The sequence below is a fragment of the Phaethon aethereus genome (genome assembly GCF_964289735.1).
Source record: "Phaethon aethereus genome assembly, chromosome: 1".
NCBI classification, from domain to species: Eukaryota; Metazoa; Chordata; class Aves; order Phaethontiformes; family Phaethontidae; genus Phaethon; species Phaethon aethereus.
Genome location: NC_138575.1, coordinates 39,258,763 through 39,402,941, shown reverse-complemented (window position 1 = coordinate 39,402,941; position 144,179 = coordinate 39,258,763). Strand labels below are relative to the sequence as shown.

The window sequence follows — 144,179 nt, the reverse complement described above, 5'->3', positions numbered from 1 at the left end:
GAGCGACCTGCTGCATGGCTCTGCCAAGGCCTTTTTACCCCTCTAGCCCTCCTCCCTTCACACGCCTCCCTGGCCACGTGTCTGTACAAAATCCTCAGTCCTTAGCGTGCCGGTGTGGTGCCGAGAGTTTCCCCTGGTATCGCCTGTATTTGCCGCTACAGAGTATTTCTTCATAGACCAGTCCTGGTAGTACAAAAATGCAAAATAGCAGGAAAAATCCCCTGGAAACTGCCCTGAGACTGCTTCTTCCCCCCTTTTAGGAGCACGAAGTAACTTGGTTTTGGGGCCAGCGGTACAGAAATCCACATCTCTGCAGGAGTTTGCCGTTGGTTGTGAATTACATGCTGCTCTCTGCTATGTGGGCTAGCGTCCACAAAAAAGGGGGATGAAAACCTGCCTGCGCCCGCAATCATATTACACATAGCTTCACGTCGTGCCCTCTGAGGTGTGCCACAGATATTTTATCAGAAAAGCAGCCCCTCGTGTTGAAGTGTATTGATTCCATAAAATTACATCAGCCTTTAAAGGCAACTTGCTTTCAAATAATCGTGCATAATGTCAAAAATATAAGTTGTGTAGCTTATGTAAAGTTTTCATCTCATTTTCAGTAACCATTTAAACAGAAATGTTTCATTTTACGTAAATGTTAACATTATGTTAAGCTGTATTCTACTTCTGTGTACTAACAAAGGTCACGAATAGAGTAATAAGTGTTTGAGGTTTGCAGGATTGCTTTGATGTAAATTCTATTTGCCACTGGTATTCTCCATTTACCACATATATCCCCGGAGAACGGCTTGCCTGCATAGCTCATAAATTTGTTATAAATCATAATGCTTCTATTACATCATTTCCAACCTATCCAAGTGAAAAGCACAATGTGATTTTTTTTTCCTATGTGAATGTTCCAGTTTGGTGGCATATCTGCTGCATAATAAATTCCAGACAGTCATTCTTTCATGGTATATCTAACGTCTGCATTTTGGACCCAATCTAGTTGATTATTGAAAACTGTGGGAGTTTGCCAGCGGTTACAGCAAGACCAGAATTGGGTCCTCTCTGTATCTAACTTGCTTTGTTGGAGCAGCATGCTGGTTTGGAACCAGCTTCTAATGAGAGTGTATCTGGAGCTGCAAACATCAGATGTGCTAATTGTCTGCTGAAATGCTGGTTTCGGTGCCAGCAGTAAGCGTTGGGTTTCTAATTCAATGCTGTTTGTTTTCTCTTACGATTTGGTGCCACAAAATTCATCTGTTACACTTTGCAACAATGGCAAATGAGGAAAATGTTGGCTTGCAATGAACAGTTCTGCAATATGGCAAAATGATGACAGTGATATACCGTATTTCTGTTACATTCCTGCTATGCATATTTTCACTACAAAGTAGAGAAGGGGAAAAAAATTATGTGATTTTATGTCACAGTATTAGCAACACTAGGTATTAAATCTTGTTGAAAGATAAGTCTGTTAGCCAAGTAAACTGTAAAGTGTAAGCTGCCATTTGCAAGCATTTTTATACACAAGTTAGTGTCCAAACATGCATATTCTATTGAATTCAGTGGAATTATCCATGTGCATTCAGTTATTCAGTTGTGTGCCTGTAGTATTGGGACTTTGGTAGGAACCAGAAAGCTGAGATAAAACTGGTGGTTTATAGTAGAATTACTTTAGCCTAAGAATAGCAAGTGCTTCAAAGTCATAGTAATCACGTGCTCTGCTTTTGACCAGGGGCATAATTTGGTGCTTACATGTGAGTCTATTTGTTTTCTGTTTATCTCTGATAAAGAATAAAACTGACTAAAACTGCCTGAATAACAAAACAGTGTTTAACAGAACAATCTCTAAAAATGTACAAATACAACAGAACTTTTCGTCAAGATTTTTATACAACTCATTAAGAAACAAAATTGGATTTGGGGGGTGCTTGGCTGTTTTGGGCAGTAAAACAGTGGAAATCCTTTCACAGTGCTATTTATGAAAATGCATTCTGAAAAAAATGCTGAAATATTAATTTTTCGTGTCTTCGTCTCTTCTCACTCAGCCCATGCAGCGCAAATGCAGCAGCATTCAGAATCAAGAAACGGGACGAGCTGCCTCAGGTAGTGCAACTAGGGAAAAAACTATGATGAAGGAACAATAAGGGTGTAAAAGGCAAGGTTTTTTTAATTAATATTTTGGTCTTGTGAGATGGTCAGGAATGTGCAAGGCCTAGAGACCTTTTGGGTTTCAAGAGGAGGGCAGGTTTGCAGCGGGCTCTCCGGAGATGAGTCTCTGCAGTGCAGCCATCAGCAGAAGGCTGCCGAAGCCCAAGGGTTTTCCAGCGGACCCGGAGCAAGGACACAATAAACCATGGGGAACGCCCAGCCCACTGTTCTAAGCACCGAAAAGATGCAGGGAACCCCACGTAGTCCCTTTGCCACCCCCGCAAAACACCCCACAGGAGAGCGATCTACCTGCAGAGCTGAAACGAGAGTTGAAAAGACGCACACAGCAATGGGTCAATTAGGTACGTTTTTGCCAGCAATTTCGCACATGCACCCAAGCTCCATTTGAAACAGAAGTCTCCTATCACGCAATCCTTTGAAATTATTTACTCTTTTATGGTTGCAAAGTATGGCAGCATAATACCTTTAATGGAAGCCCAAATAAATGGCGTATGCTGCGAAGTGTCTATGAACGGGCTTTATGGGCTTGAATTCTTACGTCACAGGCTGGTTACAATTATGACTCCGGCGAATGCCTTGGGGACGCAGAAGAGCTTATATAGAGTTTTAATGAAGGTGTAAACTGATAAAGTTTATTTTAAAAGTATATTATCACACTGAGAGAGAAGGCGGGGAGAAATGTCATAAATAATGAAAAGATTTATTGTTGCAAAGTGCTTTACAAGTGTTACAATATATTAAAAAATAGTGGTCTCCAATAAAGGATTGGCTGCATGGGGCAGTCCCACCGGCCTGGCAGCAAGCACCTCATGGATTGGGGTTAATTGGCATCGTGAGGATCATCAGGCCCACGGCTTGTGGCAGCGAGCGACTGCCCTTGGGCTGCCTGGTCCAAAGGGCTGACAGAGAAGTTTAGGGGTTTACGCAGATGGGGACATACGGGGCGCATTCGGGTGTATCCCTGCACCTTATCGGGATAAACTGTTGTTAACTGTGATTATCCAGACCTTGACATCCTTTCGAGCAAGCATGCCTAGTGCCAGACCGTAACCAGCCATTAGTCCTTGGTGGGACCCATTTTCTGCACATATTGCCAAGTTAAGACAAGAGTATGTGACTGCTTCAGCTGGAAATGTTTTAAAACCAACTCTGGTGTGGCTCAGTGTTCTCATCCTCTTCCCATCCCATAGGATGCTCATCTCCTTTTTTGTTTTAAAATCTTATTTTCACAGTACCAGAAACATGATTTATTTTTCCCATTAACAGTTGAAATGAAATGCCTTTGCAACATAATAACTATGCCATGTATAACCTTCCTCTCCCCAAAACTTTAAGATCCCACACTGTTATGAAACTATTCCACAACTGACGTATTTATGATCAAGCATTTCTTGGCCATATTTGGAGTGCATTTAGCTGTTTCAATATGTGTTCAGTCCGGATATACTCAGCAATTGAACAGTTCTTGTAAGTGAAGAGCAATCACTTTATGAACAGCTTTAGTGGCGGCTTTCCAATGGCATGAGAGAGTCAAACCACCACTGGTTTGGTATCCTGCCTTGGTCCCACGCAGCAGAAGATGTTGAGAAGGTGTGTGCGTGCTTAGCACATCGAGATTTGGATTTGCAAAGTGTCCAGAGAGGACTTGCCAAGTAACCATGGGAGGAAAACCAAAAATTATCTAGGGACCTGAATCCAGACCTACCCCATCCAGGTGAATGCCGTAACTTTGGTACCAGATCATGTTTAGACATACGTACACATCACCTGAGCTGTGCTGCAGCGGCTGAGACCCCGCACCAAAATCCTGCTTATGTCCCCAGTGGGTCTGAGTCCCCCGGCGTGACCCACCGCAGCCGAGTGAGTGGGACACACCGGGGCAGCTCTGGGGCCAAGGCAGCCACTCTGCAGCTGGTGAGGGTGAAAAGGCAGAATTTTTCTCCTGCTCTGAAAGAAGGAGCCTGGCTGAGCTCATCACTTGTCCTGGGAGGGTGCGGGCTTTGGACAGGGCATGTGAGTGGAGGGAGAGGCTGGCGGTGACTGGAGATCGTGAAGATCAGTGCCTTCGCCTGCAGCGCGGGCTCCTAAATCATCTGGGGAAGGCATCCAACAGCTTTACCCTAACCCTCCACATGTTTCCCCAGAAAACGCTTTATGGGAAATGCAAACCAGAAAAGGTTGACCCGATCCTGCTCTGTGCTTCTACCACTGCCCGCCCAGGATGGTGCTGCCATCACGAGCCCTTGGACATCGGTCCAGCTGCCTGGCTTCCCCACCAGCTGGTCCCTCCATGCGCATGAAGCGTCAGGTGACCCCGCTAACAACAGGTTTTGGGTCCCATCACCTGGACGGTTGCAACAGACACATCTACTCCATCCTTACACGGTGAGGGTGGAGGGATTGCGTTTCAGGGACAGGCATCGGGTGGCCCTCTCCTGAGTTTCTGAGCACAGAAGAAGGGACAAGCCCAGGGGAAAACTGCATCCCAGCACCCTTTCTTACAGCACCTGCCAACCCTGCCCGCTCCCCACCATGCAAAAAGTCTCCCCCATTCACCCTACATTTGGAGCTGGGCCAGTGTTCAGAACCGCTGGTGTAACAAGTACCCTCACTCTCCGCGGGGAGGGAGGAAATCCTGGCTCCGGCGACCTTACAGGCAAAACTCGGAGGCATTTGCTTTATTCTAAGAGCACTTAGCAGATGGGCTTTGCTGTTAGTACCAAAGCCCTGCATCTCCTTTCAAACTGCACTGTGATGTGCCTGCTAAAGTACTACAAGACCAGCATCTACTATAAAGCTGAAAAGTTAATATTTATACAGTGTGTCCATAGGGATGGAGTAATTCATTTTTTATTAAGATGCTATTAAAGCATTTTTCCAAATTGCCCCAAATAGGTTTCCCACCTAAACCATGCTGTTCCTTTTTTTCCCCTGACTTCTTTTTCTTTGCAGTGTATGGCTTTGATCTTTTGTTTGACTTGTGCTTCGCAGAAAAATGCTCATAAACCTTCACAGAAAGGTTCTCTTGGCTTATAGCTTTATTCAAGAAATATGGTGGTTCTGTAGCAAAAACATTTTAGGAGCACTTAGGAAGAAAAGTCTACTTGCTCAGTACCAGAACAAAAAGGTTTGCTTCCCCAAAGGTTTAGAAAGACACTTTCCAATCTAGAGAAGTCTGTTCTGACTTTGGTTACAGATTGTACCACACTTTATAAAGGTTGGGCCCTTAAAGTATGAATGAGATTTCATGTACTTCAATTCATAAAAAGTTTTCAAGAATGCCACGGCAAGTCCACGCAAGTCTTTCTGAACACTTCCCCGGTTCAGACAAGCATGAACCCCGTGGCTACAAAAGATTCCCCACCTGTCATAACTCCAGGGTAGGAATCGACCATGGAACAGGAGGGTGAGAGTTAGAAATTTGCTGTAATCCGAGATTACTACAGTTTCATTGCATGTCTCCACAAATAACAGATGGATGTGGAACTAGTGTTTTTTCTCAGCACTGATACGTGCTCTGCTCAGGGGTACAGAATTAACAGCAGAAAGATTATTTCTCCACAGTTAGCACTTAAGCTGCTATTACTGCAGTCTACTAATAAAATCCAGGAAGAAAAGTTCACCTTATCTATATTATTCTTTCTCTCCTGTGCTATTTTAATCCTTTTTTTATAATTTCACTTTCTTCTGATACAAGCAAATAGGATGAAAGTAGTAATGAAAACACAGCGCATTATAACACAGATCTGAAGCACTATTGCTGTTTGCATTTTAACATTTAAGTTTTACGAGAGATACTGTTTGCAGATGCAGGAGAAATAGAGACCAGCCACCTTGCAAGGCCAAAGGAGAGGTCAGGCAAGGGTAAGGCGGGTTTTTTTCTTCACGTTTATCCTATCCCAAAGCCTTTGAATCCAAATGTGACCCAGGTCTCCAAAAGCTGAGGTGCAGCATATCCAGGGAGGACCTCACCAAGTGCCGCGCAAGCCAGCTCTCAACATTCTCCACTTGCAGCTTTGGCTGCTCACATTGACTAGAGAAACTAGATGCGAGAATCTCATTTGGTTGCAATACCTCATGTAGGTTAGGGGATATAGGTGCTAAAAGGGTGCTCTTGGCCCAAGGACAAGCACTTATTCTTGGAAACACACTGTCAGAAGGGTCTGAAGAAAGAAAGGAAACAACCTTTAAAAGAAAGTCTTCTCTTTCCCATGCAATGGCTCTACAAGATGAAACAGAAAAGAGTCTCTTTCCCATGTAACGGCTCTACAGGGTGAAATAGAAAAGAACTGTGTTTTTGGAGTTCCCTGGAGTTAAAAAAATCTTCTTCTGGAGATGAATAGAAACATTCGTGCCTCCTGCTGAGGGCTGTAGTCTAATCCACAGGCACTGGAGAATGTATCTCTCTCTATGACACTCAGCAGGTTTGCATGACACCAGGGTCAGGCCAGTCTGGAGATGTGGCTATTAAATTTTGCAGGGTGCCAACGCTGGTGACTTCGGGTATGCGCACAGCTATGTGTGCTCGTAGGGGTTGTCCAGGGGGAGCTACACGAGTACGCAAAGGGGAGTGAAGTGATTGTAGAGCCCAAGGTCCTCACTGGGAAAATCCAGCCCAGTGCCTTCACCTAGGAGTCACTGCATTCAAACACGAGGTTTGCTTTTCTCATTGATTATCACAGAATCACAGAATCACTAAGGTTGGAAAGGACTTTCAAGATCATCAAGTCCAACCATTAATCCAACGCCACCATGTCCCTTAAACCATGTCCTGAAGCGCCACATCCACACGTTTTTTAAACACTTCCAGAGATGGCGACTCCACCACCTCCCTGGGCAGCCTGTTCCAATGCCTGACCACCCTCTCAGTGAAGAAATTTTTCCTAATATCCAATCTAAACCTCCCCTGGTGCAACTTGAGGCCATTTCCTCTCGTCCTATCGGTGGCTACTTGGGAGAAGAGACCAACACCCTCGTCGCCACAACCCCCTTTCAGGTAGTTGTAGAGAGCGATAAGGTCTCCCCTCAGCCTCCTCTTCTCCAGACTAAACAACCCCAGTTCCCTCAGCCGCTCCTCATAAGACTTGTGCTCCAGACCCCTCACCAGCTTCGTTGCCCTTCTCTGGACATGCTCCAGCACCTCAACATCCTTCTTGTAGTGAGGGGCCCAAAACCGAACACAGTATTCAAACTGCAGCCTCACCAGTGCCAAGTACAGGGGCACGATCACTTCCCTACTCCTGCTGGCCACACGATTTCTGATACAGGCCAGGACGCTGTTGGCCTTCTTGGCCACCTGAGCACACTGCTGACTCGTGTTCAGCTGGCTGTCAACCAGCACTCCCAGGTCCTTTGACGCCGGGCAGCTCTCCAGCCACTCCTCCCCAAGCCTGTAGCGTTGCATGGGGTTGTTGTGGCCAAAGTGCAGGACCCGGCACTTGGCCTTATTAAACCTCATACAGTTGACCTCGGCCCATTGATCCAGCCTGTCCAGATCCCTCTGCAGAGCCCTCCTACCCTCCAGCAGATCAACACTCCCACCCAAAGGTACTTGAAAACACCTCCTCTGAAGATTTTGTAACTCTACCACTACAACAACAGCTATTCTATTATAGAATCATAGAATAGCTTGGCTTGGAAGGGACCTTCAAAGGTCGTCTAGTCCAACCCCTCTGCAATGAGCAGGGACATCTGCAACTAGATCTAGTTGCTCAGAGCACCATGCAGCCTGATCTTGAATGTTTCCAGGGATGGGGCATCCACCACCTCTCTGGGCAACCTCTTCCAGTGTTTCACCACCTTCATTGTGAAAAATTTCTTCCTTATATGTAGTCTAAATCTACTGTCTTTTAGTTTAAAACCATTATGCCTTGTCCTATCACAGCAAGACCTGCTAAAATACATGCCCCCATTTTTTTTATGGTGCCAACTAAGATGGGCTTCTCTAAACTGTAGTGAGCCATGGCAAGGTGGGCACTTGCTGGGCTTGAGATGTTGTGTTCATCCACACAGGAGTTATCCTTACAGCCCTGACTACTCCTGGGCACTCAAAGCCAGCAGAGACCAGCACTGCTCTCCCGGCTCCCACCTCCTGCTGTGGGTCCCCTTGGCTCCCACTTGATTGCAGAAGCCCTTCCATGGCTGCTCCTGAACTGCGTCACGGGGTGGCATCTCCATTTCTGTTGTTTTAGTCATTTCCAGCCAGCTCAGACTGAACAGGAAAATAGTGGAAATCATCAGGGGAGAGGGGAGAGGAGAGGCTGCCCTTAGCAGCCAACAGGTTTGTGCCCAGCTAAAGTGGCTCTGCAGCTCCAATTTCATGTTCCTTCACACCCCTTCTTTTGGTTTTTATTTTTCCCTTATGATTCCTAAAAGCTCAGGTCTAACTTGCCTTTTTCTTCCTCTGTCTCACACGTTTCCTTTCTTCCACAGCTTCCGTTACTCACCTCCTGCCATTTTCTCTCCTGTAGCCCATCACCTCCATCTCTTCTATCTGGCACCATTTGCCGGGTGCACGCAGGGTAACCTGTTTGCAGGCATATAACTGAGTGTCTCAGTGAAGCCCAGCTTGGTAGATGAATCTGTGGCTCTGGACAAGGTGTACAAAAACAGACGTGACAGCACAAAACAGAGCGGCCAGCACACAAGTGAAGTTTCCATTCTGCCTCTTCAGGCTGCATGGTGAAAAGAGCTGAAGGAAAGAGACAACAATAATTGGCAAACCATTGTAATTCACACAGTGTGTAATCCAAAATGCCTAGAGTTCAGGGCAAATCTCTGTATTTACTCCAAGCTTTGGCCTGAGAATTGCGGGTGAGACTTGCGCCCATGAAACTCAATGGAGGGGCTCCCACTTCGCCCTCGGGCTGTTTCCTCCATGAAGAAAGGGTTCTGGGACTGGGCTGTGAGCCATAACGAAGGATACAGGGAAGGCTGCTCAAGACTTTTATGTGCCCTTTGCTACACTATGTGAGCAAGGAGAAAGGAAGTGGCTGGAGATCTAAAATGGATTAAAAGAAATACATCCTTTTCTACCCTCTGCAAAGATTGCTCAGTAGGATAAAAAATTTAAACTCATGGATAACAGTAATATCTATATTTATACCAGCTGAATTGCTGGTTGTCCTGGTAGAGTTACAAAATCTTCAGAGGAAGTGTTTTCAAGTACCTTGCAGCATAAATGTGGACCCTTCTCCCTCCTCCCCAGCTAACTCCGATCCTGTAAAATGAATAGGTTACATTTTAGATTTGCCCTGGAAAAGTATTGTTGCACTATCCTAATGTTCAGGAGAGAAGTTGTGTTTGTTTAACACACGAACATTAGCAGCCAGGCAGGACATTAGGATTCATGGCTATCTGCACTTTTAAACTCAGGAAGTACAAATCAACCTATTTCTCATTAACCTTATCTCAAAAATCTAGTCAATGGGACATACTCTTAAGTTTACTCCTTTTTCAAAAAGCCTTTCCCTCCTCCAGGGCTGATGGTGTTCGCTGCTTAGATCAAACTGCCAAAGTTAGCCACCAGGCTATCTGCTAACTACTTCTTGGATAAAGACATTCTTCTCAAATTGTTTATAGGCTGTTCCCCTCCCTTTCTGCTCAAGTCCGGACCTCTGGTTTTTAAATTACATACTGTGTTAGGCATCTTATCCCATCAGTCCAAAAGATCTCTTCTCTGCCCTCCTGGTTTCCTTTTATTCTAAAATAGATGGGTGCCGTATGATGAATCATCTCCCGACACAACTCATTTCTTGCAAACCTGTATCATTTTAGTGGTTTTCTACTGCACCTTTCTAATCTTAGCGATATTCTTCCCATAACAATAGAGCCGGCCTCTCGCGCACGGCGCTCGGAAAGGGCTCTCATCAGTGTGCTTGACACTGCTGGAATAGCTTCAGCGGATTTAAACATCAGGCCTATATACCCGAAGAGCTCACTTGGCTTTCTGACAGCTGCCTAGCATGGTGCAGATGGTTTTAGTTTATTCCCCATTTACCACCAAATGATTTCCCCCTTAAAATTAATAGAAGAAAAATATTTGGAAAGTGATAGCTGGTTGTTAGATATTACTTTTAGTGTTCCTGTTCATATTTTTTCTTTTCTTTCTCTTCTTTCCCATATGCGCTTGTTCCTGTGATCTTGCAGGGTTGTGCAGTTGTGATTCAGCAAAGCACTGAAGGTGAGAGCTCGGCCCCGCTGATGCCGCGGCTGCCGCTGCAGCCGGGACCTCCTCCCCGATGTGCCTTCTGGTCACCTGCACACGAGCACCCCGGCTCTGGGGTCACCGTCACCTTCAGGATGGGGAGAAGGAGGAGATGGTCTGTGCGGTGCTGGGAGCAGCACGGGGATGGGCTGTAAGCCGTGGGGTCGGCGCCATCCCCATGTTTGCCACGGGCATGGTTTTGGGACGCAACGTGTGGATTACAATGGTTTTCAAAAGGTTTTCGAAGGAGTGTACAAAGAAACCCCCTGTTGCCTGTGTTTATTGCTTTTGGGGACATCCAGCCTCTCAATCCAGACCATCCCAAGGCTGGAGAGAAGAGGGGGCTTTTGATTCAGACAGAATTGATAGCGTCTATTGAAATTAATTCCACATGGCGAAGTAAGCACTGTCTCCGCATAGTAACACCCAGTGTGGAGTATACTGCTGAGTTCAGGCTCTGACTCCGAAATCGCTTGAAGGCAGACCATATGTTTCAGGGGGTTTTGAAGATACCACAACCCATGAGATATCCAAGGCAGCATGAACGTGTTTCGTATAACCCATGAATGTAAAAAAATTTAAAAAATCTCCGAAGGCTTGCAACTTTTCTCATACATATTGTGCTCAAATGAGTGTAATTGGTTTCTGCAGGGCCACTCCTCATTTATCCATGTATAATGAGAATATGCCTTCGCCTTCTAACTGGATTTTGTTGGGATCTAATCTAGGCATTCAGATGGGCCTTAGAGCACCTGCCCCCAGCTCCAGGGAAGTGCTGTTAGATATTACCTCTCTGCTCCTGTGCATCTCCCCTCTCCTTTTCTCAGCCGAGGAGGCTCTGAAAAGTGTTTTGGCCCGAGTTTGATAGGCCGACTTCTTCAGTGGCATAAGGTAGAGTGGTTTCATTGATTTCCCGGAGCTACACAGATTCACACCATCTGGGAAGCTGACACAAAGGATTTACAGTGAAAAAGGTACATCCTTTTTTTATTATTTCCTGACGTTGTTTTATTGTTATGACATCACATTCTGGACAATGATAATTCAAAAGCCTCCTTTTATAGCCTTTTCACTGAGCTGCACAGACGAAGGTTTAGGCTCCGTTCAAAGGCTCGACTGCATGGTTTTCACTCAAACTCATCCCAGCATGGGCAGAGTCGGCGCAGCAGGACCGAGCCCCACGGCAGTGTTGGTAGAAACAAACATTGGCTTTCACAAAGCAATCCGAATTTCAAGAAGTGTCTGGCATGTTTTGATACGTTTAATTGCGATATTATCTATAGCTGAGGGAATCTGATCGGGTTTGGGCTTGCAGTCTTCTATGCCCTGATGCCATCATCTGCTCCAAATCAGGAAAAGCAGCGCTGATAAACTTTCCAAGTCTCAAAGAAGCTGGCCCTTATTTGAAATATTTGTCCTCGCTATCTGTGACGTAAATGCAGTCACTGAGAAGCAGGCCTCAGCTGAGATGGCAGTTTTCCATCAGAAACTTAAAATTTTGGGCATTTTTCCTGCCTCTTACCTTCATCCCACAAGGACCATGACTGGACAGAAAGAGGCTGAAATTAAGTCAGTCATGCAGGTGCTACACTGACTGCAGTGAGACTTTTTTTTTAGAGAATATAAGGAAGTATGTCTTGTGTAGAAATGTATTTTGGCAGGATCACTTGTGACTCAGGACACTTAAATTTTTTAGTCTATATCTCTGATTAGCTTTTCTTATTTAATGAATTGTTCCGCATGATTTTAAGTGGAAACTATTTGAAAAATTAGAGAAATCAGATGAAGAAAGACCAGAAGACAATTGTTTTATACTACACAAAATGTTTCCCGCTGACTCCTCAGCTGGTGCAGCCCACCTGGCCCACCCATCCTTTGGGAGAGACTGCAAGCTTCACGTCAGCTCTGATATTTGCTGTGACTATTGACGCTGTTCCCCTCACTTTCTCAGTGCCATGCCGACGGCTGGACAGATCTCAAGCAAAATACTTAAAGTGTAGTAATAACATGACACTCTATTTTTTGCCTTTTGTTTCCATGTGTTAGATGTATACTTATGTTTGTTTGAGGCTTGAGCTGACAACGTAACAAATGAAAATCTCCTTGCAGGTACGTGACAGCACTGTACAGCAGGACTTTCAAAGCACTATGATCTTAGTGCTCCTAATGTATGAGGGCATCAAAGGAAGGACTGGTGCATGTGAACAAATATCTCTAAGCTTTAAGTTTGAAATTACCCTAGTCTTTGACGAGTAGCACTCAAGGGAAAAGTGTGGGAATGCCTGCCTTCTCCAGGCAACAGGTTGTGCTGGCTCAGAGAGAAGATGTTTATCTATGCCAAGTCTGTCCCTTTCCCAGTCTGCAGTTAGATATTTCTGTGAAACTGGGATGCAGAGCTTGAACCCTATGCTGGATTTTATGCACCTACTCTGCGCATGTGATGAAGACAACTAGTTTATCTCCCCTTGGAGACAGCTGGAAGAGGAGTGCAAGGGTTAGAGCAATTGTTCAAGAGTAGGAGCTCTCAGCTCAGCTATGTAATTGGAAATGACCTATATTCCCATCTTTTTTGAGCTAGGTTAACATCACTGCCTCAGCTTCCTGAACAGTCAGTGGGGAGGGATCAGTGATTCATCTCACCCAGCTTAGACCCATATTCTAGGAAGGAATGAATTTCCCTCTGGATGATGAAAACCTTAGATGAGACATCTAACTTTTAAATGACTAAAGCTTGGTGACACAGATCTCCTTCTAAATGCAGAAAACCTGTTTAGTTTGGCTACTCTTTTGATGTTTATCTGGAAGAAAACCCACTAACTTTTCACCAACACCAAACACTTAAACTTACTTTTTTATTTATTACTATCCCACTGCTTCCTGGGGTCAGTCCTCCTTAGCTTGTGGGTGTTTGCCTCACTAGAAACCACGGTGTGGCTGCTCTAGTACAATCCACTACACCTCCATAGACTATGAGGGCACCCACTCATTTTACCGATGCTGTCAAAGTGTCTTTAGCTGCTCTCATGCTCGTGGTGGGGGAGAAAAGCTTATCCCAAAGGTCTGCACTGCTGACATTATTGTAGAGCTCTGCCACTGATGGACACAGTCTCCTCAGAGCAGAGAAGCGTTTGGACTTCTGTCATTGGGAAACAGAGAGGACGACACACCCAAGGCATCTGTAGCCTTACATCTCTCTGCATCACCTTCCCAGCAGTGTAAAATCACATCTCTGTATCTCAATCAGACATTGCAAAACTGTGGGGCTGGCCCAGGTGCACTGGACTTAGAAAAATAAGTGTTTTGGAAGCTTCTCAGATGAAGGTTGGCATTTCTCTGCTTAGTTACCAGTGGATAGTTTTACTGAAACCCACAACATGTGAAAGGGAAACCTCATGTAAACCAATTGAATGCTCTATATACAGTACAGCAGCCTTAGCGAGGGAACTAACGCGAGGCCAAATTCAAGGCCAGATCCTAAGAAGTGCTAAGTCCCTCAGGTCCCAGGGGCAGGGTGATCAGCATCGTCTAGAATGAGGCCCCTAGACTGTACCGTGCCTGGTGAGCTTCCGAAGGCGCTTCAGAAGAAGTCCTGATCTTACCAGTAAGGGTATTGCAAAGCGACTCTGTTGTAGAGCGTAGAGGAGTTAGTGTGTTAGCTGGGGAGGAGGCAGGGAGCCGTTACTTCTGATGGTTTGTTGATCTGTTTCCTAATTTTTAATTTTCTAGAATAACTCACAGCTATACTTAATCAAACAGCAGAACGTTCAGTTTATTGGGAGCTGTGTGTTAGCCTCTGAATTTCCATAAAGTACTTGAGCAGAAGAAAACCAAGCTGTGTAAATAGCACGGTATCATCAGCCTTCCATCTCAAACAGGGGGGTGTGAGTAGGCGCGGCGGTCCCAACCTGCTGGTACACTCTGGATGCCCTCTGCTCTGCATGTGTGCATGTGCCTGTTCTTGAACACTTTCCCGTTTCCAAGCCAAGCAATTAGCCAAAATTCAGGGCCCTTGATGTAGTTTCATTTAGAAAGACAAATGGAGTCAGGTGTTGCCTGACCTAAGCCCGCCTCTTCATGAGGAACGCGCCAAGTTGGGTCTCCCGAGCAGAGCAGGAACAGACCGAGGAGCTGCACACAGCTTCTTTGCTCACAGGTTTAGTCTTTCTAGTCTGCACTTGGGCCAGAAGCGCTCTTGCTAAGCTTTCCTCTGGCCACGTTCTCAGTGCTATTTGCATTGCTCTGTTGCTCCTTTCTCTGCTTCTGTTTTTCTCTTGCTTTTTTTGTATATTATTTACTATAATAACAATAAAATGTCTTTTACTAGTTTCTGTGTACGGAGCAGAGGTCGCAATTTTAGCCAGTCTTCACTTCCATGAAAAGATGCTAACACTCATTGCCATAAGCAACTCCAGTAAGATTTCACCCAACTCCCCTGCTCTGTTTTCATCGCTGCCTCTGTTATTTTTGTGCACCCCCATCTGTGCCTATTTAGCCTCATGGTTTTGCAGGTTTTGGTATTACCAGAAAAGTCATTACTTATCCACAACTAGTTACTTTCAGGGCTGCGTGTCCTAGAAGTGTATTTAAGACCTTGAGGTTCCCCAGAATGTAGTTCAGAAAAGTACAAAGGTAAATCTACGTGCTACAAGCTGATCTAAGTCAAGACTTCATGAGAAAAAGGCAATGGTAGAGGTCATCCTTTCCAGGTCAAGGCTAATTACTGAAAAGAATGGAAACAGCCTTGAAGTTGTTAAGGGAAAGGGGATAGACAGAAGATTATGAATGCTTCCTGTGTTCCATAGGAAATGAAAACTTCCTATTTTCCTTTCTTAAGCCTATTTCCTATCGAAATCAGGAGCTATACCATTTAATTGTGTGTATTGGTTTAGAAAGATGGGGGACTATTTTCATGTAGCACAGATATGTAACCAAACTGAGGTGTTTTGTGTCAAATTCTGACAGAAGGAAGCCAGCTTCCATTCCCAGAATGGATAATTAAGTGCTGATGAAGAAATTTAATTCTAAGGATCTTAATAAAAAACTGTAACTTTTGCCTCTATAAAACTGTGAATAATGATGCACTGAAACCTATTTATGAAACAAATGTCCTTATTGGTCTGGATAATACAAGGCTTCTGACATTCATTCTCATCTCCTACCCTGTGCTGTGTCGTTGCTGTGTTGTTCTTTTAAATATGATATAACACTTCCCTGAGCATGCCAGAGGGACATGTTTTGGAGAATCACCAGAAACCTTTGAAAAATCTAATTTTTTTTTTTTAAAGTGTTATTAAGATACAGTCACAGTTACAGTCCTGCTGTACAGTTTCACACACCCAAAGCCAGCGGTGCGTCTCGTGATTATAAACTGTCTGCAAAGGTGAGAGTGGGGTATTGGTTCTGGCCTCCTCAAATACAAGTTCTGTGTCATGAGCTTTGCCACATACAGCGTTGTTTAGGGCAAGACCCTTTTCTCCCTGCAAAGAAGCAAGGTGACTTGTTGACTAGTCATGGTAGTACCTCTGAGACCTATGGGGACTATAGCCGGACAGCGAGGTGGATCTCAACAGCGTTGCTAGTAACACAAGAATGTATGTGGTCCTGCTTTTCTCCTGCTTTCTCCCTGCTCTGGGGAGACCAAAAGTCTGGACTGTGGAGGGAAATGCCAGCGGGTGACATTCCCCAGGTCTTGGATCTCATTGAAGTTACTGTGTATTTGCTGGGATATAAATGCCAAACCTAAACCATCCCAAACTGAGCACGTTATGAACCTTTGGCAAAAATAGTCTTACAACAGTGCCTTAGATAGAGATTAATTTGTCTTGGCCCCGAGCGCAGCTGCAGTCTAGGAGTGGTAATCCATTGTAAACACCTTTAGAGCATGTCCGGCCTCATAAAACCCCTATCTTAGACTATGATGTAGCTTTAAAGACAACACCATGCAGTTTTGTAGGGCCAAAGTAAGTCCTTCTGTGCATCTGCTGAGCTGATTTGTTTTCAAATGTTGATTTAAATTTTAGTTTTTATTATGTGATATGGCTAAAACTATGGGTTTATGGCAAATGTGTTCCAATGCAATAAAAATGTGCTTATTTTTCTGCCTACTCCCTGAACTAAGAATAAAATGCCTTAAGGGACTATATATATTTAATAGATTTTCTGAATTAAAGATCCCTATGATTAAAATCATAATCTTTGGTGGTCCCACATAGTATTTTGTAGCTGACATTCATATATAATGTAATGTAATCTTGTTTTTTGATGGGACTTCTGCCTTTGCTAAGTTTCCTCTCTGGCTAATTAATGTTTCTGCCTGCCATTGATTTTTCAGATCCACCCAGCTTTCATTTGTTATTTTCTTTCACTGATTATTTTAATAGCGTGCCTTAATGTAGCATATGTTTGGATTCCTGCTCCAGTTTTACCCTAGCCATTATTAACAATGTAAAGCTCCTCCTTTATATGACAAAGCTAATGTTTTTAGCTGTGCTTAATTAGCCTCATCTTAGTAGGGAAGCACTGTTGAAGACTTGTGTCTTATCTCCTAATGTTTCAATTTCCCCTTTTGCTAGCAGATAAAAGCCGATGATAATCCTGTGCTGCAGGTTTGGGGCACAACCATCTGCAGCAGCCTTATTTTAGAGTGTAAACAGGCGGCAGATTGCTTCCCACTTAAACTGCTACCACACTGGACTGTTATCTTCAGGCTAATCGTAATTACATTCCTGTATCTTCAGAGGATGTTAATTACAGGAAGATGTCTTCTTTTTCTTGAATACTGGAACAAGTGCACTGCAAAGTCTGGAGCAACAGAGGGAGGGAGGGAAAAGCATGAAATGACAGGTGGGAAGGAAAGAAATGATGAAAATTTCTAATAGGCCAAAAGGTTTTTTGGGTGGCAAAGGGAAATAAAAGGTGGGAAGAAAAAAAGACATGTTAAGCCTTGCTGTCACACGGAGGTGAATCAGCCCAGAGGGTAAGAGCAACAGCAGAGCTCATCACACTGACTGAAGGACGTGAGGACAGTCGGAGCAGCAACTTGGCTTGAGCAGGACCTGCACGCTGGAGATGTCCCAGAGCAAGGTGGAGTGCATGCATGGGGCAGCTTCACTCCTCGTGCACCTGCGAGTGAGGTTCGGTGGCAAAGGGATCAAGGTTTCCCTGTCACTAGAGTCTCCTAGCATGGCACGCAGCCCGTGGGTGCCAGGCAGGAACAGAGCATTAACCCACATTAATTGTGCTGGCTATGAAATGTCCAGACAGTGGTCACAACAACCCCATGCAATGCTACAGGCTTGGGGAGGAGTGGCTGGAGAGCTGCCCGGCGGAAAGGGACCTGGGGGTGCTGGTTGACAGCTGGCTGAACATGAGCCAGCAGTGCGCCCAGGTGGCCAAGAAGGCCAACAGCGTCCTGGCCTGTATCAGAAATCGTGTGGCCAGCAGGAGTAGGGAAGTGATCGTGCCCCTGTACTCGGCACTGGTGAGGCCGCACCTCGAATACTGTGTTCAGTTTTGGGCCCCTCACTACAAGAAGGATGCTGAGGTGCTGGAGCGTGTCCAGAGAAGGGCAACGAAGCTGGTGAGGGATCTGGAGCACAAGTCTTACGAGGAGCAGCTGAAGGAACTGGCGTTGTTTAGTCTGGAGAAGAGGAGGCTGAGAGGAGACCTTATCACTCTCTAAAACTACCTGAAAGGAGGTTGTGGTAAGGTGGGTGTTGGTCTCTTCTCCCAAGTAACTCACAACAGGACAAGAGAAAATGGCTTCAAGTTGCACCAAGGGAGGTTTAGACCGGATATTAGGAAAAAATTTTTTACTGAAAGAGTGGTCAGGCATGGAACAGGCTGCCCAGGGAGGTGGTGGAGTCACCATCACTGGAGGTGTAAAAACCATGTAGACATAGCACTTTGGGACATGGTTTAGTGAGCATGGTGGTGTTGGGTTGATGGTTGGACTTGATGATCTTAAAGGTCTTTTCCAACCTTAATGATTCTATGATTTAATGATTCTGTGATGTCAGATAATGTATATAATACACAGTGGCAGACTTTCATTTGACTGAACAAGTAGATGTAATAAAGCTTCAATAGGTATTATATCTGAACCAAGAAGGTATTATAGCAATTGGACCTTTACTTGCACTAAAGGCTACAGGCCAAAGTACATTTATATGTTTAAAAATTAATGTGATCAGTAAGATGGTGGAAGATTAAAAAAGGATTAACTGAGAGACAGAAATTCTATGTCCATTTATGCAAAAGTGCTGGGGTGAGAAACACTGCTTCATTCAGGCTTTAGGTGAAGTTTGAGGTGTGACAAATCTGACTCCTCTCTTGTGATCAGAGGAACACGTTGTTGCCATTGCTCTGGATCCTGTCTCTTAACGATGACCAGACCAGATGTTCTGGTTTTAAAAAAAAGCTACGGACAGTTAAATTGCTGGGCAAGGCATTGGCAGTGCCAGCTTTCAGTAATTCCCCGTCTTTGTGTGGATGTGATGTGATGTGATGGAAGTCGAAAGCAAAAGCAGAAACTTAATATGACCCTTGCCACAGGCATCTTGGATAAAGCACTCTTGGCCACTAGACAAACACAGGCCTCGAACCTGCAGAAGCCGGTTAGTTTTATACAGACAAATAGTTCCACTGTGGCATGAAGCATGCAGAGGTTTATTGGAAGATGCCCTGAGAAGGGAAGTGGGAGTGAAGCAAGCTGGAGGAATGACTAATAAGAAGTAGAGAGGAGTTAAGCACAGGGTAGCAGAAGTTCAGCCACTTGGCTGATCCGTAAGGTGGGTGGGTTACAGCTGGAGCATCACATCAGATAAAATAACAGGAAGAGCCGAGTCATGGCAACCACAGGGAAGAAGACCACCAGGAAGACACACCGAGCCGGGTGAGAAAGGAGAGGAGAAGAGGGTACATAATGCTATGAATGCAATTACTCACATCTCTGACTCATGACTGGATGAGTGTCACTATTTTATCCTTTGTTGATTGTATTTTGGTTATTTTACAAGTAACCGAGTCCAAAGGGAACATGCCATGAAGCCCTTGGGAAAGCAGAGGTTACTAAGCCAAAAGAGATTAGGTAGAGAGTTTGCAAATGAGTGAACACAAAGAATGTGTAAACATAAACATCTGGGGAGTTAATATCTGAATGATCATCTTAGGTGAGAGAGGCATGGTTGCAAATATGAATGAATGGACAAGCATCATAGTCTTTAAATCTCATTGTAACAGGCCAGGGGACCATGTAAGAGCCAATAAAGAGGAGAAGCCAGAAGAATCCTGTCCAACCTGCCTATGACAACTCTGAAGTGGTGGGTGTTCAATGAAGAGTCTCCTGAGCTCCTCAAGTTTTGCCCCAGACCATACCCAGCCACATCCCTGTCTCTGCTGCTCTGAGTACCTCCTCTTCTTAACCTAATGGCCCCATAATATGAACTCCATGAACCTGGATGTGAACTGCAATCTTGCCTAAAAAAGAGAAGGATCATCATCTTGACAGACCCTAAGGTTAGAAGCCAGGCAACAAAACCCATTTCAGCCTTGCCTGTCCTACAGTATTTCCTGTCTGGCAGGTAGGATCACTACTCCCCAGTGCACAGCTTCACCCTTAGCTTGGCATGGCAAGTCCCACGCTGGGAACGGGTGCCTCACCTTGAGGGGAGCCTCATAAGATGTGTCCCTCTGCTGAGCGCCCACCCCTGAGGCCCCTAACAGCAAATGCACTTCTCAGGCACACGCCTACGGTCCTGCAACAAAAAAAAAAAGACTACTTGCATGCAAAGCTTTTACAAATTTGGTCACTGTGACCAAACTTTATTACCCATTTTATGGAACTGTGACAAAAGTCTAGGAATCAAACAACATGGGGATCACAGAGGCTATTATGTTTATTGTGCTGAACAGACTGTGATAATCCATTAAAGGAACACTTTCAACAAGCAAGCGATTTGAAGTACAATCATAGACAGCAACTCTACACGAAGAACAAAGCAAAAAGTTAGAAGACACTCAAAAGAAAAAGTAAACTGTAGTTAAACATCTTGAAGCGTTTTTTTTTTTTCCTGCAAACACACCTCTCTTGCAGAAATGGTAGAAGAGTTAAATGTCCAGTCTTAGTTAGCAGTGACCAATGACAGCAAAGAACAGTCGTATAAAATTTATCTCCCACAAAAATAAACTATATATATAAAAAATTTTATGATGTTCTCACTGATTCAATGGCCACATGCAATTTTTCAGTCTGAAAAAATGAGGTATAGTAGGCCCTAAGAGGTAGTAATGTGTTTTGATTGTACTACAATATACAGAAAATAGAAGATTCGTTTTATCAGAGTGGTAAGTCTCTCGGAGGTTGAAGTGTGACACACACCTAGCGATTATTTCTGTGTCATCCACTGAATACTGTGGTTTTAAAAAATGCAAAAAAACACCAAACCCCAAACCCCAAAAGGGACTTGCTAAGGCTTGATTTGATGCCCTTTGAAGGCAGCAGAATTCCTTCTACTGCCTTCAAGTGACACTGGATTTGGCTTGTTAGAGCTACTGTATAGCTAGGATTATTTCTCTTTCATTTAATATTAACATGTCTAGTTGTAAAACTCCGATCAGCTCTTTCTTAGCGATTTCCGTCACTGAACCCTCTGCGGGCGTTCGAGGAGGTCCACATTTCTTGACACTGCCTCTTGGAAGAAGCCAGTAAGTAGTTATCTTTAACTGCATTTGGCTCGGTACTAAAGCCATACCAACAGACGCCTTCCTGAGAAACTACCCCTGGCCCAGTTATTAATACAATGGTACAAAGTACTGACTAGGAAAGAGAGGAAGAAGGGAAATAGAGCAGAAATAGAGAAAACGGAATAGGAAGGGGGAGAGAGAGAGAAAGAACAACAAAAGTGAGAGAGAGGAGAATAAAAAACCTCTACATAAGAAGCATTTAAAATAAATCTGGCTGAAACATATTACAAAATCACATTTGTGTAAAATACATGAAAATACTTGTCAAGTACTTTCTTACAATCTACTAATTTTTTTTAAAACACATATTTGTGATTGCATTATGCAAAAGCTGAGCTTGTTGCTTCCCACCTACAAAGCTTCAAGTTTCTTTGAAGGTTTTTTTTTGTTCATTTTTCTTTTTTTAATACGAAAGTAATTTAAAATGTGTTCATTTTCCACAAGTTATTTTACAAAAATAGTTTTGAATTAGGGATTAGTTGCAGTCCTAACTGTTTCAAACGTCTCAAAACTAATGCTGAAAGTAACAAGTTCATTCCATTTAAAGTCTGGAGGTAGGTCTTTGTCAATCAATTAGTCCATTTCTTTAAACAATTCATTTGAGGTACAAACCTGGACAGTAATATTTAAACATTACAGCTAAATTTTTTTCTATGTCATGTAGTGTCATTGAAGAAAATTATCCTCACAAACCTATCAGCAATTCAGTACAAAAATATATTCAAGTTAACAGTACATTACACAGAAGTCTAGCAGAGAATAGGGTAAGTACATTAAAAAAAAAAAAAACAACAAACCAAGAGAAGGAAAAATACATAGTCATGCTGAAACACAATAAAGATATTGCTTCCTTAACCGCAATTAAGTATTGAAGTAGAAATAAGGGGAAAATGCAGATACTCATGATTATCTACCCAGTAAAAATTTCCTGCATTTAATGTGTATAGCAGCATGTACTTATCAGTCTGTTGAGTTAATTGTAAAAATCAGAGGTAGTATTGAATAGTGGGGTAATATTGCATCTGGTGCTAAAAGTGCTGCTTTGAATGAAAAGATGGAGAAATGCCACTGGCACAGAGGTGCTCAGTGAACCATCCTATGTCAAAATACATTGCTTAAAGTAATGCGCGCGCTTAGCTGAGGTACGTGGTATTGGTTCTTACATCATGACTGATGAGTAATGAGGAGAGATTCAATTCTTTTGAAATACTGGTATGGGATGCCTGGAATTAGTCGAAACTAAGCAAAACAAATGGATTATTTTTGTTCAGGTAAATTAATGATTAATTCTGAGGTACCTTTCTGTATGTTTTAAAACACTTTTCTTGATAAAGACTTAGTAATTAATGGCATAAGAGTGTTTGGTGCTAGTCATTTTTGTTTCCATGGCAAACACCTGGCTCTACAGAAAGCCTACTCCGTCTGGCTTCCTACGGTCCAGAAGGTGAGGGCTGTTCATTTTGTTTATTACTACTTCTGCTGATATCTTTGTATCTATAACTATACAACGTATCTTTGTCTTTCTTCCCTTTTGCAAAATGGAAGTACCTTTTTCATGTTGATTTCTTTCTTCCGATTACCAGCTGAATGAAGTGAAAGATCAGCTTGCAATTTTTTTTCCTGAAATAACAGTAAGTCTTAAAAAAAAAAAAAATCAAGTACAAGTCTACAAGAAGGTTACAAAAAAAAGAGTAGTATCTATCCCTTATCTTTGGTGTTCTAAAACTGGGAGTTCACTAAGTAGGGAGTGGGTTGCTGGAAGTGTTGCAAGGCTTTAGTGTTACACACCCAGCCTTTCCTATTTCAATGCCCATTATAATGACTATGTTACAAGTTTCTTGTTTATATGCAGTGCAGTGAATGACATAAACCTGATTCAGAGCTCTTCTTGACCCATTCACCCTTACTTAGCAGCTCAAACAAACTATTAGTAGGTTAAGAAAAAAAAGAAAACAGTAATTAAAAGTTGCATCATTAATCTGTGTCCCCTTTGTGTTACAGCAGTTTTTCACTAAACCTGGGACTGTGAAGGGATTACAAAGAAGATGATTAGTCAAATCCTTTTTAAGGTTATGTGATTTTTTTTTCCCCAGGCAAAAGTGGAAAGACCATGGCAATAGAAAATAAGTGGTCAAGGCAGTGTCTTCTCCCTTCAAAAGACCCAACTGCTGATGAGGTAGAAATTGCATGGTGCGGTCTCCTAGTCTTCCTCTGCAGACTCTTGTGAGGACGTTTCTTCAGTCTCTTCCTAGAAAACACAAACAGAAAAAAGAAATACTGTGGCAACCTTGCGTCTTAGGCTGTCACCTCACTTCTCTAACGCAGCTGATAATTACCTCCTGAGCTAACAAAATGCCCTTTCCAGCTGCTCTGACATCTCAAGAAGCTACTCTGGAGAGGAGGGGAAGGTCTCCCGCTCTCCAGTCACCCCTCTTTGTTTTGCCAGGCTTTCCTCCTACACCAAGGGGTGCCACGAAAAAGTAATTTGAGACATGCTCTGTCATGGCCCTCTTACAGCCAGCAGACATGGGCTGCCAGAAAGTGGAAAGCCTTTTGAGCAGGTATCCGATGTTAAGCGTGTGCTCTGGGAAGCCTTCTCCTCCTCATCAGCTGTCCTCCTCTGGCTCACCGCTGCCTTCATGTTCAACTTCAGCAAGCCTGCCCGAATGCGATGCTCTTACACTGCTTATTTAACAAATGTACAGTATCTTTCAGGACAAGGGCGGTAAACTGCAGGCAAGAAACATTTCTGATAAAAAGGGCTGTCAGTGAAAAGTTGTTTTTTAGTAAATGCTGCACATCATTGCCTGAGACAGCACATGAAAAAGATCTAGGAAGAACAGGAATTTACCCCCTCAGCCAACTGAGACCTTTTAAGAATGACCAGCTTAAAACAGCTTATAACAGTCTTCATACTTTAATAGATTTGATTTTCCACATGGCTTCATTTTGTCTGGGTGGCTAACTGACACAATTTATAACTCTCTTCCTTTCCCAGGCCACTACAGTACACCATTCAGCAAAGCATGCCTTAAAGCTTGCCTGCGTTATATGACCAAACTTCCATTCATTAGTGTTTGAAACACCTCAGCTGTGAAGGGCTCCTAAATGCTACCATGTGTGACACTGCTGCGGAGGAGCGGCATCAAGGAAAAACACTGGGCTTTAATCATAGGCCACTGCTCACTGCAATCCCCTTTCAAAAGGTTTCAACCTCCCCCCGCCACATCCCCTCAAGAAAAGGCTGAAAAAAAGAGCTGTAAATCCAGGGAATAAACATAAGTATAAATGAATGAATGACAGCTTAAAAAATACAACCATAGCAGCATCAAGCCATGAGATTTCACACTGGTTTTGTTTAGTCTGCTTTGGGTTATGTGGGATATGTGAAAAGCATGAAGCAAACGCTCCCCCTCTCCCTTCGTACCCCTACCCCCGGCTAAAGCTCGGGCCTCAGATATTTAAGCCAGTAGGTTTTTACCTCTTGACTAGGAAACAGGCCATGACCCTGGGGTACTCTCTCAAGCACCAGGCACAAAGAAAGATGTAGCATGATCAAAGCCGTGGATGGAGGAAAGAGAGCAAAGTCAAGTGTCAGCTGCCCTCTGACCTTGACTTTTCAATTAATATTTAAATTCCAGAAAACACCGATTGATCATGCAGATGAACAACTTCTTCCTCGCAACAACTTGTGTCCATTTGTAGCCGGGTTATACTCACAGTGCTGCCACGAAAATGATCCCCGACTCACGAAATGGTTAAGCGAATTTTACCTCGTCCCTGGCGGCACTGGGGGACCTTGCACTCACACTCCATCGAATCCCATTAGCACATAATGCATTTTCCCTGCTCATCTTCCCCGCAGAACGCGGCTGCGACTGCTGTAACATTTCAGTCAAGAAGAAAACTGGTATCTACAGGCACCTAATGAAGGGCTGATTTGGGCTGCACGGGGAGAGACAGTGCAAAATATGTTGGTTTGAGCCTTGGTAATTCAGAACTTGGGATGATCAAGGCAAACACCGGCTTTGCCTCCAAGCCAAGTATTTCAGAAAAAAATTACGATTGTGGCTTCTGTGCTCTTAACATAATACAGGTAGATATGTTTTGGTATTGGATGATGATCATGTGCTTAATTCCTCAGAGCACTGTGGTCAGCCCCAAGTCCTTCATCGTCGTTTCCCGGAAGATGGCCGCGCATGCGTGAGCGCAGAGCGGCAGCTCACTTTGTTTTACACATGGCTTGTCAGGAGACTACTGAAACCTCATGGACTCATTTTCCATGAACGTGGACTTCTGATCACAGAATAAGAAGGATGGGGGAGATGCAAAGTATGTGGAAGGACATATGTCAGAGCCCAGACAGGGCAGTCTCAGAGAGCTATTCTTAGTTAAAGGGTTGCCCACTCTAGTGATTTTTACTGTGAATCTCACAATATTTTTTTTCCTTGGTCACACTGCTGCAGTGACCAAGAAAATGAATAAGCAGCTCTTCTTTCATCCACGTATTTACAGTCATGTAATGAAGGATGAGTTTCTTTCATCTGCAAATGCACATGCAAATGTGTGTACCTGTAATACTTGGAAGGATGAGAAACCCAAAATCAAACCACCCCCCTCATATTTAAATCATAAACTAATTATTCAAAAATATTTGAGACTGGCAGATTTCAAATTCACATCAATCTTGGGAAAGACTTTTTTTCATGAAGAAAAGCTGGCAAAGGATAGATTGTTGTGCAGAAAAAAAAAAAACAACTTTCCTTCATTAAGTTCATTCCTTGCAAAAGCCTAAGAACAGTTTCAGACGAGTGGTTTTAAGCCAACCTATCATGTAAGTCAGTCCCTTGTCAAGACACAGATGGAGACATGATTGCTGCTCTGAAGTGCCTACAATTCAAACAAAGGGATAATACAAATCAGACATATATGCATGGAGGGACCCAAAGGAAGAACCGAGTAGAGGTTCTGAAAGAGAAAATGCAGATGTATAAGACAGGAACAGAGAGGGATTTTTTGCACTGGTGAAAAACTGGCTACAAATATCAGAAGGTTGTGCAGCTATGATCCTCAACGCACCCTTTGCCTCTACAGCACCCACATGCACATGCCCTTCGCTCCAAAAGATGGAGGGGGGCAGGCGTTTTGAAAACTGTGCCCCCGCTAGAAGTTGCAAAATGGCTCTGCACTGAGTCGGCTCAGCCAGAGATTCACTGAAGCGCACTGTGTGGCACATCAGGGTGCTGGGCACCTCAGGGAAAGGATGCTTTACCATCACTTAGCACCCTCCAGGCACTTACAAGTCCTCACAGACCCACCAAGGTCGATGGCAAAGCCATGTATCATAAGATCAGTCCCCGAGTCAAAAGTCAAAGGAGAAACTGTGGCTGGAGCAAAATACTTTGTAAGTCCAGATGTGCTTCTGATCAAGTTGAAGAGAAGGGCAAAAATCAAGATGGAAAGCATGGTCGTTAGAGCAGTCATTAGAAACCCAAGTCACGCAGTCACAGCGGTACAGCCATGCAGAGCATAAATTCAGTAACACCACCACAGGAAGCGCTCAGCCAAGAAGCAAAGGTTTCAGGTTACAGGGCAGCCTTAATTCAGGTTGTTCTCACTTTTTAGGTGCATTCACTGTAGTTGTGGAGACAGAATGGTGACATGTGTTAATTGAGCGTAAATGTTCATTGATCCAGTTTTGCCTTCAATAGCTGCTCCCCTGGTTATTTGTTTTCTGCTGCAGCGGGCTTGCAACAGGCTGGGCTAGCAGACTGCAAAGAGAAACCTAAGAAACCTTCAAACCAACCAGGTCGGATCTGGCTAACAGGGAAGCCACAGCCACGCAGGCCTCAGGGTGAACAAGACAGGCACCTGAAAGGTAGGGTAAATACACACACGCACAGCTCAGGCTTTATCCCTGCTGCTAAGACAATATCCCAAGTGGCTCCCGGAGCATCCGTGTGCCTGGCATGCATGTATCCCCAGGGGCTGACCAACACATGTGCTGCAGAGGCAGTTTTACGTGGCATGCCCTGTCCTTGGTTGTCCCATGCATGGTTCATCCTGAGCTGCTACAGGTCACAGCATGATGTTGTAAGACAAACTGCAAACCAGCACCCTGAGCTGTTTCCATCCTTAACTGCTATAACTGCCCCACCAAGCTGGGAGTGATGTGGAGCTGCTGTCTCTCCCAACAAAGAGAAGCAAGAAGGCTTTCTCCAAATCTCCTCTGTGCACAAATGTTTATTAGGTCTTTTCTTGAGAGGTATCACTCGCAAGTGGCTGGCAGATGTGTACACTGGACTGGAACCCACCAATGCGGCCCCCTCACCTCTCACTGGTGTTGGGTCCCAGCAGGAGAGAAAGGACAGATGTTGCCCAATGGCTCACAACAGGTATCTGCCCTGAGAAGGGCTACTCTGCGGGGGGCTGGCACCACTGTTGTTAGTCCTGATTTAACAGTGGTGAAGGTAACAAAAAGGGCCAGGAGGAAGGACAGCAGGCTTCAGTTAGAACAGCTATCTTTAGCCAGTACACCTATTTGGGCTTGCCCAACACACAATTTCAAAATACAACATCCTTCGTGGGATGTGGTTGCCTGAAGGTAGGAGCCCAGAGCTCTTTTAGATGGCCTGGGTATCTCATTTGGAATCCAGCAGCCAAGCCAGAAGGGTGCTGGCCTCCTGTGTCATGCCCCCCTGCTCTGTGTGGATGTCTCTGATCCCCTGGAACATCTAAAGGGCTACAGAGCAGCAGTGTTGACATGCGTGGGCCCACTAACCTTCTCCGGCACTATGATGCTACATCTCTGCTTTTGAAGGTTCTCCACTGTGGGAAAATAAACTGGCGTATACTGCAGGAGTATGTGAAGAGATAAGCACTGGGATGTGCACCTCATTCCTAAAGCTCAGTGGTGGCACCATCCAGAACGGAGCTGTGCAACAAATCACCGTATTTAAACTACATTGTCTTTTCAGGTCAGAGTCACCCCGTGTTCCCAAGAGACTTCTTTCCCACGACATCCTGTGCGGGTGAAATGTAGCTCTGCCTGCCACCCAAGACCTCCATTTGGTGATCCACATTTGGTTGACGCAGGCTATTTTTCTGGCAGTAGAAGCAGCCAGTAGCATCCTGGTGTCCTCAAGAACAGACAAGATTAGTTGGGTCTTTGTATGTCCTCTGCATTCCTTGTTTTGGTGGACCCCCACAAAGTGATGTCAACAAAACCCGATCACGAGACAATTGCTGGTGTTTGAGAGGAGCATTCCCCCCACCTGCAGAAGGGCAAATGTTTGGCATTTTTGTAAAAATGTTTGTCCTGTTCTAATGCCCTGGGGCAAAGCTCCTTTACAGCTACTTCAAGGTTAATTGTCTTTGTCTCAAGAAACTCACTGGCAATTCAGCTGGCAATTCATTTTTTTCACCTTCTGCTCATGAATTTCTGAACCGCAGATTTAAAAAACTAGAACGAATTTAGGGACATGAACTGCAGGATCACAGTAATGCTACATATGGAGCCTCTGAATTTGTCAGAGCTTTTATTTTATAACAAAGTATTAGCTGTTGGCACAGATTTTTCTGGCTGCTTTCTAAGCCCGAGAGGGTATGCTTGAATAGATATGTCAAAAAGAACTGCTGACAAGAGCAACTTGCAAACTGTGGACCATTGTCTGCTATTAACTTGTCTGAAATCCCCTGGCATGCAAGCTAATATTTTCAGAGGAGTCCCTGAAGCCAGTGGCTCCTATTGCAGATGCAGGGGCCTGGGCTGCACCCAGCTGAGACACAGTGCCATCCCAACTGCTCTGCAGCCAACACAACAAACTGCTTTAGAAATTGTTACAGCACTAACAGACACTCAGAGCAGGTTTGCTCTGCTTGAAGCTTAAGGTGGGATCTGCTGCTTTGAGCTACTTCACTCCCTGCAAAGCACACTGGCAAGCTCAGGGACAGCTGTCATTCAGCAGTAAGGCAAAGTTTAATTCCAGAAGTTGGATTCAGAGCTCAAATTGTTGCAGGTATTTACTTCACACATCACAATAAAAGGATTTATTAGGGCAGAAGAGATCACCATGACCACATACAGAAAGGCCACACAACTCTTCTTACTGCTAGATTAAAGTGTGTTTTTAAGAAGGGCACCTAAGGAAATTATTTCAATACAGAAACTCCGTATCTGAATACATATATGACAATCAGCCCACAAGCAAGCAGTTTTTGTGCATTGTCACTCCTAGCATGCAAGAAGGAGCGCTTCTCTAGCCTGGTGGTTAAAAGCACAGTTAAAACCTCTGCCTAGAGAGCAGTTCTGGATCCCTGCCCGCTCCCAGTGCTGTTTCTGCAGTCATTGACTAAGGCATGGGACAGCCCTGGGGGTAGTGAGCAGGCAGGTCCCCTCAAAGAAGCAACACTCTCATTACTTAAATGACATTAAAGATAAACGGAGAGACAAATAGAGAGGTGGCAGCTTTGGGCAGTTTTGGGTTGAGAACTGGCAACCAACATTCTTGCTTTAAATACCTAAGTCCCTATGGACTTGGCCTCTAATGGTACACTTTGTCATCTAAGGATCTTGGCCTTCAGAAGACTACAGACTTGGCCATAGCATGAGTCCAATATTTGGATACCACCAAGGAGCCTTGCTGAGCTGTCACTTAACTTTCCCAATGCCCAAGTGCATGCCAGTGGGCACGTGCAGAGCTGCCTAATGCTCTTGGGAGCAGTCTAAGGGCTGGCAAGTGTCTTAAAGATCATTTTGACTTGGAGATGTCCTCAAAGTTGCCATGTGCAGGAAGGCAATGCACAACAGACAGCAAGAATAAGACTTATCTTTCAGTGTGCATGTACACAATGGCACTGATTTGGAAACTCACATGCAGACTTGTTTTGAAATCCCCATGCTCTCTGATTTGAAGCAGATACTTCAAGCTGGGTTTTCTACCTTCTAGGAAGAAGCCTACCCACCAAGCTGTTGTGTATGGAGGATGCATCTTTCTTCTGTTTAAGTCACTCCACTTTTACATAAACAATCAAATATTCTGTCAGGGATGGAAAGGGAGCAGAGAGAATAAAGCAAAACACTGATGCTATCCTGCAGGTGACCAGCCTGTGGATTTGAGCTGCAGAGTTGGTAAGTAAATTAAGGGTGTCCTCTCCTTTTACTGCTGGAAACAACTGCTCAACTAGCAAAAAGGCTGCTTATGGGGATTACTGGATAATCCACATCCCCAGCTGTTGGAGGAAGTGAACAAGCTGGGGCAGCCGGAGTAAAGTTGCTGTGGCTGCGCTGGGACTCAGCTGCTGGTGAGTATGGCTGAGGCCAACAACAGCGGTAGAGGTCAGAGAGAGCTACCACCCTGGCACACCCACGAACCACTCCTATGAATCCCCCTCCTCTGCTGCAGGAAGTGTCTCGCAAGGCTTGGCAAAGTTTTGGTCCTTGAGAAACAGGTTCAGATAACTTGAGCGGACCAGGACAGTGCTCAGGAGGATCCCCACAGAACAGGACAGGACAAGACAATCCTCTTTAAGTTACAACAGCCTTCTTTAAACATAGATTCAAGTCTCTTCTTCCTGTTAGATTAAGGAGGGATTCAAAAACATTTCTCTATCTCCTAGCTTATCTCCCACTAGGATAACTGTTTGATATAATGGAGTGATAATGAGTCTCTCTGGTTACTTTGAGAGAAAGGGCTTATCTGACACAGGACTTTTAAATCCAGGAGGGCTCACACTGAGAACTTCCAGGGACAGGAATTAGGCTGGCTGACGTTTAGATACCCTGAACAGTACCTGTCTTAGGCTCTGCCTCTCAACATCTCCTACAGATGGGCTTAAATGAACCTCAGCTCCAGGTGCCCAACTTTGCCATGGATTTTAGAGCAGCCCTGAAGCTAACTCAGCAATGAGGTTTCTGCAAGGCAGCAGGCCGCTCAGCACTGAAGTCTGCACTGCTGAAGCCTTTTGAAATTGAGACTCAGCTGTCTAAATTACGTCAGGCCAGATTTCTTAAACGCGTTTTGTCATCTGAGTACAGCAAGTGCCTTTTTGACCTAAGCAGGTCAAAACACTTTGAAAAAATCTGTTCCCCATGTGATTAAAAGGAGAGTGAAAATCTCTAGCAAAATCCCAGTACCGGTCAGAAGAATTTTGCAGGAAGCACCATTTAAAGGCCGCAAGGCACAGACCTGAAGCAAAAATGGGGCCTGAAGCAGTGGTGCGTGCTGTGCTAACACTGACAGAGATGTATTGTCTTAGAGAGCTTCAACCTTACAAGATGTAAACAGTTCTGGTGGGAAGGAAATAAAATATTAAGGAAAAGAAGGCAGCGGTGCTGTTGGAAACATATACAATCAAGCTGGACTAACCCCAACTTTGAGAAGCTGCTCTTACAAACCTCTTGTGGAGGCTGTAAACTGGAGGAGCGGTAAACTGCTCTGCATTCACACAGCACACCACGCTCCAGAGCCAAAATCCAGACCAGAGCGTAAGGCAAGGAGAGGCTTTAATAAGAGTCTCTAAACACTAATACGTATGTCCATAATTAGATGAAAGAGCAAAAAAAGGTGGACACCAGTCTTTAAAAATCCTTAGGCTTGCACAGTTCACTGAAACGCTGTGGGTCACTGCATTAGCTCTGCTTTCTTGTGGCAGTGGAGATGGCGAAGCCCAGAAGGATACTGGATCCCACGCGGGTAAACCTGAGGGAGTCTGCCTTCCTCCCGAGCCCCTGTGGTACTTTGAAACAGGGTTGATTTCTGTGCGTATTTTATGTTAAGCGGCAGAGGAAGGACTGCGGTGAAGGTCTCCAGAATGGAGTAGGGAAAGGAACGCTAGGAAAGGCTTTGAAATGGAGGTCAAACCCACATCGTTTACCTCCCCCCGCTCCTTTTAGAACATGAAAAGGAGAATAAAGTAAGGCCTGTTAGATTTCTATTCTCCTTTTTTTCCCCCCCTAAAAACGACTGCTTGTTACAGACAGGAAGCAACTGTCAGAAGTTATTCACCTCCAATCCTTTATCACTTAAAAAAGCATTACGGCTCGGTCCACGGAGCCACTGGCAACTGCGGTTTGGGAACAGCTATCTATCTGTAATGATAAATAATAAAATAAAGCGTCTTCCCTTTTGAATTCCAGCTGAGAGATTTTGCCAAGTGATCAAACTTGTCTGAACCTCAGAGCAGCAGCTTTGAAGTAATAAGAAAGAGATTGAAAACCTGCAGCCAAGAGCCGCACACACCTCATTAGGGCCCAGCCATGCGGGAAGACTGAGCGGCAGCCGCCGGGCCCGGCCCTGCGTACCCGCTGGAAAGGGGCTGCGGGAAGGGAAGATAAAAGAGCCTTTCACAGTGGAAGTCCACCGGTGACATTTTTACGAGCGCCAGCCCCAAGGCCGCGCGGCCGCGCGCGCAGCCTGCGCCATGCTGCCGCCCGCCAGCGCCGGCCTCGGGGCGGGCAGGGGCGCGGGGGGCTCTGCCGCTGCTGTCGCTCTTCCTCAGTCCCCCCCCCCCCCGTTTTTCCCTTTCCTTTCTTTTTCTGTTCCTGGAGGAGAGCGTTTAACGTACAGAAGGCCCTACCTTCCCCAGGTTGTGCCCAGAAAAGCTCGCTCCAAATGAGAAACATATTTCTGAAAGATCGTGAGCTGGGTTCTCCGATCTGGTTCAGCAGAGTTCATGTGAGACTTTGTGGTATAATTCAGCTAAATGATATTTTTTCTTTAAAAAAACACAAAACAAAACAAAAACGCTAAAGCTTAACAGACTTGTAAAACGCTTTTAAAAACGTCTGAAGAGTTTAATCACAGATCTTACCACACAGACACTGGTGAGGCTGTGCGCTGGCAGTAAAGCAGAGTATTTAACTTTGAGAGCTGAAGTTCTGGGTTTAATTTTCAGTTTCAGACTAAACAGCAGGTCTGCAGCAGAAGGCAGGGCAATGACTCCTGAGCAAAATGGGGTAATGGAAATGCTTTTCTTGCAAACTTTACTGGTTGTGTAACCATGGAGCACCTCTTTGTGCAGGAGAAAGCACAAAATCATAGAAGTTTGTGTTGGTTTTAATAAACTCCCCGCCCTGTCCCCTCCCTTTTTTTCCTGCAAAGAATTCTGCTGCTATTTTATTATGTAATGCTGCAGGCTAAAAATAAATCCCTAATTTAAGCCATCCTGCCAATAAATCTACAAATACCAGGTAATCCAAAAAGGGTAGTTACGGTTTAATGACATACTCTTCTTGTCATCTTAATATGTTCAACTCCTAAAGGATTTAGAGTGATGCATTTAAAGATTTTTTTTCAATTTCTTGAATATCTCCACACAGTCTGGTGGAAAGGGTGATAAAGTATGGTCCTCTTCAGCACAGAGCAGCAACCCAACTTTTCAAGCTCCATCTGCGCCGCGATCCATGCTACCACAGGGCGAAGCTTTTTCTTTCTCTAAGCAAGGTAGTCTGATTCAAAGTGAGTGGGGCTGTCCAACCTAATAGATAGTGATTATTTCCTTTTGATTATAGAACATTTTATAGGAGTTTCTTTCCCAATTGAACACATCTATAATCAAATCAGAAAATGTATCCCAGAGGAAATGTGTCTTCAAAACATGTTTTCCTTCAGGACCGAGACAGATTTACTGTAATTTATACCTCAATGTTAATCTATCCTCCTCTTCCTAAACATAAAAAAAATATTAATATAAATTACAGTTAATGCCTCACTATATAACACAGTTCTCAGGAGACTATTAAAGCCATGGGCGAGCCGCCTAACATACTGTAACTGTCTCTTTGCTGTTCCAATTTCAGTTTCCAGATTTTGCCTCAAAATAAGCATGAGAATCAGAGAAGGGGAGGGGGTGGAAGCCATTCACTGCCCCGAATCTGATATCTCCCGGGTCCTAGAGCTCACATGTCCCTTCCTTCCAGACTCAAGTCTGGTTTCAATGGAGCTCTCATTTTTCTTCCCACTAATCCTGCCGTGAGATCAACCATTGGTAACTCTGTGAGAAGTTAAATACCAGGATGTGGGAAATCTGAGATCTGAATTCAGGCAGAATGTGAGTGATTGATTTTTTTATTTCTCTCCTTCTCTTTTCCCATGGTTGTTGTGTGGCAAATAACTCTACAAACCTGAGATCAGAGACCGGCCCTGAACAATGTGACTACCTTGACAGAGCAGAGGCAAAGCAAGAAGTACATATTATATTCCTTTTTAATAAAAGCAACAGTCCTTTCTGAAGAGAAATTTTGTCCAACATTTCTGAAAATGTTCTGGCATTTCCAGAAATGCCTTACAATGGGATCAGCAGCAGAACTTCTTCATGGTGATACTCACCATCTGCTGGAGCAGACTTCATAAAGAATTTAACATCTGTGGCATTGGGATCCCAATGAAACAGGATCCATGAGATAGTTTGCTGCAATGCCCCACATTAAGGTAGCCATTTTGAATGGCTTTTTTCCTTCCTTGCTGTGAGGAAAGCACATTTATTTATTTATTTAGGTCCTATAAGGATGAACTCAAGATGCTTACAAACACTGGACTGCCCAACGGTTTAGGTCCTTCATGCACTGCTTGGCAATGTGCTGATGTCTGAAAACCACCTATTTACTCCTTGTAGCCTTCAGCGTGAAGTACCTAGGAGCATAATTCTCACTGCATAGTCTGCTAAGAGGTTGAGATACTCCCAAACTTTTTACTCTGTCTGTAAACACAGCAGCACCATGCTCACAATATCCAACGAGCAATCGATGACCATAAGCTCTGAAGGGCCCCTCAAACAGCAGCCTGTCTGTCACAGCCAGTGCTCGACGGATGGGTTGCTTCACACTATCACAGCACTAAGAGACAGCACAGTGACAGCACCAATGGAAATGATACAGGATGGAAGCTCCACTGGGGAAAATGGTTCTAGAGTGCCTATCATGATATTATTTCGTGCTCACTTTTAGCATATGTAAGATGTCCCCTACTGCTGTCTTTGGGAAAACATTTAGTGTTTGCTTTAAAAATAACAATAATAAAAGAACGGTAACTCAGCCTTTCAGAGGATATTGTGTATAACACACAGGCAGTTACCCTACTCTGAAGTATAAAATTCCACGTACCACTGGAAAATAAAGTTTTGGCCCTCTGGTCCCAGGCTCAGCTCTGCTCACAAAGTTTGCTGCTTTTGGGCTGCACATGGGTGTGTGAATCATTGATGAGGCTCCTGGGCTGCAGAGCCTGTCTGATGCTTTTAGCATTTACTGTGTACTACATTAAGTAGGAATATGTGATGGATGCAGTTGGGGAACACATATAACTTGAGGTTGTGAGGTGTATATGTATTATGACTAATTAACATGCATAATTTTATTGATACTAAGACTACAAAATGAGTAAAAGGAAAAAATACAGTGAATCTGCCTTTTCTTTCTTATACAAAGTAACACTTTTCTCTTTAGCTTTTATTCCTGTTGGGATTTGATTTTTTGGGATATTGTTTGAAAAGCATCTAATGCATTTAGCATTAGGTAGGAAAGTATACTTCATGTGTACTTTTGGTGTACTTTTTCTGTGTACACTTTTCCATGTACACTTTATGTGTATTTTTCTGACTGATACACTGTCCTTCTGACTGATGTGCTGTCTTTCAGACTCAGATACAAAGGATTTGCAAGGATTTGAGATTTTTAATAGACCTCCCAAAGAGATTATAGGAAGATTTTCAAAGGGCTGTTCTACACTCACAGTATTTCTTCTCTCCAGAAATGATAAAAATAAAACATGTCCTGTTTCCAGAAAACTTTGATAGCTTTCATGATGTTTTCCTAAAAATATCTGTTTCCTTTGTATTACTTAAGAGTGTAACTCCCCCATATGGCTGAGGCTACAGCTGCTAAAATAGCTTAAAAATAAGGAAATGGAGAAATTTCTATTTCTATATGGACTGCTTATTTGCACATCTCGCAGATCTTGGTAAGAATATTACTACATCATGATTGTAAGATCTGGCTGTCCATTCTTTTGGAGACACAGCTGATTTCAAAGGAGTGCATATTTATGTGAAGGTGCTAAACTTACCGATGTCATGCAGTTAGGCTGGCTACCTTTTCCTCATTTCCCCAAGGAAGTGAGAGAGTATGTGTCAGTGATCATCACAAAGATGTGTACAGACCATAGTAGTTAAAGGTTTGTATTAACAAACACCCATATCGGGGTGTGTGGACTTCCAGTGGATTTTACTGTTGCATTTACTGTCTGTGTGATTGTAAATCTTCAGAGCTCTGGGATGTTTGAATATATTGCAGGAGTTTTATAGGCATCTGCATGGCCCTAAACTGGACAGCGGATATCCATAAAGAGATTTAGAGCATGGCAAAGCCCTGCACGATGCTTAAAATCTGCGAAACAGTGATGGGAACAGAGCTGTTATTCATAAAATGAGAATTTTATCTGTTTCTGTATTTTTTAAAATGACACAAACCCAAGAGGCATAGGTACTAGCAACAGCAACAAGACTAACGGTGATGTAAGCGATCGCTGATAGAAATCTTTGAGAATACACCAAAATTCAAGGCACAGCACTCAGGTGAAACCTGACCAAGAGCTTCTGCCACTTTTACCAAGGCAGGCTGGGTAACACGGGCACCATCACACAGCAGTTCTGGACTGTAACCTCTTACAGTCCCCACTGATGAAGAAAGGATACATTTCTAACTTAATCCAGACTGCCACACGGTAAAGCCATCTGGGAGGATATTTTGAAGGAAACAGATGGAAAAGGAAGAGATTCCTCTGAATGTAGTGTAAGATTTACATTATCCTCCATGAACTTTCATGTAGTCCCCATGTTTATATAATTTATCACTATTTCCTTAGACAGCTCAGATTAGGAAGCCTGCATGAGCTCATGTTCTTGTTGTTAATTCTGAGTCTGAACCTCCCTCCTTTAAAGGGAAATTCAGTAGTGTAAAAAGAAAACGGAGAAAGGCAACTGGACTGAAGTGAAACTCAGCAGCATGAAGTTCCTGATCATCCCAGGAATTCTACTGTCTTACCTCCTCCTTCTTTCAGCCTCAGGAAGACACTGTCATGAGCGCTTGCTCACAGCTATAATTTTTGTTCTCTGCCACGCACCCACACCCAGCAAAACCGCAATGTTGTGCTAGCATAGGCACGGGAGCATAGCCTATTAAAAGCAGGAAGGGTTAAAGACAAGTCAGTGATTTCACTGAGCATCCCTCAGGCCAAGGATTAAAAAAAATAAATGTTCTCTGAGTGAAGACATGGCACACAAATAATTTAGAGTGTAATTTCACTAGTCGTTTTGTGATGACTGGGGATTTCTAAAAAGCCCTCTCCTTTCATGCATTCTTCCGTGCCTCCTCGTTTTCTGTACAAACATTTCCATTACTAATAGGAATGCCAAAGGGCCTCCTTTTCTCTCTCTCCATCTCTGTCTCTGACCATGGAGTTGCTGCTGAGGCACCATGCAGCAGCTGAAACACCCTGTATCATCCCCATCGGAGTCACTGCTTCGGGAAAGAAGGGACAGGAAGATCCACAGAGGTAACCCTGGTGCTTCGGTTCAAGTGCCCACATCATTTTGACATCAATTAAATCTGTCATTACTTTGTTCTGCTACTAAAAGATGGAGACCCAGGTCCCCTCTTTGTCCTCCCACACCCTAGCCCAGCCTCAGCCCCAGCCATTTCTTCCTCTCTTGTGCTAGGGCTCATACAAACAGAAAACTCGCAGTAGTAAGTGCCCGGGGAGTTGGGAGAGCTAGCGGCACCACACGTGCCACCAGCAGCAATAGCTTTTGCCAGGCTAGGCTGTGGGCAGAGTCATCAGCTCTAGATCCCTTTATCCCACTGACCCCGGTGGGAATGAGCTCTCCTATGTACCAGAGGAAACCACAACACAAATGGCCTCTCGGAGCCTTTGCCTCCTTGACTTGGCCTCCTTTGCACAGCAAGGTTTAAGCCTCCCTGACTCTCAGGTGCCACGGAGGAGATGGCTGGCTTTGTGCCCACCAGCAGATTTACTACCATGTTGTAGTAGGAATAGCCTGATTGCGGCCACAACAGTTGAAGGATGTTAGCGAGACCAGGGAGAGAAAGTTGTTCTTTTATTAGAACAACTTGGTATGTTTTGAATTGTGTGGTGTAGTTAGAAGGTTATAGATGGTAAATCCTTGGGGACTGATGTTGTGTTTCTTGCATAAGCTGGCCTAATAAAAGACGTCACTTCTCCTTGCAAAACTTACCTCACTTGAAAATACTACTACATTCAACCTGCATGTTTTATCCGCCATTCGGAGACATTAATATTGCCAGTGCCACAGATTCATCATTGCTGTGACGGTATTGATTTCTTTTGTAGAAACCTGATTCCTGCACATGCTTTTCAGAGTTACATCATTTCACCCCTTCAACTCACAGCTAGGATATTTTCTGTTTCTTATGTAACAGCTCCTAATTCAGATTACAGTAGACTTACAATAACGTATACTGTACAATAACGTATTAAAACCATAAGGTGGAAAACCAGAAGTATTACTCCCTTCTGAAAGCAGACCTCTTTTCAGAAAAGCAATGGACCCTTTATGCTTCTTGACTCAGCAATCATTCGTACTACCCAAGTACGGCAGCACAGCCCATGGACTCTGCTCCCTCGCCCACAGGGTTTTCGCTGTTGGTACATATGTAACAATGTGGCAGAGTTAGGGTGTTTGGTTCTAATATGGGGTGGACTGGGGAAAGAACACGGGGGCAATCGTAAACGCAGTGTTTGAGCAGTTTCATGACACCCTAGCTTGAACTTTGTCCCAGATTAATGACGAATAATAGCATCCAGCAAAAGAAGTTCAAATGTGTTAGTCTTTATGATGGATCCGGTCTAGTTACCAAGTTCAGCCTTCTTTCTTTCATGGATTTAGAGACTCTTTAGACCAATGGGGAGAAGGGTTTTATACCTGTGCCCCCTCCTTGCTGTAAGCAGTCCCCAGTTACCTCGTTCAGGGCTCACAAAAGATAACTATCACATGCTGGGCTTGTACCAGACGTATGTGTGCGTGTGCCTGCATTATCATCGCAAGGTGGCCGCTGCAGAAAGAGTGCACTTCTGAGCAAGCACCATTCACTGCTTCCTCCTCTCCTTCCCAAGGGCCACTGTGTGAATTGTTCCGGTAGCTGTGACTAGCACGCCAACAGCTGTCCCCCAGCTCATATGACTGATGTATTTCCCTTCATTCTTTACAGTAAAAGAGACCAGTTTAAATGCTGAAGAATTATTTCATTTAAAGTAGTTTAAAGAGTTTAAATCAGTTTTTCTTACCTGAGCAGGCTTCTTTTGAACCACTTGTTGAGGCTGAAAAGTAAAACAAAAGCATGATAAGAAAATTCACTGAGGTCACTTAATGGTGATTTCACAGATGCTGAGAAAAATGTTTTCAGCAGTAGAAATAAAACCCAGGCAAACCCCATATTCAGAAATGGAGTGACGAACATACTCTGCTCTCATACCCAACCTCTCCTACACTCATCTATGTGACCTTGCTCTGAAGTAGTTCAGATTGCTGTGGATGCAGAGGAATATGTTAAGTTTGTATAACTAAAACCAAGGTGAAATCTCATTTAGAATGTTACATCTGGCTTTATTTTCTAACTAGATATTGTTGTCTCCACTGATGCTGTACACTCTCTTTCCACACTCTTTCATCTATTAAGTGGAGTGTCCTGATGTGGGGAAGCTCTCCCTCCTGGCTGTGAGCAGGAGCACAGCTCAGTCAGAGGGGTGAGGGACGCATAACCCCATTCCTGAGCCAGGGCTTCCCACTTGACCAAAGCCATCCATGCCGAAGCCAGGAGGCTCGGATGGGCAGCAGCTCCAGCCCTGGGAAGGTCTTGTTTGGGAGCTCTAGCTCAACGAAGGCAATGCTGTGCTGACTCTCATGAACCTGTTGACATGATTTCAGGTATGCCCATCACCGGGCTGGCTGGGTGCATGGCAGGGAGAACCAAAGACCATGTCCATCTGCCTACATGGGACCTGATGGCACTTCCTCAGCAGGTCTCCCTCCTGACTGCTCCCACCCAGGAATGGGAAACACCATCCCCACGTGAGTCAGGAAACCCAGCAAGGTGCCGGTGCCCTTCATCCCCACCCCAGGGAGAAGGAGGAGTAACGATTAAGGAACTAACACAAGTGCACTTAAAATACACCACCACCTCCCAGGTGATGTGACAACCCTTGTGCATGCTAGAAGCAGCACAGAACAGTAAGACCACAGATGAAGGATGAAATCCTGACACCAGGAGCACAAAGGGGCTTTTCTTACTTCAGTGGGGCAAAGCTGCTGCCTCCCCCCCACCAGGTCTTTCTGTTTTCAAAGTATATGAATTGCATCCAGTGATTTTCTTCCTGCCCTTCCTTCCTGCCTGTTCCTAATCCCAGCCGTGATTTCAGTGCCTCGCTTGGGCAGAAGCCAACATGCTGTCCCTCGGCATGGCCAAAACCCTAATTTTCATGACAGTGCAGTAGGAAATAACTGGAATATTTCTGAATAAACAGTTTAGTGTAACTGGCCTTTCAGAGCAGTATTTCAGTGGGAAGGATCAATGAAAATGTAAATTAAATCTAACCGATTCAATTAAGAGTGCCCACCACAAGCATCCCACTTTAACAAGAGATGCTTTGTTTATTTTCAGTCTTTTTCTAATAGCTGAATCTTACTGCTGGGTTTTTTTTGTATCTGTGCCTCAGGCTCCAAGTTCTCTCCCAAATAAATATGAGAAAAAAATTATGTGATGACTGGGTCCATCTTTAAACTTCAGGGTGGACACTTTTGCATTAAATTCCCTTGCAGTGGAGAAACTATTACCAAGGCACACGTTTTACTGATGCCTTCTCCAGGTGGACTGCAAGCCCTGAACTCATTAATAGACATTTGCTGCCTTCAGACAAAGGACTGATTTGTTTCAAAGGAATCCCTTGTAATTACAGAACTTACTGAGCTCTTCAGTAATCTGCCACTAATGCTTTTCCGCTTTATTTTCTTTTTTTTTGACTGCTGATTACACCTGTACACGAGTTTACTCCCAAACCACATGAAATCCACAGACATTCTTAGAGGCTGACTGTTTTCTCCTGCTCAGAAATCCCCATATATTTTTGGCCGTGCACTCTGCATTCATGTGACTCTCACACACTGTAGCTCAATGAAATCTTCTGAAAGAGCTGCCAACTCACCAAATTTTCCATGAATTAGGTCCTGACACTTCAATGAGAGGAAAGACAATGTCTGAAACAAGGCCAGCTCTGGCTTTCTGCCTAGTATGTGTCACAGTAATTCTACCAGCTGCCCTTCTACACAGCACTTCATACTTTTCAGACCACCAAAAAGCCCCTTGAATACTTTCAGTGATAGCTGGGACTTGAGCTGCCAGCATGTTTTCCCAGCCTCTGGCACCCAGTGGCTCCAGACTGGACCTAGAAAGTTTTTTGTGTGTGTTTCTTTTGTTTTGTTGTTATTTTTATGAATGGCTTTCACAGGGGACTCTGACTCCAGCACAATCCTATCCAGCCATTCATAAAAAGCAGAGGGAAAATATTGTACTTTGCCCAGTTGGAAACTGTCTCTGATACTGACCAAGGCCTTCAAGAATCTTAGTCATTCAAGACCTATGCTATCATAGTGCTTCATGTAGAGAGCTCCCTGGCAGTGCTTGCTTACTGCTGGCTGGGTTTCCACTGGATTTGGGATCCGGAGTTCAGCACGTGTTACGCTTTCTCCCTTAAATGGAAGCAGCACAGCCAAGAAAGCTCAAAAGCAGGGCTGAGCCCCTGGGCTGATGTTAGCGGCACACACCACTGACACACCAGGAGACGTGCCCACTCGTGTCACGCTGAGGGCTCCAGCTGGCAGCTGAATCACTGCAAGTACTGCTTTTCAGGGGCACCGCTTTTCCTGCTTCAGCCTGGCTGCAAGGCAGAGCTATCTGGATGAATGCAGGCTGGATAAATACAGCAAGGTCCAGTCCTGAGGGGATTGCAGTGTCTACTCACTTAGGTTACCCCAGTCTAGAAGAACTGAGGCGTAGAGGAATAATGAGAAATTTCCCAAGCACCCCCTTTCATTTCTTTAACTGTTGTGGATGTGATGCCTTTGGAAACTTTTTGACTCACTACAGATACAAAGCCTCAACTTGCTAAGCTTTGTGTTCATTGAGTTAAGAGAGCTTTTCAGTCCTTCAAAGGAGACACTTCCGATTCAAAAGAGAGTTCCAACTGCATGTTCAACTAGCTGGGAAGAAAGAGAATCTGTCTTGGTTATGGAAAAAACTGGAACCGTATAAAAGCCAAGGACAAGAGACTTCAAAGGGGTGTTTTAGAGCAAAATAAAGTTGTACGCAACGCACGAGAGCTCTGAACTATTATGTATCCCCCTCAGGAGCCTGTAGAGTAAGATGGCAGACCTTCTACTCTGACAGAGGCTCTCTCACTTATGTCAGTGAACATATGTAAGGGAAACTTCGTGCAACACAGGACTTTCACATTTTATCCTAAGTTTAAAAAACAGCTATTGTGCACTGAATGTCTATCAGTCAGATGAAATTCCGTACACTTGAAAGCACAATTCAGGTTTTTTTACATCATATGCAAGTACAAGCCAACCTTAAGTAGCTTTCTTAAATCTGTATGAGACAGGAGGAACAAGTGACAGTGTTGGAAAATCCTATGCCCATGTCATTTAAATGTCTGTCATACAAGAACAAATACAAAATACAGGAGAATTTCTTTTGCCATGTTTAAACTATTAAGTACATGAGCTAAGGCAAAAGATAATAATTTAAAAATTTAGGATAAGACTCTTAACTTCCTAAAGAAGAAATTACACAAAGTTTTTGGTGGTTTTACCTCTGCTGTAAGTTTTGGATGTTCAAAGCCCAACTGTTTAGCTTCTACAAGACACTTCTTCCACTCCTCCTTTGTCACCACATCCCTAATTTTATTTTCAAATTCTGTTACTTTACTCTTTGTCAATATCTTAGATGTACCCTTATAGCCTATACAGTCACTGGTCAAACAATTTCTTTGCCTTCTCTGTGAGAACAAAAAAGCGGCCTCATGTGATGAGTCGATATTCATCTTGTACCAGCAGTCAAAAGTTGTATCAAATTCAGTTTGTCACACTTCTCATTCACTGGAGTACTTCTTACCCTGTGACTTTTCATAGCGTTATAAAAATAAGGAAGGCTAAGGGTAAGTCTATGTCAACTAGTATGAGCAATGCTGGAACACATTTTTAATTATCAGCAATAAAAGCACTGGTTTGAACGCAAATCATCCCCTGACTGCTGTGCTTGAAGCTCCAAGGGCAAGCTGCACACTCACAGTGCCCCTAGATTTTGTGTTTGTGTCTTCCTCTTCAAACTGAGTATTATGAAGATGTTTGACTGATGCTTCTTGGCAACAGTGACTCTGTTTTATTCCCACAGCTTGACACAGACAAGACATTCGCATGGAGGTAGCTCTGCTGGTGAGACTAAATGACCATGATGAAAACTAATACCCAGTTAGGATGACATTTATAGTGCTGACAGCTCAGTGTTGTGCAGAGATCATTAAAATAATTTCAGAGGTCACCCAAACACTTGTAGTTCTAAATTAAAAGATGAGTAAAACCATATTTAGTCTTTTTGTCTACATACCCTTGAAAAATCAGGAAGTTCATATTATACCAGTTGAAACCAATATAATCCAAAATAAATCATGTCTTCCAAGCAGTTCCATATGACAGCAGAGTAACTACTGTTCTGCCCTACAGCTTTAATTGGTTCGAGTCCAGCCTTTCCCTCCTTCCTCCATCACAGAATGACACAATGCTGGGACCGGGGGCCCTCGCCGCTTGCGAGAGAGCCCTTGCCTCTGGGTAAAAGCTACTTTCAGCTTCATGACTGTCAGCAGGAATCTACACCAGACTGCATGGGACCGTGTGCCTGCCATTTGCTCCTCTGGTCCAGGTATGCTCACGGCTTGCTTTAGAAATGATCTTCCTTTTGAGAGCGTAGCGGAAACGCTTTCTTACCCCATCAATAGCCAGGGGGGATGCCCTCTCCACCCAAGCAGGACTGGCTTATGTTTTGGAAGCGCAGGTCATGAATCCTCCTGCCTCCATCGTATGTTTGCAGTCAACTGGCAACTGTGGTGTCTGTGTATGCACACTGCTGTGGGTCATTAGGATCTAACAGCAAAACCATCTGGCCCTTAGAGTTCAAAGGAGATTTCACAGTCCTCTGTGCAGTCTCATAAATGAGGCTAATAGTAATCTGTGGAGAATTTTGGCAAAATCTGTGGAACTTTTATTCTTTATTTTCTATCCTACTTGGCACTCCTCTGAGTTTATAATACCAAATACAAAGTCAGGTCATTCAAAAAATATTTATTAGCTTATTAAACTGACCTCCTCTAAATGCTGCTGGAAAACCCTGCAACATCTCAGGAGCTGCACCAATAACTTTAGCTGATGACAAAGTAAATAGTACGTCTGTTCCACTTGTGGAGGAGAGCAGAGAGCATCAGAGTTTTCCAAGTACACAAAGTGACTTGTAATAGTTATTTGACTGGCAACAAAATTTTATGTTTTAATTGGCGAATTCAAAACACACTGCTTCAAAAGACTCTTTTGGTAGCCTGAAAATTCAGGCACTGGCACATATATCCAGTCAGGTAACTGACTTCAGCGGGATAAGGATTTCATATGTTTTGTTTACAGAAAGCTACCTTCACTACATTTGCAATGGTTTTATGTTCTGAGAAGATAAAAACCAGGAAAGAAATACATTTAAAATACAATTCTATCTTCATTTATGCTTGTAAACCCCACTATTTTTCAGTTGCTTTGACCCAACCTTCCTCACGGAGGTAGATTTCCCACAATTACAGATCTTGGTAAGTACAACTTTAATGGTTAGAACAGAAAGGGAAAAAACCTTAATTTTTCTTCATCTGCTAGCTGAACTGTTAGTTCCAGCACCACAAAATCCCATTCGGTTTATCAAGGATATAATCAAAATTCAAAGCACAGTAGCTGTTATTTCAGTGCTCTTGATAGATGCTATTAATTTTTATATGTTTCAGACAGTATTGGTTACATTTCCATTAAATATTTAGGGTAGTGCAGCTTATGAAATACCCATTTAATAGGCCTTGTATCTGTGGTTAAATACTATAAGCTAAGTCTAAATCAGCGTACTTAGCCAAAATCAATACAGTTTGGCAGCAGCAGATCTGTTGTTGCTGACTGCCCCTCTTCAGCGTCACTGCTGCTCTGTTGGGTTCCCCTGTTGCTTCATTATCATCCATCATGTATTTGATAAACTTTCCTGATGCATTTTGATCAGGTTTAGTACAGCACCCCATGCATTTTTCTGCTAAAATAGTAAGAAGCAACTTTTGCCTTTCAGAATAACTCTGGTACACAGTTCACCACTGAGGTTTTCTTGATATGAACCTAAGGAAACATGAGCTGGCTCTTTTGTCTGGCGAATGACATATGTATCTGTCCATTTATAACTCCCGACACAGACTATTGAGAAAGACAAATGGGAGTTCCAGTAATTATTAGTTATAGCGTAAGGAAAAAACCTACATTTTAGTAGACAGAAAGAAATGGTAAGTTATTTGCAAAGAAACCAAGCCCTCATGATTCAGGGATATAAACCGATGAGAAACTACTCAGCTTTACACCTTGCAGACTTCTTCAGACAAATAACTACTGTGCAACTGTTTATCTCCAGACTATCTTGTCTGTTTGGATACAGCAACCCCTGTGTTCACTGGGCATTTCTCTTGGCCCATGTGGAAATGATTTTTGCTCACTACTAAACAGGCTAGATCTGAATCGATGACCCAGAGGTGAAAAGCACCATATCACATTACCATCCGGTTCCAACTTTTGTTTTAGAGTCTTCCCTCCGTAGCTGCTCAGGCACCTCCCGCCGTACAGAGAAAAAAACAGGGGCAGTTCCTGCTTCAGAGGCCATTGCTGGCGGTACCACGGATGGTGGCTGCACGCAGCTGACCAGAGCTGCAGGACTGTCACCAGTGGACTCATCTCTGGACCTTACTGCCAGGAGCTCCCAAATTCCCCTGACCTTTGCACTGGCCTCCAGTGAAATAACAGAGTAAACAGGGCAGTAAAGACAACCTGCTGCAAAATCTGCTACTGATTGGAAAGCGAAGGCCGAACTTCAGTGTTTTTGCTCAAAATGTAGCTATTGTCAGGTAACGTTTCTCTTTCTGGCCTCCTATGTTCATTCTCCTCCTCATTTTAAGGTCACAAAGACCTTCATTTACTCAGTAACGGTGTCTTTGTGTCATTTACAGACTGGAAAACATGCACAGCCCATTTTCCACAATGTAGGCTTAAATACAATCAGCCAACTCCATTTCCAGGCCTATGAAAGCTTCTGCCAACAACAGGCCCCAGCTTAGAGGCAGGGATGGAAAAAAAACACTGAAGTGGCAGCAATGGAAAACAAGGGGTAAGCTTCTCGGCTGGGCAGCCCTGGGACTACAGCAGTGTCCCTGTCCCAGCAGAGAGAGGTGGCAACTGGCCCCTGCCCCACATCTCCACCAAGTGCTGCCACAGCGGCCACGCCACAGCCCAGAGCGGCACTTCTTCACAAAGCCCCCCAAGCAGGGTACTGGTGAAAGTACAATATGCACTTCCCTCAGGACACCTTCACTGCTCGGGAAAAGTGGCCATTCAAGCTACCTTGAAGGTAGTGATTCAAGCCAAGGAGTCTCAGCATCCTCCCTTGGGTACTTCCCAGCAGCAGCCTGTGGCATGTTTCTGCAGTTTACTTGCATGCTAAAAGCGCCGCTGCCTCCAGAATTGTGCGTTTCACATTTTAGCAAGGCACTTCTCAGCCAGAGGAGACCATCAGAGGAGGCACTATGTAAAGGCAGGTGCAGGAGAACATGATCTGCCTTAGAAAACCTGCAGTCTTCACCTATAAGAGAAAACAATCCAGTCCTGGTCCATAGCCTGGCTTGCATCCAGGCCTCCTCTCATACCGGGCTCTCTCTTCCACACTGCCTGTGGGCCCTGCTATTTCCTTAACCACACCTGTGCACCATGTTAGGAGGCAGAGGACAAGATGGTGAAGGAGAGAAGGCTCCCAACTGCACAGCACAGACGGCAAACGGCCCAGGCACTGTTCAGCCCACTGAGCACAGATACAGCTATAGACTATAGAATCATTTAGTTTGGAAAAGGCCTTTCAGGTCATCAAGCCCAACCGTTAACCCAGCACTGCCAAGTCCACCACTAAACCATATCCCTAAGCACCACATCTACACGTCTTTTACATACCTCCAGGGATGGTGTGAGGAAGAGCTGTCTGTGCCCTCATCTGCACAAACTAGGGTAAAGATACAAGGGATGTAGGCAGCGTCTTTTGCACAGCCATTTCTGCCCCTTCGGGGGTGTAAAGCATCTTGTGCAGAGCTTATGTGGTCGCCCCCAGGCCCAGCCCTAAACTCCTGTGGGAGCTTCCCCTTCCCATCCAGCCCATTGCCTCCGTGACCTCCCATTGCCCTGTGATGGCTGGGCAGGGATTTCCTCCAAAGAAAAGGCACACAGCGCAAGGAAGGCTGATCGACTGGGCCTGGCTGATTTTCTGCAGCTGAGGATCTGGCCTGAGGCACTTCTCTTGGAAGTTCTTTGTCTGAGCAGACCCATTGGTAGCCACATGGTTGGCTGGGGATGTTTTTATACGTCTGGGATATACAGATGTCTGATAGCTGTCTGTCTATCAAATAGATTTGATAATTATTACTGCCTCCAGGAAACTGGTGCTGCTAAGAGTGTCCTTCAGAGTCGGACCAGAGCCTGCTGACATCCTGGCACGGTTTCATGAAGAAGTCAGTGTCCAAAATAGAAATACATTTTTCACGTACTTGAAATATAGCAAGGGCTTGGTGGCGAGTTGTTGTAATTAATCCACTTCCTGGCTTGATATATTTTGGGATCATTCTGGTGCGTGGTATGTAAAATAGTGAACTCACTTCATACTGTCATTTTTTAAATGGAAATTACATTCATTATGTCCAAAGGCATGATTTGCAGGCACTCCTTGCAAAGCAGAAAAAAAACGTTGCATTGCATTTCTGGTGTGCTTTTACCATTCACTCATTAATAGCAATTTCAACATATCTATAATTGTGAAATCCGCATGACACCATAACATATTTTAAAAGATGGCAGCAAAATGATTTTCTCTTGTAGGTGGCTAGAACCTATTTACTAAAAGATTGCAAAGTCCAAGTCTACAATATCCTATCATCAGCCTCTCAACAGCAGCAGAAATATGAATAGCGTCTGTGTATACATGCTTCCCTCAGTCTGAAAGAGAGAGAAAGAAGGGGGAAGAGAGGGAAGGAGAACGAGATTCTGCTCTTGATAATCCTAGTGTAATTTTGGAGCTGTTCTATTTGTGTCCCCGGACAGACTCTGAATTTAGCCCAGACTAGGAGAGAAGAATTTGACCCTAATTTTTACAGGACAATTACCTAACTGTCTAGCTACAGTTATTTAATAGCCTTTTGGAAGCTACATTTGACCTGAAGATCCTATTTGTTGCTTGGATCTAACAATGTGAACATCAAAGGTATGTGCGTTAGGTACGCACGCAAATCCCCTGCAGCTTTTTTCATAATAGCACTGAAACCTGATACAGCATCAAGAATGCAGTGCCCGGAGCACCCTGTGACAGCCCCGCTGCCCAGTACAGCTTCAAGTGCTTTCCTTGCTCACAGAGCTCCATCCACCACTTGGAAAGAGGCCTGCTTTTAGATGTTACGGTTGCTAGGGAGGGCTTGTGAACATTTTACCAAAAGCAAGCCACTTCCAAGAGTAGGACTACTCAGCATTTACTCTCAGTTCCTGATAACCCTTCCATATTTTGCTGTTTCTGTTGCTTAAGTGACAAAAACTGATTTTTCATGCCGCAAAGAACAAAGCTAAATCCTGTCCTTGGCTAAATTCTGCCCTTGGTTCAAACCAGTTGCACAGTCTACCCAAAGAGGTAAATGCTTCCAACTAGTCACATCTTATTGTGCTTGGAACCTATGTGGTTTGGGATGTGCCAAAAATACACCAGTTGGTAGCATCTGTGGCTAGGTGATCCTGGCAGCAGAGGTGAAAGCAGCTTGCTGGATGAAGGAGCAGGATAGCTGGCCTCCAAATGCTGCTGTAGCTGGCACAGAGAGACATACTCTTTCGGGGAATTAGGTACACTGGGTAGACAGAAGCTTCATTTGCAGCTGAACACAATCCGCCTCTGTGAGATCAAGTATTGTATGAGCACCAGATCACTTAATGGCAGCTGCAAGACCATTTTAGCATTGGTAGCAATGTGGCCAAGGATACCCTGACACTCTAGATATTAACAGGTATGGGATCTTCTGATGGTGTGGAGCAAGGTCCTTCTGCTGGTGGTCAGCAGGCTGCTCCCAGGCGCCTAAATGTCCCCACGTTCCATGCGTGTGACTCCCCAGCCCAGCCTCAAGCAAGACTTTATCTTGAGAAGGGTGCCAGAGAGCGTGAGGTGAGTCCCACGAACACCAATGGTTGCTGCGAGCCCATTGCTCTCCTAGGCAAACTCCATGGCCAGCAAGGAGGCCATCAGCGAAGGAAGGACAGCATTTGGAGGAGGGACGAGGAACCAACAGTATAGCTTGGGACAGCATGTGTACACCTAGGAGCTTCTGGAAATCTTTAGCTGGTAGGGAGCAGTGCTGGGAAGTTTTGGCTAGGTACCAGTGGGTTTTTTAGATTTTAGGATCAAATGCATTTTGTAGGCTTTATGGGAGCGCTTCACCTTCTCAGATCACCAAAAGGAAGAGAGAAATAGGAAGGCCCTGGGACTGTACTGCCTTGGGGAGCGGAGGATTACACCCTGACCCGCAAGCAGAGAAACAACCTGTCATTCAAGGCTGATGACAGCAGGATCCGCAGGAGCTCGTGCTCTTCCTGAAGAAGAACTAAAGCCATCTCTCAGCACAGCCATCTGTGCAGAAGCAGGTCTGCTTCAGTTTTGTGGTTAGAGGGTGCTGGCAGCAGGACAGCCAGGACATTCGCTGTTTGTTATACAAGCACTTCGAAAAGGTGGGTGACAGTGATGGGATAAGGACTTGCCCATGCCTCTTTGCCTTTCATCACCTCTCAGGAATGTCTGCCTTCGGGGCTAATTTAGATGCATTTACGTTAATAAATGTGTGGCCTTTTCAGCCACATTTTTTCACTTTAATTCCTGTCTGCCCTTGCTGGCACATGCCCTTGGCAATTTGTGATTATTTTGCTCATTTGGCATTGTACAATTGTCCTTTATTACCAAATATAGATTTTTTTTTTAATAGGTAAGCAAACACAGGGTTCATGAAAGTGATATAATCTAGCTCCATTTTACTTAGCAAATACTGCGCTTTTTTCTTTTTCTTTATTTTCTTCTTTTTCTCAGTCAAAAAGACAATGTTTTGCTAACTGTAAACTTATTCACAAGCCCAAAACTGATGATTTTGTGAGTCTTCCAGATTATCATCACAGTTCCAGAAAGCCTCCTAACTGACAAGAGAGCCAGGATTTCTGTGAGATCTCCACATCAGGATATTATTAGGAAATGTTCTGCATCTCTGAGGGAACCCCCCCAATATCACGTAAGCTCCATATGGCTCCCTGCTCAGCACTGTGGATATCATCTCCCTCTCCTTACTCCTAAGCGTGATGGGGGCCCAACCTTTTGGGCGGGGTTGGTTGAACAGTCCTTTATGGAGGTACTCAAGGTCTCTATGATCAACTCCAATCACGACTTAATACATGAAGACACTTCATTCACATCCATGCTCATCCCATGACAAGACGATGTCTGTGCTTGGAGCAACCAACAGACATGAGATCAAGATGGGTGAAGAGTAGGATCCACACATCCTTGAAGAGAGAGCACAGTGGAAAGAAGGCTGTTGCCCCCTGCCCAGGATAAGGGCTTTCAGAACAGAGGATGCAGGGTAATTTTGCATGGTTGATAATTTTGGCAGGGACGATCCAGCCCATGAACTTTAGTTTAACCAGCCCTGCCCTAGAAAACAGTAGGTCCATTTTAAATTTTGAACCTTCACCTACAGCACTGGACAGTAATACCTGAGAGTGTGCTTTTGCCTGACCATCTCAGCCATACTACACTCCAACTACAGGGCTGCCAATGTCCTGGGGGAGTCTTTAGTCTGCAGGAGCTACACTCCTGGAAGAACTTGGGATGCCAATGAACCACGGAGACTTTAGGAGCAAAATGCATAATACATTCACTGATTAGCATCCTGTAGTAACACAAATACAGACATGGACATCTAGTTCCAGAAGACTACAAAACTAATCCCAATCTGAACATGACCTATTGGTACATAGCAGGCAAGGGCAAACTCCAAGGGAAAAAGCTTGGGAAGTGCCTGGACACGACCATGATGAACATGTTTGTCTATCTCCTCATCAGTATCACTTGCGGTTGATCTCTTGGGTTTTTTTCCCCCAAGTACATTTTTCTTAACCCTCAGTGTTCCTTGAGAAATGGAAATCTAACCCATTACCAGATGTCCTGTGGGAGACCTATGATGCTGTGTCATGGGTCATATCGGTAGTACCCCTCAGTTCAACATGGACTTGCTTATGAAAAGCTTAAGAATATGCATCTATCTCAGATAACTAAGAACAATCACAATACTTAAATATATAATCTCATATCTGAATATCCTTTCCATCTCTGCCAATACCAACATGATTTATACACTGGAAATGACATGGGAACCTTATAAAGGGTTCTGTTTCACTCTGCACCAAAATGCAGCCATTTGTAGGATGAGGTCTGGCAAGCTGTTCTAACAGCACAAGGCAAAGTTACATACAGTTGGGGCATGAGGTGAAGAATAGCGTATCCAGTGTATGTGGCAGGGAAGGAAGGATGTAATTATCCAAACTGGAATTTGGTCAGGACATTGGGGTCAAAACCCTGACTCTTTTGAAAAGTGCCATGGGAACACTAATGACCACAAGTGGTCAGGGCCTTGATTTTATATCTCATGTGAAAAACAACACCTCCAAAACCAGTTTTTTGGAGCACCATGCAAAGGCATTCAACCTAAGTGAAGCAGCTAGGTGTCCTTGGAGGTATTAATTTTGTTTCCCAGTTAGCCTATATAATCTGAGAGCCCAGAGGACATATACATACCCCTTTCACAGCACTAGTCTACAAAGAGAACAGGACGCTGCTTCTATTGGATATATTTATCAGAAACTCAGATCACAACCCCACTATTTTCATAACAGCAATACTCCTCCCATGACCATCTTGTGACTTGACTTCTTTTGTCTAAAATGTCAATCATAGAATAGTTTGGGTTGGAAGGGGTCTTTAAAGGCCATCTAGTCCAACCCGCCTGCAATGAGCAGGGACATCTTCAACTAGATCAGGTTGTTTCATCAGAATGTTTCCAGGGATGGGGCATCTGCCACCTCTCTGGGCAACCTGTGCCAGTGTTTCACCATGCTCATTGTGAAAAATGTCTTCCTTAGATCTAGTCTGAATCTATCCTCCTTTAGTTTAAAGCCATTACACCTTGACCTATCGCTACAGGCCCTGCTATAAAGTCTGTCCCTATCTTTCTTATAAGGCCCCTTGAAGTACTGGAAGGCTGCAATAAGGTCTCCCCGCAGCCACCTTCTCCAGGCTGAACAACCCCAGCTCTCTCAGCCTGTCTTCACAGGAGATGTGCTCCATCCCTCTGATGGGATCATCAAGCACACTGAGTATCTCATCTATGAACGGCTACTAACCAAACAACTTTCCATTGTGGTATTAGTGATCTCCTGCATTCTGCATGATTTAAGTACACGAACACATCACTGACTTAAAAGACATTTTAAAAGTCACCACCAAGCAGCAATAACAGAATACATACGGGTTTTAGCCTACTTCAGACGTGAGGATATATAGCATCCTTTTACATGTATTTAGGGATGAGGTCAGGCTAGCAGCCTGTGCATGGGTAGTCACTAATACTTACCAAAGCCCAGCCAGGACACTGTAACTCAGTCGTGCATTAATATCTCTGACTAGAAATTATGTCCATATTTATTTTTATAGATTTGGAGAAGGGGACTTAATGCACTAAGGTGGCTTACACCTTAAGACTGTTAATTTTTGATCAGTCTTAATTCTTAAAATGAGTTCAGCAACCTACCCATCCTGAACAGATTCTGCCTGGCACAAAATGTCACACAATTCTCAAGAAACCCCTGCTGCTTCTAGGGTAATTCTTAAGACTCTATCAACTGAGAGCTAGACCTAATGGCAGATGCCTCCAGGCACTCAAACGACTGTAGTCCTGCAATAGCTTATGAACTGTAAGGTGCTGGACTACGTAGCGCAGCCAGCAATGGGACCTGGAGGAATCAAATCCTGTGCTACTGGAGACAGGAAAAAACACCAAAGCTGCCCTGTAAATGTTCACCCAGCTACTCGCTCCATTCCTGTCTTCCCATGGAACTGCACAGTTCCAGGGAAACAAGCAATGAACCCAGCAAGAGAGGCAGAAAGACTTTGGGCAACAAGATTTTCATACAACATGGGGAGAATCGGGGAAATTTACTGTGCCTGCATTAGATGCTGCACAACTGATGCCCTCACGTGAAGAATGGGTGCTCCAAACATGGAAGACTGACAAAAGGTGGGCTGTGGAAAAGAGTCCCAGAGAGATTAAATGTTTCCTCATAGAATGTGAGAGTGTCAAAAATATTACTGAATGCAAGTTTCCTGGAACTGGTCTAGACCTCTATCAGAGTCTCCATTTTTAAAATGCAACTCAAAAGAGTATGAGAGTTTGTCACCTGCATTCAGATGCCATCCATAGGAAGGCATCCTCCTCTGGCCATAATCCTAAACAATCTGTAGCAGACCTTCGCTTGTGATGGACTCTGACAGCCCATCCTGCACAAGAGGTCACATCAGATTATCATATGGCCCCACCTGGCTTTAGCATCTGTGAATCAAGGGTCAGGTACCCCTGTCACTAGTCTAAGAAGGGAGAGCTAGTCTGTCTCCTAGAAATACTGCCAAGACTGTTTCTTTTTCACAAGCATTTCCTTACATAGCAAGAACATGCGCGCATGTGCTGCAGAGAAATTAAATTAAATAACAAACTATGATCAAGGAAAATTAAAGGAGTTGACACAAAACCCACTAAGACCAGATGCATGTAAGCAGAAATCTCGGATTTGTTTGAACAATCTCACAGAGGTGAACCCAACTCAAATCCACCAGGTTGATAGCATGAGTAAGAGGAACTGCATGCAGGAGAGCACAGGACTGCGGCACTGGAAGAAAAGTAATCTTGGAGGTTCTACAGGGTAAGGCAAGGTATTATATAGGTCTTTCAGCTCTAAAGTTATATATAATGTAGGAATATGCAGCAATGCTTGTTCAGAAGAAATCTAAAATCAGTTATCAGTCTTTGCTTTAGGTAAGTACAGGTTTTGAATAGACTTGAGGGAATAGCATTCATGTACGTAAGATCACATTAGATGGCTTTCACTCAAACAAGATACAAGTGACACTACATGAAACCTAATAGCTCATCTTATTTTAATAAAATCAGAACCAAATTTGTGATTTTTGCCTGACAGTAAGCAAGCACAAATTGTCCTTTTTTCAAAGTGAAATCTAGTTGTAACACAGGCATGTTTGCTCCCAATCTCACTGGTAGAAGCTCAAGTGAATGTTTGTCTGCTTTGCTGGACATACACAAGTATTATTTAACCTGTCAACCAGATAATTTTTACTTATTTAATAATACTAATACTATTAATTATTCCAGACTATTTGTTTGTGCCCCTAAAAGCAACTGAATTTAATGTTAAATGTTTTCTCGTATTTCCTTTCTGCCACTGCCTTTTCTGTGAAAAGAGTGTTGCTGCATCTTAACTGCATCCAGTACCAACAGCATTATAAAAAACCCCAGCAACAAATATACAAAACCCAAGCCTTCTCTTGCTTGTTGCTTTACTCAGTTTACTATCCTCTCATTGTTTTACTTTAATTGCTGGAGCTTGATACCGTACTCATTTTCCTCAGTCAGTTCATAATAACCGCTTCCCTGAAAGTCAGAAACAATACATCAGGAAATACCACCTGCTATTCAGGGATATTGCAGGAAATTTGCATTTCCACTTTGTAAAGTGTTATTATTTTGGACTGACAACCTACATTTATTTCATTATCCCGAAGCATCGGGATCGCTGAAAGCTAGAGAGAATGGGTGTCCTGGCTGGCCTCCTGCTAGCATTTCATGGTCATTAAACAATCAAGAGCGAGAAGACAAACAACCTGCTGCTGAAAGACGTGTGTGCTTCGCACGCAGCTCTCCCTGTCACCCCCCCCAGGAGTATGGGAGCGATTCAGCCCCTTCGCCGGTCTCCCCAGCTCGGCCAGCTCTCCTTCAGAGCTGGGTTGCTGCCTGAGCGCATTCTTCCAGCCTCTGCAAACAGCACTGAGGAATGAGGTGGCGGATACAGCCAGAGGATTTGCTTTCTTGCAGGAATACAGGAGGCTTGAGCGTGGTTTCTGGAGGGAGTTGGACCGTTTCCTTCTAGCCTCTTATTCATTGGGTGTGAGAACGGGGCATTTTGGGACCTTCGGCAGGGGAAGGAAAGCCACTCCCGGTTAGGTGCTTGCAAGTCTTGCAACCTTCACAACAGCTGTAGCGAACATCCCAGACCCAAACTTCAGCCCTTCAGCATTCTGTCCTCAGAGGGGCATTTTGAGGCGGCCACCAATATAAACTCCAGCAATTTTATTCCCTTAGCATTCTCAGCACAACTGTGAGGGGCTGGGCAGGAAGGAGGAGACCTGTTAGGGGGAAGCTGCAATCCTGCACGTTTATGATGCATTTTCTACATAACATGAAGTACGTTGAGCATTAGTAGCCTTTTTCCCAGTCTTCAAACTCAAACTTATCTTTGGCCATTTTGTTTTCTCCTCCCAAGCTGACACCGGTGGTGCAGAGTACCTGCTTTAAGTGGACATGGCCAGGGCAGTGAGCAGCATGGCTGCGCATCACAACCCCTCACACAACTGTCAGGAAGCGTGTGCTACGTGAAATGTCGGGGGGAAAGGGGTATTCACAACCGGTTATCGCTTCTCCCAGGGAGCCCGCCCTGCCAGCCAGAAACATACCCAATGGTGGGCCTGAGGCAACTGGACAGAAGGTAGAAATGTGATTAAAAATGGCTTTATTTGTGGAGGTCTGTCCGAATCCAGTTCCATGGCTCAGGAGGAAGCGTGACTGTGGGAACTTTCTTGCACAGTTGCTTCTTGGCTGACCGAACACATCCCAGAGATTTCACTTCTGGGAGGAATGCCTTGAAGGGATTTTTTTATGATGAGGGTGTTTCAAGACATATCTCTATTTCAAGCAGCAGCACTGCAGACTGCTGAGGAAGGGCAGCAAGCCTTACTGGCTGGATTAAAGGAAATTTTCTTTTGGCTGGCTGCACAGAGGGCAAGGCAGCCTGCTGCCGGGGAGCTCCACGTTATGCAGAGCCAGGGGTGATGCAGGCTCCTCTGTCCCTGCGCAGGGGCAAGGCTGAAAGCTGCCACTATGCCAGCAGGTCCGAGCTGCAGATGTGGCACTGGCACAAGCAGCTCCAAAGCTGCCCAAAGTTGCACGAGCTCAGTTTTCTCCTCTCACTCAAGAAGAAGAAATGCAAAGAGGTATAACGTCACCATGCCCTTTCCCGGACATGAGGACTATCGCAAACCAGTTGAGAATTTGCCCCCCTCAGGGAGTCCTGCCCAGGTATTTGGATTTAGCAGTTGGCTTTGAGGTCTTGCTGGCAGAAGAGAGCTGCGAGCTGGCACCGACTCAGAGGCTGTTTGCACAACGGCTGTCTTTTAAAACTTCGGACTGATAAAACTAATGACTGTGTTGAGAGACGCTCATAAAACACTGAGTCACCCCTTATTCAATTAAGAAAGCTGTCACTGATCTTTCAAGGAGGGCTGAATGGGTTATTCCCCTCTACGCTGTGCTGAACTCAGAAATATCAATCTGCATGACACTTTGGATGACCTAGGCTGGCAGTCAGAAAGTTCAAAAGGTGAGGAACACCTCTTAACAGGAATAAACAGTGACGCACATTTAGAAACAACCCTTGCAATTAACAATTCGCTGTTTGGTACCGTCTCCTGCCTGGAAGCTTTTGTGCTACTAAAAAGTTACCTAGGAGGGATGGCAAGAAATTACTGTAAACCAGCCCCAGCTGCCTTCAAGGCTGATTTAAAAATCAGGAGAAGGAGAAATGCCAATGTTTAATATTTAAACAAAAAAAATGTTTAAGTTTTAAACATTTACACTCCTTTTATGATTGTTAAATCAATATTAATACAGAATGTAAACCATTTTATAGCCTCAACACAGGACTGCCCTGTCGCACCTTTCCCAAGAAGTCTGTTTTTTAGGCAGACAAGCACTACCAGTGCGAGGTTCAGAAATGCTGGTCCTAATAAATAACTCCAGAGCAAAATCTGCCACCCTTCTTCAGACACACTGCCTAATGACTTCAGTGAGAGTTCTGCCTGAGCGAAAATACCAAGTTTTGGCCCATTACCTTCAAATGAACAGAACAGTTTATTTGTGGTTTGAGGCGCTTCCTCCTGTCTGAACTTTCAGTCTTCCAGGCTGAGCCAAAGAGGTACAAAGGGGGTTTCCCGCAATCCCACTCAGAAGGGCTCCCAAGTTATTCTCTTGAGTTTTGTGACTTGAGTTTATACCTGCAACGCCTGCCTTCACTGAGCAGAAGCAGCAGGTGGAGATGCGATGTCTTGACAATGAGCTTTGACCAAGTTGAAAAATGATCTTTCTCCAATGCCAGCCTCCAAAGACAAAAATCTTTCTCTAACATTCTTTAGCCTTTATCCCCTCTGCAACTTACATACGCTAAGATGTGCTGTGTTTCTAAAAGGCTCTTGCAACTCATAGATGAAAACAAGGACAGTGCAGAAAAGCAGGAATAGAAACAATAGACAACAGCCACGCTTCCACCATTTATTTCCGTGAGTTTGCTGCAAGAAGACCATCCAAAAAGCAGTCAGTAAATACTGGGGAGCAAACCTCATACCAGTTCACTACGTCCCACTAACGCCACGCAGCTGCTGTCCCATCCATTCACTCCCTCACGTGTTTGAACTTCGTTCTTTCATTCATTTGGGATAAGGTGCCGCAGCTCTCCCCTCACACCAGCCTGCTTCCTTTCCAGAGAGCACCCCAGAGCTGAGGGCTGTGAATCAGCTCCTGGCTCCGCTCCTCAGCATCCCCCCACCACGGTCCTCAGGAGGGGGCACGGGGAGGAAGTAGTTCTGACATGTATTTTACTGATATTTTAAAGCATATGGTCTGAATGCTCTGAATGCCGTGGAAGATTACTGTCACATGTCCTAACCCACTGCCTATCTGTTGACACAGTATCACCTTTCATAAATTGCTGGATACCATTTTCCCATCAGCATTGCTCTAAACACAGGAATTATAGGCAGGACACAAATCCAAACAACCCTTATATGCTTAATAAAATAAATAACAATCAGCCCCTCAAATGTTTCTCCTTTGAAGGAATTTTTCTTATGTTAGATCAAACACTTCCTTGGGATCCATGCTAATTTGTACTTTCCAGTGCCATAAATGACTAACACAAAGGGAAAAAAAAATATAGCACATTCAAAATCAGCCAGATTTGTATTTTTAAATTCTAAAATATATGCTCATGTCATGCTTTGGATACTGGCACAATTTCTGAATGAATGCAAACAAAGCAAGATCTGCTTGAATGCATCAGACCCCCCAATGCATACTTAGCATAGCTCCAGGTCAATGGAGCCAGACCAGTTTACACCAGTTCAACAGTTGGCCTGTGAGGTTCACACGAGCGTGGTATCTCTGTAAGTACCTCCTCCCTTCCCTCCTTCTCAAACTTGTGAATGGGTTAAGGCCGTATATCTGGTACACCTCTGAACTATTTGGATTTGGTTCAGGTCACACAAAGGCAGTCTGGAAAACACACATGCACGTCTGCCACCTCCCCCTGCTCCCAACACACTTCCACACACTGATGGAGAGATAACATCAGCTTATAGAAAACTTGTTAGTGATACACTAGTTCAGCGTGGACTATAAAATGTTCTATTCTGGGGTCTTCCATGAAGATGAAATCTTCTGAAGTAACCAAGTACTTTCAGCTCAAAATTTCATATTCACCTGAAACCCAATGTTCTGATTAAAATATTTCAACAGAAATAGCCTTGTCAGGAGCTAACAAAGCTTTATACTCTGCTATAACAGCAAACCTCTGTGTGCTTCTGCTCCCAAAACCTGTATCCTTCTCAATCCCTACATGTTTCGGCTTTCAATATGGCCTGCAGGTCCACAGACGGAGACTTCACTGACTCAGACCCCCGAGTGCCCTGCTTTTATCGTCTCGTCACCTAAGCGAAGAGGAGGCTAGCACATATTAAACCATTGGTTTTGTACTCTCCAAGTATACAGAGAAAGAACAATGATGTGTTTGAGAGCCAAACGTAAGCCATTTGGGGATGCGCCAGACAAAATCAACACCTGGCTGCTGGTGATCAGCCAGTTCTCACTTCAGTGGTGCAGTACTGGTGAGAACTGGCTCGTTCTCCTCATGCGAGGAGACACAGTCTGCTATGAAGAGCTCCAAGAGGAACCCAAGCGTAAAGCCCCTCAGAGCAGCCCAGTCACTCAGCAGAGAGTACTGAGATGTCTCTGGCTTGCAGTACTATTTGAAGTTTGTATGAAGCCCCTATCACTACAGTACTAGACAATTTCTCATACACTAAAAAATATACACAAATAATGATGCTTTTCCCCACTTCCTGTTAGCTTATAGAAACAGCTTAATCACTGCATTGAGTTTATCTCATGTCGCAAGTGTCTAGGGAGGATGTTCTCATGAGCGTGCACCAAATTCCAGCACATTTGAGCAGCCATGCTTATGCACCATAAAACAACCTCTGCCACCTAATCTTCTAAGACCTTCTTTGGTCACTTCATGTCCCCAAAGTCTCCGAGGATCATACATTTGCACTCTAATCTTTCCACCACATCTGCACGAGCCTCTGTCACATCTGACACAATAGCGGTCTGTGAAGTGAAATGTTAATCTGGCAGCTGATGCTTAACATAGGGACTTACATTAAAAAAAACTACCAAACCTCAGGAAAGTGCCATGTTTGCCATATCATGTCAGTGTAGATCACAAGGCCATTAACCCTTTCCCTATGGGCTTGTCCGGGGCCGCAGTGGCAACGCGGCCCCGGCTGCCCGCACTCCCTGTGGGACCGTCCTGCGGGGCAGTGAGGCCACGAGCTCCAGCAGCACAGCCCAGGCTTTGCCTTGCGGGCATGATTACGGTGCCCGTCATCGACACCACAGTCTTACTGGCTCCTTCAGTGCAGTGAGAGGCTACACAGCTTCTAGCATAAAAGTTTCAAATCTGAATAAAGATACAGCATGAGTCACCCAAACCAGCAAGTCGCTTGGTGCAAAACGTGATGGTGGTGTCCCAGTCCCGCTGCAGCAGCCGTTTGCTCCATGGGCAAGGATGCCGCAATTGCTGCTCGTCAGAGCTCTTGTTAGCAGTCACAGACCAAGGGCAAGCAACCAAGCTTAAGACTCTCTTGGCCCTCCTGATCAGGGCTTCAGCACATGACCGTTTGCTGAAATACGGGGCTAGTACCTTTTCCAGGCAGCTTCAATAGTAATGATAATACAGTAATGATTGTAATCCAGATGAGGGATTATCAGATTACTTTGATTTCCAGGGCTGTCAGGCTAACACCTTCCGCAGGAACTAAATGCACCTGACTCAATAGAAAGAGCACACATAGTACTGGCCTCTGCAAAACAGGCTGAGAAACACTGACAGCAGCTTTATAACTTAAAACAATCCTAGAACTTCCAGGTGAATCTAGTGGATGTTGCAGACTAACAATACCTACAAAAGCTCCACCTGGAAAATCCTTCTCTCTCCTGCAAGAAACTCCCCAAAGCAGTCTGCCACCAAGAAACAGGTGCAGTTCAACTGTGAGAAGATGGATGTATCTTCCCTTCAGCACTCTGCTGAGCCTCAGGCCACTTGTTTTGGGGCTGGCCCCCCTACGCTGAGTGAGAGCAGCAAGGTTGATGTTGGTGAGCAGGGAGTCACCCAACGCAACTGCTGACCCTTCTAGGTGATCAGATAGCACCTGATGGGAGCTGGGCATGGAGAGAGCGTGAATCACCCTTCTCCAGCACACCAGCCTGCAAACATAAAAAGTCTGGGCACCAGTACATCGCTGCGTTCCCAGGGTTTAGACCATGTCACCTCTGCAGTCCCCAAACTCCCCACACAGCCAAAGAGTGCTCTGTGGAGGCTGCGCGAGGTGCCTGTGGGGCCATCATCCTGCTTGTGGGTCGTTTCTTTACATCAAAATATCAAAAGCAGCTATAGAAACTGACAGAGAATGGAGAGAAACGAAAAGATAGATTAGTGCCGTTTGACATCTACATCTACATCCTCGTGTTTCAAGGCATCTGACAACCATTAAAGGCCCATAAGCCAGACTGAACCTTCCCTTGCGGGCTTCCTTCGTTAATAACTGTCTGTTGAGAGACTGTGTCCTTGTCTGGTGCTGACTACTATATACAAGACATTAGATTAGCAAATCCATGATCTAATCCTGAATTTTACATGGTTTTTTTTTAAAAGAAGATGTCTACATGGTATCCTCAGAGCGTAACAACCCCTATTCCCTCACTGCCAACCTTAAAACAGAATCTCCTTGCTGAGGAGGTGGGGAATTATGCCATATTTTCACATGTGGATAGCCAGTTAAATTGTATGCAAAATCTTTTTACTGTCTGGTTCCTTAATTTTGTTATATATAAAAACAGAAAAGAAAATTATTGCCTATAAAATGTTTGTTTCTGTTTTAGGAAAAGAAATGTAAAATATGTCCAAATGCAGCCAAAATCCTATTTTTGTTTTATTCTAACTAAACCATGGCCAAACCAATTTCCTTCAAAATTTAAGGAAAAGAGAAATGTTCTTGGATCTCGACTGAGAACTTGCGCACTACATTTCAATCTGGAGAGAATTTTTATGGTTGTGTTATTACTAATAAACAAAGTTTATAATGGAAACATTGACAGGACCTCCACTGAAGCGATACCAGCAAGGGCTGCTGTAATAAATTCAATTAACATCTAATAGAAACTCTGATCTCATCACATGCCAACTAACATTATGCTCAGAATAAAATAAAACTCGCGTGGACTGGCTGCTGTCAGTTATTGAAGATTGCCATCCTCAAATTCCTCCCACAGAGTAGCAGATTTTATAAACCGATGCACCTTCTTCAAATCAACAGAAACTACCGATACTAGACCAGATTCCCTCTTCATTTGACCAGACTACAGCCCTTGGAATCTAGAATATCACTGCTGGCTACACGAGCCCTCAGTCTCCTTACTGAGGTTATGACTACAGCTGACTTTGGCTCAGTAGCTGTTGAAAAGATTAAACAAAAATTAGCAGTTCCTGTACAACAAAATATTTGGACATTAACCAGAGTTAAAAATCAAGCCTTAGTTCGCTTCCTGCCCATAGGACATGCTACACTGAACATCCTTTTAAAATTCCACAGGTAATCAAACTTGCACTAAAAGAGGCCGGTCTCGGCACAAGCCTGTACTGATGCTAGTCACAGCAATCTCTTTCATGTGTGCTGCTTTGCAAACACTGAGGCTGCAAGGCATAGGGGTTCATGAAAAGACGCTGCTTTTTAGGTCCGCTGATACCCTGACAGAGCTGATAATGCAATTATTGCTTGCCAGGAGCTGACAAGTTAAACAGATTTTTTGCAGTAGTGGCAGAATAATGCCAGAAATGAGCAGGAAAAACAAGGCCGGTACAACTCACAGGATGTGAACTTCTGTTTCCTAGATGAGTAAATAAAACAAGTCCTTTACAAAAGGATGTGCCTGTAACCCGGACTTGATATGGTGGAGGTGCAGTCAAGATAATTACAGGGGAATTCAGGTGGGGCTTGGCTGCGTGCAAATATGGCAACAAAAAGCCTCGTGCCACAGGATAATTAGATATGTAATACAAGGAGCCTAATCATCTGTTCCCCATGAGACAGTGTCCAAGGTGGGAACCGGGTGGCAGAGAGGGGAAGGGAGAGCCACCTCCAAGCCTGAGCACAGGCATCCTTTTCCCGCGGGAGGACGGCACCGCTGCTGGCTGAGAGCTGCCGCTCTCCCCGCTCTGCCGCCAGCGTGCGTTGTGGCATGGCTTCCCACCCCCTTCAGACAGAAGTGGCCAGGCTCACTCAGATCAACCATTTAAACCCACTGAACTAATCTGGCTGATTTTGCTTGGAGCGGATTAGGAAGCGCTCACAGGCAGCGCTTGGCCGCAGCCGGGCAAGGTCGGTAACCTCTGGCCAGGAGGCTGTGATGAGCAGCCAAGGGCAGTGACCTCTTCCACTGGCACAGCTGGATCTCAAAGGGGACATCTTCCTAGAGCTTAACTACGTGGGGTCCTCCACAGGCAAAGGGCAGCCAGGATGACTTGCCCTCTTTCCTCCACCGACCTCACCCACTTTGTACCACCCAGGTGATCAGTCCTTTCTCGCCAGCATGCAGCTCTGGAAAGGATGAAGTTTTGCTTTCAGATCATTTTTACTGCTACAGCAATGTGAATAGCCTTCATGGTAACAGCAAACTGAATAAAACACTCAACTGAGGCACAGTGTATGGGTCATAGTAATTAATTAATCCCTGAACACCACCAACAGACATCAACGAATAAGACAACCAAGAAGGTGCCATTGCTATCACCTAGTCTGACCTTCTGCACAGCACAAGTCACAGAGTTTTGCCCAACAATTCTTGCATCAACATCATTGTTTCAGGTTGAAGTATTGCATATCTTTTAGAAAAATATCCAACTGTGATTTAAAGACCGCAAGTCTTGAAGAATTCACCACATCCCCCTAACCAAGCTGTTCCCATGATCAATTGCCTTCATTCTTCAAAATGTGTACATCATGTGCATGTGGGAACTGAAAACAGAAAGGGTGAGTGAGCCAAGTTCTGGTGCTCTGGCATGAGTGAACAATCAACCTCATATCAGTTTTATGAGGTTATTATAATTCCACATAAGAAGCTATACAATCTTTCTGGAAGATCTCGTGCAGAATTTAGAACGAGAAGTGCTAAACATTTTCCCCACTTTGTGAGAACTTTTGAGACTGTGTTTCCTTCTCAAGACTAAAATGGGCTTGACAAGCTGCATAATTTTTGCACAAGGTACATAATCTACAACAGCCACCACGATGGTAGTGGTACCATGGCTCTCCTCTGGTCTCCAGTCTGGCTTGCTTGCCAAGCAGCTGGGGCTAAAAAGTCAGATCCTGAAGTTAAAAGAGACCATGGTGCTATCAATCAAAGAGCATGTTTTTCTTTCCAGCTACAGCTCTGGTTCCTCCATATGAACCAAGACAGAGGACATGCCACTGACATGCAAAGGGATTGCCTTTGCCTTGCAATCTGACAAATGCAAAGCTAAGGGTCAGAGAATTGGAAGTTGTTTGTCCCAGCAGCTGGTATTTCAAGGATTGAGGAAGAAAAGTTAATTGAAACTCCTTTAAAAATAAAACCATCAGAAAAGGTTCATGAAACAAGAACACCAACACAATGAATCAACTGAAATTTCTCATTTCAGATATTGGTACTCTGTTCTGATCACTCATGTTTGTTTTAATCATAGACTGATTCATATTTCAAACGGAAAAGCAGACCTTTTCATTTAGGATAGGCCGGAACAGGACATGTAACTTCTTTTGGTTTTAATTGAAAGGGGAAATTTGTTGAAACGGACCTTTCCTCTAAGGAATTTTTGATTAAACAATTTAGTGTTTCTGGATGAAAAGAAATAATCCTCCAAAAATTCCAAACCAGTTCCAGTAAACTCTTCCCCAAGCTGAAACCCACACCAGCGTGTCTCAAATTTTGCTGCAGTTGTAATTGCAGGGCTGCAATTACTGAGGGAGGATGCATCTCCTCACACTCAGTTGGTATTGCTCATGAACTACACCTCTGCAACAGAGAGGAAAAAGACAGCCGGTGCTGTGAACTCATGGCAATGGTTGAACATGGTTGCTCACGGCCCATCTGCACAGCAGCCACGGGCAGAAGGGAAGCAATGAGCAGTAAGGGACATCTTTTGGGGCGGTAGTAAAGTACTGCATGTCTTCTGTTTTCTTAACTTGGAATAAAGTCCAAAACAAGCACTTACGTATGTTGTCATCTCTTCTTCCCTTGAAGAAGATGTCAATCTGTTAGCGTCACTGGGATCTAAGGAGGCAATTGTCATTGTGCTCCTTCTATAATGCCAGAAGGTTTTCTCCAATCTAAATCTTATCTCTCACACAGAGCACATACTCTCCTTCAAGTTTTTTTTTTTCACCTGGAGGAATCAGATCACCTAAAGGGTATGGCCATGGAAAAGAGCCTCATCCGCTAGTTCACTCCATCTAGTAGAGGCAGAGGTCCAATGTCTTTTTTCAGTGAGCTGGAAGAAGCCAGATGGCACACAGAGGCACAGCCTTCCCCCTCCTCATGCCAGTATTTCCTATGTTTCATGAGAAGGGCAGCATTTTACTTGAGTCACCACAGTTTTTAAATGGTTATTCTTACCCTTTTTCAGTCAAATATGTGGGAAATAGATCAGCAGAAAACATGAGCTTGTGGCTGGAGACTGACCTCTGGGGTGACCCCTTTATGACTCTAGTCTCCAAGTGAACACTAGAAGGACTTCACCTTCAATCGTTGTTAAATGTGACCTCAGGACTATATTTGCCTGTATCAGTTTAGCTGCAGGCCTATGTTTTAAAGTTCAGCACTATAAAAACCCAGATTATTAGACATAATCAAGAATTAAGACTTCAGAAAAAGACCTTTAGTCTGTCACATGTAATTAACATACTGAATCACAATTAAACCATGATTGGCACTTTATAGCACTAGTTCTTTGAGGACAGCAAAGCTAATTTTTACCAACAGTCTTCGAGAAAAAGACTCCATTATTTAAAGGTACCTCTAATTTCTAGACCATTCAAGATATTGGGAGGTATGAAATGTGTAATTCCAAACATAAAGTTGCTTTCACATTATTTCATTATCCCTGTGGTATTTTTGACAATGAGTGTTTTGGAAGGTGAATTTAAAAAAAGAATAAACACAAAATAAAGTTGTCAGTGCACTGATTGGACTTAAGACTGTGCATTTTTTAACCATGTGTCCCATTCAAACCATGCAACTCTCCGTCTACACAGCCCAGGGCTGAATCTCCCACCATGGGCATTAAACGTTGCAGTATGTTTAATTGATTCACTAAAATGCACGAAGGTCCTTGGACACCACAGTGATTGGTGCCAAGAACTGTTAATCAAATATCGTGCACTCCAGGTTTGGAAACTGATGTAGAAGATCTGGGGCTCTGGGGCCTTGAGGTCATTCATATCTTGTGTCTCCTTACAGTTAAGGAGACTGAATTTTTGTCAAGCCTGTGCCTTGACTCCTTTCTGTACTCTCCCAACCCTCTGTAGCTGCCAAATTTCCACAAGCACACGTTATCAGGTGTGGTCTCCTTAGGAACACAGCACTTGGAAGCTGGTGAAATATGCCCAACAGGTCCTGGCTGTGGCATGACTAAGGCAGGAGTCCCACCAGGGTGTTCATTATGTCCAGGCCAGCCAGCCTGGTTAGCTTACACAGCACCACAGTCATTCTCACCCCGTTTTTCCCCTTAATCTGTCAGAGATGCAACCTCTTACTCTCACTCATTCGTATTCATTCTCACTTCAGAGCTGTCAGCTGGATCTATGGGGCCCTTCCATTCCTGTGACTGTCAGCTCAAGCAGCCTCCTCCATCTCCCAAGTACATCTGAAAAGCCCTGCCTTCTCCAATAGCTTTGCAATGAGACCCAGATGGGTAGATGGATAGACAGATGGACAGATGAAGGAAGGAAGATTTGGGGAGTCTTCCCCAAGAGAGCTATAACTAGGCCCAATTACAGTAGATCTCTTATGTTTCCTCCAACCTAAACAATCCCATCAGGTGCTTAAGGTTAAGGCTCTTATCTGAAGTGCTAGGAGGGTTCTCCAGGGTACCTAAAAAAGGAGTTACGTATTGCAGTGCCTCCATGTTAAAAGTTCATGAGTCTAAGAAGAGCTCCCTAATATACTCACAATATATCCAGCTTTCCCTCCTGACACTTTCCAAACACAGTGTTGTTCAGCAGGATGGAAGTGTGAGAAGTTATGTGCGCACATGGGAGACAACGTGCTCATTTCCCTTCTGTCTGATTCCTCCCTCTTTTAATTTTGGAGAGGAAAATCCCAGCAAAAAATTCTTTTTGTGGAAAAAGATCAGTTGGTTTTAGGAAATTCTGCAACAAAAATGGCTGTTTTCTTTTTACTTAATTGATTCATTATCAGCTTCAAATATAGATGACTTAACAAATTAAGTGGTGAATGTAAAAACGAATTGGTTTGAAACTCCCGGTTGGAATGTAGTGCTTTTCAAACTTGGAATTTTAAAATGAAATTTTTAAAGAAAAATCTTGCCATTTTTGTTTTTTTCAAAAGGAGCCGTACTGCTCACCCAAGCCATTGGTGTGACATTTCAACACAAGGCATGAGAGATGTTTAAACTAAAGGAGTGTTGGTAGAAAGAGCATTGTATTGTTTACATTTTATTGGGACCCATCACCTCACAAAGACGAGCAGAAACAACTTCAAAAAAAAGATGCAGTTCTGTCTTATCTTTTGTTTCTGAGCTTATTTTTTATAAATACAACTACTTTTGTATTACCTCTGTGAGTTCAGAATATTGCTTTTCACAACATATCCATTACTAAGACACTATAGCACTTTTTAAAAAGTCACTAGAGAAAAAAACCTGTACATGTTGTCTAAAAGGCTACAAAGTCACTATTACCAGTAGAGTTTAAAACCAGAGGCAACTTTGGCTTTTACTTTGATGCCACGGTGAGTCCTTCCTTAACTTGTTTTCCTTCCCCTCCTTGTTTGAACACCAGTTACTGATTGGAGTGAAACCCATTGACCGGAATGAAACCCACAGGAGGGAAGACAGGAATCAGGATCCATGAATGTCTCTGCCTCTGATGGTGTGTAAGACTCTTGGAGAAACCACAGAGCTGCTAAAGCTGGGCAGTTTGTATGGGTTTACTGCATCGCATAGGGCTGGGTATGGGCAGTGACTTAGCCTGCCGGCTCCTGAGGTGAGCAGAGTCTGCCACTAAAAATGGTCCCAGAGACACAAAAGCATGTATGTTCATAAAAGCAAGGAAAAGAGGAGGAAAAAACAAAACAAAAATGGAGAATGAAGGGAAACAGAGAGAATGGAGGGAGAAAGAACCGCACTGCCCTACAAGAGCAGCTTTGTGATTCCTCCAGTAATGTTACTCTGTTTTGTTTATCATGAAAAGATCCCATTAATGCTTCAGCCCCATCAAACAGCAGACCAAGTTCATGAATGGCACCTATCAGAGCCCAGGGTAAATCCAATGATTAGAGGGAATTTGCCAAAGGGCCTTTGTAGCTGAGAAAAATGCCTACTCCAGAGAGGAATGCAGAAAATTCCTGGGAGGACAGGCCCTCCTTTGTTGGCAGTACAGCGGTATTCTGGAGCAAATAAAGGCACACAAAAAATGGGATCTTAGATGCAATGAACATTTGAAGAAAACTTCCAAAGACCTCCTTGAAACATTCACACCTCCCCCCCCTTCTTTCCCAACTGTACTAATTCTGTTTAAGATGACTGAACGGGCTATACTCAAAACACTACTATTTTAGGTTTACATAATAGAAATGTCCCCCGACAGCAACAGCTTTACTTACTTAGTTTTTTTCTACTGCTTTTTCCCCAGTTAAAACTTTTGTTGACACAAGCTTTTTAGGGGCCAAATTCTCAGCCAGTGCAAATTGCTACAGATCCACCGAAATAAAAGGATATCCGCCGGCTTACAGCGGTATAGAATTTGACCTCAGATTTAGCCCGTAAAACAGAAGAAATGCACCCAAACACCAGAATGGACCTACAGCCGGTGGAGAAGGGACATTGACGCCCCGTCTCTGATTCATCCCACCTTGTTCATGTCTATGTCAAATGAATATGCATCACCTATGAGCTATGCAGCAGCAGCTAAGACTGCGCTGCAGACTGAAAGGTTCGCCTGGATAGATTCATTCTGAAAGTATAAACACATTCAGGCAGAAATTAAATTCACAAGATCCGACGAGACAAGCTGTCACTTAGCAACTGAGAGGGACACGACATGTGGGTGTTTATTCACTTCAGACTCACACGGTGGATGCTTTTTACTTCTTCTAAGTTAAGAACTCGTTCATAAGAAACACATTTAAATCAGCAAAATTATACGGAGACCCAAAGAACTCAGCCAAATATCAGCAAAATTACATTAAGGCTGCAAATTGTTATGTAATGTTTGTCTGTATTTGCTCACCATGACCTTGTCAACCGCATTACAGCAATACAGTTTTTGTATTAAAATAGCCCCAAACCATACTAAAAGTATAGAGACGATGTTCTGTCTGCCACAGGCAACATTCTAATCTCGCTTACATCAGTGTAAATCCAGCATATTTCCAACAATTTCACCGAACACCAGCGAAAGTGAGATCAGAATTTGGCCCTATGCCTCCTTCACTCTGTTTTCCTCCAGAGAAAACAAAACCATTTTTTGTTATTTCTTTGGTGTGAAAAACGAGATACAGATTTTATGGCTGATTTAGAAGATCTTATCTGCTTCTGAAATCTTGAATTGCATAAACTGCATGTAATCCTCACATAAACACATTCAACAAACATGATTTCCTCCTTCCCTTCTCACTTCCTATGTTCTGAACAACCTCAATGCCTTTTTTTCTTCACAATATCCACTTAAACATAATACGCTTCCTCATAAACATTGCTAATGACTTTTATTTTATGTCCCGCATTAACGAATTTGCTGTGGTCATGATGAAGGAGTGAAGTAATAATCATGCAGTTGGAAGGAGGCTTTGTAAGCATCTACGGGTGTATGCCGCATCTGTTTGTGTGCGTGCATCTGAAACCTAATAAAAATATTATTTGCAACTTTGGAGACTGATACCCTAACATTTTCCAAAATGGGCGCGAATTGTTTGCAAAGGTGTTTCCTTTATTGCTCTGCAAATGCTGTTCATTTTACTATTTGTTTTAAATGATCTTTTACTGGTCCAAGCAGATTCATACAGCAGCACAGCGGCGGTGAAAGGATAAAGAGCTGGGTGTACAAAGCCAGGCTGTGCAGAGCACCACCACATTTTGCAGTGGCGTGTAAAAAAAGCAGTAACATTGAAAGAGCTCTTTTCCTCTGTTTTTTAAGGAACGAAAGCAGCCGGAGCTTTCTGCTAACACTTAGGTTCTGCTTTCTCCTGAATATTCCCAAGCGAGCTGGCTAGGGGATGCTCCGGCTTCCCTCACTGTCAGCGTGAGCACTGCCACTGTAACCGACTGCAAATCTTGGGACAGTATCTCCTTCTGCGGTAGGAAAGGGAGAGCTGGAGTCTCACACCCTCATTCATGTTGGCTCATTTTCTTCAATGGGATCCTCCGAGAATAAGATACCCACTGCGAGATGCACCCGGAGAATTAAGGCAGACAGGCTGGAAGGGCTGTGCCACTCACACCCTCCTGGGCTCACACCTCATGTGGACACTGAGTGGGACAACAGATCTCAAGATACATCATTCCTCCGGCGAAGGTATACAATGCCTACGGTGCCACTTAAACACAATGGGAAGTGCAGATATTCAGCACCTTCCAAAGTTCAACAATCAAAGCTATGGTAACTACCACAGTTAGCTATGGTAAAAAACAAAATATACTGAGAGACAGTAATTAAATTCCCTCAAAACAGGGCACACATCCCCCCAGCATAGTTCTTTAATTGCCATCAGCTGTGTAAATCCTAGGAGCATCTTCTGCAAAGCAAGTATCAACTTAGAAAACTGGTCATTGGAGAAGTATGCAAAGCCTGCAGAACACAGGCGCACACGTGTGCGCACTAACCTTCTCCTGCAACCTTGATTTATTGAGCCTCTGCCTGGCAGATGGCTGACATTTTAAAATAGGCTCCTAAAACTACAGATCTGTTTGTTTGTTTGTTTGTTTGTTTTCCACCAAATGGACCGTAATAACTCCAGCCATAATCCATTAAAATCCAGGCCAGCAGGGTAAATGAGTGTCACTGGAAGCCTGACTTGTCACGCTGCCATGGAGGAGTGTGAAACCCTGGGCTCTTCCTCCCAAGCCGGGGTTACATCATCTCACACATGCTCCTTTTACTACCCGGTGTTCTGAGCTCCCTTCAAAAACGTCCACGAACAACGTACTGATTTACTCGCTCTTCTGCACCGTCAGGGTCCCTCCCCCAGGGAGAAGTTCCCGCTCTACCACAGACTTCCTCTGTGTCTTTGGGAAGATGCGTACACCCAGGCATTTAAAGATATTTTAGGAACCTAAAGGCACAGACAGATGTTTGCAATAATATGTCAGACCGAAAAAACCCCCGTGTTAATGCAGCAGCAGACACCTTGGCCATTCAGACACTCCGCCTCAGCCAGCAGCCCAACCTCTGGCACAAGGGGTGACAGAGGGGCTCAGGCAAGAACGGCATGGAACCACCCTCCATGAGGTGGCTGATGGGTGAATCACAGCAAACACAGACAGTAACACCCCAGTGATTTCTAAAGGAAAAAACTAAGACTGGCTGTTTAAAGAGGGGATCCGGTTCAGTAGATTTTGAACTCTCCTTTCAATCAAAAGCAGAGTTAGTTACCACTCCAAACAACCATTAAGTCCTAAGCCATTAAATCTTGTAGTGAAACAAGGATTGAAGCAACAAACAACAGACTGGCCTAGATTCAGAGTCTGGTACAGACGAAAAGAGAAGTGGAAAGGCAGTCTGGAGGCATTTTTGCATCCTGTGATTTCTGGGGCTCATTCCTTTTCTTCGACAGTTTCCTACAAGGAGTTAGGTACTGCTCATGTCCATGGGAGACCTGCTTCTCCTCCAGTCTCTCGGCAAAGTGACCAGATCCCACAACAGCAAGGTAAATTAAATGGATGTTTGTTCAACAAACGTAAGAAGTAAGGACATTTACAAAGGACAAAGAAAGGGTCAATGTGTTACTGCCTCTTTCTAGTTACCACTTAGCATTGCCTCCTTCTACTTCCCGATTTAGATTGAGAAGGAATTATTCCAATTACAACAGTGGTGCCAAATCAGTCTGAGACCAGAAGGAGGGCTGTGGTTTATCAGAGTAGCTTCATGATGGGATTCTTCAAAGCCCCAAAAACACTGACACCACTTCTACCACACGCTGGGAACCTCTGAACCTACTGTAAACATTAGATTCTCCCTCCTCCGCTGGCACAGTGAAACAAGGAGAGGGCAGAGGGAAAGGAGGAGGGGATGAAGGAGTATCTGGTCCTAGAATACTCTGGCAGAGCTAAACTTGACATTCCCTCAGCTTTCGGAGCCATGGCCAGTGTTCGCACCCAGGCGTGGTGGCTCAGCATCAGCGCGGGAAGCAGGAGGAAGCAGTCGCCGTCGAGGTCAGATGGAGGATGTGGTGACTACCCCTCCAAGCTGCCCCGGAGTTCATCAGGATATGAATGTGTCTGTGCAGGAATAGGCACTGCTTCCAAAATGAAATCTGGACAGTGTTAATTTATCACTTCTAAGCCCGAAATAGGCCTGAAATACCAGTTACCAGCATTTGTCGTTTTGTATACACTTTGAAAGTTATGGGCAGCTAAAACTGGCTGGTTTTTTTCAAGAATTAAAGCACTTATGACCTTTTTTAATACCTTCTGTAAACATAATGAGAGATACAGGCACACAGTTACTGGTTTTTTGTAGGGGGGGAAAGTGAACGTAACATAAAGGAAACTGGTGAAGAGAGAGCAGAGGCAGCTCCGAACACAAAAGGTCTTGCTATATTTCTTAAAGGTTCTCCTGTACTAACAGCAATTAGAAAGTTCAGCTGTAATTTCACCCCTCATTCATAGAGGACCTTGTCTCACCTTCAACAGGAAATAGGGCCTGAGTTAGGAGAGCCTGAATATAATAGAAGTCTGTGGCTGTGGTGCACTGCTGCCATCAATGTAAATCTGTCATAAACACACTTGGCGAGGAAGAGGAACTTCCATGCGCTGTGGCCTCTGCATTTTTGGATGCAGATGCAGATTTATGGCACATGGGAAGCAATAAGCCTTTGAGCCAAAGCTGGCCTTGCGAGCGCGCGGGGCTGTGCACGCTGGTGCTCCTCGGCTGACCTGCACTTCCACAACTGCATTTGTAACCGCCTCCGGCGGACAAGGGAGCTGGGTGAAATAAGGCTAAGGCGATGGTCTTCTTACACTGGATTTTGTAGGTGGCCTACAAAACAGAAGCCAGAACTTTTAAGCCGGACTGGAATTGATTTGTTACATGGTCTTCAAACTGCCACCTTGCACTTCCATGTGTATTAAATGACCACTTCCATGTGTATTAAATGAATGACATCTTCTGTTTCGTTCATTCCTACGTGGCAAACTTTCTAGCCCTTGACCAAAAAAAAAGGGTCCTATGTAGCAGGCAGTTACATCAAGTGGCCGGATTAAGGTGATTACTCTTCTGAATTACGGTATCTTAAGAGCGTTTTTACATAAAGGGAACTACAAATGAAAGCAGTTTTGAGCAAATTGAAAAACAGCTCAGTGTCACTATTAATTAAAAACAATTTTTCCAAGTCAGCCTAATAGAAGGCTTCCTACATGCAACCAGCAACTGACTAAGTGAGTGACTCAAGCAGTAAAATCACAGTTGGGCCTATTTTCTTCATCCTGGAAGGCCAAGTTCAATATTTTTCCTATGAGGCATGCCTTACTATAAAAAGAATGTGATGTTTGAACGTGAGTGTCTCTGCTCTCGGTGCTGGCACCCAAAGCCTTTCCTAGCCCTCCTGCCACATTTCAAGAGCGCAGGATGAATCACAATCATGTGGCTCACCTCCCTGCCAAATTCTTTTCTTCTGCTACCGCTGTGAGTTCCTCCCAGGCCGCCGCCAGCAGCGGCCGTCCCCGAGCCAAGGCCTCGGGGGCGAGTGTCAGCGGGAGAGACGGAGCAGGCGCAGCCTTATACACTAAATAGGCGGTGGGGTAGGTTGAGGAGGAGAAGAGGAGTAAGTGGGAGGCTGAAATGGGGGGAGAGAGGGGAAGGGGGACGTGTGGGGCTGGCTGGATGCTGCAGCCTGCACAGCGCTGCGAGGTGGCCGAGCACCCCGTCCTCCCCCCCACCCCGACACGCTCGTCCCCCATCCATCCCTAATGACCATTACAACGCCGCTTTCGACCGGGCCACGGCAACCCCTGCACAGCAGAGCTGCGAGGCTGCTTAACTCCAGCGTGAGCTGTTTTCTGAGGCTGCAGCACCAGGGCCCCAGCCTATGGTGGACAGGAGAGGAGGAGCTTGAGGAACATGAGCGCATGGGTTACATCATTTCACTTTGCAAAAGGCGAGAAAAGAGGGTATCATGCTTAACGCTGCCCTGTGTGCCAAGTTCATACTTGCAGCTGAGGCAAGAATAAATTAACACGTAAAGGCAGGGAGGGCATGCTGCAAATAAAGCACAGGGGCTTCTGGATGTTTCAACAAGCAGTGGACATGTACAAAAACGTGCAGAGCCATGGATGGGAGTCTTTCCTTCATTTCCGAGAACTCCCCCGGCCCTGTCACCAAGGGCTGAGGCGAGGTCTGGAGAGATCTGGCCAGACCAGCAAGCACCCTGCTGAGGGTGCAGGTGCCTCACCCGAGCTGCCCAGCCACCAGCTCTCCTGCCAGCCAAGCTCCCAAACCCGTGCCTCTGACAAAGGTTTCTCCCTCAGTCGCAGAGAGGAATGAGAGGTTCTTTGCCCTTCTCTAAGGTCGTTGCGACTGGCATTGATTTTATGCAGAAGGTACCCAGGGACTGCTGTAAGGGATGACAATACAGAATCCTGAAACAGGATTTTAAGCAAAGGAAAAAAGATAGTGCATAGCACTTGCAAGTCATCGTCAGCTGAATTTACCCACTAGCTGCTATTGAGTACTACAGCACGAAGAACATAGTGAGTACCCCTGGTGAAAACAAAATAATGGAAAATCCATGAACTCTTTAATGCAGAGCTTTCACAAAAGAATCCTGCTTTTCAGATGCTTTTCAAATAATGTGCTGATACTATTTATCTGTGCAAAAATCATTGCCCATCTTAAAGAAATTATTTCCTTTTCATAAGAAGAATGGTGGTGTCAGCCCAGAACGTTATAGACATAGGAGCAAGATTGGAGATTCAGGATTGTAAAAGGTTCATTCTTTAAGACACAACTAAAATGCTTTTAGTTGTGTACGTGGCCTTACAGATCACTGGCCTGCTTCTAAGTGACTGAAAAATTATCAAGATGAGTGTTTGGCCACTGGAAAAGCTTTACTGATGTTGGATGTTTTTACTTGCTGTAAGGCAGTGAAAAGGTTCTAGTTGAATAATACTGAACTAGCTTTTTTTTTTTCCCCAAATTACTCCCTCATTCTTATATGCAAGTACTGTCCCAATGTCTTTGATGGCTCTACACTGATTTACAGAGAGCTGAAACCTTGAACTTTTACAGCTTACCTTGTGCCATAAAGAGTATGAGACTTAAAACATGTACAATAAATCCAGACTTATATTATTCTCTCAGGTTTATTCATTGTCCATAAAAGCAAGGAAGGAAAAGAACCCCAAAGGATATTAAACTCTGGAATCTCTGAGCTCTGGTGCTTTGCTCTGTGTTTGCAGCGTTCCCAGGCCCAGAGACCCCGGGCTCAGGGATGTCCCAGAAGTGAATGCCCACCTTCCCGAGACATCGCAGCTGCGCTGAGAAGCCTGCTAACACTAGGATCAAAAGCTTGGGCTGACTTCTCCCAATTTATATTGAATTAAACCCTTTTTTTGCTAAGCTTGTTCCCATATCAATTATGTCTTAAAACTTTCCCTGCTGAATGTCTCTCAGGTAGGTTTTTACTACCAACTGCCTCTGAGTCAGTTCAAAACAGGAATCGCAGGCACACGGTCAAGTTACTGACCACATGCTTGCTCACCGAGAGCAGTTCAAGCGATGCCTTTTACCTTCCATTTGCAGCGGGCTAACCACACACGTGGCTGGCTACCACAGGTCAGCCAACAGGCAAAACAGATCCTAGGTCCTACCCCTTTTGTGAGCTTTCTCTACGATATAACACACCGTGGCTATCACGGTCTGACTGGCTTTGCGGGGAAGAGACCCTGCATAAGAACACATGAAACACCCGGGGTCAACCCTTGCTCCTCTTCTGTAATGTGAGCAGCTCATTGACTAGATTTTCCATTTTCAAAGTGCTCCTTAGTATGGAGCTGAGGCAGAAACTGCTGACAAGTTTACACGGAAGAGAACGGACAGTCTCCAAGAAAATGTACTGTCAGGTTCTGAAACACCTTCACAATACTCTTTTCTCCCAGCTGAGGAATAAATTTTTCAAAATACTTTATTTTTCTTGCAACCAATAGGAAAATACGTTATGTACTTTGTAATTTAATTTAAACTCCTGAAACACACTTATGGGTAATAGAAGAAGCAGAGTCTATTGGGCAGAGGGAATGAAGAGTTGGGATATGCCACCAATTCACTTTCTGCTGCCTGATTTCCTGCATGGAACAATGGCATTCTCCTTTATACAATGCCCAAGAGATCTACACATCAGAAATGTGTTACACGTAGAAGATACTAAATTTTCCATTCTTGTAAAAAGGACTTCCCCGGTCCAGAGGACTGAGAACAAAAATACCAGTTAATTCAGAAGAAAAAGAGACTATTTAAAATGTGTGTCACTCCATTTTAAATAAGTTATTATTAACTTTCCCCAACTACATTACATTACACTAGTCTAGAATTTTCAGAAAGATGAATAAATCATTGTTACCTCTGTCTTAATGGGAGAAAGTAGTATTTGTAGGCACCAATAAATCCTGGAAATAAAAGTGTCCGACTACAACAAGACCGTAGTATTCAAGTTGGAAATATTCCCTTCCATCATTCTTGATAGCAAGTTGCTTTAGAAAACATTAACAGACTGATTTGAGTCTTTGAGCTAGTAAGTGGTTCCACTAAGGTTGGCATAGGACTTAGCGCCTTGGGTATAACTCCACTCCCATGGTGATCGCATAAGTTGGTGGTTCAGAACGAGTGGGCAGAAGAAAAACAGAAAGATTTTTCAGTGAGACACCAAGAGCAGAATTCAGCCCCTGCATCAGTAGGTACTGCTCCCATGGGGGAAGGCTGGCATAAGCCTGCTTCCATCAGCAAGCATATCCTTTCAAATCAAGCAGTCCCGACATGACTACCTTGACAAACAGCTTTTCAGTAAGAATTGTATTCATACTGCCAGTTCACATTCAGCATCCCAAACGTCATTTGTAGGCTGCTTCTCCGGAGGATGTTTTCAATTACTTGGCTGTTGTTCTTGCTTCCCTACCCCCTCTGTTTCTCCTGACTGTTATTCAGTCCCTATGAAAGTATTTCTGTTGTGGCTGTAACTTGGGCATGAGACACGCAAGCGTATACCCTGTCTGCACATGCAAGTTAATGACTCAGATTCTCTCCTTACAGGCTGTTTACAAGCAGCTTTTACCGCTTTCAAAAGAGATTTCTACTTTTCTGCTGTACCAGAGCTCAATTAAACCGTCTAATCAACCTGATCAGTTCAGACCTAGTTCATTCACCTCCACCTACATCTGAGTAGTAAGTGACTGGGGGTTTTCCTGCCAGTGTTTTTTGCCTAACAAAACAGCTATTCAAGTTTAGAGAAACATATGCTCATTTTTGCTCCGGACATTAAATAAATCTAATGCTTTTATTGTGACTGGAGAGCAAGGGAAGCTCCAGGACACTGCTCCAATACTATTCAGGGGACCTATTCGTTAGCAGACACAGCTGATTTGATGGGGTGGTTCTGTTTTGTTGCTGGATCCACTACAAACACAAGCCATTGGCAGCTCAGCCAGCAACACAGAGAAGGGGCTTCCTCTCCTGTCGTAGTGTTCCTGGCTGCTTGAGCCTGAGCAGAAAAAGTGGATGGATGCCAATTGGCAAAACAGACAGAAATAGCAGCGCATGATTCTAATACAAGCAGCAAAAAGGCCAGGCACAAAACATCCCTCTCTCCCATTGACTAAGGTTGCTTTTGGCAAACAGCAGCAGGGTTTTGCATGCCTATTTCCCTTCGGTCAGGGAAGATAGCTTTAATTATGTAGCCATGCAAGATAATACTGTCCAGCCTCTGTCACTGTTGATGTACTAGGGTAGTAAATGGAGGGCAAAAGGACTGATCAGCTGTTAAGCAGCTCACAGATACTCCCCACCTCGTCCTTCTAATGAAATTCCGCATAAGGGGCGTAGCTGGAGGACTCCTCAGACTGATTCACATGCACTGCAGGAACGCATAGGAAAGAGTGTGCACCTACAGGGAAGAGAATTGTGTCAACAGCAGTGACGCAGTAATCCCAGCTCATCTATGAAAGGCAGGTTCACTGCGATCCACATGCTTCCTTCATCAACAGATCTTCATTAACAAATGCATGGAGCCTGTGCACGTTTTGGCATGTACAGGATATGGCAGTGGGTGGATGATACTCTTTTAATAATCTCTTTCTCTCATTTCTTTCTTTTCTCTCTTTCTTTCTTTTCTTTCTTTATCTTCTTTCTCTTTTTTTTCATTTCCTGCAGGATATTGGCAGCTAAAAACTGATGCAGATCAAGGCTGATCTTTCTACCACTCTGCAATGAGTATGAGGACCTGCAGGGGCATTTTTTTCACAAATTACTATTGTGATTATGATTGTTATAATGATTACGACCATGACTATTACTGGTTTGCTTTTAAGGATTCCTCCCCCACCCAAACAATGTTTACACTGTGACCAACCGAAGCAAGATGGCTAATTCAGGGACCCCACAGAGCAAGGAAATACAATGTAAGATTATTCCCAAATCAGAGGTGACTTTTCTGCCATTTCTCATTTCTTAACAGGCTCATTTGATAAAATCACAACTGCTATTTCTTTGTAAAAGCCTCTGGCAGATGTTTTGTTGCAGGAGGGATTGAGCTGAAAGGAACGGTGATCAGGGAAGTGTTTCACGCTGGGCAGAGGCAACTGATACAGCTCTTCTAGGAAGACATGCAGTCTCCTGAAGTACTAAATTTGGTGTCTGCACATTGGGAGACCACTAAGCACCTGAGGGCAGCACCAAGGGCTTGGTCTAATCCCCAGTAAAACCAACTTTCCACTGACTTTGGTGGGCTCTGCATCAGCCTGATAAATGCACTTACTTACACTCAAGCCAGAATAAACGCACTGAAGTACAGTATGAGCTTCTGCAACATCTATTTTGATAAACAAACACAGGCAGCTTGATGCTTAGACTCACTGAAGACAGGTATACAGCCTCTGATGTTATTAAAAGATGGCAACTGTGAGGCAGCATCTTGAATACTGTGTTCAGTTTTGGGATCTTCAACTACAAGAAGGACATTGCGTTGCTGGAACGTGTCCAAAGCAGCACAACAAAGCTGGTTAGGGGTCTGGAGCACAAGTCTTACGAGGAGCGGCTGAGGGAACTGGGGTTGTTCAGTCTGGAGAAGAGGAGGCTGAGGGGAGACCTTACTGCCCTTGACAACTACCTGAAAGGGGGTTGTGGTGAGGTGGGTGTTGGTCTCTCCTCCCAAGTAACTAGCGATAGGATGAGAGGGACCAGTGATACCACCAGGGGAGGTTTAGACTAGACATTAGGAAACATTTCTTTACTGAGACAGTGGTCAAACATTGGAACAGGCTGCCCAGGGAGGTGGTGGAGTCACCATCACTGGAAGTATTCAAAAATCGTGTAGACGTAGCACTTCACAATATGATTTGGTGGGCATGGTGATGTTGGGTTGACAGTTGGACTTGATGATCTTAAAGGTCTTTTCCAACCTTAATGATTCTGTGATGCTGTGTATTTGAGGATGCCAAAGTCAGATCTTAGCTCATGAGGATCCTGACCAAAGGACTTAAGACTGTCCTAGGATTGGTCCCTTATCCAGGCAGATTTCCCATTAAGTCAACATGGCACTGAAGATTGAGCCATTAGTATCCTGTTGTTGGAGGCTGATCCCTTATGGTGCTCATGTAAGAAGAACATACAGCAAAGTAAGAATGCTCATCATAAGGTGTTCAGCATCTTCAAGAATTAATTCCTGCCTGCGTTACTGTTGTTAAAAGGGAAGGCAAGAGAAGCTGAGTGCACTTCCAAGATATCTCCACTATTACTAGACTTATGCTATGTATACAGGAACGGTCCTACTAGGACAGAACAGACATTGATCTATCCCTGTATTCTTTTTCTGTAGGCAGATGCCTAGAAAAAGGACACACAGAGAAAGGATACCATGATGTGTAATCCCCTGATACTCTCCAAGCATTTAGTTATTTTCAGTTGTGGGGGCTCCTCAGCCAGATGTGGTCTGTGTATGTTTAGCAACTCTCAAAGGATCTCCCTTCCATTAATTTCTCCAGTCTTCCCATGAGCACTCATAAAATGTTAGCATCCAACACCCTGTGGCAAGGAGTTCCACTGATTTACAACCTGCAGTATGAAGAACTATCTCTGCTTGTTCTGAAATAGGCTACTACTGATTTTAGTTGATTCCACTCACTCCTGTCTTAGAAAAGCCAGTCAACAGCCACTCCCTACCAACTCTCTCTATGCCTCTCATGACTTTGTACACTCTTCTAAATCATCTCTTTTACAGGCTGAAGAGTCTGTAAAAGAGACAGCTTACTCAGTCATTCATCACAGGGTAGCCACTCGTATGGCAGCCTCCTTGATCACCCTGAGCTGCCTTCTGTTCTACTGCTTTCTTTCTAGGATGAGCAGACCAGAACCACATGCCATAATTCCAGGATGTTGACAAACACATTCAGCACACAGACTCCAACCTGCCTTCAACCTGCATGCAATAATTTTGGTGGGGAGCTCAATACAAATGGAGTCTAATGATAGGAAATGGTACCCTATAGCACGAAAAATGGTACCACCTTAATAAAAAAGCTTCTCAGAAAGACAAGTCAAATTTAAATATACAGCTCTAAAGTTACACCTTGTCGTAATGGAAAACAGTTCAAAGAAACAGTTGGTTGAACAGGTCTCACTACACATATAGAAACCCCGTGCTTTTTGCTCAGCTAGGTGGGTGGGTGGGGAAGAAGGATCAGGGTGGAGTGAGGGAGGGGAGAACGGTGTGTTTTGTTTATAAATTGAGTGATTTGGAAGTGTGTGTTTTCCTGTGGGAAGTGCCTAGCTCTATCTCTAGTGATCTAAAATCAGTGTCAAAGGTTTGTGAATGGGTTACAGAATGAGCAATGGCACCTCCCATCGTTAGCTGTCTACGTTTTTTATAACCACTTGCATACTTTTGGTCAACCACTGTAAAATAAACAGTCCTTCCCAAATGTTTTTGTTTTCTTTGACAGCACAGCAATAATTCACTTGGAATGCTACAGAATATAATAGCACTTTAAAGCTGTTGTAAAGCTGCCTTTTTATGATTTATGTTTGAGTTGTTTTCAAGCAAAAAAGATGCCAGAGCTACAAAAGTATATGAAATTAGAAGATGTATCATGTGTGCGTGTGTGTGTGTGTGGCCTCAAATGGGAGAGACTATTTTAAATAATTTTCATTTTGTGGGAAAGATCTGATCATTTGCCTGTGTCTTTGAAAAATGACTCAATGCAACAGCCAGATTAACTTCTGCAACTACCAAAATCTAATCAAGATGACCGGAACAAGTCTCTTTCAACATGAACTCTTAAGACCTCATGCTTGCTACGTCCCTTGAGTAGAAAAACAATACACTCATAAGTGGACATTGCATCTGACCAGAAGAAACATTTTACAGATGGAACATTACGTGACTGCAGATGCAATCGGGAAATCATACTCCAGGCTAGAGCAGAAACTTGTGAAAATTACACCAGTGTCTGTTATCCTGCGCTACCAGGGAGGGAGTCCACGTGACCACAGATGTTTATGTTCAGCCAGCAGCACCGCATTTATCTCTCTCATCTTCTTTCTGAAAACCCTTGTCTCCAGCCTGCACAACAAAGACCCTAAATTGTGCTGTATGGGGAGCAGGAAGAAGCTGTACTGTTAAGTTTGCTCTTGATGGCTCAGAGGTTATCGGTTTGGCCATCACACCTGCATTCCTGACAAACAGCTGGAGACCCAGAGAGGCCTGGCCCAGCTCAGTGCTTCTCCAGCAGAGAGCAGTGATACACTGTCAGCGAGCTCAGCCCTGGAAAGCAGGGCAGCTTCCAAGCTTGAGAAAAGGCAAAGCTCAAAGCTGGCAAGCTTGCCACTGTGAACGTCAGAGGAGCTGGACTTGGAGAAACAGATGACAATGCGGGGCCATCTGAAAAGAACACCATTAAAAACACCTGCAAAGGCAGTGCCTGAGCCAGCAGTCCTCACTGCAGGAGGAATACTCATGTGAGCAAGGGCTCTCAGATCAGATATGCGATCCTTGCAGCATTTTGCACTATAAGCCAAGAAGCGCAGGGGGCATTTGTACCATAAACTCCACCTGCCTCCAAATTAGCATCTAATACTCTCTGGCAGCCATTGCTAAAGATGCTTGTACCTGTTCAAGTGACGTCAAGAAGTCGCCATGCTGCCAAGAGAACAGCATCTCTCACAAACTGTGTTTGAAATGCCATAGTCACTGTAAATTTGACCAGCTCAGGCTGTGAGCAAGGCAAGATTTGCAGGCAGAACTAGACTCTTTTATTAGACCAGCCAATACTGACTTACGAAAAAGACTAGCTTGTCTCAACCTTTGTCCTGTATATAAGCTGCATAACATATTACAGAGATAGGCTTACACATATACACATGCACATCCACACATATTGGCACCTCATCTTGTATGTATTTTATCCTTGTATATATTCTCAATAGCCACTATCAGTAGTATCAAAGTCAAAACGTGAGCTGCTCTTAGGCAATAAAAGGTACTGAATGTTAAATTAGAGATTTCATTGCTGTGGTCTAAGCAACAGATAGATGATGGCCTTACCTGTCCCAACCCAAAGGAACTGATCTGGACCCCTAGAAGCAGGCTTTCCCAGGTAGAAATGTTTTCCTCTGTCTCACGTGCTAGTAAAATAAATGCTGGGGGTTTTTTTTCACCTAAAGATCTGAAAACATTTCACAAAGCGGAAGACTGGAATTACCATTCCTATTTTACACATGCTGAAAACTGAAGCACACAAAGTACACTGTCTGGTCTAAGGACGTGAAGCCAGGCAGGCAAGTTTTACGTCGTACACTGATGCTTCCCAACCTGCTTGTAGCCAGAACACTTGCCACAGCTTGTCTGCCTGCCACGTCGTCTCGGCTCTCTGCCACCGCCGCCTCAACATCCCTCGCCACTTCACTCTTTCCCCTCTGTCCTGCTCTCTCCTCCCTAGCTGCTGCCTCATCTCTGCCTGGCCCTCCTGTGACAGCACTGTTGGGGGGGATGCTCATACTCCCTGCACAGCTTTCAAGCCAACACTCCCCACAGCGCTCTGGCTCGGCAGGCGACCCGCTCTAGTGAGATCCACCTCCTTGGGTGACAGCAGCTGATTTAAATCATAACTCGTCTCGTCTGGCTTTGTGTCCCACATGTAGACACAAGTCTGCTCTTACAGTGGAAAAAAACACAGAGCATCCATTACACCACACAAATTGTATTCTCTGAAAAGCAAAAGTTAGGTCAGCCTTAGTATTTGAGCTATAAGGCTATTTTTCACCAGCTACCACCAAAAGAAGGCTGTTACGTCAGCAGGCAGCTTTGTGAATCAAGAGCATGTATGTGCACACCCTTCAACCCTCACCGTGGCTACTTCACCTCGCCTAGAGCAGCAAAGGAGTCTATCTTGTCTTAATGAAACCCAAGCAGGAACTGCTCTTCGAGCAATGACAGTTCAATCAGAGCAGGCTCTGGGTTATATATAGCTGTATAATCTGGTTAGCCAGTCTCTCTTTCCACCCATGTGCAAGGTAAGGAAAGTCTGTGAATCCTGCTACATCCCCCGTTGCAGGAGATGGCCAAGACGTAGGAGAATGGATGGTGGAGAGGGCCTTGCTGGTGCTGGTAGGAACCAGACTGGCTCCCCTTTTGCTGGTGCCTGTCTGGGTGGTGGCAGGGCTGGGGAGTTTCGGGCAAGCTTGTATCCTCTGCTGCAGGAGCCCAGAGAGATGCTGGCCACTGGCTCCAAACGAGGAGCTTGCCTTGATTCTTCCTACTTTCCTCCTCCTCCTTCCTGTCTCGGTAGCCATCAGATATTTCCAGGTCAGCATCTACTATAAAACTTATCTGTAAAACTGTTGGGGCAATAGAAACATGAAAGAATTACATCAGGACAGAATTTCACAGTGGTAAATATGGGATTCTGCTTTTCTCCTCTCATTTCACCATATCCTACCTGAAGTAATCCTATGCTTTTTGGTCTCAAGTATGCATGTGGGCGCAATTCCTTTTTTACTCAAATAACCACATACTCTTTCTGCATCTTGTGGACACATGACCCTAGAGGATACAACATGAATGAAAAGGGTCTAAGAGACTAAAGAGAGGGAAATCCTTGCTCCCTCCATCAGCCTGGGCTGTACTGCCAAGTGGCATGTTTTATCTATGGATCACGCTAGATGGTCCTGTAGACACCATGTAGCCTGTAGTCAGCAGGTCAGCAGCATAAATGGTGAGAAAAATAACCATGAAAGCAGAAACAAAGGACTTTCTTGGTTGGATTCTTTGCCAAACATTGACCTTACACCTTCCCCTTGCAGTCGACATCCTTGTCTGTCTCAATTTAAAAATTATACAAGTCTATCTGTTTGCCACCAGCATTTTGAAATCTAAGTCTGGCACCACTTGGAAAGGTAAAGAGCTATTTTTTTCTATTATTATTATTATTATTACAAAGAGAGCTAATGTTATTTCAAGGACAGCCTCTGTTAGGGTTTTCTGACACCCTCTCAACAAGAGATCTTGAGGAGGCAATGATCTCCTTTCCCCAGGTACCTGGAAGGCATAAAAATAGCAAAACAGTCCTCTATGCAATAGCAGGGGAAAAACTTTGGAGCAGATGGTTGTCTGCTCCAGCAAAAATTCTGGTTTTAATTGGTATTTTTTGTAGCTCACTGTTCATTAGTACCAATATGGTTCATACTGGCACATCTTTGTAAGGCCTAAGCCCAGGTGGTGACCTTTTGTGTTTTCAGGAGGAGCAAGAAAATGCATCTTTTTCGTAATGTTGAGGAAATGTGAAAAAAAACCAGCCCAAACAGATAGCATTTTCGTCCAGGATAGCGACTCCCAGGATAGTGATGAGATACCATGCCTGTAACAGCGCTTGTTACCAAGCCTGTAAGAAGCAGTGTGATGCTCTCAATATCCATTACACATTCCACCTTCAAGGAGCGGTTCATGTTGACAGTTGGAACCAAAGAGCTTTAGGCCACCTTCCTGAGTCGAGCACTCCAGGATACAGCAGAGGAAGAAGGATCAGGGTGGCACCTTTCCCAAAAGGCACACACAGAGCGAGGTGAATTTTGGAGGGCTGGCTCAAATCAAGCGACACTCCACGTTTCACATTCCTCTTGGTGACCGCGATCTCCTGCCGCCACGCGAGATTCCGTTCAAAGCGATCCTACCCTCGGCCCCGAAAGCATCTACCGCCCTGCTCCATCCTCGGTCTGCCATCAGCCTGGCCCGCACGCGGGCAGCAGCAAGCCAAGCGGTGCTCGGCACACCTCCAGCCTGGGCTCCCCGGCTAGCGAAGAATGCGCCGGCTGAAAGGCTTGGGAAAGTGCAGCCCTGCTGTTTCATGTCAACATTCCTCCCCCTCTGCCTTTCCCAAGGACTCCGGCAGAAAATCCTTTTTTGTTCTTATCAGTTCAAACAAGAACAATGAATTCCTCAGGCCCGCAAGAATGTGACAAGGTGCCAACAAAGCCAACCAGGAAGGTGATGTATGGTCTATAGGCTGCAGCTCAAATAAATCACTTTACAAACCAGTGCTGCAAGGAGGGAATTCAAACAGCTTAGAGCCTCTATTTCTAGTTCTCCCCTTCAGATTTTCACCTGCCAAGTATCCCGAACAAAAACAGTATGTGTGATGCTAAAACACTGCATGGCCTTTGCTTTTGTTACCAGGAATAACTTTGCAGCATCCAATTAAATCGATATTACAGCGATGTGTCTGCACAGCCTTGGTGAAGGCAGAGTTGCAGTTTCCATTATAAACCCCTATATTTGAGAGTTTACAACTGGCTGTAAAACAGGCTCACTGAGCAGAACTTGGCGCACGCAGCTGTCAGCCAGGGAGCAAATGATTTTTACCATATTTCAAAAATAATTGGTTTGGCTCTTTTAAAATCATACTAATGTGTTTTTTTTTAAAAAAAAGTTACCACGTCTGGATGCTTTTTAATATATATCTTCCATTTCTACAAAGAAACACTGATCTCCTTAGTCCGCTAGTCTGACTGGGAAAATAAAAGAATAATGACCAACATATTCAGTCATAAAAAGGCAGCTTAGCAGGTACCTATTCTGCATGTGCAAGGATTCAGATGTCTCACTCTTTGCTTGGACAATATGCCTTCTAGACAGAATTCAGATGATGCTCGACACTGAAGAAATTAGAAGAATTGTTTCACGCTAAATTACACGCACGATGGTGAAAATTCAACAGTCTAGACAGAATGGCAAGCAGGTTGTCTACGACGCTCAGCCCACACATGGGCTCTTTACCAGCCAGCAGCTGAAATAAAGCACGCCTAGCCTTGCCTAAGCCAGGGGCTCCTCAGTTTGGTTTTGCCCGCGCATCCCCATCAGCGCAGCGGCAGCGCCCAGCCCCGCGCAGGCACAACGCACGGGCAAGAGGGGCTCCGTGGTGCAGGCAGCGGCTGGGAAGCCTTCTGGAAGAGCCTGTATGCTATTACTGGTACGTACAGCACAGGTCTGGCTCCAGGGAGCAAACTTTCTGGAACCGCCACCCATGACTCACCATCCAACTTTCTCACGTACTACTAACGTTGCCACACTGAACCAGTCATCTGAAAAATAACAGGTTTTTGAAATGGTTCACACTGTGGACCCTTTTCTTGGCCAGAGACCTGCATGGACATCATCAGGCCAGCTCTGTGCAGAGCGAGAACAGAATGGCTGCAGAGGGGCAATCTGCAGGGCCCCCCATGGGCCACAACACTGCACGGCTGTTCTCACTCACGGCCGGGGGCTATAGGAGATGACGGCTTACAACTTGCCAGTGTGAATTTGTCATACCTCCCCCATCCCGTCCCTTAGCACTAACCTATATTAATGTGAAAAACTTTGTTGGCGCTACACCTGGGGCATCCAGCGCTCTGCCTGCAGCTCCTCAACACAAGCCGATATGGTGCTTTGCTGGTGCAGCGAATGCCTTCATCGTGGATGGATTTTTCCTATTTTACATCACCTCAGCTCAGCAGACGCACTACTTGGCAGACACTCCAGCACTGCTCCTGCTCCACCTCACCTACACCCTGCCCCACCAGTATACATACCATTTAGTGTACCAACAGGTACGCTAAATCTGTGCGTCCCTGTCTTGCCCCATGGATCCTCAGAAAAGAAAGCACCACTGTATCTCCTGCTATTAGCCTGTGGTAACCAGACCCTGCTGGATTTGCTGGGTCTAGGTTGGCCATGTTTGCCATCTAGTGAATAAGAAACACAGTAAAGAGGAAGAAATAACATACCTGACTGATGGAGCATGGTGCTTTTCAGATCAACTTCTACTGCTTGTGTTAATAACTGATAATGCACCAGCAAATGTGCTGCAGAGTACTGAAAAAAGCTATGACTCCTCTGTGATGAGAAATATTAGTATGACTCTGGATTCCTACATTTTTCTTAATGAATGGGGAGAGACCGAGTTGGTGGTGTGTGAGGCTCCAGACTACTGGTCACCTCTTAAAATGGCTTCAGTTGAAGCAGGACTTGGTCCTCTGTCTTTAATGGACAGACTTGCACACCTTTGAAGAAGCGGTTTTCTTCAACTGTGTACAGATACGTTTAAAAAAAAAAATCCCTGCCCTAAATACATATTTTATACAACATACCGAAGCACTCAAGTAAGTAATTCATATACTGGGTTGAAATGGCTTATTTGGAACTGCTGCTGAGCATGTCATATGGGTTGGAAAACATTTGAGATTCCTATGTAAAAGTTAGTTCTTCTAGCAGAATGAGAAAGGTTCCCTTCTGATATTCACCTTGCCACTTGTACTGACCGAAGGAGTACTTGTGTGCATGGATCTAAGCCTAGAAATACTCGTGGATATGAATATCCCTGGATTATGCCAGTCAAAACCATCATTCCAGAAATGCAGCATTCCTGATGGGTGAGGTGTGGCAACAACAGACGTGAGAGGTGGCACGGAGCCCAAGCTCATTCCCTGAGACATCATCATCAGTCTGAGCTCTGTGACACCTTGGTGGGACTGGGGGAGAGGCAGGGAATGGGAGGAGGCTGGGTTACTGGGGCCAGCAAGGTAGGTTATGGAAGCAGCAGTCCAGACTGGGAGTGGACAGGATGATGAAGATGAGAGAGGATGGCAATGAAGGCTGCTAGAAGAAGAGTTGGGGGCTACCACCTTGAAAGATCGGCACACTAAGTTCCATGATGTGTCCTGTGATACTTGGTGAGCTTCTTAAATTCTCAGATGCTGGAGCCAAATGCATATATAAAAATATTAAAATACATCACCATTAAACTATTTTTAAAGGAAAAGCCCAAAATCCTGAAGGCAAACATAAAAGCAGCTTCTCTTTTAAGGCTCTTATGATTCTCAGCCAATCTCATGATGGTATATATGTGCCCTTTTAAAAAAACTTCTGTACAGTTACAGAAATTACATACAGAAGGCACCAAGGAACTTTTCAAAATCTTGTTTTTATACAAAAGAGCTTTTGATGTTTTAAGAGAAATGACAACTAAGGAGCAAAGAAGAGGAACACCAAGGAACAGAAACTATTTTTACATTATGACTATACATTTATATTTTACATTACTCATAAAGTGTTGACTGTCTCTATCTGCTTTACAGTCTGCTGGCCCAGCTAAACAGAAATTACAAAAATATAAAGCACTTTCAAGTAAAATACATAATGCACTCTTAATTCACTTTTGCTTCTTAATTTTAATTTGAACCTTACTAATTATTCATCTATGTCACACAAAGATAAAAAGCCCTAACCCCCCCACCAAATTAGCTCCATTCTTCTATTAAAAAATTTTTTATATCAAGCTTGAAGAAGACCAAGGGAATTTTAAGAGAGACAGTATGTTAATCCATTTCACCTCAACGCCACAAGGTCTTAACACATATTACAAGCAGAAATGCTCTTCAGCATTCTCTTATTCTCACCTCATAAAACAAACAAGTGAACATGCAGTTTGGCACAAAACTCCCAGTTCAAGAAAGGCCCCAAATGACATAAAAGCAGATGTCACAGGCTGGGGCTGAATTCTAGTAAATAGCCTCCCATAATGAGCACTATCTCCTGTGCCTAACACAGGTATGTTCTGCTGCAGCATCTTACTCAAACAAATACATATTTGCATAGCAAACGAATGGACATTTTTAATATAAACAAATGATGCGGTACAATTAATTACCAATTTCCACCTCTGAAATAGTCTCAAAAAAGAGTCAACTGACCACCTAACAAAATTACATCTCAAAAGTAATATTTAATAAAATCCTCTACGCAGTTTATCATGTACTAATTTTGTGATGTCAGTTAAAGGAGAAACTCATTTTCCATGTGACCTAAATAAGCACTTTCATCTGGGGGAAAGAGGGATAAATGACCTAATCCTGCTTGTTGCCAATTTGAATTCACCATGCTCTTCAGAAGCACTTCACTGACAACCGACAGTACCCGGCACCTGGAGCTCAGAGACCTCACAGAGTTTCCAAACAGTTGGAACAGGGCTGCAAAGTCTCTTAGAATGAAAATGAATAACTGGGAATATAGTACGCTCTATCCTCCGCTATTAATTAATGCCTTGGTTAGTTAGTTACTTGTATCATGTTATTAGTAAAATCTCTGCATTGCGCATAACTCAGACATTACCTTTTCTCCATTACCTCTTTCCTAAAAAGATAAGAACTAAGCATTCTAGTTAGACTATCAAGGCCACTGTCCTTTCTGAAATGGTTGCTAGTGAAGAACACTTAGGGGAGAGCGTATGAGTAAGACAAGCACATAGTGATACTTCTCATAACGCTGCCTCAGTTTTCAATGATTTATGGCTCTAGGTCTTCCTGAACCGAAGCTTCGGTATTGAATGGCCCTAGATAAAAATCACATTCTTTGAATCTGTCCAATTAATCTTTGAATTCACATAAAAACTTTCAGTTTCTGCAACATCCTGTAAGAAGGGGTTTCAATACGCCTTGTGTGAAAAAGCATCTTCTTTTGTTTCCTTCAGACCTACCAAGCTACTAGTTTCATTAAATGACTCCCAGGTCTGTTAGCAGTCAACATCTCCCCATGTGCCACGACCGACTTTTGAGACCCCCTGAACAGACCCTGCCCACAGTCATCGTCCCTCCTGGCCAAAGAGCTCTGCTCTGTTTGATTTGTCACCTGCAATTCATTCTGCATCTTTAATTATCCATTTTACTCTCCTGTGAGCCTTTTCCAGTCCTACTCTCCTTTTAATTCCTCACACCCTCCACACTTTCATTTTTGGCCAGCAGAGGAGAGCCTCCAGGATGGCTGAGGAATGCTCCGTGGAGTCTGGAGGAGACCTGAAGTTTCCTTTGGCTGCGTCTAGACTGAGTGGCGGCTGACTGCTGTGGTGTGCCAGTTGTCCAGATCAGAGATGTGGCTTGAGCACGCCATGGCTCCCTTCTGGCCCGTGCGTTCTGGTTTCCTTTGCACAGAGAGAAGCGTGTGTGTTTCAGGGGAGGGAAGAGTCGAAGGCTGGTTCGCTCCTGGGTCTTGTCTGGACACGGATTCGGGACCTGGCTGGGGTGCACATCTGGAGTTAGGAGCTCACAAACGCTCTCAAGTCCACTAGTTTATATGTAACCTTTTTATTCTCATAAAGCTGCTAAGGACTGGCCCAGCTGCTTGGGTAAGCAACAATTCTCGTTGCTCTGAGGCTCAAGCAACACGTGTGAAGTCACCCTGACTTTGTCCTTTTGCAACTCGATGTCGAGTGGCGATGCTTTTCTGATGGTAGCATGAACTCAGGCATCCTAAAAATCCTGCATGCCCTTTCAGCACACAGCTCTGGGAAGAAGCCTCTTGCTATCTCCACTTCCCAGTGTCAGCCACGTAACTTTACCCCAAAGACAGGGGAGGAACTACACGGCAGCGGCTCGCAACATGGTGCCAGCTCACCCCTTTTGCCCCGTTCCTCCTCCGGCTCGTTGACTGCAAGCCGCTCCCGTGACTGTACAGAACACAGCACGGTCTGGAAACACCTGCACTGGAATCGCCACACGCCACGTCTCTGTCCTCCCCTGCGAAACATCAGCTCAGCTGCAACCTTTCCTCTGGACCTCGGGCCTCCCCAAAGATTCGTTCTGCAGAAGGCAGGGGAGATAAGGCAAAACTGGGGGCAGCCGCGCGGGTTTTACCTTCTTCTCTTTACAGATGTAGAGAGATTAACCAGAAACATAAACACAGCCTGTGGCTGTTTCGCCAAGTTACCGGTGTTTCCAAGACTCGTGCGAAGCATGCAAAGTGCGTTATTCTCAAGGATTTATTTTTGTTTACGGTTTGTTTGCTTCTTAAACTAAGCTGCTTAAATTCCCATTGAGGAATCTGGCGCTGCATACGCAGGCCCAGCTAAATTAGTTTTGCAGCAACACGCTTTTGCCCTGAGCTGCTCTGAATTGCTCCTGACAACATTCCAGTTGTTTTGGGAAACCCAGGATCTGTCAAAAGGTAACATGGTCTTCCTGCTGTTAAACCATCCCCTTCAGCCAAGGGGACAGGAGCTCAAAAGGACCTCGTTTCTCATCTGATAGCTTCAGTAACCAGACCTGAGGTAAGAGCGGAATTTCTTGGTGAAAACAGAAGCGCTACCATCGCAGTGTCTTTGCATAGAGCCCGGATAGATTTGTACACTCAGTAGAATTTTTATGTCCACTTCAACACCTGCTTTCTCCAGAGAGTTAAGAAGATGGGGAAATTAAACCGCCATTGAGCGACATTAACATGCCAAAGGCAGGCATTCCATTATTTGGCAATGTTTTCCTGGCTTGAATTAACCTGACCGTAAACATATCTTTAAAAATGTGTAACGGGGCCCCCAACTTTGACTGGAACCTCCGTAAAATATTATATAAATGAACTTGAATGTGCACAATTTCACATAGCGCTTTTGTTTAAAGGCTTTGTGTCTATGATGCCGTAGTTGATGGAGCAGGAACAACCCTGTAGGGAACAGGACTGATAGATCTTGATGCCGCTCCTAAAGACATCCTAAAGACTTTCTGTACTTCTCTGAGCAAGACAATGAACCTAATTTTTCCTGACTATAAAATGGGTTATTACTGCCTTGTATCCATTCCAGCTTAGGTCACAAAACTTTATGGAAGTGCTCTCAGACATTGCTGCAATAAGTAAAGATTATGTTTTCAAATGTTGTAGGGGCTAAAGAGTCTGTACTGGTTCAATATATTAGCAAAAAAAAAAATATCTCTAATTCATGCAATGTTCTACTGACTTAAACCAGAGAAAAAGGAGAAAAAAACCCCTTCTAATAAGGTGGAGACAGTAACTGTACAGTACTGCAAAACCTCCTCAAACCCAGCACTTCCCTACCATCCCCGCTGCCAGCAGGACTTACCTTGTGCAAGGGAAAGCTGCCGCTGCCCTCCCTGTAAGCCCTGGAGGGGAGCGAGCTGTGACAGGGGTACCTCTGCGACCGCATCTGCCTGGCGACCTGCCTCCTTGCCTGGCAGCCCAGCGGAGCGGTGCAGTTCACCTTCCAGCACCCACTGAGGGCATTCGGGTCTAAATCATGTAATTTAACTTTTGGACATTGTGTTTGTGCAAAATCATCTGCGGAGTAAGTCAACAGACTTCTACCACAAGCTTATCTGACTTGTTTTGAAAAGGTGCTTTTAAGTCATGTATCTTTGCTTTTTTTTTTTTTTTTTTTGGTTGGTTTGGCATTTTTTTTGAGGAGGAAGAAGAGTAGTGCAGTAAGGGCATGATTTTCTTGCTCTGCCTGTATACATTACCTCATTAGATTAGGATGAATTTCAATGAATCCAAAGGTAACCTCTGCCACAAAACTAACTGAAATTCAGCACGTTCGCAATTCTTCCTATCTGACTAACAAATATACTTCATCATGTATAACCAACCCTGAACATTTGGAAATGTTTGAGTATCAACATGAAAAGTGTTTAATCTACAGAACTTATTCGCAACATGCTGAGTTATTCTCTCTCACAGACACATATAGATGGGTGTACATATATGTACAATAATGGAAATGGAGACGTAGATATGCTGCAATAGAATTGAAGGTGTGCTGTTATGGGACAAAATGTCCTACACTTATGTTCATTAAAAATGCTAACATTTCTATTTAGTGTTCAGAAAAGTTCTCCTACAGCATGTTACCATATACTGGCATATCTAAAGGAGGTAAAGAACTGAGAGAAATCACACAGAAACAACTGCATTTTCTCTGCATATAAGAGAAATTATGATCTTGATTTGTGTTACGTAAAAAGACGCTGGAGATACACTTCCAGTCCAGGGGTCCCATATACTTTACATCCATCAAAAAACATGTTCCTTATTGTAGAGTACGTTTGAAGTGCTATTTCAGCTGAAATTTCTTATTACTGAAATATTAACTATAATATAGAAGCATACCAAACTAGAAATTAAGACCTACAGAGCACTTGCAGTGAATCAGAATAAAAATCTATTTCTAGAGTACTGCCAGCTCAGTCAGTGGCTAATAATGGATGCTGAGGAAAAATACACGTGGCAAATATGGAATGACACTTCCTGCATTTTTGAAGTGGGAGATGGCATTAAGTCCACTCAGTTTAAAAATACCTTCTGTACAAGGTCTGTAAAAATTCTTCTTCTGTATCTTACTTTTTTCTATGAATTTGTCTAACAGGTTTGTACACCAATTTACACATCTGACATGAAGAACGTCTATGCTAATCAGCTCAGCAATTTAACTGTGTTGTATGAAAAAAATAATTCCTTTTGTTTGTTATTATCCTAATAATTTCTGTTGGTCTTCTAGTTGTTATATTTTGCGAAGCATTAAATAATGATTTTTCCACTCATGTCCTATACAGAATTAATTAGATTTACAGATGTCTGTCATACTTCTTCTTCAGTTCTCTCTTATTTTTAGTTGAGAGCACCTGGCCTATTTATCTCCCCTTGCGGGGGAATAATTCTGTACCTCTGAACAACCTAATATTCATCTTTGCTTCTTCAGGTCCATTATTATCTGTAGTGTTCAAATCCATTCAAAACCCAAGTGTGCCACTGAGTTACATATGCCAGAATTATGTCTTACATTTTGTTCTCTATTCCTTTCCTAACAAGTATTAATATTTATTCTCTTCTTTCGACCACTGCTGTCATAGAAGTGGCATTTTGCAGGAACTATCCATCAAGTCTCCAAGTTCTCTTCCCTTTTTGGAAATAACTAACTCAGAGCTCCCCTTTGCAAAGGCAGAGCTTCTTCTCATACCTTGAAGACAGCAACACAAAGTGTTGCCTGCCATTGCATTGCCATTGCAAAACTACCCAGTACCATGAGTTCCTTCTTCCGCCTGCTCACAATCCATTTCAGTATTAACTACCTAATTAATTTTTTATCATCACCAAACCATAACTTCACACAACTATATTTTCAAATTCATTAATTTTGAGCAGCACAGGTCCCAGCACAATTCCTGCTGGAAGTATACTAATACCTCCTCCATTGTCAAAGTAGCCAAGAAGAGGACCTTCTCTCTCATTCCCTGACCACTTAGTTCCTTTAAAGAACTCAATGAATAACACTGAAAAAACTATTTTCCAAAACCAGACACATCACATTGATTGAACCATCCCTAGACACACACTTACCACTATTCTTTCAGAGAATTCCAACAGGTTTGTAATACACAATTCCTTTCTAAAAAAGCTTATTTAAAAAAAAAACAACAAACTCAGTTTTCCTATCAATATTATACACGTCCCTACAATTTTATTCTTTTTCATAGCTTATATCTATTTGCCTGGTGTGGTGATCAGACGTACTAGCCTGTAGTTCCAAGAGCTCTCTTGGTGTCAGAATGGCTGCCACCACCTTTCCTGGTGCTAAGCCACCTCCTCCATGCCATACAGCTAGCGCTTTGCTGTAGGACGTTTGGAAATTTCGTATTTCAGTTTGATCTGACTTCTTTGGAGAACAGTATTTGGTCCTGACAATTTGTCACTACTAATTTATCAATCTGTTTGAAAACTCCTTCACCTACATTTCAACATTAGACAGCTCTCCAAAATCATTCCCTGTAAAGAAAGGTTCTGGCACGGAAATCTTCTTAAATTCTTCTCGGGTGCCTAGAATTCGTATCTCTCTACCCCCATGGCCTTGCCTTACTCGAGTTCTCCTCTTACGTGTTCAAGATTCATTGCCTCTACACACTCTTCAATGACCTGTTTCCAGCATATTTGAAAGTGTTTTAAATAGTACTTCCAAGCCTTTAACAGGCTGTTCCTCAGCACCTTTTTAGGCCTCCTTCATCAATGCTTCCCATTTAACATAATCCTGTTTTCCTTTCCTCCTTCATTTGGACATGACTTCTACTTTTTGAAGACTATTTATTTAAAACTGTCCTCTCCATCATCTCCTTAAAAATGGCAGCCTTTTCATAATCGTTCTCAAGTATTTTTGATAGCTAGTATCTACATACTTTGAACACTTAAGATGTCTGTAAGCAGTCCTCCTCCTGAGTGAAAGTCACTTCACCCCATTGACTCTTCCTTTTAATTCACTTTTAACCTCAGTGTTAAGTTGTTCCTCCTTATGAACTCAGATATGACTCTGGAGAAATTCCAGTGAAGTAAAAGGACAAGGATGATTCAGTAGGACATCTTTGCCCAGCATGACTATGACTGTATGGATTCTATATATCCTATTTTTATATAGGATAATTCAAGGTTGCTTTTCCCAAGGACCAATAAAATGCTCTTTACTCCGGAATAATGCATTCATATACAGACCCAATGACGAGTGACTGAGTATTGCTGGGCTTTAAACACTGGTTGATTAGCTTACATCAAATGAGTCCGTGGCATCAGCTTCAGCTCCTCATGAATATTATTCCTCAGTTCAATTCTACATTTTTGAGGATTTCAGAGAAAACACCCTGGAGCCTGTATTTAAATCTACCCTTCAAGAGGTTTAGGCAAACTGGTGGAGCAGTGTGGGCCAACCTGCAATTCTTCTGACTATGATCAAATTTTTATTTGCATGCAGAATACTATTTCAGAGGCCATCTATCCAGCACCTTTAATTAATACCTTCAGTTTCATTAAGATATTTATATTCTACACGTGTATGACTTTTGTCAATACTGTTGATCACTGCTTTAGGTCATTGCTTTTCCAGATTAATCAAATATTTGTATCGTCATTCACCTAACAAAAACTGTGGCAATAACCATTTTGTGAGAAAACTAATTTAGAGGCACTGGGCTTTTTGCTGTTACTGAAAGGGCTTGACCTCATTAATTCTTTGGTTGGAATTTTGCTTCCAGAAATACTTGCAAGGATTATTTCACAGGTTCATTTTCTAGTTCTTAGATGTCTAATTGCCTAATTTGTAGATGTGATCAGGTAGTTAGTGTTCTAAGTACCATAAATGGCAACCACAATTATTTCCTGAAGTGAATTTTCAGGCAAAAAAAGGAAGGCCATTTTTCAAAAACAGACAAAAACGTGTTTTTAATTGTAGATAATAAAAGCATCCCCAGCAGCACTAAAATACAGCTAGAGGTGTCATGCCCAAAGTGGCAAAGGCTAGGTTCATAACTGTTAGATGTTGGCTACATTTAGTGAAGCTGTGTATGTTACGTGGTGACAAGTACTACTTTACGCTTGGCCTTTTCAAACCTTTTATTAATTATTATGGACCGATTATCACACCTGGAAAAAAGCTGGGCAAATGCACCTAAGATCTGTTTGCCTATCTGTACCTCACTGCACGGGGTCTCTTGCACGTATACCTGCATAATAAGAGTGAAGCCTACCCTTCTAACTACACAAGGTATGAAGACAATGAGTCTAGTACAAATGCGACTGAGTTACTCCCTTTCCACTTCTGGCAATTTCAACAGCATCATAGGCTCTGGTTTATCATCCTCCAGGTCTTTATCTTCTGTAGATTAAAAGAATAAAAGGCAAATAGCATGCAAGATAGATGTATATAGTCATACATGTCAGATATATAGTCATATATAGACATATATAATCAGATGTAGTCATCCTTCTACAGGATATTTGGGCTGTACACAGCATAATGCCTTGCACTGACATCAAGACTCCTTTAAAACACAAGATTTGGTTATGGGAGCTGACTGGTGATCCTGCTGGCAGCACCTACTACAACTCTGGTAGACCTCAGCATTGCTGCTCTTCAGTTTTCTGATGATTTATTCCAACTTATAAAAAAATGTTTTAAAATAGTGAGTGCAGCATGCTGGAATAATTTTATACTCGATTAGTATAAAATGTAATAACTTGGTGGAGCTATTGCAGCTAAGAAATCTTGTGCAAACCCTTCTCTAACTCCATTCACTTACAACCTGCCTTCTGCCCCTACAACTTAGCACCCTTGCATAAGAGAAGGTCACAGCAACACAGGCCCCTAGATTCTCAAAAAAAAATTACACTGTGTCTGTGAAATCTTTCCACGGGAATGAAAATCCACAACAGATAAGCGGCATTTTGCCTGGTTTTGCCTTGGATAGTAATGAAGGAAAATTACAAAATCAACACTCTTGAGTACAGAGGCAAAGCCTTCTTTAACTCCCACTTCTTTAACTGAAAGTCTCATCTGTGGAATGCCGGAACTGGGAAACCGAAAATCTGACTCAATGTAAAGCACTTAATTGTCATTAGATGTAAAAGTGAAAGGTATCTCTACTATCCTTCCTGTCCTGGAACTTTAAATGGAACATATGGCACAAGTGGGTGGGGAGCCTGGATGTGAAAATACAAATACAGTTCTCTTTCCAGAAAGACTATGAAGAGTAACTTACTGATCAAATGAAGCTGGAAACTCACAGCACACCAGATATGGTCAAGGAATGTCAGAGTTTTAGCAACTGCTGATTAGTTACAGAGACCTAAACTTACTTACAGTTGCTAGTTATCTGGTAGCCATTAGGGTTAAACGCATTATAAAGAATCAACCCATCTCTACCAAAAAGGAAGGAAATAAAGAGAAGTTGGAAAATAGTATCTGGAGCCTTAGGGCTAGCTGCCTTTCTAGCTGGTATTATTAAGGGACAGAAGCGTGCTGCAGTGTTGAGTACCTAAGATAGGAATGCTATCTAAATACTCCTTGAGTGACACTAGTGTGCAGAGTTTGCTGGGTGACTATGCGTGAACCAGTTCTGTGTTATTTCCTTTTCCCCTTAACCATGGACACTAATAGCAGAAATATTCTGTCTCATTGCTCTTATATAAGAGTTCTCCTCCTACACCAACATTTTAGTCAGAGGGCAGGTCAGTGGGCAAAACATGCTCATGACTATTTCCTCTGCTTCAAAAACACTTGCCAAATTGTAATGGCTAAAGTTTTGCATTTGCCTTTCTGGCTGAGTGGTCTGGAGCTTCTGGAAACAAGCCAACATAGAGTGGGACAGTTCTGCTGACCACACTGAGCTCCTGATCAGCCTGTGAGCATTGTCTCCAGGACTGCTCAGTACAGCTTCCCAAATGAATAACAACTTAATCAGCGGATAGCTTTACTGACTCTCCAATTAAATATGCAAGTATAAACTCAGAATTCTGTGAGTTTATACTCATAAACTCTGAGGTTTCCTCTGGAATTTCCACTCAAATTCTTATTTTCTCTGTCCCTTCTTTGAGCTCCCTTCCCTCATTCTGCTGCATTAATGTCACAGAAACACAACAGTCTGGACTGTAAAAGACTCTTTGCCTCATCTAGTCCACTGATTGCAGGAAAGCCCACTGGCTTTCTAATATGTTTTTTAATAATGCAATGTAATCTCTTGCTTTTTCTTACCCTCTCTGGCTTTGTTACTTTTTTGCTTTCTTTTATGTTGTACAGTAGATTACGGCCTATCTTTCTTTCCATTTGTCCTTAGTGTCTTTTTCCTCTTTCCTTTTCATCCACCTTCTCTTTTTTCTCTCTTTCTTTCTTTCTCTGATGCCTCTTCCACACTACCCCATTTTCTCTTTTCCTCTTTCTCACGCTAAATCTCTGCCACTCAGTCCTGTTTTATCACCCCATCTTCACACCTGAGAGCTAGGTCTCCTAATCAAAGACACAAAGAGTCTCTGCAATCCCAAGTATGGGATTACTGATTACTTTTATACATTACCTTCAGGTTTTTGACTGTCTAAAGGATATGAATCCTTCTTTACCAGTCCTTTCAACCTGTCTTGCTCTGAAAGAGAGAAAGAGCATCTTCCTGTCTGCCCCTTTTCTTTTTGTGCATGCTCAGTCCCACTGGGCTTTTCTGACTTGCCCACAATCAACCAGATGCTCTTTCTTACTCTACCTCTTCTCAACCAGATTTCTTCCAATTTCTGAGAAGAAACCCAGGGTCTAAAGAAAAAGCAGAACAGGGAAGCTAGGTGTTGGGAAAAGCTTTTAAAAATAAGAAGGTAAGGCAGACAGGAATAGCACTCCTGTGAACAGGAGGCTTTAGAAGGAAAGAGAAGCATGCTTTCCTAGGAGGGAAACGTGTCTCACTGCTGAACTAGCTGAGGAAGATAGAAATTCAGTGCCAAGAAGAAAGTGACTTTGTGGATCATAAGGGAACAAAAGCATCAGAAAGGACATCACAAACTTCCCACATGACTTTGCTCTTTCCCCATAAACCTACAAAGAAATGGACGCAGGGAAATACCTGTGGTCATTCATTATTTTGCCTAGGTCTCTAAAAGCTTGGGCATCTTAAGACACCTTGTATGTCCATTTTCTTTCACAGAGCATACATCTCTACCAGTGAATGAGAACATCAGACTGCTGTCAGGATTGTCCCTCTGGGACAAGATGAACCTGAGACAGAGAAAGGGAAATCAGTGGCTGCAGAGGCCATCTGGCCTCACAGCTGTGAAAAGTCACAGCTGTAACAGTGGGAGAGGCTCAGGCAGACCCTGAGAAATACTGCTGTAGAAACCGTCCTAGACTAAGAAAGCATGGGAGTGACTGTACTGGGGCATCGACACAGCAAGCTGTCATGCTTCTAGGTGAGCATCTGAGATGAGTGGGTTGGATTCCACCAGAGCAGCAAAAGGCAGTGGGGAAATGAAGCAGCTAAACTTGCTGTGATCTCTGCTGACCACAGCTCAGCTAGTGTGTCTCAGCAGGCATAGCTGAGCCTAACTCCAATTGCATTTCAGTTTGGTAGCTCTCCTTCAAGTGTCTCAAAGCAATGGGGTTTCCAGTACGACCCCGGAGAGTCTGCTCCATGGCCTAATACATTTTGCTTTTTTGGAAATATTCCTCAATTTAATTTTTAATTTTTCCTTTGTTCAGTTCTTCCTATCACATCCACTTTACTTTTTAGATTTTATTGGGTCCTTGTTCATCTTTATATTAAATGTGCCAGAAGTGCTGAACCTGTGCTGACAGCTTTTAGAGAATAAAGCTGTAAGTTTCAGATGCTGTTCTGCATATTGACTCTCAAGCCCCTGATGGGAAAAAAAAACTTTAATTAAAAAAATCTTTGAATCATTAATTTCATTACTGTTAAAAAATATCAATGGCAGCAAAAGGAAAAACAAAACAAAACAAATCCTAGTATATTTAATAAATCATTGTATCTTTGCTACAGCATTATACAGGGTACTTTAAAAGGAACATATTTTTCTACTATTTGCTGCCTCTCTCAGAAAAATTTTGAAGAGACAAACTCTATAGCCACATCAATTTCTACTATAACCATAACTGACTTTTCTATGAAAGTGAATTTTCAGCCGTGATCATTTAACATGTGCAAAATTCCTTCCTGGGGAAGAAAGTAGCAAAAATCACTGAAAAAAAGTACTGAAAACCAGCCGCATAACCACATATTGGCGGTTTTCTGCATTCATTTTACAGCTCATTACTACTAGTGCATCTATTACCGTTGCTATGCTGATTTTCAATACATAAAAAGAAAATTTTTAAAAGCCATAAAATTAAGTTACTGCTATGTGAAGGAAGTGATTTTAATGGCAACAGGCTAAGATAACTCAGCAATACTTGTCCTGCCTGACCTACAAAAAACACTTAAAAAGAGACAAGAGAAAGATTTGGAAGTCCAAGTGAAGGAAAACGGTTTTCATGTAAAAGAGCTTGCCATCTTCAATTTAAACACAAAAACATTTTGCAACCCAACCTAAAAGATGAGCATTAAAATAAAAGTTTTGGACTTTAGCTGAGCAAACAGCTTTTATTGCTTAGCTCTGCTAACTACATTCTAGTACTAAAGAACCATTTTAGCAGTAATAGCAAACGGACAATTTTACATCAGCACCTCATTACCATTCACAAATCTCCACTGACCACCACAGAAGGCAATGTTAATAAAGGTCAAAATTACCATTTATCTGCATAAACTCCTCTAAGAACCATACTGTAAAGGATCAACCAGTCTAATTGTTTAACGTATTTGTAAAAACCTGATTAACCCGCACTAAAGTCACGGAAAACACTTCCACAGATTTTAAATACTTGAGCCGAGTCTGAGAGTGAAGGTACAATAGGTTCTTTATCAAATATTTTAGTTTGATATTAAATTATTTCCATTCCTTTAAAGAGTACATTAGCTGACTTATTAAATCGACTAGTTAGTTACTCATTTAAAATTACTTCCTCGGTTTGTGGTACTAGGAAATGACTCTTTAACAAGTATTCTTGAAAGTGTATCATTGCTCATTTGCTTGGTAAGGTAAGTTGATGCCTTGAATATCAACTTGCAATTTTCAAAATAAAAACTGAGGCAGCAATTAGCACTATAAGTATGCAAACAAGTAAAAGATAGGGTTCTTCAATTCTGATTATCTACCTAACTTTAACTCTTCTCACTAACCCCGCCAAACATTTACCCATCATATTTATTTTGTGAAGTGCTACAATATCATTATTTTCCTGAAAGAGATTAGTTGCTGCAAAACTTCCTTTTCCTAAGCACTTCAAGAAAACCAGCGCACATGTCAATGAACTTAAGGCAAAAGTCACAGGGAGCTGAATGCCACATGTAGGACACGCCACATTAAATGCAGCCCCAGCTGCATGCACGGAGGGCGAGATTGTTTGCCAAATCATTAAACATTGTTCTTAGCACATTCCATACATTTTATATATTCTGTACATAGCACGCCATATTACTTATTCCATAAATAATATTCCCTAATTTAAGGATTTGTATCACATCATTTTCTATTTAGAGATACAACGTTTTTGTGACTAGGGACATAGAAGTAATCATTGATAAATGTTGTCAGCTTGTCTATGACTTCAGGACTCCCTTTTTTCAGAAAGATATGAAATTAAGTAACTTTGCTACCACCAGGTTACAAACCAGCGATGCCCCCCTCATAACCTCCAAGTTGAACTTGACCCACAGCCAACTCAGCCTCCAGACCTGAGTTCATTCCCCGCACAGCTGGGCACGAACAGGAGCTGCCACAGTGACTCCATCACTTCAAATGGAGTTGGAAAGGTTGGCCGGCTCTTGTCAAATGATAGCATGGTATGCATTTAGGATTCAAGGTCAAGCTCCTTGAGGATGAAGTAGAAATCACAATTAAAGAGAGAAAAGAAACCAAGTGATTTCACTGGGGAGGTTAAAATTTTGTCCTCACTGATGTCTGCCAGAGCTGTAATGAAAAGTAACTTATTAAAAAATATGGTTTTAGTATTACGGGTCACTACTGTAGTGTCTCTACAGGAAACGTTGTCACTAAAATTCTGGTTGGGAGGAAAGGAATATCAGGAGGAGATAAAGTTGACTGACCTTAAGTAAGCATCTGCATACTTTCCAAGCTTTGGGAAACAGCAAATCGTGAGGCGGTGGGTTGTTTGTGGTTTTTTTTCCAAATATAACCTGAATTTTAAATCTCTCAGGCTTACAAACATTAGGAATGAAAAGCTTTAACTGCATTATTATGTTATTTTCTATACAATTTATTATCTTATATTTCTATACTATTTAGTTTTGTGCACCATTTGATATTTTCTATTTCTGTGCTCTATTAATATTTTCTAGTCCTATTATTTACAATAAAAGATTCTTGCCTTGGAATTTCTTCGGTTTAAGAATATGTATGTGTGTCTGTGTGTACATGTATAGAGAAGAATGGCTCAAATACAGGCACTTCTAAGGACCTCACTAGCCACGTATCGGTCAATCTGTTCTTTCTCAGGTGGCATCCAATTCACACAAAGGCTATCTCTTTCTCATTTCTCATTCAGCATTTCATTCTGATCAAATCAGGTCTGACTGACCCTTACATGACTCTTCACTGCAGCCACTCACAGCCTCCTGATGTCTTCATCTTCACCTTCAAGCAGATGAAGGCATTATTGAAGTGTTACAAAATGACCGCAGGCCCTTAAGTCATTTTTGTAACTTCTAAAAATATACTAAAATGTATTCATCGGCCACGGAGGTTTTACGTATGTAACATCTGAAGAATATTTAACCAACAAACACTAAAATGCATTCCCACTGGACTCTGGAAGTAGTCTTCACCAAGACCAATGGAATAAAATACTCATTTAAGAAAGAGAAGCAGCTAAGGATAGGCTGAAAAGAATCAAATCCCAAACATGAGACTAATCTCAATTTTTTAACATTTAAACCTCTTAGTGTATGTATTTGTCTCCAACTCTAGCTCCACAAGCTGCAGAAAAGTCGGCTTCCTTTCTAGCAGAGATGTTACGGTGCTCAAAACGAAATAGAAGCTACTTACTTGGAGCCTGTGAGTTAAGCAGTCCCAGCTGCGGGAAGCCCCGACTGGCAGCACGGCTGCGGCGGAGGTGTGGGTACGGCAAATTCCAGCCTACGCCACTCATCACTGTCATTTGCATTAAGACGTTTCGCACTGTTGCTGGTGTAATCATTCCAGGTACAGTTACTGTGAAACTGTGACTGAAATAACCACCCACATCACGGCTAAAATACAGCTCTGTGCGTATAAAGGTTGCAACTTTGCAAGCAGGATTTCGGGTGCGTGCACAGACCAGGAATGTGAAGAGCGTGTATGTTTGCATTTATCCATTGACAAACATAGATTTTCTAGGTACCTGATAAAAGCAACGGGTTTTCTCTTTATCCTCTTTGTTCTTTCTGGCATGCAAAAACCTCAGCGGACGCTACCTGTTGCTATCTGCACATTTCCTCACACAGCTGAAGGATTTGCTCCTTTATCTGCAAGGCCCAGGGAAAGCAGTGCCTACTAGGGTAAATACTTCTAAGAGCACCGTTCCCATACATCAGGTTTACTTAGGTGAAAAAGAACTGGGAAGAGGTGCCCACAGCAACCTGCAGCAGGCTGGAAGACCTGGCCCAAGGTGAAAAAAAGGCAAATGTGATAGGCAACAGGGGGAAGAGGACTCAAACAAGAACCTTACAACTATTCATCCCATTTCTTTGTGGCATGGCTTTATATTTGGACCACAGAGGCAGCTCGAGGGATGGTTGCTCAACTCTCATCTTGACTCATTAGTCAACGAGGAAAAGTGGTTAATCACCTCAATTATACGTCTACCCTAGTTAGCCGAATATTGCCCACACAGCAACATGGAAAAAAGTCCACATTTCTGAAAAGATGTCAGTACCACTACAACAACCCTATAAACTGCTTCTGCCTAGTACATTTACCGTTATACAACCTTAATTTTCAAGGACCTGAAGAAATCACACTGGGGCCAGAGTTACTAAAAATGCCTGATGTTCAAAACGGGAAAAGGTACCATCTTGACAAACAATTGCAAAGGTTACACAAGAAATCTGACTAAAATGGTCTGCACAATATGTCCCACTCCCAAGAAGGACTGCTCAACCTCTTCTCCTCTCAGCTCATCAAAATGAAGCGCAAACTCACACCAGCCACTTCCTCAGGATGGATAAATCAAGAGTCAGCAACCCCCCCCAGCCAGTGCCGCTGCCCAGGAAAAGCCCTATGCATTTGTTGTTCTTACTCCAACAGCAGTTGTGAGAAGTCTTTCTGCTGTCTCAGGAGCAGCAAACAGAAAATTCCTGTATGAAACCCAGTGCGTATGACTCCATTAACAGGCCATGGCTGGGCACAGAGGATGTAATTATTAAAACTCCAGGAAGCGGAGAGTCCCTGTCCAAACTTTGAAATGTTAGAAAAAAAAAGAGACAAATCCTAGGGGAAATATTTCTGAGAAACTAAGAAATAGCGCCTGTGGGAAACCAAAGGGGAAAGGAAATTTGTAAAGCATTTAGGGTTAGAACGACTGGCCCACACAGAAACCCCTCCTGTCGTTATCAGAAGAGGGAAATGAGAGTAAGACAAAGATGCCTGAAGAACACAAACACAATTAAATAAGGCAAGGCCTACCGTAACTCATCAACTTTATTAACTGACATGCCCATAACTATGAATCCTGACTTGAGGTCTGATATGGGAAGAAGCTGAAGACAAAGCATGGAGGGAGGAAAGCTCCACACAGGATATGCTGCCCATTTAATGAAGTCTCCATTAACTTGCTATTGCTTTCCAAGTCCTTTTTGGTAAAGATGCCCAGGGATGCGGTAGGGTGAGAAGATCGCTGCTACAGGGACATGAAGCGGTCGCAGGGTGGCAGTTACCCATCTGAAGTGAACCAGGGCCATGAATTCTGCACAGAGCCTCGAACCGAGGCCAAAGCACAGGCACAGACAGACTTCCATCTCTGTCAGCAGCCAGAAAAAAGCACAACAAACAAGCTCCCAGAGCTGCTGTGATTTGTAAGCCTTCCCAGCGACTTGCCCAAGGAAGAACGAGGACTACAGGGACACAAAGACAAAAGGACGGCCACAGAAACTACTTTATTGTTACAGGCTCACTCCTGCATCTCCTGTCTTGTTTAAACTAACAACTCCAATGTACTGGGGAGGAATTAAAAATCTGTCTGCTTGGTGAGGACATAAGGCAGACATTCCTCAACCTTGAGGACTGTCATGACTCCAAGTGAGGTTTATGAGCCCCACTAAGCAGCAGAAGTGAAAGAAGAGCCATAAACCCAAAAGTGAAGCTGAAAGTCAGAAACATAATCAAAAAGGCTGGGGAACTTCTGGCATCAAAGATAAGATTGTTCCTGGCAGAATCCCTTCACCGTGTCACTCCAACAGTGAATGCAATGAAGTTCATCAATGTTTGCTGCAGACAATCTGAGGAAGCTTTTGCAAGAAACTCATCACAGTTGTCAGCTACCAGTGGATCACACTCGCAGCAAAGTCCTCGAGGAACCAATAGTGTCTTTTTCAATAATAGTTACACCTTGGGGGTTGGTGGTGTTTTGAAACGACACGCAAGTCAAGAGGTAACTTCTTTCTGACCAACACAGCAGCTTTAAATAGCAACCTCAGCACTTCTAACAGAGAAGTGAAAAAATAATTTCTGGCAGATTCATCTCTTTTTATTGCCTTCAAACAATGCTATAACCTCACAGGAAATCCTAACAACTGTTCAGCTTGAATCACCTCTGTTGGTACTGCACATCATGTGTTTGGGGATTTTCTCCCCTCCCCTCTTCATTCTTTATTCATAGGATCATTTGCCTGAAAACCTGCTTCTTAAGAGCTTGTCTGTTCATTCTGCACCTGAAGTCGTAATCCTTTGTTTGCAACCTCACAATCGGTTGCTGTGGAAATCATTATGATGTCGCAAAAAAAAAGGATTAGTAAAATTGCAAGTAGGGAATAAATAGGTTGAGCAGATGAACTCTTAAAGAGAGGCTGTTTTCCTGCAACAATTCACAGAAATAAAAAAAAAAAGAAAACAAACTTTCCCCCAAACCTGATCTATGACATATGTTCACACAGTGCTGCCACAGACCAGGGATAGAAGAATTTCCTTCATGACTTTTGGTCCAGGAGCAGTGTTCAGAAAAGTCTACTGGCAGTGAATATATTTATTGCATCTCGATAAGATACTTCTAAACCACAGGACCTTACATTCAAACTACTGTGAACCTTCTCAACAGAGAAAAACCCAACCCAATTATTCTGTGGCTAATATATGGATATTTCCCTCCCCCCGCCCCCCCCGGAAAATGGTGCATTTGGCATAGTGGTAAAAGTAAGCTTCCTGATGGACAAACTAAAAAAAAACAACCCCTCGTGGCTCCTACCTGCTGCACCACCCATCTGAGCAACCGCTGCTCATGCATCTTCGCCACGAGACACCCCTCATGCTCAGACTTGCGAACTCCCTTGCCTGGGCAGGTGACGTGGGTGCAGCGAGTCACAGGACAGGGACGATGCTGGCCAGCTGCGGGGTCAGGCCGGCAGCACAGGCATCAGCCTGCAGCTGAAGCATCTGCCTGCCGGGGTCTGTCTCTGAACGAGGACCCTTCCCAGCAGCTCGCTGACCATGGCAGCCTCTCTCCTCCCCGACTGGCGGAGCCATCTTGAAGCAGCTGGTGGCAAATCTGCTGGTCGTTGCAGCAGGTGAGGTCAGAGCAAAGGAGAGAGGCTGTGGCTCTGCACGGCCCGTAAGGGATGTGCAGCCCACGCACTTCCACTTACAGGCCTAGAGTGCTCTGGCCAACAGAGATCCCAGAGCTAACCGTGCCTCGACTGCATCCCAGAGAGCTCCTGGATCGCCGCAGCTTGGCGTCTAACCACGCTGGTTCCCGCTCCCCTGAAGCAATGACCAGCTTCCCCTCCCTCGCGTAACAGACATAGAAGTGTAGCCTGTCATTGCATGTACGTGGGATACCTCAACAGCAAGTGCAGTAGAGGAACAACAACAGTAGAAGGTATCTAGTACCTTTCTGGCTGGTCCTGTCAGAGGCACAGATCTTTGCCTTTGCCGTCTGTTTCTCCCACCTTCCCAATCCATCCGTGTGCTGCCCCAGGTCCTGCCCCTCACAGCCCTTTGGCAGCGCTGTGCCCGCCGCACTGCTCACAGAACACCCACAGCGTGCCTGGACAGATTTTGGTCTCCCGGCTCTGCTTTTCTAGGGGACACAACAGAAACACAGATGAAATTGCCTTTCATCTTTGTTTCATGATTTAAGATAAAGAGCAGCAGATTCTCAGTACAAGGGGTAAAAATCCACTTAGTAAGGGGGGAAAATCTCTTCCCCTTAGAAGCGAAGAGCACATGCAGTGCTGGGATGCCATCTGGCTCTCACCACGACCTTCCAGAACCACGGCTCTCTGTCCTCCTCCCTTCACTTACTGCTGAGCGTGATGGACAGTTGAAGTAAAGCCGGGGCAACTCTGCTATTCATTCCAGGCTTGATCTGCCACAAAAGAAAACCTGTAAGCAGTCAAGACTCAAATACCTGCCATTTCACTACTGTGCATCAGGAAGAACAGGAGGAAAGCCGGTCAGCTCCACAACAAAATGACTCTACCCAGCTGCTTGGCAAAAAGAGCTGCCCTAGCATGCTTTGGCCGTTCTCAAATCCTTTTTCTCCTTCCCCTCCCAGGTAGAACAGAGCAAAGCTGACAGGCTTGTGACAGGCCTGTGCTTGATGGGGAGGAACCCAGCACACAGCTATTCTCCTTTTATGCACCAGAAGGGCTTTATGTTGACCAAATCTAACATCTTAATAAATGCTTCCATTAAAACCTAATGGAAAAGCCTTAATCCTGATGCATCCCAAACAGATCAACTAAGAATTTCTGCAAAAATCGGGCTTTGTTATCAGTTTACTCACCCTGGAGACATTCTCAGTCATAAAAAGATTTAAGATACAACAGGCTCAAATACATTGACAGGTACAGCATAAAAACATTCAAAATTTGGTTTGGAAGGTGCCTAGAGCTTATCTAAGTCCAACCTTCTGCTCAAAGCTGGGCTAACTTCTAAATCAAAAGTTAGATCAGGCTTGTCTGGGCTTTCTCTGGTTGGCATTTGGAAATCTTCACGGAGGGAGATTCCTCAGCCTCTCTGCAGAGTGTGTCCTGTGCTCATCCCCTTCAACTGTGGAATTCTTTTCCTTGCCCCACAGGAATTTCCCTTGTTGAAACTTGTGGCTATTGCCCCTCGTCCCCTTACACCATTACATAATTGGGGAAATGCCATGGACTCAGCAGACCTGTGCAAGTGAGGGAGAACTGAGTTCTGTTTCTGTTAGGAATTTGGCTAATGCACAAATGACACTCTCCATTCACTCGCATTCTCAAAAGCCTCCAACTCCTCATAGCTTGACTTTGTACATAATCTGTGCCTCCCAGCAGGCTTAGAATAGGGAATTCTGATAAAGAGTAAGAGTGAGCAACTTGCACATAGGTACAGCATGTAATTGTTTATCCCATCTGTCGATACGTCTTAAAAATAATTCTTTTTCAAGGTTTTGACAAGCATAACGTATTGATAATCCATTTATCCCATGGATCATTAATTTTAAAAGGTTACAAGCACTCTACATATAGAGTTAGAGAGGTAATTCTTTTGTAAAGAATTAAAAATGACAATAGTATTTAACTTCGGAAAATAGGTGCTAAAATGTTAAGAGATATTTGCATCTCCTCATTGGAATGAATGCTTTAGCTACACAAGCAACAACCACAGATCTGAAATAATGAGACGTCTTGGTAGATATGCAGTGTTCATGAAAGCTTTTTGACCTCCTCAATGGAGGATTGCTTTTACTTTCATTAAATATATATATATTATATCCCCAGTAAAAACAACACAAAAGACATCAAACACCAGAAAAAATACATTGAAATAACATTAAGGATCTAATATAAATCCACAAAAGCCAGGAAATTCAGAGATAAAGACAGACTTTCAGACGAGGGAAAACTTTCCAATATATTAAACTGGAGCATAAATTCACTTCCTCTTCACATGTTTGCCATCAAGTCATTCCAGACGCAGGGGGTAAGTTCCTCCCTGGGGTAACTCAAGTGCCTTCAGCAGTACTACACCAAGAATCAATTTGGCCCTACAGAACTATGTCTTAATACTTTCTCTACTTCTGATAATTACTGAAGATATTTCAGTTTAAACAGCAACTTTCCCTCTTACAGCTCATTTTCCCATCATTCAGAGACTGCTATAAAACCGAATTTCTGAGACCGTAATAGTTTCCGTGATTACAGACTATGATGTCAATTGTGGGGTTATGACTTCATTGACAGACCGACTAGAAGGAGAACCTGTGTGCGAAGGAGAAAATACACACTCAAATACAAACATATCTGAGATTAGCAGAGACAACACTGCACCTCACTGGGCACAGACATTTCCATCTGGGTAAATAATATTCTCTACTCTTCACTCAAGCCAAGTATGAAAATGCCCCTTAAAAATTTCTGTTTCATTCATAAATCATTCATGGTGCTGAGGTGTTGCCACCCAAACTCAGCCTTGGTGCTAGTGCTGCGTGGGCCAAGCTTGATGTCAGCAGCAGTTTAAATCATATGCTGTGGGTCCAATTCTTTGCTGCACTCTCTGGAAGTGCAGAATCAAACATACAGCTTAAGACAGGATATGAAGGGAATGAAGTGATTTTGAACGGCCTTCAAACTTCCCATGATTCTGCCCTCGTCCTCGAGCTGACAGGGCTTTTGGCTCTGGGGTCTGGCTATTCCCTCCCCGATAGAGCAAGACAGCCATAATGAACTAGTTACTAGAAGATCCCCAGGTATCTGGCTGAGTAATACTATTCAAAAGAGGAATGTGATGGGGGAAACTGGAAGAAGGGAAGACAGGATGCAACCTCCTGAACTGTATCTTTCCACGGCTAACCCAGGTATGTAAGACAACTGCCCTGAGCTTTGAGATGCAGAGCAGAACTGCTGTAAACCTAAGAGTTTTCTGCATCACTTTTGTTTCCGAAAGGAGAAAAATTAGTTTCCCCTCCAATTTCCTAGACTGCAAGATGCAAGGGGGCTATGACTGACCCCACACAGCCGTATAAAATAAGAGATGGATAATTTATGCACTCTTTCACCCTACACTGAAAACTCTAGTACCAGCACATGGGACGCAACTGAGCTGACAGCTGGTGAGGTCAGATTCAACCCAAGAATCCAGGAGTGACAATTTCCCATTGCTCCAAGTCTTTCAGAGACTTGGGCTCTATGTTCATTCTTTTTGCCCATCTTCTACTCCTTGCTGTAAGACCTTCTCAAAGGTTACCTGAAATTTCTCGTACTTAGTCTTGGACCAGATGTTTATTTCATTGGCTAGCTTCCAAATAAATCCAGTCAGACATTTTTTAATTAACTAAATGCCCATTGCAATCTTTCAGCTGCCTTATTGTGCTCAAATTACTCAAAGTGAGAACTTTTTCAAAGCTTCTATCCATGACATTTATGTAGCCCTGAATAAGGAGAGTGGGCAAGCTAAGTATTTAAACGTCAAACAAAAAGACAAAAAGATGCAGCTACGATTCACCCCTGCCTCTATACTTGTGCGAAGTGTCTGGAATGCTCACAATGCAGAAGTGCAAAGGAAGGACAAAATACCTCCCCTGGCTTTTTATTTTAAGGCCACTAAAAACTTTTATGAAAACCAACATGTCAACAAAAAATGAGGAAGCTACATAAATCAATAGAGCTCTGCCTCCCAGTTATTACACACTCAAGATAATAGTTTTTGGGGGTGTAAAAACGGGTGTACAAAGCTTTGCAAGGTACAAAGCTTGCTCTGGGACATTATTTAATTAACTATTTGAAATTTTAATCATGCAAAGCAAGCCACAATGATTTATAATTACGCAAAAAGATCACGATGGCTCCAACTTCTCCCTTAAATAGCTTTCTTAGTGATTTGGAAGGATAGGATTAATAATCTCTTTCTTGGAAACCAATGGCATCTGGTTTGCCTGCAGAGGCTCTGAGACCTTCTACTTCCTGAAATGAGCAATGAAAGAGATAAAGTAGCTTCTGCTTGGAGCAAAATTATTATTAAGAATATAATTTTGAAACGTTTTTGTGTGCATGTGTCAACTTCAACTATAACATAATTTCTCTTTGTTGCTCTCTGTGCAATGGATATTGCCTTTACCTAAGGAATTTTGATCTAGTTTAAACAAAACATACGATGCACAAAACCTTCTCCCTCAAGATATGCCGCAGATTAAAGGGCGAATTCTTTCCCTTACTCAAAACCATAATCAGAGGCTTTTTGTTAGCATAACTTAGAAAGGGTTTCCAATTTATATATCACCATTTACAAGTATTTGGAGAGAAAATCCTAACTCCAACCAAGTCAGTTGGAATCCTGCTATTGAATTCACTTCACTGGAGCCACTACTTTACAAAGACTTGCCTTAAAGAGAGTTTGTTTCAGTGAGTAATACACCCTCTGTATGTATGTACCTATGACCACAGCTGAGCATATCCTTAATGAAAGTTATACATGCAGAAAAGGCAAAATCATGCATTTTCAAAACCATGTCTTTGTATATCTTTAAAAAAATTTGCTGAAGGTTACAGTACAGAGGTGTCCATATTGCAGTTTTAAAATAGTCCACTGAAATGATTAAACAAGAAAAAAATTCTACTATTAAGAAGCAATAGTGTTTATATAGCATACAAGTTGCTTTAAAATAAAAAAAAAAAAAGCATCAATAAAAAACTTCTGTTGGTATCTCTGTACAAGTGTAGCCCACCTGTTACTCATACAGTGACTGCTCAAAACTTATTGATGTAAATAACAAATTTATCATATTCACAGATTGATTCAAATACTATTCTTTCTGTGTGAGTCACCATAAAGTTTCTGTTCATCTGGTGCCTAACTTGAACATGTATTGATCTTCTTCCTCAAATGGCCTGAATTTTGTGCAAACATGGCTATTTGCACAATTTATAGAGCTTATAGCCAACCAGCAGACACAGTTGTACATTACATCCGTGGCAGATGGAGAAGGGCTGAAATCCAGGCGACCGATTTCATTAGGAGTTTGGCCACTGACTTCAACAAGCCTAAGATTTTACCATTAATCTCCTGGCTTCATATTCAATTTACTTGACCAGAATCACAGAATCATTAAGGTTGGAAAAGACCTTTAAGATCATCAAGTCCAACCACCAACCTAACACCACCATGCCCAGTAAACCATGTCCTGAAGTGCCACATCCACAAGTTTTTTGAATACTTCCAGTGATGGTGACTCCACCACCTCCCTGCGCAGCCTGTTCCAATGTTTGACCACTCTCTCAGTAAAGAAATTTTAGAGGCACCATGTGTCACTGACAGACCGTTTATCCATCACCTATCTCAATCAGACTTACATACAAAGCTTGATAAAACAGTTGTTGCGTGCTTGAATGGTCATCCCTGACTTGAATGGGAAGTTTGCAAAAGCAGCACCTTAAAAATTGCATACACCTCGGCCTCCTCCAAATAGTTTACGAATGCTAATGCATGTTAATGAATGCAAGAGTGCATGCCATGGCAGAGATAGCCTTGTCTCCTCCACATATTTAATACTATGATGTAAGTACTGTATGTACTTTGTCAATGTGTTGTGTGAGTTGTTTTTTCAAGACCCAAACAGAGAGTTTTCTGTGGAAGGAGAGTCCCCAGGCAGATTTCTCAAGACATTTAGCATCATTAACAGGAAACAATCCAGGAGGAGCAGCCAGAGCATGAATGGGTTCTGTGTGAATACTAAGGAAACCCCAAGAACATGTTAACACAATGCAACTTTGATAAGATCATAATAGTGAAGCTCACATATGTGTTTGTATTATGTCTTGTAAAAGGCTCCAGTTGCTGTCTATTAGGATAATTGATATAACAGTCAAAATGGATTAGGATAATATATTGGGTAAAGTCATGATTTCTGCTGTATACAGGAACTACCAGTCTGACTGTTTTTTAAGTTCCCAGCAGCTACTCTGAACAGACAGGATGTAAAAATCCTAAACCTTGCCAATTCACTGATAATTTTAAAGGCTCCAAAATGGGGACTGCCACTACTGGTAAATCACTTTTAATCAAAGCAAACCAACCTCTGCAGACCAGATTCTGTTTTCATTGACACTGATACAGACACACAAGTAATACATTTCTTCAAATGTAATTTCTCAATACTATTATTTAAATCATCGTAAGTAGCACCAAAGTTCAACTCTGCAGTTCCGCAGTTCAACAGTTCTCAGGATTGACAGACTATAATAAAACAAACTGAAAATAGCAAGTTTATTTTTAAAAAGTAAAAAGAAAAAGCAGAATAAAGACATACACTACGCATCACTAGCCTCCTAAAACTGCTATGGAAATAGCACACACACAGATATATAACTGAACCAAAAAAACCCAAAAAAACTCTGAAACTCTACAATACCTGCAATAACAACAGGCAATACCATTTGAACTGGTAAGAGAAAGAATTAAAATCACGTGCAAATAGATTACAGCATGATGTTGCCTGCAAAATTCTTGCAGCCACACTATAAAACACACAAATAATGTCTTATGGGTGGGGAGATTTCTCTAGGGTGGGATTCGATCCATCTATTCTCCACAACTGCCTATCTCTGTAGGTTCCTCAGTTACCTAGTATTTTCCTACTTAACCTTAAAGCCCTCTGCAGACTGAAGTTTAATTAGCTGAACATGCTCAAAATTGCTAGTCTAAGATAGCAAGCCTTACCTCCCAACGAACACTTTGTTGCATTTCAAATTTCAACTGACAGCCACCCAAAATCCAGCTCCACTCTCTGGAGAAACCTTCAGAGCTACATAAGGTCAGGACAGAGCACAGCTCCTTCATAGTGCTCACGCCCAACTTGAACATTAGTGTCTCGGAGCGAGAGCGCTCAGAGGTCATCTGCCCTTTAGTAAATATGATGAAGATCTAAACCCACACCTACAGAGGCATCCTAATCACCAGCTCCTATGCTTTCCTGGGTGAGAAACATTCTCCAGCCCTTCTCTTGAAGCTGAAATGCCATGCGGAGAACAGGCTCCAGAAGAAAAACAAGGAAGAAAAGGGTATCTTCTGAGTATTAATTAAGGTCCATTCTCAAATTGAGACAGAAATGGGGTTCCAGGCTATGTTCTCCAATGTCTGCATTTTAGATCAGACAAAAAGCAGACCTAGGGATGTCACCTCAGGTCTTTACACGGATGCCTAAACCAACAGGCTAGGCTTCCTCTCGTTTTCTTCTTCTCCCATGTGTCCCCACTGCTTTTAAATGCATCGCTGAATAGCAGCCCTGCATCTAAAGAGTTGTCACCCAGACCAGCTCAGGGCACACCACTTCTCTTGGCACACAGGTTCAGCCCTGGCTGAGCAGTACCTAGGGTCTCTCACTGCTTCAGGTATTAGGCTATAGTACTAAAGATGGACTTATGGTCCTCCTCCACGAAGTATCCATCAACAGGGCTAAGCAAATTGGTCCCGAGTAGCATGAGGAGAGGTGCCACATTTCTGGTTCCCCATATGCAGACTGGAGGGGTAGATGCGTTCATTCAGTGTAAGCTCAGTGGATCACCCCGTGGAGAGCAGGACAAACATAAGCTAGGTGAATGGATCGCGTTCTCCAGCCCTTCCTAAGGCACCTATTTCACACCACTGACTGTATAAAGACTAAATAAGAATGGGTTTTGTCAGGTAGATTATATCATCTGTCCCCTTCCAAGACAGGCTCCTAAAATCCTAGTGAGGCAGCATGTAGCTTGGGTGCAATGGATTTCTCACAATGTCAGGCGACAAAAGAAAAGGGATAAAACCCAGAGGTGCCTGTGTTCAGGAAACAAAGCCACCTTCTTCTCCTGTCTGCCAGCTCAGGGTGGCCAGTGGCTGCCCTCACGCATCAGAAAGATTTCCTTCCTAGAAAGAAATCGCTACAACCTCAAAAGAACAGAGAAGAAACTTCCCTGCTTCGCTGTATTGCTAAGAAGGAAATCATACCCCATCAACAGCCTCCAGTAACAGCAAGGCTGATAAGCATTTTCTGTACAACCAGAATCATTCTGAACGGGGGTAACAAAAGATCGCGAAACAAACAGCGCTATGAGCATTATCAGCCTCAACACCGTAGTTACATGCTCCTCAACATACGGCTTTCTCATTCAGTCTGTCACCTTCCCAGGCCTCGGCGTTTCGTGTCTCAGGGTTCCCCCGAAGACTGAAAATATCTGGATTCTCTTGGACCTGAAAAGATCGCTTCCTCTTTTAGCAGCAGTGTCACTACTGCATCTTCAAACCACTAAACTGCATATCCCAACTTGACTATTTAAACAGTACGGCCTGTGGAGTCACAATTTTCAGATTTCAGGTTCTTGTCCCTCTACTTTTATTTTGTTTTTCATTTGCAGTCTGATGAATATCTCAGAGAGGCTTTGGGACAGAAAAACACGTGCACTTGTAAACACCATTGTAAACTACGCTCCCCTTGTATTTTAGGTTGGCACCTAGCACAAAATAAATTTAAGACAGCAGAGCAAGAATGAATCATGCTAATTAAATCACATATAAAGTACATTATTGTTGATACAAAAAAATATTTTTTCCTCACTCAGAGTTGTGTGCTACAGAATTAGAAGCCACCTCCTGGTGAGGTTATTTTGCAGCTATTTAATGAAAGCAGCCTACTTTCTTGTTGAAAATCTAGCCTCGTACCTAAGATGTAATTCTGAACTGCAATTTGAAGTGAGGCTTAGTCCCAGGATTAAGGAAGAGGAAATAACGATACTTGCACTTAAAGCATGTAATGACTTTCATTCAAACACCTGAAAGCACTCTCCAAATATTAATTATCACAATGCTAGCCTTCCCCCAGTCTTTCCAGGAGAGGATAAACCCTGCATTCCTTCGGTATCCACATCACCTGCTTGGGTCTGTAAAGAATACAGAATGAAGCCAGAAGTATTACTCCTCTCTAATTATTATTGTAGCTCTTAACTGAGAGGAGTAAATTCACCCACACAGGGACGGACTGCCACTTACAAGATGGCCCTTTTCTATCACCGGCAGATAAAAAATGTGATATTTTCCTGTAAGGCTACTGCCTTACTGTAGTAACTGCAGTATTAAGGTGAATTAAATTAAATTAAATTAAATTAAATTAAATTAAATTAAATTAAATTAAATAAGCTCCACAGTTAGTCAGAAATTATAGGAAAGCTTAGAAGTCTTGACAAAGCTGCTGTCCAGGATCACACTTCAACAACGTGGGTTTTCATTCCCTCTGCACCACTACTTTTCAAGAGGACAGGGAATGAAAATGCCATCTCTGGATGAGGTGACCTGGAATGGCCCTGTCCTGCAGCTATGGCTCAGATCAGCTAGTCCTGAAGAGCAGAGTAACCACATTCAAAACATTCAAGGAACCAGGCACCTTGGTTCCGTGACTACATTTGCTGTTTACTGGATCAGCATTGGACTTCCATGTGTAATTAAGGTACAAAGAAGAGAAAATAACTATCAATACGCATCAAATACCTTTCAGGCTTACATTTGGGTTTGGTTCAAAACCCGTCTGGTCCCAAATCTCTCCACTCTCTCCTGTATGTAGAGAATACATAGACTTTTTTAGTATCTTACTCCCTACCCCTCACTGCCTACCAGCTAGACATATGCTAGAGATACTGAGATACTCACGTCTGAGCTTACAGAAACAGGTAAAAACCATGCGTCGGTTTAAGATACAGAATTGAAAAGCGTTGTTTCCCTCCCTCATCCAACCTGTTCACAAACCTCCAGCTTTACTGGAGGAGGATGGCCTTGAGCTGAAGGCACAGGGCAGGCTGCCAGGAAATCTGAGTTCTATTCCTGGCTCTTCTACAGATTTCCTTGGGCAAGGCAATTAACCTTGTGGAGTACATTTTCAATGGAGGTGAGGCCCAGCTTCTCTTTCTGCATTCATAACATTTTCAACGGTGAAAATGGAATTGTAGGAGCAGGAACGAGTGTCTGTACTTTTCACTATCTGATATGTTTTCTCTGTCAGGTAGCTGGATGCACAATTGCTGATAACTAGAAACAAGCATGAGAATTCAAACCCTGCAGGTGCAAAAAATGCCTCCTGATGCTGCCACGACCAGCCTCAGTGCTCAGCATCCTTGTAAATAAAATGGGCAATGAGGCTTATGAAAATCAAAACACACAACCAAATGGGAAACTCATTTTTTAAGTTCTTGAACACCCATTATCTGAGATCATAAAAAAGAAACAGCTCAGAATTTCAGCTTACCTTTCACTACAGATGCTGTATTTTTACTTTCTGCATTATTTGCCTCTTAAAATTTCCTCTTTGGACCTCAAACAGAATAAAAGATTTTCCTTTAAGGATTCTGAAATGACAGCTGAAGTCAAAATATTTTTTAGCTAAACTGAATATCTTTTAATATCTCTTAACAGAAGTGGAAATGAATTAGAGAATGAGTGAAATATCCTTTTGGTGATATAAATGTCTTTTAGAAAAGAACTATCATGGCTAAATTTTCTGTTGTGGTCTACAGGAAGATCCACTTGAAATGTACGGTGCCACGTCTACTTACACCAACAAGGGACAGTACTTATGAGATTCCAAGGAAGGACACTATTTGCTTAGACAAGCTCCTAGAGAAATGAAGATATCTACCTCTCTAAACGCAGGTGAGACAGAATGTATTTTTAGTGAATCTTTATGCATTTGGTACAAGCATGCAAGATGTTTTTTGCTTTCCCAGAATGTCGAATAAAAAAAAAAAGGGCAAAAATTGTCCAGAAAAAGAGCATTAAATATCTGTTAGTCATAGGAGAAAAGTTCAACTCCCATGAGTGTTGATTTTCACAGAATGTTCAGGTTTTGAGAAATGATTTCTTTTACAGATCGTCTGAATTGGAAAGTAAATGTATAGGTACAAAGCTTTTAAGGTTTTCAATTCATGTCCTTCATCCACTTCTTACATTTTGGAATTTTGAGGGAGAGAGGTCAACAGTTTGTTTTTTGTAATTATAAAAGCCCCTTCAAGCTCTTTAGACAACTGAAACAATGACCCCTCCCAGGTGACAGTCTTACCCACACAGATGTAGAACATGCTCATGAAAGAAGGTATTTTGTATTACCATGTTACAAAATAATATCAATGATCTTCACAAAGAAGGTAAGGTAGTTTGGAAGATCAAAATAACAGCAACATGTGCTAATTTTCATGGTGTGCTTCACACGAAGCAGTAACACCACAGATACTGCAGTCACAGACTGGAAGGATGTAAAGTAACTGAAAGACATTATTCTTCCAAGTACAAGAAACTGAATTTTTATCTGTGCTATCGTCTATAATTACATAAATAGCAACTTCCTTTTTCATTCATCATCAAATACATGTTATTTAAGTTTTAAGTTTTACATGTGATTTTAAGTTAGGCAGGGAAGAAGAGGAGTAGTTGCGCTCTATGTTAAGGAGAACCTTGAACGTATAGAAGTCAACTACAGCGATTGTGGAAGCCCTACCAAATGCCTCTGGGTCAAGATCAGAGAGGTCATCTCTTAAGGGAGATCCTACAGTAAGCATCTGCTACCGACCTCCAAACCAAGACGGTAAGGCCAACAAAGCAATATTTGAGTCACTTAAACAAGCTTTGGGTCAACAGAGCCTGGTTCTTATGGATGACTTCAACTACCCAGATATTTCTTGGAAGAACAATACAGCAGCTCATGTCATCCATCAAGTTCCTGGAATGCATAGAGGACCGCTTCCTCATACAGATGTTAGATGTGCCAACCAGGAATGAGGCACTGCTGGACTTGCTACTCACAAACCAAGAAAACCTGCTTTGTAATATCTTGGTTAGTGATAGCCTTGCTGCAGTGATCACAATATTATGGAGTTTGGGATCCTGCTGGGCATGCTGAAGGTTGTACTAAGACAAAGGTTTTAGATTTTAGAAGAGCAAACTTGAGCTCAGCCAGACCTCAGTTGGGAGGGATTCTGTGGGAAGCTTCCACAGAGGATGAAGGAGCTAGCACATACTGGAAGTCCTTCAAGAACACTCTCCTGGAAGCACAAAAACAGTTCATCCCCTTTAAAGGTAAGGGAAGTATGCAGAGCAAGAGACCCCTTGGCTTAACTGCAAGCTTCTGAGTCTGCTCAAATCCAAGAGAGAAGCGTACCAGAGATGGAAAAGCAGACGAATACCTGTTGAGAACTACAAGGGCACCGCCAGGGTGTGCAGAGATGCAGTTAGAAAAGCAAAAGCTCAGCACAAATTGAAATTGGCCAGAGATGTCAAAAACTACAAGAAAGGGTTCTTCAGGTACATAACCAACAAGCAGAAACAGAAGGAAAATACTGGCCCGCTGTTAAACAGAAGTGAATTAGTCACCTACAGTGCTGAAAAGGCAAAGGTTCTCAACGCGTTCACCTCTGCGTTTACCAGCACTGTTGGGCCTCAGGCCTTGGGAACAAAAGTCCAGGTTGATGCAAACACAGAACCACCGTCAGTGAAGGAAGAGTTGGTATGTGAACTATTACAGGAGGTTGACCCCTACACATCGATAGGCCTTGACAATATTCACCCAAGGGTATTAAGAGAACTGGCTGACGGTGTTGCGAGGCCATAACTCTGAGAAGTCGTGGAGATCAGGGGATGTCCCAGAAGACTGGAAGAAGGCTAATGTCACCCCCATCTACAAGGTCTTAAAGGAGGATCCAAGAAATTATAGGCCCATCAGTCTTACTTCAGTCCCCGGAAAGTTATGGAATGACTCCTCCTGTGAGCTGTCAAGTCAAATGAAGGATGCGAGTGGGAAAAGGCAGCACGGATTCACCAACAGCATATCATGCTTGACAAACGTGCTCACCTTCCATGACAAAGTAACCTGCTCAGTTGATGTGGAGTGAGAGGTGGACACTGCCTACCTGGATTTCTCCAAGGCTTTCAACACGGTTTCCCACAGCCTCTTCCTAGAGGAACTGATGCGTTATTCGATTCTAGACAAGTGGTTTGTGTGGTGGGTGGTGAACTGGCTGACAGGCTGCACCCAGAGGGTGGTGGTAAATAGCTCCTTTCAAATTGGCAACCTGTACAAGTGGGGTTCCCCAAGGACCGATATTGGGCCAAAACGCTGTTTAATATCTTCATAAATGACCTGGATGACAGGATCAAGTGTACCCTGATCAAGTTTGCTGATGATACCTAACTGAGTGGGAAAGTGGACACTTTGGAAGCAAGAGCCACCCTGCAGGAAGACCTTGGATAGGCTCGAAGAGTAGGCTAACAAGAACCTTATGGAGTTCAACAAGGACAAGTGTAAGGTCTTACACCTGGGTAAGCATAATCCAGGAGTGCAGCACAGGCTGGGATCTACCCAGCTGGGGAGCAGCTCTGTGGAAAGGGATCTAGAGGTCCTGGTGGACAAGCTCAATGTGAGCCAACAGTGTGCTGCCCCTGTGGCAAAGCAAGCCAACAGGATGCTGGGTTGCATCAACAAGGGCATTACCAGCAGAGATAAAGAGGTCATTATCCCACGCTACTCAGCACTTGTCAGGCCACACCTGGATACTGCGTTCGGTTTGGTCGCCGCTACGCAAAAAAGATATTGACAGGCTGGAGAGAGTCCAGAGAAAGGCCACAAAGATGACTGAAGGACTGGGAAGCCTGCCATATGAGGAAAGGCTGAGAGAACTCTGTTGAGCCTTGAGAAAAGAAGGCTTAGGGGAGACCTTACTACCATGTTCCAGTATTTAAAGAGTGGCTAGAAAGAAGATTTGAGACTCCCTTTTTACAAGGGATCACATGGAAAAGATGAGGGGTAATGAGCACAAGTTACTCCTGGGGAGATTCTGATTGGACACAGGAGGAAAATTTTTCACAATGAGAACACCAGCCATTGGAATAATCTCCCAAGGGAAGTGGTGGATTCCCCAACATTGGACACTTTTAAGATTCAGCTGGACAGGGTGCTGGGCCATCTTGTCTAGACTGTGCTTTTGCCAAGAAAGGTGTGACCAGATGGTCCTTAAGGTCCCTTCCAGCCTGGTATTCTATGATTCTATGATACCTCAATCATGGTTTGCTCCAAATGGACCATGAAGTAATTCATTCAAATGAATATATGTACTGGTAACAATGGAATCTCTAGCCTAGCATAGGGATGCACTGGTAAGCACCACAGCATCAAAGGGGGAGATCTCTCACACATAGCTTTTGCTATCTAGAAGTCAGATATGAGTGTTATCATCAAGGTTGTCTTTCCCAAGGTCAAAAGATTGCTATCTCCAGATGAGAATCCACCACACCTTAACAAAGGCTTTTTTACAGCAGGATGGTCTATGATCTCAGAACATCCTTCTCTCTCCACCTAGTGAAGAAGCCTGCGTGACTTTAAGCACCTCCTAGGCTATGACTTCATATGAGACAATAATGACTGCACTGAATGAGAAGTAAGCAAAATTAGTTAAATGGCTTCACGTCACAGAGCACGGCGCTACCAGACAGAAACTTCTACTTAGATAATGGTTTGCAAAGACTCATTTTGGGCAAGAAATAGCCTCAAAACATTGATGGGTCTGCTGAGGCAACAGGGTTCTCTTGATATGCATTTCTTCAAAACTCAGAACCTCATTTTCAAAATCTTACAAGTGAAGGAGGAGTAGGCATAGTCCTTGCCCTGACACAGGCCTTCTGGAACTGCTGGCATAGAAATATCTCACAAATTCCATGTCTAAGGTTTGATATCTCATCTATGTCAAAACTGCAGTGGCAAATAATCTGAAGAAAAAGTTATTAGAAAAAAGCGGTTTTGTAATGATTTTTATAAACATGGTTTGGCACTGCTTATACTGACTTCCGGTACAAAGTGAAACTCTGCCCTCATTAAAAAGAGGAAAACCTGAGCTTCAAAAGTACTATAATGTCTAGCTGATCATGATTGGATCAGATAAACCTCCTGCTTAAGGAAATTAAGTTCATTTCTTATTATGTTTTACCTTCTACCAATCTGAAATGTGCTATCTAGACTATCTAGCAGAAAACAAAATTCTTGACAGAGAGAGAGGTTTTCTGAGCAAGTCACTGTTGTCACTTGGGCATCAGTGACGAGATGTGCATGCGGATGCTGCACATGCACCCTGTGCTTGGAGATTCACTAATTCTCTTCTGCTGTTATAATCATGCAGCTTTAATTACTGCAGCTTTCCATCCTTTTAAACAGTTTCATGGCATGGCATCAGCCATCTTTCCACACCACCAAAGTCCTGCTCAATGCTGTAAAAAGACTGTTCCTTCATTTTTTGAGCAATTCTGCCATGCCATGCCATGCCATGAACCTGTGGTTCAGGTTAAACAATGTGGAGGTGAAATGAGACAATGCCAAAAATCTATCGAAAGACATAACAAAAACAATGGAAATAAAAAACAAATACACTTTTAAGCATCAAATTCAGAATTGGGTTTCAGGTTTCTCCATTAAACCAATACCTGAAAGCACCAGAAGTCCATGAAATCCCTAGGGGTTTTCAATGCAGTTCTTTGGAACAAACAGCAGAATAATTGATTTTTCAGTCTCCTACTCTACTCCTAACCCTTCAGTCCCCTCCTTTCAGTCAAATTCTAGACATACACAAAAATTTAAAATAAAATAAAATAAAACAAAACAAAATAAAATAAAATCACTTTGACTGTGAGCTCTTTACACAGGGTTATGTGAAACCATTGGAAAAACTGTTGCTGATTCCACAAACAGCAGCATAAGGTCTTCAGTGGTGAAAACCTGGCACTGATTAAGTCAATGACAAACCTTCCACTGGCTTCTGGGAACGTGAATCTCCATGGCTATGAATTTGACTGTATGCCTATGCTACGTAAAATAATTTTGCTAACAAAAACCTGGTTGCTCCATCTGCCTTTTCCAAGCATCAAAGGCTATGTCTAGACTAGAATGACAATGCAGACCAGCGGCAGAAAAAAACGCTGGTGCTGAAGACCTAAGGTCTGTACCACACAGCTTTCAAGAGGTTTTTACTTCATTCTAGCCTAGTCCTATGGGTTGAATGCCTACTGGATCCAATTTTTTCTCCCTTGCAACAAATCCAGCCCATGAGCTCTGGGACCACTTCATAACGCATACTGCGAGTGGGGACAATTAGGAGATTCATTTCCAAGGCATACTCCTGATTTGACCTAACACACTAGCATAGATGCATCCAATGAGCTTAGAACATGTTCCTGCATTTAAACCTCTAAAATTAAGAAGTACTAAGGTCATGGAGAGGTTTACCACACTCCCAGTTAACAGGACTCGCAGCCTTCAATGCACTTCACACATGTGCAGCCACCTACAGTGAGGATGAGTTCTACAGCAGCTGACACTGTGTTTCTGATTCTGAATATGTTAATGTCCCATCTACGTGACCTTGTTACGTTCAGGATTTTTATTCAGTTAGCTCTCCGTATTTGGAAAGCTTTTCTGTGTAGCTGAAATTTTTATTTTCAGAGGAGTTTGTCAATCTTGACTGTCTGTTCTACTGACAAGGGTCTTCCTTTCCTTGACAGCTTTGCAAAGTACACATTATTACATTAGAAAGATCATTGGATGTCTCATGTGCTTGTGATAAACTGGGCTCCTTGCCCTCTTCAGTTGGGCTCTCCCTCCCCCTTCCCAGTTTTATAGTAGTCAAAAAGATTTACTTCTCTTCTAAAAAATAATATATAAATAAATACATTGTGAGTCACAAACATTAAATACTTAATTTGAACCGGCAGAACGACCAGCTACCGGAATTCTACAGCGGTCTGTTAGCTCGTATGTCTCTGCATGTGCATATTGAAGGAAACAGCAGAAATAATACTTTACAATTTGATGAACAACATATGACACAGAACCTATAGACTCACAAAAAAGGGTTACAAAGTTAGGAAAATACCTGCCATATAGAATTCTGCCTCTCCAAGAAAAAAAACCCTAGATACTCCTTACTTTCACTGATACAGAACCATCATCATTAAGGCTTTATATATAAATATATTGGATTAAAGAAGAAAATAATCATTAAGGACTTAACTGAAGTTTGGGTGCTAAAAAGGGATTTTTTCCGAGTACATGGTGGATGTCAAAACAGAAAGGATGATACTATGCCATCTGCTTTTAGGCAGAATCCTTCCTTGATTTCAATTATAAGCTTTGCTTATAGTTGGCACCATAATGGCTTAATAATAATTTAACCACAGCTCTTTTTGGAGCAAAATATAACGTCATTCTCCATTTCACCATGCACACAGGAGGAACCCATGAACCTAATTTAAACTGGAAAGACAGAAGAAAGAGAGGAAAAAAAGGCACACTTGATTCTCATAGTCTACAGAATTATCTCAATGCAAGCTGCGGACAGGAGTGTTACCTCAGAGAATGACAAGAAGCAACCATATTGGCGGAATAAGGAAATAAAAAGACAGTGCTTTCAACAGACACAACAGCAAAGTAATACTGAGTTTGAAAACGTGCCTTAGCTTCAAAAAAAAAAGAGTGAAACTGTTGTAAGCATAGGTCTCACAATAAAGTAATGCGTACGCCTACTAGATAACCATTTTATTCCCATTTGTGCAAACCAAACTCTTCACCGAACAAACAGCCCATACTGAATTTAATGCTCCACTGATACTGCCTAGTCCTTCTTCCCCATAAAGATACAAAAATAAAAGGGAAACATTCTAGCCTAAAAAATGCCACGAGTGTTATATTTAGTGCTTTTTGCTCAAAACTCACCTTAGTTTCTGACTACGAGTGCTTGGGAGAGACAATCTTTCAGCATTTCAGACTTCTGCATTTTCCCTTTTCGCAGAGCTCTTCAACCACCCCTGTTCGACCACCACACGTTCCTCATTCAGTGGGGATGGCCTCCCTGTTACAAATTACTCTCATAAACCAGCTATTTCTACTGCTTCTCCTGGGATTGCACCCAAGGTGAGGAGCAAGCGAGCAACACTCAGCATCCACATGTGCAAGCTCAGAGCCAGACGGGAGGAAGCAGACAGCAGCCGACCCGTGTTTTACTGCACTTGGCATTTGCCTTCTGCAAGCCGCCTTTGAGAAGATCACCAGCACAGGTAGGTTTGAAAACACCACCATGTTTCCTAATGCCAATGAGCTGCTTCGTGTACCTGAAATCTGCCTGACTTAAAAAGTAGAGGTGTAAGCAATACGTCTAATGTGTAACAGTCTGTTTTCTCCACAAAAATATCCTGGAGTACTTTATCACTGGACAATGCTACAGAACTAGTTCTTACAGTGACTGGTAAAGCCATCTCTCCTGTGTTTAGCTGCTGATGCTCTGGAGAACCTCAGCTGCAGTTTGAAATACCTTCTGGTGCTTTGGAGCTTTGGCAAGCATATAATTTTACAGCTGTATTAACATCTATGCAAAAGAACTGAACAAAATGAGGGAAAAAACTACGATACTGCAGAGCAGAAAGAGAAGGCAGAGTAAAATAAGGGGGCAAAATTAAGATGGGGAGGGCTGGATTTGAAAAAGAAGTTTAAAGAAAAATGTTGACCAGATATAAGGAAAGGGAGACACACCTTTGTACCTGCTAATATCACATCATGTTTTCCAAGCAACACCCCCATCACTTTTCTTTTGAAAGCCTATGCCTAAGTGAAAGAGGTGCAGGGGAGAGGTGCACAAGGCAAGCTCTCATTAGCTGTAAACATCAGTGAGAACACAAAATTTCAAGTATCTGAGACCGAAATCTTTCCATGGCCAAAGGATCAAAACACATGTGTCTGATAGCCACACCTACAGACTAAACAGCCAGGGAACGAGGAAACTTTTAATGAAACATATTACCAGTCACTACAATTATATGAGGCATGAAGATGGCCCAGAATGGAAAAATTAAATTCTAAATGCAAGTATCCTGCTGTTCATTTTTGCTCTTTCTCACTCGATTTCAGGAAAATATGCTGTGTTACCCAGCAATGTAGGACAAAGACGTCTTAGTTTTTAAACTTTATCTCGTGCACACTACATCTGAATGTTATCGCTTCGCTTAATCACCTTCTGATGTCTGATAGTGCCCCTTTAACCTTTGTTACTCAATTACTGGACAAGTTATCTCATTGTTACACTCTTTTGAAGGAAGAGTTGTGCCTCTTTTCATGCTGATAAGAGACACATAAATATTCACTCCCAGCAAACATTTAATAGTAAAGTGTCTTGAGCAAACTACCAGAGTCTAAAGGTAGGAAGCTGTGGTTAACTTCTCTGCTACCTTAACCCTTTAGTCAATCCAGCAGTACAAACAGACACAGAAGATGGATGCTCTTTTTCACAAATGAAGCAGAAATAATTGTTCTCTAAAAGAATGGACTTTATAACATGCTTTATAACACAGCAAATAAATCAAATGATTGGAAGCGAAATACCTACCCATTTTCTGGGCCGGCCTCTGGGTCGCTTTTCACCAGTGGCTTCTGCTTTCTGTAAAGGGAAAAGAAACACAACATATTTTATACCTCAGCATTATTTAACAGCCTCGGTAACTAGGAACTCCTTTCCTGTAACATTATCCACAATTACATCTCTTGGGTGGCACTAAGCCCCCCTCCTGCTCCATGGGTTTTCTGGTAGAATGTGTTTATGTCGGTTTTTCTGGCATTTCCTAGCCCGCGTGGCCAGGGGATGCCTCGCCTGCACCCAAGGGTGCCCCCAGCCCCGATCCACACTGTGTCCAGCGGCATAGAGGAGCATGCCCATGGACACCCAGCACCCAGCTGCTCGGTGCCGTCAGCACAGCCTGGGGTGCCCCGGCCAGCCATGGGGCATGCAGGCTGTGGACGGGGGTGCAGAGCAGCTTGGGAACCTGAGAACCCCCATTAACATCAAATCGACTCTTTCACGGGCTCTCAGAAATTACCTGTAGATAGTAAATGAAAAATACAGACTGGTTCAAGCCTAAACAAAGCAGTTTATCGCAGCCACACTTTCTCCTTTTAGTCTCATGATGCTCATGCATGAAATGGATTTGGACAGACTATCACCATGAACGTGTGTGTGTTCATATTGGGAGATAACTGCTCTACTTCATGTGAAGTTTTCCAGGTAAAAACATATCCTTAAACTGTAAACAAACTTTTCACTGGTCCAAAACATACCTTCCCTTTTCAGGTTTAAGGAAACAGCATGGAAGGTGCCCTAGAAGTGACAGCTATATTTATGTAAGCCCAGCAGTTGGTCCTGGAGCTCAGCTTAAAGGAAATACGGGTTCTCTTAACAGACTCTTCCACTAATTCACTGCACAACACTGTGAATACTGCTACTTATGTGCTACACTAAAATACTTACAGGCTTTAAAATGAAAAATGCAGGTTATTTTCTGTAGACAGGCTCTGCCTACCCATATACCTCATCAGGTAAATAATCCTGTCCCACTGAGGGTGATGAGGATTTTGCCACCCGCTTTAGTGAGAGCTGGATTTTCGCTGCTTACGAAGTCTCTGGGAATGAAAACTTTTAGGACACATTCAGTAAATGTGCTTCCGCATTTCCATGAATTGCTTTTTTCCAGTTAATTGTATGTGTATTTGATTTGCCCTTAGAAATCAACTGCATCATTAAATAAATCACTTGCTGGTCAATCTCTGTAACATATACTGTAACCTAACGCTGTGTAAAGCGGATCCCTCTAAAAGAGAACTTGAGCTTAGGAAGCAGTGGAGGAATCTCTACAAAAAACCTGCCCCGTGAGTTAAATGCAATTACTTTGAAATAAATATCTCACCAAGAAGAAAGCTGTGAAAAATAAAATTCACACTCCTAAAGGGCAAAATTATCACTCAGACTTGTTAAAAGAATAAACTTGCTCTTTAATCGTTTATACCGGTGTTACATGTAAGGTGAAACCCTCTTATGTGAATACTTGTTAAAGTGCATTTACTATATACTGTAGCTGTCTATTTCAGAGTTTTGTTTCCTTTCAAAGCATTCATTTCTTTATACCTTAGAACCTAAAGGATGCAAAAAAAAAAAGATGTGGTTTAGTTTTGACAAGCTGTAGCTCCCTGCATTTATGTTTACTTCACAAAACACTGGGCAGAAATCTTAAAAGAAAATATTAGTTAAAACTGTTCTTCACAAATCAACACCTGACATGTTATCAAAGCACAAATGACATTTATTTTCTTCTGTATTTTGCCGCATCTGAAGGAAAGACCCTTTTCCAAAACTCTATGAAAAAACAAAATTAACTTTCTGGAAACAAAAACTACTTAGGTCTCACAATTAAAGTTCCTACAAACCTGCTACAAATGGTGAGTTTAACTACAGCGTATAATCTAGTTTGATGGGAAAGAGAACATGAGAGATTTCTTTGAATAACTAATCTTTGCTTCCTGCCATAAACTGTCACGCAGCATGGCCGCTTGCCATGAACACTGCTGCGCTTTACCCCCGAGGAGGGTCCATGTCAGAAGTGGCTAGTGTTCCCGCTGACTAGTTTGGGTATCAGTTTGTCAAGTGCTTGGGGACCTTTCAGATTGAAAGGCACTATATTCCTGCTGTATATGATTTCCACCTCATGTTCGAAGAAAAACATTTCCATAGTTCTTATCAAAACCAAATCTTTCCCAGAGGTGAGCTGAGCAAACAGTGGGCATGCCAGGGACGATGTTTTGGTACAGAGCGATTCTGTAAGTAAATAGGAAGGTTTCCACAGACTAAACTGCAGAAAATGAACGACAAGAACCTCCGACGTGGACGTTTTTCTCCCCATTCCAAGGCAAGAGACAGACAAAACACTCTGGAACAACCAAAAGAGGTAGCAGCAGTCCAGTGGCGGTGATAAAGACATAAAATTTAGGAAAACATTCCACCTCTTCCCCTCTGTGGTTTTTTTTGTTTGCATTTTGCAAACACAGCCTATATTTTCTCCAACTGCACAAGACTGTCTTTTAATTTAAGCACTTGAAGAAAAGTTTTATTGCACATCAGACAAATAATTCAATGATTGTCCATATAATTTTCAAGTCACTAGTAAGAATAAGAAGGAATGCATGAGTGCCAAAGCATTGCCTTTCCTCTGAAACAGGTACTTGCAAAATCAGACACATGCCAGTCTGTTGGCTCTTTGCTTTAATTGAAGCATTGCCTCTGAAGCTAGGAACAAATCCAGAGAGAGCCCCAAGACACCCCGGGGGAACACAGATTCTCACCTGGGCAGCAGATGCACATGTTCCCCACCACCCTACATGCAGCACCTGGTACCTGCGTAGTCGGGAAGGAGGCTGCTGCCTTCATCATCCTCTAAAGAACTTTTTGAAATTGAGATGTGTTTGGTCAGGGTTTTCTTAACATTTGGTGCTCTCCTATGAGGCATGATCTTGCTCTCTATAGCTAAGACATGAAATCACCAAACTTAAAGAAGGGTCAGGTATGTTATCAAACACAAGTTTATGATACTTCATGAAAAAGTACAAAATTTCTTATAACCAATAATATGGATACATCATTTTTGCTACGTCACGTTTTAGGAACAGAACTAAATTTACTCACTTCTAAGTACATGATCTATACAGAAAATGTTCACATTTTTTTTGTCCCAGGTGAGAAAGAGGGCCCTTCCAGTCATTGCCATCTAGAGGAGAGCTAACAGTCCCCAGGCAGATTTGCAATTCACTGAAGCCCTGTACCACAGGGCCATCAAATCCTGCTTCCAAACAGCTGCTGTCAGCAGCCATAGGACTTGACTGCCCACCACCTCGGGCTCCTTGTTGCATCCATGTGCCATGCCCAGACAGAAACTGAGGCTGTACTGCCGAACACAATTAACAAGACAAGTATAAATAATTGAAGGGCTATAAAGTGCTCGTTGGGCATCTATCTATTGTTAGGGAAGATCTCAAATGCAACAGAATCCAAATTTGGAGAACTCTATCCACTTTGCAAAATGATCTGCTGAAAACCTCAGCTAAAATGTGTCAGAGCTGTAAGTCAGGTGAAATAACCAAGAGTTCTTGGGAAGAAGATCACTGTTGTCAAACTGTGTCAAAAGACCTTGCCCAGGAATGTGTCCCTCTCCTAAAAAAGGTTATTTCGTTTAAAAAAAAAAAACAAACTCTTAAAAGAAACATAGGCGTTGGCTGGATAGATACAAAAATATCACACTTCCCATGTCCCGTTTCACCCATCTTAATCTTCAACAGGAGTCAGTCTTCTCCTGCTTCTCCCATCTTGTTCAAAATGCCCAATTTTGAGGTCTCTTATTTTTTAGGTACAATAACCATGCTATGATCACTTGATAAATATGATCTTGTTTCCCCTTTAAGTCTGTAACGACTGCTGTTGGTGAGAATGAATGAAGCATAGAGAAGCCAAATAGACTTTCAGGAACCAATTTAGGGCAGAGTCCTGGTCACATGCAGTTTGTTTTGGTTTTTTTTTTTCTTTTCCTTTTCTTTTTTTTTTTTTACCTTTGGACTGCTTAACTCAGGGACATGCCTTTCTACATACCAGACTCTGGCCATGTAATGTAGAGACAATAGTAAGTGTAGTCACACACAGTACCACAAGTTCTGGTTTTTCAGAGGATGATATTTCAAGATCTGGAGGTATTTTCTGTGAATTTCACTACAACAAAAGTAAAAATATTTTAACTGATGGTGAATTCTACTAAAGAGCATTTATTTTTGGGTATTTCTGGGATATCCCTTGACATTTTCTGTCGAGACAAACACGTAGTTGCTACAACTCCTTCTTTTTTTTACTTCACAATTGTGTTTTCTCCTTCCAAACAGGAGAGTATTTACGCCAATACAGTATTTTTGTCAAGCCCCACTACAGGAGCTAAACAAAGAAAAGCCCTTGAATGCTTAAGGGAAATGTGATGGGCTGGGAACACAGCTCAGCCTAACAAATAAAACTCAACCACAGAACACCCAGGAAACTAAAAAGGAACATCCCTACAAGGATCTTCCCACAAAACTAGTCGTTCTTGGGGGGGGGGGGAGAAAATCGTTACTTTTTGGTAATTTTTTACAAATACTTTAAATGAATAACAGAATGACTTGTTTAAAGACGCAGACTTCAGTAACAGCCTAATTGTGGGGACTTAAGTAGAAGGTGATTAAGAGTCTTTTTGTGTCTATCTTTTGTCATCTGCTAACACGTTGTGTTCCTTCTGTTCATGAAAATTGAACAATTGAGAATTGGTTTGGTTTTCTATAAAATGCAATTTACCTTTTGTGTCCAGTTTATAACAAGTTAGGCATGTGTGATATGCAAAGGCTTTTAAAAAAATGCGTATTACCTAAAATTAGAGTAATTGCCACATTATTAGCTGTCCAATTGGTCTTGCAACATTCTGTATGCATTGTCAAGTTTCACATTGCTAATTTCCTAACAAGCACAGTTTGTTTTCAGATGCCCCAAGGCCAGTTTACCAAGACCAAACACAAGCTCTGAAAGCTAAAAAAAAAAAAAAAAGCCTTAAAAAAAATTTAAAATCCTACGAACCAAGAAATTTTAACTACGCAACACAACCATGATTCCAGGGTAAACTGTCCCTCAACTGATTTAAAGGTATTTCCTTTTTGAAGTATAACAAAACAAAGTCCCGGTTCTGGAGTATTTTTAACTCGCTGCCAGTGTGTGCAATACATTTTTAATTGTGATGTGTACTGGTTTGCAAGAGAACACCCAATCAATTAATCATGAGTGCCTTCTCATGGCTGCTCGGTGGGTTCTCCTGGCCGACGTTTATCTTACATGGTGTGAACACTCCAATACATTTCAATGAGCTCCCTTTGAAAAACACAGGCCACACACTATTCTTTAGAAATTCCAGCAATTTCCAGTTGCGTGTATAGTACCCAGGTTCACATGTAGAGGGGCTTAAGCTAAGTTAGCCAGGCTGTAGAAAGCCTTAAATAAATATATGTATGCCTATATATGTGTAAATATGTTTACCACAAAATCAAACATATAGCTCACTCTTTTTAAGAGGTGATACCCTCGCCACCAAATGAAGCTTTCTTACAGTGCCAAAACCTTTCCATTCATGTTACAGTTAGAAAAACTACCGAAATTAATATTACATAAAAAGATACTTTGAGATGCCTGGTGAGAAGGTGAACCATTTTAGAGAGGGTTAATTATCAATTTGGAAAAAGAGCTAAAATATTTATTCGAAATGTGATCTCAGTGACTTTCTTCTAGTAAGGCTTTAGAAGTGTTTTATGTCTTAGAGGACTTAACAAACATTTAAGTATTTTATCTATAAACCTAGAAACAAATATGACTTGTAATTACATACCCCTCAAAGATTTTTTTTTTAATAATAAAAAAAGGCATGTGGTCTTTGGTCAATTTTTTATATGATCAACACGCAAGAGGGTTTGCTTTAATTAAAGCAGTAACTTGATGCATTCTGAAAATCAAAACGTTACAATGAAATTGCTCAGTTCATAAATTAGATTTTAAAAAAACAACTATATGCACCAGAATCATCTGGAAAGTTCTTGATTTGATATACCTACATAGATAGGAATGTTTTTAAGTTATTTTCCATTTATACTGATTTTCAAATCACTCATATAAATGAAATAATGTCATATAAATGAAATAATGTTAATATTTCTTTTTGAAATATCTTTTTAAAACACATTTCTATGAATTACTTAAAATTTAATCTTATTACAAATATTTCTCCTAGGAAAGCCAACACTCCTAAAAGTAATACTTAAAATACTAAAGCTCACATTTGGACTTGCTAGACTAATAAAAATCTGCTCTCTCCCTTTTGAAGAGTGAAATTTAAACTATTTTAAAGTGAATCTGAAAACATTTTTACTATAATGAAGAAAAAAAATCAACTTTTTAAGCTCACTACGTTGCAGAGTGGCTTTGATATATTTTAAATACTTAAGCTGTAAAGCATTTTTTACTAATTCATGAACTTATTGACAGAATATACTGCTTTTTTCCAGCTCAGAAAGTGAAAAACAATTTTAAATTTAAAGAGAGTTGGAAAACGTCCCTCAAATAAATGTTGAAAACGCTTACAACAAAACAGACATGAAACCATAGATACCCCCTAATAATTTAATATTTATCAGTATTTCTATAGTAATTTATAACACTGAAAACCATCAAACTTAATATGGTCAGTACCATAGGCATATTGAAAAATGAACCATAATTAGATGAGGCCACAAATATCTTCCACACACAGATCTACTTAAAAGATACTGATACACTTAAGCACTACAGTTCACTACCAGATTTTGTAAGCTTTTGTTTCCAATTTAGTACCTGTAAATTAGGGCTAACTGCTCTGTAACCATCAACATAAACAAAACTCCCGTATTTATTTTCAAGCCTATACACAACTATTTGCCTTCACTAAAATAATTCATACAGAAAGGTATTATTTGCCTCGACAGCACACTTGTCTAATGCTGAGCTTTCTCCAATTCAAATAAAATTAAGTCACATTTTCACGTTGTATTTGTGATGTAAAGTCCATGCACTAAATACAATGACTTCAGTGAGCTTCGCCTATAGATAAATGCATTCAGTACCACCAGAATAAAAGTTTGCTCCCATCACCAAGCAGAAGTAGTGGTTCAGAAGACTAATAGCTCTTCAAGTAAAAGACTCTTTGAAACTAATTATTAAACAAGATAGAGTAGGCTTTTACTGTAACTCACAGTTTACTTTACCATCGCATTTTAAAGCTGTAAATTTCAATATATGCACTTATTTCCATCAACACATAATTGGATTTACTTCTAATTAACCTATGTTTGACAAAACACTTAGCTTTAAGATACAGATTTGGTCTGTTGTAGTAATGACTGTAAATGGGCAAGAAATTAATCTTCCTCTTTCAAAAATCTTAATCGAGAAAATAATATCCTTAATATTGATTTCCTTTCTAGATACAGATCTCAGTAAATACATCAAATACATTATGTTATTTTACTGACCTGTACACTACTCAAAAAGCAAGCTGCCCTTACAGGTTCTGTACCTAGAGTCTTCACGCAGCATGCTAATTCTCATCTTAGAAGTGAAAAAAACATGCTTTATGTAGCTTCCATTATTAAAAGGGTTCCAACCCCTCAGTTCACAGCCTAAATTACTGGATTATTTGCTACCAGTTGATGAAAAAACAGCATTAGGAACTCTGTCTCTTTAATAAATCTCACCTTCTGAGCTGCTTTAGAGGGACTCTTGTTTTTGCTTCCTTTGGGTCTTCCTCTTGGTCTTTTAGGAGATGGTTCACCAGTTGGTTCCTAAATACAGGAAAACATGCTATTGTGGCAAGAGGCTACAATAACCAGAAGATCTGAAGGATAAACTATAACTGAGAAGTTACTTAAAACATATGAATTAACAGTACAAATAAATAACACAGTATTTAAAATGCAACATGAAAAATTAAACAACTCAAGGTAAAGAAAAAATATATTTTGCACAATAAAAGAGTTTAACTTCCCTTGCAATTGCATTAAAAACTTTTAAGTTTGCATACTCTAGCACGCAATGTATAGCAGAAAACACATTTTAAAAAGAAGATGGCTATGATTTCCCTCGTGTAAGAATGATCAATCGAAAAATAAAACAGTTACCCATTTAATTTCAATTGCATTTCATTATAGCAAGACACAACTATCATATGCAGTTTCTAGCACAAACGTTTTTTGGGAAAAAAGGAAGTTAACTACTGGAAAACTAGAAAGTAAGCTTGAGACTATTTTCTCTCTCAAGGGCACAAATATTTTGTGGAGAGTTTTATCTGTTGTTCTGCAGTCGGCATTATATTCACACCTATTCTAAACATAATTGATTTGTATTACAACGCAAATGTAAAAGTTTCTTCAAACAGAGCACTAAGAAGCAAGCCAAAAAATCTCGACGAAAAAAAAAAGAGCCAAAACATAAACCCAACTCTGAAATGACTCGACAGAACACTCATTATTTTAGCAATTTACTTAACTAGCTCCTCTGCCTGACAGTAAACAAACCAGTCCTTTAAAAAATGGGTATGAATTACTAAGAGTTCAGTTTCCAAATATTTATTCAGTGAATCATAAATACTATAAAACTCTCCTAGTCTTAAATATTATGCATTTCATTCCGATTATAGGATGTGGTAAAACTAATTAAATGCCGCTTGTTAACTTAAACCAGTTTAAAACCCTTCAGCTTTTTAATTCCCGGGTAGGTTACGGGGGAGGCAGGCGGGGACTCCCTGCCCGGCCCAGCTCTCCGCGGCGAGCCCCGCAGGCACCGCACCTCTGGGCTGAACACGCTTCAGGAGACGCACTTTCCTTTCTCTTCCATACATTCGAACGCCATAGGAGGGTGGGCACAAACAAAAAAAAAAAAAACCACACCACACACAACAAAAAAAACCCAAGTGGAAGCCCCGGCGCAAGCCCGCAGGGCTGATGCCGGCTGCCGGGGTTGGGCCAGGAGGGCAGCCCAGCGGCGCGGGGGGCAGAGCGGGACGGGGGGCAGAGCGGAGCCCTCAGCCGCGCCGGCGAAGTAAGTGTCACTCAGGGCAGAGCGGGAAAAGCAGGGGCTCCGCTTTCATGGCTCTCCAAAAACTACTTTCTGTGCAATTTGCAGGAGCACATCGGCGGAGGGGAGGGGGAGGGAGGCGGGAAGCAAAGCGGCCGTGTTTCCCTCCGGCTCGGGGCTCTTGCAGTTCAGCTCCCCCCGTGTTTTCGGAGCCCGCTCGCAGGCTCCCGTGGCACTGGGCTGATGCTAAATGAATGGGAGTAAACATTTTTAAAGCCCGCGGAAGCTCGCTTTAAAATGAGCTGCATAGGCAGCCCCTACTTCCCAGTCGTGGCTTCCGAGGGAGGCAATGCAAAGGGCTGCGAGCCACTCCGCGCTGCCCCCGCCAAGCTCCGCGGGCAAAAATCCCCCCGCGGCGGGGCCGCCAAGCGCGGGGCTGGGGGGCCGCCTCGCCCGGCGCCGGCATTTCCAGGCGATGCGACAATGGCACCTCGGGAGAGGAAGGGAAGGGAGGGAAGGGGGGTGTGTGGAAGTAACGCACGCATCTAGAGACCTTAGCGCGGGTTCGGGTCTCGCCAAGTCAAAAACGGGAGCCGAGCGCGTCCCTTTCGGGGCCCGGGAGGAGGCTGCGGGTGCGGGTGGGAGGGAGCCCGGCTCCCCGCGCCCAGAGCCGGGAGCAGCCCCCCGCGCCTCGACCTGCCTGGGAAAGCGCCGGAGCAAAGGGAAAAGGTGTTGCAAATGCAGGGCAAGCCCCCTCCGGCTACCTCCCCCACCTCCATCGGCAACGGGGGCACCTCTCTGCAAACGATGACGGGGGTGAGGGAGGAGGTGGGGAAGGGGGGGGGGACGCCAGGAGGGGGGAAAGAAAGAAAAAAAAAAAAGGCGAAAAAAAGTATGCGACTTTCTAGACACCCTCCTCTCCCCCAACCCCAGGATCTAGGGGCAGTCAGGGGCTGGGCTGGTCAAGATCGGAGGCGGCAGCAGCCCCCGGTGGGACCCGACACACGCGCGCACGCACACACACACACAGATTGAGACATTGCAAGGGCTGAGAGAGGAGGGAGATGGGAGAGCCCCGATCCCTTGCTCTTCGCTTTCGCAATTTCAAAATCAGCTCGAAATGACCCAGCGAGCGCTGGTTGGTCGGAGCCGCGCTGCTCCATGTTCCCCATTTACATTGAAAAGCCCCAGCTCGCTCCCGGCACAATAGTGGAAGTCCGGAGGAGGCTGCGAGGCTCGGCCAGCCGCCCGCAGCACCCCGCCGCTCCCGGGGTCCCCCCGCCGGGGCGCCCGGCGAAGCCCCTTCGCACCACCTCGCCGGGAAGCGGCACACAACAAAGCCCCCCGCCCCGTTCTCCAGGACTCTCCTTCGCTTGCAGCATAATACGTACAATGTACATGCCTATAGTACTATATAGATCGGCGGCTCTACGTATCTATACGATACTGACTTGCGGTTGCTTCCTGGGTCTGCCTCGTCCTCTCTTCTGAGGCTCTGCGGTTGCAGGTTGCTCCTGGGCAGCAGTGGAAGGCTGACCGGGTCCCTCACCTTGTGCACTCATCGTGACTTCTGCTGCTCAGCCTTAAACCAGTCTCTCCAAAGCACCTTGGAAGGGGGGGGAATCAAAACGAGCTCTTGCTGCTTTTGCTGCTCGCTGCCACCACCACACCGGACGTCCTGGTGCTGCCAAAAAGGAGAAGAGAAGGGGAGGAGGAGGAGGAGGAGGTGATGGTGGTGGTGGTGCTGGTGGTGGTGGAAGAGGAGGGGGAATGAATCTCTCTTACAATTTAGGAATGGTTAGTAACATGAAGCAACTCAAAAGAGGGGAGGTAAAAAAAAAAGGAGAAAGAAGAAAAGGCAGAATAAATTGCAACCCTGGAAGTGCAAGAAGAGAGGGAAACACTCCGAGGGTAGTCGGAGCAAACCAAGAAGGGGGAAAAAAAAAAATCCTACAAATTGAAAGCAAGTGGTGGCTATCGCGCTTAGATCGGATCAGGACAAATTAAGATAAGGCACACTGAAAATGGACTGAGAACACTGCACAATCTTGCCAGAAGCATGCACCCTGGGAAGACGGGGATTTCGGCAGCAGCGGGAGCAGCGGGCAAAAAGAGCGATCATTTAAAAAATAATAATAATAAAACGATTTGGGAGATTGGGAAGGGAAAAAAAGGGGGGGGCGGTCCTGGGTTAGTGTCTGTGATGCGAGCTGCTGGGACTGGAAATATTATTATGCGAGTCCTGCCCACGGACTAAACTAGGATGAGGGTTTTAAAAAAAAAAAAAAGGAAAAGAAAAGGAAAACCACCTTTATCCGTGGGTGGAAAAACCAGAAGGGGGCTGGGCAAAAAAAAAAAAAAAGAAAAAAAAAAAAGGAGGAGGAGGCAGAACGAAAAACCGAAAACCCGAGCGATCGGGGGCTGGCGGCCGGCCAGCTGAAACACGAGCGGCGCGGCAGCCCGGGCAGCGGCGGCGGAGCACGGCAGCCGGGGCGGCGGCGGCGGCGGAGCACGCCGCGGCCGCCTCACGTGTCCCGCACCGGCCCGGCCCCGCCGCCGCCGCGGCAGGTTTAAAGGGCCAGGCCGGGGTCTCGGCGCCCCGGCCCGAGCCCCTCGCTGCCCCCGCGCAGCGCCGCGGAGGGCGGGGGCGTGTGTGTCTTGCCACCCTTCTCCCCACCCCGCGGGTGGGTGCGCGGGCGCGCTGCCGCGCCGCCGCCGCCGCTGCACGTGGGCACCCCGCCGCCGAGCGTAACAAAGACGGCGGGGCCGGGGCCGCCCCTGGGACGGACCCGCCGGGCGCCACCCGCGCTGCGGCCGCGGGCAGCCGCCGGGAGCGCGGCCTCTTCGCCCCCGGCGCGGCCGCGGGGCCGGGCCGGGCCGGCGGCACAGGCTGCGGCAGCCGCCTGGGTGAGATGTGGGTGGCGTAACCCGACAGCGGGTCGGAGCTTCCCGGCCGGGACGGTGAGGGGCACGGGGAGTGACCTCTTCTGAAGAGCTCTGCCCCGACATAGTTCCCATGAGCAGGGCTGGGCTGCGGTCTGCAAATCTTCCCAAGCTCCTCAGGCAGGGTGTCCCAACAGCCTTTTCCCGCCTCCGGTGCTCGGTCCGCTCCCTGCAAACCGTGGTTAGGCGCCCGTTCGCCGTGGCGCAAGGAGAAAGGCCGGGGAGGACCCCGATGCCTGTGCGCTCCCAAGGAAAACGCTCGCACCTGGCCTCCGTGGTGCGACCTTGGCACTTCCCCCAGTCCCACACCTCCCTCAAGGTCTTGGACTTTGGCTGAGAGAGCCACCCCTATAGCTGTCTCTTCACTAGTCAGGGGTGGACAAATGCAAGAGAGCCCGCAGAAGGAAATAAAAAGTTACATTATCATATATAATTCTGAAGAGGGCAGAGATATTGCTGCAACACTTCTTGCCCTGGCTCTCTAGATACATCCAGTTATCTTGATACCTTATAAATTCTTAGCTGGCTATAGATAAATAAAGAAATATAATCAGGCATAAAGTTACTCCAACCAAACATATGCAATCATCGACGAGCAAGGACTGTGCTGAGGAGACAGCTGAGTTATTTTCTGTGGAATAGGAAAAGTGCACTGCAGACAGATGGGCTGAAGAAAGAGTAATCCTAGAATGCTTCTTAAGGTTGAAAATATTCCCAAAGTGTTCTTAATCCAATCACAAGCCTCCCAAAGCCTGCCTCCCTCCCATCCCCAAAAGCAACCAGCTATGGAAGATGGACACAGTCCACCTGTTAAATCTCATAGCCCTCAGGAAAGTCTTGTAGTCCCAACTATACTTTGCAAAATATTCAGTTCCCGTCACACCATGAAAAAATCTGCAGGGCCCTACATCCATTCTGTACATCAAAAGATTAAGCTGCTGCATGAGATCAGGATTCCAAGTGGAGACTGTAAAATCTATAGTTTAAAGCACAGCAGCAAGTAACTTTTATAACATCCATTAATCTCTTTGAAGTGTATTCATGTATCCATTTCTTTGGAAGAAAAGTGGTACATGCAATTGCTAAAAGCCTGTAGCTCCAAAATTGCCATCTCTACAGATTTATCCTGTATGGCCTATTAATAGTTCCGTTAGTCTTCCCTTGAGTGGTTCTAGTAACAATACCACACTCCAAAGATTTTTTACATACAGCCATAAGCAAATAAACTTCACATGGGAGCAATGTTCCTAAACTCACCGTTTGAAAGCTGTCCTGGACAAGAAAGGTCTTGGCGCTCACACTGTGCCCCGCACAACAGAGTTTGGATCTTTCGAAGGATGTCTGCCAACAGATTCACTATTATAAACAAGAATTGTCATCAGAGATCTAAATGACTATGGGTCTTTCATTTATTTGAAACTGTCTTGATTCCCTCTTTAACCAAACATTCTTAGATTATAAACTGGTATGATGTTCCTGATGGCAGCTCTGGGGATACAAACCTGTCTAGACTAATCAAAAAACTTGTTATTACATCATTTATATCCAGAGTACCTTAACCCAGGTAAGCAGCACAACATCCAGAACCCAGAAAGCCCAACTTCCTCAAGTGGCTGGTTGAAGCTGAGAAGCCAAAAACAGCTCTTGGTTCTGTTCCAGATTCCATCCCAAAAGAGATGGGGTAACTGTTCCTTCCAGAGCATGGATGTTCCAATCCATCCTCTAACAGTATGGGCTATTGCTCCATCCAGTGCAAACACCAGTGAATATAACTGTATAATTAATTAATGAGAATACTGCAAAGTTACTGGAATAGAGATGACCTGCTTTCCACCAGCTTTGGTCTGAGATTTAAGCTTTGGTCTATCAACAGAACTATTAATTGTCAGTGCTTTTTTTTTTTTCTGGATGCATTGGTAATAGGGTAGGAAATTTATAAACATAAAATAAGACCTGGTTTCCACTCTCCATGAGGCTACAAATTCAGGAAATTTCCAAAGAAGTTAGAGGGACTTCCTACAAGATTAAAAAGAAGAAGAAGAGAATGAAAAATAAGTTGGAAATTTTGCTACCTAACCCAGAAGACCTATAAAGAGTCTGTTCGTTATTCTGTAGTCAGTGAGATGGCTTGTAGAGGGTTAATTGGGCTCTGTTTCCAGAGGGGATCTTTTTAAATTGTGCAGTCTAACAGCAGCAATAATATTTTGCATCAGCACACAGAACTCCAGGAAAAGTATCGTTTGGAAAGACAGAAAATTATGGGTTAAATAGGCCTTGGAGATTATAAATAGCAACGAGGAGTCCCCTTGCCTTGCTCACTTCTTCATCTACCTCCTTTCTCAAAAGCCTGTGGATGCAGAAGAATCACATCCTGTAAATCACCTGGCTCATACTGTGCACTGTCACGAGGCGATGTCACCTATAGATAGCAACCTAACATAACACATACGTAACTGTAACTAACTCCCACCTGCAGAAGTCTGGGGGATCAGAGGGTCTTAACTGGCAGTGAATTACACGAGAACATTTTTTTTCCCAAGCTGCTACATTTCCTTGAAGGTCTGCAATGCAGTCTGTGTGATAGGAAGTGTGTCACCGACTTTATGGTGCCTGCTCACCATGGATGTAAGAGTGCAAAGAGTCAGGGCGTCCCTCGTTTTGCTCAAGGGGGGCCCTGTTTTCTCCACCTTAGTTCTCATGGAGTGCAAGCTACTCGAAAGGGATAGTGATAAGGCAAGATTAAGGCCTTCGCTCAGGGGGAGCAGCAATGGTTTGACTTTGAAAGAGGTCTCTGGCCAGGGATGAGAGAGCAGATGGAAGAATTCAGAAGAATTTTTCTGCCCGTTTCCTCAGTTCTTCAGGGAGCTCACAGCTCTGCACTGCCTCAGAGAGCTCCTTAGAGGAACAGTCTTGGCCTACCAGTGCTAGAGGCTACCCTGTCTCTAAGGGTCGTATGGGTTGGGCATTTCACTTTTGTGGCCAGCCAGAGCAGCCAAAGATATTTACGCAGTCAGTGGGTACTCAAGGAGATGGGAATCCGGACACTCTGTTTCTAGAAAACCAATCCTCCCAGGAGTAGTACATTTTGCAAATACTGTCTATATTTGTAGGAAAAGTTAGCTTTTGTTTTCCCTGGTTCTTTTTGAATGGACTCCCTCTTGTCCCCGGGGATGCCAGAGAGAGAAGGAGAAGAGCAGGCACAGGACCCTTGAGTGCACCTATCACATGGGCCAAGGTGAATTGCCACTCTTCCACTCATTTCTATTCATCCAACTGGTGGAACCAACAGCGGCTGCTGCTTCATAATCAGCAATCTGCAGATGGCTGGGAGAATGCTTTAGGGAAGCATGACTGCGACTGACAAACAAGACCCAGAAAAGAACATTAAGGCTCACTCTCAGGCCTTGTCGGCACTGGGGAATTTTCTTCCCTCCTCCAAATTCCCACCATCACTAATATGAATGCAGCTGCACAATTGTTAGGGATGTTGGGAGTCATAATATATGAGTTTTCATCTCGTCAGCCATTTGCAGCCCTGTGTCAATTAACCCTCCTCAGAGCAGGGCTAACTGATACAGTGCTAAAAACGGCTGCTGGAGCCGAAAGCTGTCTATACTGAGGCTCCCATTGTTGCTAACCCTGCTGCAGCTGCAGTGGAATCAGCCCATGTGGGATTATTTTGGTAACAATTCTCCAACCTAAAAACAGCCTAAAAATGCAACATAGCCACCTTATGGGCCAAAACACGCTTCTGCTGCACCTCAACAGCTATGCACCTAAGCTGTCACCTTTCATAATGAGATTTTTCTTACAGCCCTTTCAGTCCAGAAAGTACGTTTTGTATTTCTGTATGAAATACTCTGTGGACTTCAT

The 144,179-nt window shown here is 43.4% G+C and overlaps 1 protein-coding gene across 1 annotated transcript; it reads right to left on the bottom strand.

Moving 5' to 3' along the window:
* Window positions 1-23,315: 23,315 nt before the first annotated feature.
* HMGA2 (high mobility group AT-hook 2) lies at window positions 23,316-140,496 on the bottom strand (the record flags this gene model as incomplete). Its single annotated transcript, XM_081996573.1, has 5 exons — window positions 138,815-140,496; window positions 136,046-136,132; window positions 128,271-128,321; window positions 39,433-39,465; window positions 23,316-23,363 (listed from the first exon to the last, which is right to left on the bottom strand). Exons 1-5 carry the CDS (start codon window positions 138,923-138,925, stop codon window positions 23,316-23,318), a joined length of 330 nt encoding a protein of 109 aa, XP_081852699.1. The 5' UTR covers window positions 138,926-140,496.
* Between the last annotated feature and the right edge of the window lie 3,683 nt (window positions 140,497-144,179).